The sequence below is a fragment of the Talpa europaea genome (assembly GCF_964194135.1).
Source record: "Talpa europaea genome assembly, chromosome: 9".
Taxonomy (NCBI): Eukaryota; Metazoa; Chordata; class Mammalia; order Eulipotyphla; family Talpidae; genus Talpa; species Talpa europaea.
In genome coordinates, this window is record NC_140076.1 from 1515792 (window position 1) to 1653715 (window position 137924).

The 137924-nt window shown below is 66.1% G+C and overlaps 1 protein-coding gene across 1 annotated transcript; it reads left to right on the top strand.

The window, feature by feature from the left end:
* Positions 1–20791: 20791 nt before the first annotated feature.
* On the top strand, positions 20792–84436 carry AJAP1 (adherens junctions associated protein 1; the record flags this gene model as incomplete). The annotated part of the gene is made up of 5 exons (XM_084242563.1): positions 20792–20820; positions 59842–60629; positions 80650–80737; positions 82492–82734; positions 84251–84436. 5 exons carry the CDS (start codon positions 20792–20794, stop codon positions 84321–84323), a joined length of 1221 nt encoding a protein of 406 aa, XP_084098689.1. The 3' UTR covers positions 84324–84436.
* Between the last annotated feature and the right edge of the window lie 53488 nt (positions 84437–137924).

The window sequence follows — 137924 nt, forward strand, 5'->3', positions numbered from 1 at the left end:
CCGCTCCTCACGGCCTGACCCCGTGTTCCTCCTGGTTGCCAGCCCCAGGGCCTCGGCTCATAAAGCAGCAAGTGTCTTTGCGGCGAAGCCCCACCAAGTGGGGCCCTCTTCTCTGGAGTGTGGGGGGCCCTCCCCGCCCCGCCCCGTTTATACCCCAGTGGTGGGGAGCAGGGCGGGCAGGGGCCGGGCTGCCCCTTCCAGAGCGTCACCACCTCCAGCCTGACCCCGGGCCCGGGGAGGACTCTGCCCGCCCGCCCGCCGCCTCCTGGTCCAAAGCAGCAGGACCTTCGCGCGGACAGTCACGCCCGATTCTTGAGTCTCCCCCCACCGATCTCCCAGCCCTTCACCCCAGGCTCTCCCTGACTCGGAAGCTGAACGCTTTCAGGTAAGTTTTAATTTCTGAAATTTCACAAAAGAAACTTTCTCCAGAAAGCCGTTCCTACAAGAGGGAGCATCCCGCGCCCAACGAGGACGCTGGTGGTCCGTGAGAGGGACGCCCTGTGGGGCCCAAGCTGCCCCTGGACACCACGGCCGACACCCCAGGATGTCCCAGCCCTGCGGGGCTGACGTCGAGGGGACAGGCACGGGTGTCTCGAGCGAGCCGAGCACCTGCACACCGCGGGCGGGTGCTGGCTGGAGGCCACGGGTGGCGGGTGGGCTCGGGCCGGGTCTCGCTGACGTGGGCGTGCGGGTGTCTGGCAGGAGACGCGGCTCTAAACCATCACCTGGCCACCCCGGAAGGGAAGAAGGCGCCGCGAGAACGTGGAGAGTCCCTCGGGCCCCACGGGTGCGGGTGAGGCGCCACCTTGGAAGCCTTCAGAAGGAACCGCCAGTGACCGGAGGGGCCGGGTGCTGCATCGGGGGACGTGGAGCCCGTCCAGGGCCCCCCAGAGATTCGGGCACCGAGTGAGGACCTGGCAGGGGCAGGGGCAGGCTTCCCGGGAGCAGAGAACTTGGAGGAACACGGGCTCGCAAACTCCAGTGCGCACGGGCCTCGGGCTTAGACGTGCCAGGCTGGGGTCAGAGGCGGCGTCCGAGGCCGTCAGAGAAGGAGGAAGCGTGGAGGCCGCCGCGGGCGACGCCGGCGGGGCTGGACAGGAGCAGAGGGAGGCTGGAGAGGATGTCGGCGCTGGTGGGACTCGTGGGTCCCTCCCGACCTTCCAGGCCTTTCCCTTCCGTGGTGTGGACTCGACCCACTGAATGGCGGCTGGTCTTTTATGGTGAGAACTGGGGGGGCTTGACAGCTCCATTTGTGAAGTAGCCCCGCCCCTCCTCAGGTGCGCGGCCAGCGCTGCGACCCCGACGTCCTGGTGGGGACGGACCCGCCACCGCCGGTGTGGCTCCCGCCCCGCAGGTCACCGGCTCCAGCTCCGGCCGCCTGTCTGTCAGCAGGAATCGGCACCGAGGGGCTACAGACGTCGGCATATCGGCCGGGGTTTGTGGCGTCGAGGATGTGAGGACACGCACTCGCCTGCCTGGTGAGTGTCGCCATGCCCCCGGCTCCCCAGCCCCCGCCCCGTGCCCCGAGACCCTGCTGCCCAGATCCCCAGTCCTCACTGCCCGGCACCCCAAGGTCCCACTGCCTAGCACCCCCGCCCCCACCGCCCAGCCCCCTGAGGTCCCCGCTGAAAGCAGGAGCAGCCCCCATCTCCAGCCCTCAGACACCCACTCGCGGCGCGGGCAGGGGGCTCGTGTGGGGCAGAGCGCAGGGCAGAGTCCACTCCAGGTTTCCTCCTCCTCGCCTGGGCCCTCCTGGCTGCCCCGGAGGACGCGCTGGGGCGGGAGGGAGGGGCCGGCGGAAGACCAGCCCGGACAGCTGCGGCGAGAACAGGTGACAGCTTGTCGGAGGTGGCCCAGGGGCAGCCGTGTGGGGGCATCGAGGCTGGCGTGAGAGGCTGATCCCGCGGTCAGGACGCGTCCTCAAAGAGCGGGCGGGCAGCCGCCGAGGCTGAGATGCAAAGGGAATGCCTCTTTCAAGCGAAGGACTGTTTTCGGGACCTGTGAAGCGCTCCTGCTGGCCTTGGTGACATCTCCCCCAGCAGCGCTCTTTTCAGAGCTGCTTTTGGGACTTCTGTCAGCCGGGGTTCTCCCGAGAAGCAGCCGGCAGGATGTGTGTACAGAGAGAAGAAGATTTATTTTAAGGAATTGATTCAAGTGATGATGGAGGCTGACAAGTCCCAAACTCAGATGGGGGAGGCTGGTGACAAGCCCCAAATCTGCCGGGGTGGGGCGGGGGAGGCCTGGCAGGCGCAGGCTTGGGACAGAGTGACGGTTCCGGTCTCGAGACGGTCTGCGGGTGAGCCAGGAGGAGCCGGTGCTGCCGGAGGCCAAAGACGGCTTGTGGCCGAACCCCCCGGGTTCCGAGGGAGCTTTTAGTCTTCTCCAGTCCTTCAGCTGCTTGGGGGAGGCCCACCCCACTCCGGAGCGCAATCTGCTTCCTCAAGTCCACTGACTTAAATGTTAATCTCATCCCAGCCCCACGGAAACATCAGAATAAGGCGAGACCCCACAGGTGGGCATATACAGTCAATGCCACGACAGGCTGCGCCGGAAGCCCTGACGGCGGACACCCCAGGAATGTGCCTGCAGCTTCCCTGGTGCGCTCCGAGGTCCCTCGTGCTGGAGCTTTGCTGTGACTTGTGAGTCGCATCCAGGAACCGTCTCTTTCTCCACCCAAATAATACCCCCAAAGCTGTCACTCCCCACCAGCAGGAACTTAATTCAAACGCATCCATGGACGGCCGGGAGAGATGACATCTGTCCCCAGGGACCTCTGGTGGAAGGACACCTGCCATCTGTCCTGCAGGTGCCCCCTGGGCCCCCCGGCTTGTGCAGGAGACAGGCCAGATGTTCTCTGGGGAGCACTTCTTGATCGAGGATGTGATGACACTGGCCCCTCATTCCTTGTGAATCAACAGCTGCTGATTTCATTCAAATAATCTAATTTGAAATTCTGCTTCTGGAACACAGACAGCTCCTTCCGCCCAGGCAGAACAAAGAGAGGAGAACAGGGGGCCTTCATGGGAGATATTTTGGGTGTTTTCAGACATAGACGCCAACAATCTGTTCGCTCGTGGGGCTCTGACCTCTTGTTTTGAAGAAAAACAGGGAAAACAAGCTGAGGACGAGGAACATAAATATTTTACTTTCACGCATTCTCCAGTCTGGGCCGAGACACATGTCTCCCCTGGACCTTCCCCAGCCCGCCCCCTCCCCCACCTCTGTGACAAGCAACGTGGACACGAGACGACGGAGCGGATTCAAAATGCGGTTTACCAGTTTGGAGGAAAGACGAGCTGGCGCTGCACGACCCGCCTGGGAGAGACGGCGTTTGCGGGGGTTTATAGGGCCCTGGCAGGAGAGACGCCGTGTTCCTGTGAGGGCGCTGGGGTGGCCCAGAGGGAGCAGGGCAGGCCGCTGAGCCCGTCCCGGGGGCCAGGAGCGGAAACGCAGAGAGGGGGAGAGGACCCCGAGACTCCACGACGGCCGTGCTCAGCCTCCGCGCCCCAAGCCTGGTCTCCTGGCCCTGGGGGCCGGTCTCGGAACTGCCTCCGCATCCCCCGCCCCCCGCCTTTCCAGCCGGACCCTCACAGCCAGGCCGCGTGTTGTGTCCGGAGGGCCGCCGGGTCCCTTGGCCGACGACAGGAGGCAGAGCGTGAGAAGGACAGCGGTTTAGTGGGTCGACACACTGAGGAGGCGCAGACTCGTGTCGGGAGGCCCCGTCCTGCTCTCCGGCAGGGCAGGTGTTCATCCGGGGCCCCAGGGCGCAGGAGGGCCAGGGCCGGCCCGTCCTTGCCTGTAACTCACACCTGGAGGGGCCGCTTGACGCCAGCTCACCTGGCCCTCGCCTGGTGGCCGGCGGCCCCATGTTTTCTTCCTAGTGATGGTCTCTGCTCTGGATGTAGGAAGACAGAGTCTGTCAGGCCCAGAGGGTAAGTGAGTGTTCTGGGGTCCAGGGAGGGGCTTCACTTGGTTGCTGCGTTGCTGCCTCTCCTCTCCCTGCGGTCGGGGGCCCCCGGGGCATCTCCCAAAGAGGCCCTGGCCAGCTGAGGGCATCCCACCAGTGTGGGGCCTGGTCCCGGAAGAGACATGGGCCAGGATGGGGACGGCTGTGCGAGGTGCTTATGGCGCTTGTGAGGTTATTAAGATTCTTTTTCTGGGCCTCCCTGGTGGCGCAAGGGGTTCAGTGTCAGCACTATGAAGCCATCAGCAGCCTCTGCAGCACGAGTTCGATCCCCGGCCAGGGAGCTGCCCACAGGGCACAGCAGACCCCTCCTGACTCACCCACTGCTCCCCTCAGCAGTGGATTTCAGTGGATCTGCCTGTTCTGCTCCCCACTCTGTCTCTGGTGAATCCTCTTACCCCCCACACCTCTGGCCTGCACCCCAGCTCTTGCATGCATAATAAATAAATCTTAAAAAAAAAGATTCTTTTTCTGGGGAAAAAACCAACCGAGACGGGTTTCCCCGTGATCACAGAAATGTAAGATGGAATTTTTGAAGGTGGAAACACGCAGGTGATGGAGAAGCGGGGGCTGCTGCAGGCACCCCCTGCCTGTGCCCGTCCCCCCGTCAGGAGAAGGGCTTCCTCCCCCTCCGCTTGCTCTTTGGGGGTCTGATCTCTCCCAGGAAGCAGGCCCTCGAGGTCCCGCCACACGAGCATCAGCCGTGCCCCGCTTCAGGGTGAGAGGCGTTTGCGAAGAGAACAGATCCACGCCGGGTCGTCATCTGTGAAGAAAAAGGGGAAGTGGTAATGGGCTGCAGTGATGTGGGGGCGTCTGGGGAGACTCTCAGCGGTGGGAGCCCCAGGAGGACGAGGAGGCACGTGGGAAGGCTGGGGGAGCAGGGGTGTCCTTCAGGGGGTGCACACGCCAGCAGGAAGGTGGGTGGAGGAGCGATTTGGGGGCAGAAGGTGGAATCCCCTGGGGCACACTAAGGCCTGGACGCAGGGCCCAAGGCTGGAGTCCACGCCATGGCTGGGTGGCTGGTGAGGAAGAGACCAGATCCGGTCGTTGGGGAGACCCGACTTCACCCCCACATCCAGGCCTCGGGGTAGAGGCAAAGGAGACACGGGGTGCTGGTGGAGTAAGGGTCCCGGGGTCCCCAGGAGAAGACTTGCCCACCCTGCAGGCCCCCTGTCCACCCCCAGTGGCCAGCAGGCTTCCCTCCGCAGGGCGGGCACAAGGTGCCAGTCTTCACCGGGAGGGCACGTGTACGGGGTGAGCTGGACGCCCCAAATTCACAGGCAGAGGCTGTGACCCCAGGCACCCTTGCCTTTCCCGCCAGGCGGGCGGCCAGCCCCGGGTGTGGGAGGCCGGCCAGCTCCCCAGCAACTGAGGCGCTGGGGGCCGTAGCGCCGACACACAGGACTGCCGCGCGGCAGCTCATGATGCAGCTTGGGCTGCGTCACGTAATCACAATGTTTACAAATAAAATCATAGTTGAATTGCCCCAGGAGACGTATTACTTAAAGAAAGTTTAAGGAAGTCTTTATCGATTCAGTAATGGCTTGAATGTCTTTGGCTCCGGCTGGGCGATGGCCAGAGACCACAGCCCCTCCAGGCGGCCAGGCTCCCGGGGCAGCCCAGAGGCTCCCTCTGAGGGTTCACCCCCCCCCCCAGCCATTTTCACAAAGAAGTACGGCTTGACCTTGTCAGATTTTCTAGGTAATTGCTAGAAATTTGCGTAGTAAACTCCAAGTAATTAAACGCCTCCCTTGAAACCCGCGGTCAGCCAGCAGTTACCTCCCTGGCGTCTAAACTGCCCGCAGGGAGCCCCTGCCTACCGCCTGGTAAACCACATGTTCCCCAGCGCGCTGCGTCCTGCTGCGTGGAAAGTCATCAGCTTGGGGTGCTGGGCGCTGGCTGGGGGCTCTTCCCACCCCTGCCCCGCCTTGTCCATCCCTAAACCCCGAATCCGAGCAAGCGCCGTGCTGGCCAACGGTGGCAGCCGTGGACCTTCTACCGTCTCTACCCGGGACCTGCCGTGCCCAGCGCGGGGCCGGGGTCACTTGGCTGGGGCGGGGCTGGCGGCGGCTGTGGGGTCAAGGCCAGCAGGGCGGGAACCCGGTGGAGGGGGCGGTGGCCGGCTGCAGGGAGGAGAAAGCGGGGCGAGGCGGGCAGAGCTGCTCTCCGAGACCTGGGCAGCAGGGAGAACGGGCTCCTTCAGAGCCCTGGGCGGCGGCCAGCGGGAAGCTGGGGGTGGCGGGTCTGGGTGGAGAGCGCGGGGACGGCCCGCCAGGGAGGCCGGGACTGGACAGGCCTCCTGGATGTGGGTCACAGCGCGGAGGAGCAAACACGGCCGCCCCGAATGACATCTTTTTGGCAAAAGGTTGATTTCACGGAAGGGTGCTGAGGAGGGGGCGGAGCGAGCAGGGGGTCGCCAGGGAAAGGGAGGCTCCAGGTTTCCTGCCCCACCCAAGGAGGGGTGGCGCCAGGCAGGGCCAGGCAGGGGCAGACGCGTCCCCACAGCTGATCCAGTGAGAGGCCTCCGTCCCCACCCCCCAGCCCCGTCCTGCAGCCCCTCCCAGCTTCTCCCCTCGGGCCCCGTCACTGGATGGCGGCCTGGCCTCGCTGAGCCGGGCAGGACGAGTTAATCAGGCCCTGGCCACTCGGCCGTCCACTGCGGCCCGACCGTGTGAATACGGAAGGCCCTTGGGGGCGCGGGCGCGGCCTGAGGGGGTGGGGGGGTGCGAGCGAGCACACCTGCGCCTGGAGGCGGGAGAAGGGCGCAGCAGCGCGGAGGCGAGGCCACGCGAGAGGCGAGACCGCGAGGGGAGGCCAGAGAGAGCCGGGGAAAGAGCGTCAAGATCCGTGGGGGCTGGGAGGCTCGGCTGCCTCCCGCCCCCTGCGCCCCTGCCAGCGCCTGGTCCCCGAGTGTTACAGCCCGAGAAACCCGCCAGGGCTCCGGGGCGCTCCTCGTCCTCCCGCCGACTCGCCAGTGACCCTGCCCTGGGCCTCCCGGCACAGCCCCAGGCCCCGGCCACTCCCGCAGCCGCCCTCCCGCCGTCCTCCTGGGAAGAGGCCTTCGGCGTGTGCCAGGACACCTCCTTGCCCCCGGCAGACTCACACAGGTCCCGCTGCCGCCCCCCCGGCCGCGCCCGCTGTGCTGGGGCCTGTGCGCTCCCTTCTCCAGGAGTGAGTTGGCTTCCGGCGTCCACGCCCTTGGGGATTCATCAGGCCTACGGGGGCCTCCAGGTGAGCAGAGGCGCCCACTGTGGGGGAAATGTGATGCTCAGGCCATCTGCCCTCTGTGGCCGCCCCTGGGCCCTGATCTGCTAGCACAGAGGGTGGTGAGTGTGGGCAGTGGGCCTGATTGTGGACACCTGGGTGTGCATGTGTGCAAGGGTGCACACCTGCTCCTGGGGGGGGTTAAAGGGCATGTGGCCCTAGGGAGGGGCTCAAGTTGCCGTCCGCCTGCTGGCAGGCTGCCCTGCGCACGGTTAAAACCCTCAAAGAGGGTGCCGAGGGCCCCAAAATCCTCTTTAAGCTGTTGGGACTCTGCCCGCCTGGGCTGGCCACACAGCAGGAGGCGTAGATGGCGGATGGCTCAACGCAGACTGGCATGGGGCCCTCTGAGACCTAGGGAGGGGCTGTGGGGTGGCTGGCCTCTCCTGTCATGGCCAGAGGTGGTAGACCCCGTGGTGCCTGGCAGGGCCTGTGCGGATGGAGGGGTCTTGGCCAGAAAAGCAAAATGCAAATAAGTCCTGAGAATCGCCTGCACACACGAGGGTGGTCTCTGGCCCTAGAAGCCAGAGGCCGAGGGTTCCTCTGCCCAGCTGGGCCCCCCAGGCCGCTGTGCACACAGGCCTCCAAGGCTGGGCGGGAGCTGGAGCCGGGGCTGGAGGAAACAAACCCAAACAGCAGCAGGTCCAGGCCCAGCTGCACCCGCCGCGGCCCGGGGGCGTGAGCCCGGGGAAGCTGTTCACGACCCTCCATCTAGTCCTGAGCAGGAATAAGAGGGTAAAAGCTGCTCGTCAGGATAGAATGAAACAGAATCAGAAAATACACTGAAAAGGCAGGAGAGCCCCTGGGCGCAGCCCCCGGCGCCAAGGCCAGGGCCTCGGAGGCTCAGCTCAGCCCCTGGGGCCCAGTTTCAGGAACTTGCGCTTTAGTCCAAGGGCCGCGTCGCACATTAAAATGCTTCCTAGAAATAATGCGTCTTCCCTGGTCGGCGGAGAAGCCGAGGTGTCTTCTTGCAGACGTCACCCTCCAGGGCAGCTGGGGTGGCCAGTTTGGCGGGGCAGGGGCTCCTGTGGGCCGGGTGGCTTTGGTGGTGAGCGCCCTCACGCGTGCAGAGCTTGGTGCCTGCATGGTCATGTTTGGGGTCATGCGGGCGCCTGGGGGGATGCTCTCCTGGCCCTCACCTGCCCGCCTGCGGGGATGCTCTCCTGGCCCTCACCTGCCCACATACGCGCTCCGTCGTCGGGGAGCAAACATGTGCCACCCCAAAAAATCTTTGGCAGGAGGCCGGCTTGATGGGAGGGGCCCTGAGGGCTGTTTCGAGGGCATTCACCTGCCGCGTGGGCGTCTCCCCACTGCACCGGGAAGGCCTCGCCTCACCCGCCGAGACAGCAGCCCCGAGGCCGCCACCTGTGTCCACCGATCCTGCCCGGGGGCCCCCAGCGACCTGCCCATCCCCCAGTGCCCCTGCGTAGCCCCGGAGCGTCTGGCCTTTTCTCAGTCTCTGATGCTGGTGTGGTTCCTTGCCAAGAGGAGGGGCCTCCTGCGCACCCTGACACCGGCTGGTTCCCCAGTGCCCTCAGCAGGGCCCTGCGAGTGCCCGGTGTTCTCTGTCGCCTGCTGGCCGCTGGCGTCTGACCGCGGTGTGGGGAGGGCAGTGCCCCTCCGGGCACCACAGGGCGTCGCCTCCTTGGTGCCCCTGGGCTTCCACCGGCCACCCCCTCTCTGCCTGGGGTCAGCCCCGCCCCGTGTCTGTGACGACCCCTCGCGAGGACTCCGCCCGCGGCCCACTTGACTAAGCGGCTCTGCCAAGGTTCTGAGGTCCCAGGTGGGCTCGGCGCGGGGGACGCTGCCCGCTGCCCGCTGCCCGCTGCCCGCCCCCCCCTCGCCTGCTTCTTCCCGGCTCAGCTTTCAGGGGCTTCATGCCGAGGCTGATCCTCTGGGGCCTGCAGAGACCCGGCCACCGGCGCCGGCCCCCGCAGCTGCAGGGGGACGCGGGCAGCCTCTGGTCCCACCTTCCCGGGGAGGACGGAGGTCACTCAGGTCGGGGCACGTGGAGACAGCTCGGGTGCGGCTCCAGAAGGAAGTGTGGGTGCCCTTGCCCAGCAGGGGGGGCGCCTGTGGGCAGCAAAGAGAGCAGGCGCGGCGCCCCTAGAAGCCTGACGGCAGGGAGGGCGCCCGCCGGCAGGGCGGACCTGGGGTGAGGTGGGGGGTTCAGTGCAGCCGGCCCCGGGGGCCAGCGTTGTCCATCCCTGGCCTCTCATCACGCCCTGGGCTTGGGCCCCGGCCGTCGCGCGTCCGAGGTGCCGTCTGGTTTCAAATAAACACAGCTCCCGGGACCGCCTTTGCGCCGGCTCTCGGCGGGGGCGGAAATCAGGTGACGGAGGAAGGCGGGGGTCCCGGTGCGGGGGCTGGGGAGCGCATCGTGTGGCCAGAGGGTCCGGGTGAGAAGCCAGAACCCCCACACTGGCCAGCACAGCCCCTTAGCACCCCCGAGGGGCGAGGGCTGGGCTTGGAGTTCTGATGTGCAGGGCGGGACCTCGCCCCCCCACGCCTGCCTCTCCCCCACCCCTCCCCCAAATGTGCCTCTCCCCCCTTCCCCCTCCCCCCAGGCCTGCCTCCCCCTCCCCACACCTGCCCCTTGCTGCTCTCCTCTCCCCTCGCCGTTCATCTCCAGCGCGATCTGCACGGCGACAGTCGCCCGACAACCAAGGTCAGACTCTTTCCCGGGCCGCACACTGTGCCCAGCTGCCTCCCCGGTGCCGGCCACGGCGGGGGCTCTGCAGGGGGCGTGGGGTCAGCCTGTGTCCAGCTGCCTTGCTCATACTGGCAGGCGCCCTGAGGCCCTGCGGAGGCTGAGCTGCGGCCTCCCTTTTCTGTGCTGCAACCCCCCAGATGTGCCATCACCGCCAGCTGCAGTGGGCACAGGCTGGGTCCGGCCAGGGGGCCCGTCCTGCTGACCGCCTGCTGCCCACCCTGGTGCCTCCTCCAGACCCACGCGGCTCCCAGGTGCCCACGTGGTCCCCAGGGAACACACAGGCCCTCAGACGCCGCGGCCTGGTGTGGCTCGGCTCCCGACCGCTCTGCCTGAGCCTCCAGAGGGAGCAGGAGAGGCGGGCGGGCCTGCTGACCCAGGGTCAGGTGCTGGCGAGGGCAGCGGCTCGCTTTCGCCGTCGATCGGGTTCACGTGGGGTTCTCTCCCGGTAATTGTTCGATTGCTCTAAAAATAAGTAACGGATAACATGAATAATGATCCAATTGCCTCCGCTGCGACTGGGTTTGAATCAGGGCTGACATGGACGCCCCCGCTTTCACGCTGGCCATTTGGCAGCTGCAGAGAAAAGGCTTTTATCCCCCGGGGCTGGCCCTGCAGCCCGCGGCCCCCTGCTGGCCAGGCTGGCCAGGTCTCCACTCACGTGCCCCAGGGCGCCCTCCCAGGCCTGCCAGCTGTCCGCCCCCGCCCGCCTGTCCTGGATGGTGGGAGCATGTCCGTGGGCTTGGGGTGGCCCTGGCCCGTCCTTCCAGCTCTGCAGAGCCCTCCGTGTCTCCCGTGGGGGCCGGGGCAAAGGCAAGGCCCGTGGCAGCCATCTCCCCTGCGGGCCGGCCGGGCTGGAGAGCCTCACGGGAGGGCGGGCAGGGCCACGGGCAGGCGGGTGCAGGCGGAGGGGCCCTCGGGGTGGCCCCAGGGCTGCCCTTCCTGAGTGGTGAGTCCAGGGCAGGTGGATGGAGGGCGGGGGCCAAGGAGCGGGGGAGGGTGTCCCAGCAAGGGCCCGTGCCCCCTGCCCACAGTGCTGGGCCCGAAGCTGGGCGTGAGGCAGCTCGGCCGCCATCCGGGCCCGGGGAGCCACAGCAGCGCTAGAGGGAGGGCAGCGGCGCGTCCAGGTTGGGTCCCCAGGAGCTTCCAAGGGGCCGGCAGGAGGCAGGGCGTCTCCGAGCTTCAGGCCCCGCACCCTGGCGGGGTCACGTGGGGCCGAGGACAAGGAGAGGACGGCATGTGCAGGGCTGGGCTGGTCAGGCGAGGGGCCCTGCGCAGCGGGTCACCCACTGAGCACCTGGGGCCCGGTCACTGGCCTCTGCACTCAGGTGCCAGGGGCCAGCGTGCCGTGGACATGGTTGTCCCCCTGCTCCGCCGTTGGCCGTCCTGCCTCGTCCGACCCTCCTAGCCTGGGCCGGGGGACAGGCTGTGAGGACGGGGCACCCCACCCGGCCCCGAGACCCGCAGGGCCGGCCGGGCGGCGCCTCCCCCCAGGGCTCCCGTCCCTCACTGGCGTGCGGAGGCCCCGAGGAGGCTGTTTGGATTGGCTCATTTCAGCGGGTTCATTATTTTTACAGGGAACAATTTCCAACAATTTTCCTTGTCACTCAGGGCTGCTGAGCCGAGCTGCTCCGTGTTATAAATACTCGTGCACCCGCTCAACCGGCGCTTGCAGGAGACACCCGGGGCCTGGCCCCGCCCGTGTGAGGCCTGCCTCTGCCGGGGCGGGGCCGGGGCTGCCAGGGGGGCCCCCTGCAGGGGCTCAGGAACCCCAAGAGCGAGGCCCGGCCCCCATCCCCTTTGTCGTGATCTGGAGACTCAAGCTGGGGTCTGGAATCCAGGTGGTGGAGGCGCCGGGACAGCGGGGGTACAGCTGGGGCTCCTGGGTCTTCCCAGCACGTAGTGCCTCCAGGCAGACCTGCTGAATCGGGCCTCTGGGGTGGGGCTGGGGGCACTGCTGGTCCGTCTCTGCTGCCGGGAGGGACGGGGCTGCAGGCAGAGCCGAGAGCCTGCCTGAGTCGGACGCTGGCGCCTTCCTGCGGGGGCGTGGGGGGCTCCCTGCTCCAAGCCCCGTTTGAGCATCACAGCAGAACAGGCCTGCAGAGAGGCCCTCGGTGCTCAGCTCTGGGGCAGTGTCGCCAGCGCCTCGGTCCTGGAGCCGCGTCATCTGGGGCGACTGCGTGGACGGCAGCAGGTGGCCAGGCGGAGGCGTGGGCATTGGGCAGCATGCAGTGTGGGCGCCGGGCTCCCCTTTACAGGTATCTGGGGCCACCTGTGCTAAGGGCTGTGAGAATGGGGTGTGGAGAGGGCACACATGTGGGGGGACTGGAACCCCTCTGTAGTGTCGGGGGAGAGAGAAGACGGAACTCCAGACACGGTCACGTGGTGACACGTTTGCCCGAGCTCTCCCGGGGTGTGCACGGCATGGCCAATAAGACGCTAAGTTGATCTGCAACGTGGAACTTCGGGACGTGAGGTTGTGCCGGTGGTAACTGTCTTTGTCAGAGAAGAGAATTTACAGGGAACTTGAGCAGAGGCCCGCAGGTAGGACACCTGGCCCGCAGGTAGGCGGGGCAGGCGCTACAACAGAACTAGTTGTGGAATCACATCTTTCCAGACCCTCCGTGGTGACGGAATCCCGCGCTGGCTGGGCCCTGCTCTCTCCACCCCCTCGCCCCACTTCTCCCGTTGAGTACGTGCCCACTGGGGGCCCAGCCCTGTGCTAACACCTGAGCGCTCATCGCGTCCCTGGCCACCCTGCAGTCTCCCTCCTGGGGATGGACGGCTGCCACCCAGAAGTGCTGGGCAACCTGCCCGTCACCGTCCACAGCTGCGCTGGGAGTGAGCTGGCAGGTCCAGGGAGGGGGAGCGTGGCCGCCGGGAGGCAGGCGTTAGCTGCACACCTGGGGCAGTGTCGCCAGCGCCTCGGTCCTGGAGCCGCGTCATCCGGGGAGACTGCGTGGACGGCAGCAGGTGGCCAGGCGGAGGCGTGGGCACTGGCAGCGTGCAGTGTGGGCGTCGGGCTCTGGGGTGGGGCCGGGAATGTATGTTGGACTCATGAGCCGGCTGCCCAAGGCCTTCTCGTCTCACATGTGGTAGATCGTGTCTCCACTGGAAAAACGGCCGGCGAGGGTGTCAGCTGGCCGTGTGAGGACAAGGTGGCCTGCCGGGAGAGCCTCGGTCAGCAGCCCCGCGGACAGGCCTCTGCCTGATGGGTGGGTTTCCATGGAGTGGGAGACTGGTTGGAATTTTTCTGCAGGATAAGCACGTCTTAACATCGACACTTCCCCCCGTGAAATTGCCCGTGTCTTAAAGTCCCTTTTTTTTTTTTTTTTTTTTGCTTAATAAACTTGAAATTGTGGCTGCCTCGGTGCCGACCCCTCTGTGCCGACTGTCACAGCTAACTCCCCTCGGCAGGGCCAGGGCCCGCAGCTCAGAGCCAGCCAGCCGGAGCGGCCTGTCCCGGTGAGGTGAGTGCCGGGGCGCTGCCGGCCTTCGCGCGGGAGGATTCCACCCAAATGCATTACGTCTGGCGTCTTGCCTCCCTTCTGAGGGCTCATGGAAGCCCTCTGACACGCAACGTCATGTCCAGGGAGACCCCACCCCAGGGGGAGGCAGCCCCTCCGCTGTCGCCGGGCTCCCTGAGCAACAAGTGGCGCGTTGCGGCACACCCAGGAGCTCGGCGCCCGCTGTCAGCACCACTGCGGAGCAACGGCTGAGCCGGGCGGGTTGGCCTGGAGCGCGGGGCCGGCAGCCTGGAGGGGTGCGCCGGGCGACCAGCCTCTGAGGCCAGCCCCTCGGAGGCGGGCAAATCCCCGTAAAGTGCCTCTGTGTGTCCAGGGAGGATGTGCCGTTCTGGGCTCCGGGGACTTTTAGGAACAAGCAGAAAGCAGCGCGCGCTAGCTGGGCGCGTGACTCACCCGGCCCTCCTGGGGTTTCCAGGCGCCTGGTCCTCCTGCTGCTGCCTCTGTGGCCCCAGAGCCCGGGTGAGTCGGCCGCGGCCCCCACTTCTCCTGCAGGACAGGGAGGGGCCCGGGAGGCCTGCGCCTGCCTCCTGGGCCAGCTTCCTGGGCCCTGTCCCTCTCTGTGTCCCCTCCCCTTCGCCCCCCCCACACCCCTAAGCGCCCTCAGCCAGGCAGTGAACACCCCTCCACCTTGTCCCTGTGACCCCGAAACACCCATGACAGGAGGCCCTTCCCGGTGAGGTGACAGTGGCCACCGCTGTCCACGGGGTCTGCGTCCGGCTTGTGCACCCCCGGCGGCCGGGGAGGGGGTCCTGCTGCGCTGGCTATGGTGAGTGGCAGCCACCGAGCTGGGCCGCTGGAGCTGGTGGTGCGGGGAGGAGCAGGCGGAGGCTGGGGAGGAGGAGGGTGCTGGGGTCCCGCGGACTCACCTGCAGCCTGGGAGAACTTCCTGGAGGAGAGGACCCTGACGCTGAACAGAGCCCTCGAGGCCGGGGAGCTCGGAGGGCACCTCCCGAGGGGAGCCCCAGCCGCACAGAGGCCTACGGCCCAGCAAGACGGGGACTGGGTGTGGGGCCATGGGGGGCCGGGCCCAGAAAGAGCCGCAGGGAGAGGAGGCTCCAGCCCTACGGAGCGGCCGGGGCAGGCGCGGTGAGCTTCAAGCCGGGAGGGAGGGGGCACGGCCATCACCGAGGCCCCGAGGCAGGGAGCCCGCAGGCCGGTGCCATGCTGGGTCCTCAGATGCGTTTGAGAACCAAGCCCGGTCAGGGGGGCTGGAGGTGCCACCTCCTCCCCGAGGGGTGTGAAGGCGCAGACAGCGAGGAGCTGGCCGGGATGTAGGTGACTTTTCTGAAGCGGGGTGAGCACAAGCAGGGGCACAGCTGTGCTTCTGGGGGGCAGGCCCTGGCAGCGCCTCTGCCCCTGGGGTGGGTGTGAGAGGACCGGGGCATGCAGGGTCCCAGGAGCGTCCACGCCGGGTCCCTCTTCCTGCAGCGTGACCTTTGTGCCGTCAGGGCCTGCACCTGCTGACCTCGCGCCTCCGTGCTCGGGCGTCCGCGTGCTGTTGGTCACGCGGGTAGATGTCAGAGATTTTTTCCATCGAGAGTCTGAAAGCTCCACTTTCAAAGGCTACTTCTCTTTGTGCAAATGAATAATCATCTCCTCGTAAAGCTCTCTGCTTTGAAATCCAGGATGAAAGGACGGGGCGCCATGACTCGGTGGTGGCGGGGTCCCGGGGAGGCACTCCCGCTGGCTCCGTCTGGGGAGGGCGGGGGGGGTGGGGCTGGTGCACGTCTCCACCCACAGCCGAGCCCCACCTCCCCAGAGGCGGGAAGGAGGGTCTGCCCGGGCAGAAATGGGGCTTTGCTGGAGTAATGTACTTCTCTGGGCGCCCCTCCCTGTCCTGGGCCTTTGAAGACCCCACAAGGGTGCTTGAGGGACATGGCAGTAGCCCTGGGCCAGCGAGGTCGTGACCAGGCAGGAGTCCAGGAGGGGAGGTCCTGCGGCGGCTCAGGACCACGTGTTCACTCTGCACTGCTGCCTGGGGCCGGGGTGGGGTGGGGGACAATGTCTGCCCCCCCCATCCAAGGTGTCCCCTCCCCTTGGTTGGTCAGGAAGCCCTCCAGGGTGAGGGTGTGCACGTGGCAGCCTGGCCGGGCAGGACACCTGGTGGGGGAGGGGCCGGCAGGCCGGGAGCAGCCGCCTCTGGAGCCCAGCGTCCTGCCTGGAAGGACGTCACAGATGTGCTGGCTGCACAGCGAGAGCAGGACGGTGACGCCGCTGGCCGAGGCCACCTGCTCCTAGGTGTCTCAGCAGGACCAGCCCGGTGGCCAGCTCGGCTCTTGGGACTGTGCTGACCCCTGAGCTGCCCCTGGGCCAGGAAGCTGGTGTCTGGGAAGCGAATGCCAGCAGGATGCGGCTGGGGGAGCAGCCAAGCAGATCTGCTGACTCTGCCCCCAGAACTGAATCTGCAACCAGAAGGCCCTTCTGGAAGCATCCGAAGGGTTGACAGCCCCCGTAAAGATCAGTGCCACACCCACCCCATGTCGTCGCTCTAAGAAGGTCGGGTTCCGCTCACCAGTCCCCTGGGGGGGCCGCGCCTTCCTGCCCCGTGGAGGCCACGCTCTGGCCAGCCCCCGTTCCGTGGTCCACACTACACGGCGTTAAATGCTGTGAATACTGCGCTTGGCAGGACGATGCCACCGACCCCTCTGGACTGTGCAGAGGTGAAGAGGCAGGGCTCCAAGTGCACCCTCAGGCTGACGCGACAGGCGGGCGAGGCCCAGGCCGCAGTGGGGTGAACCAGCTGGGTGTCTGCCCCGCGTCAGGCCCGCAGTCATGACATGCCCCCCTTCCTTGCTGGCGTGTTCCGGAAGCCTCTTCAAGCCTGAGGACAGCAGCCCGGACAAGGCATTGTTAGAGGAAGTGACTTTTCTGGTCAATTACTCTGCAGATTGGCTGTGAGCAACCCGGACGCCGCCTGAGCCGCTGCTGGGGTCAGGCGCTGATGGCGCCTGGGGAAGGGGCCGCAGGAGGCCCAGCGGCTTTCTGGTGTGCTAAGAATGGATCTCACAGTTTATCCCGGGCTCTGGCAAAACTGTTAAAAAGGATGATGGTGGTGATGGTGGTGATGAAGGTGGTGGTGAGGGTGATGGTGAAGGTGGTGGTGAGGGTGATGGTGATGGTGATTTTCTGCTTCTGCGTTTAGAGGCAGGAGGTGCCTGCCTCTTCCCTGGGCAATGAAGTCTAATCCCAAATCCTCCAGCTCTGAGGTCTGAGGATCTCTCTAGGGCTTGGAGGTAGGAAAAGGCCCTGCAGCAGGGAGCCCCTCCATCCTGCCCCAGACCCGACAGCCACCAGGCCCTGCAGAAGCGGGGAGCCACCAGAGACACCCCAGAGATGCCCCAGCCACTGCTGGGAGAAAGGGGAGGCGCTAACTGGCTTCACCCCACCCAGGACCCGCCCCTGACGCCCTCCCTGCAGCACCTGCCCCCAGGGCCCCTCTTTTCGCCAGCCCCACACCCCAACCTCAGGCCCCACCAGGCCCAGGGGTGGCCTTCAAGCTGTGCCACGCATTCGGCAGGCACCTCCACCCGCCCTGTCCTCATTGTGCCCTTCTGAGAGGACAGGCACAAAGGAGCCAGAGACGCCTGGCGAGGGGCTGCACCAGCCTGGCTGGGTCCATTCCTGGGGGCCTCTCCCCACGGCGCTGCCCGCCTTAGTGGAAGTCGCCCGTCCTCCGCTGACTCGGTCGCCTCCTGCAGCCTCCCCGGAGCAGTGTGGGTGCAGGGAGGACCCCAAGTCTGGCCCTGACTGAGGGTGTCCCAGCCCCTCCCCACAGTGTCCGCGGGCGCCTGAGGAGCAGAGCCTGTGAACGCTTTACAGAAACATAATAATTTTGATCAGCATTTTCCTTTCCATTGAAAATCACAAACTTAGCTACTTAATCAAATGTCACGCCTAAGACACATTTACCTCCTTGGGAGAGAAATGAACAATGGCAGCTCAATTTGGCTTTGGATGGGTTTGAAAAGTAGTCGAGTCCGGGGAGGCCATTAGGTAAATGGCCTTGAGGGCCTCTGAGGGCCTCCCGCGGGGCGGCCGCTGCTGGGCGGGCAGCGGGCGGGGCTCGGGGGTGCTCTGCTCCCTATGGGGCGGCCAGACGCGGCGGGGGGCTTCCACCGCGGGGTCTCAAAGTTCACTTTTGCACTTGGTTAAGCTGGCAGGAGGTGCATGTGTGAGACTGCATGTTACGTGTGTGTGCATGTGTGATGGTGCACATAGCCATGTGCACGTGTGTCAGCATGTGACATGTGATGCATGAGTGTGCATGTGTGTCACTCCGTGACATGCATGTGCAAGTGTGCACACACGTGCTGTTGTGTGCTGCCAGCATGTATGCATGTGTACATGTGAGTGTGCATGTGCATGTTACGGTGAGACAGCGTGTCTGGTAGTGTGCAGGTATGTGCATGCACATGTGTGCCAGTGTGTGCCAGTGGGTGTGTGCACATGTGTGTATGACTGCCTGTGTGTGATGCTGAGGTGAGTGTGTGCACATGTGTGTGACTGTGTGTGAGTGTGTGCTGTGTGTTTGCATGCATGCATGTGCTCTTGTGTATTGAACGTGTGTGTGCACATGTGCATGGCCATATGTGTGCACGAGCAGCTGTGTGCAGTGGTGTCCGTGGCAGCACACGCGCGTGTGTGTGTTGGGTGGCAGCATAGACCTGCTTCCCGGGAGGCGGGTGGGCGGGCTGGGAGTGTGCGTGTGCTCACAGAGCAGGGAGCTGCCGCACTAAGGGCGAGACAAGTTAACAGGCGGCTCCTTTCGAGGGGCTGGGTGGGCCTGCTGGGGACGGGGCACCCTGGGCCCTGCACTTAGGCCAGACTCCCCAGCCTGAGGGGGTGGGCCTCGCGCCCCAAAGATCACAGAGGTTGGCCGGCCGGCGCAGCCACTGCTCCTGGGCTCCAGAAAGCACCCCCTCTCCACTGCCTCCTCAGGGGTCACCCCTGGGGGCTGGGAGCCCCCCGTCAGTGGGGAGAAGCGGAGGTTTGAGACCGAGACGGAAAACGACACGTTTCTGGGGACTCAACTGAAATCCAGCGCCTCCTCCCCTGAAAAGCAGGCGTCAGGTGACAGAGGAGACCCGTAGAAAAGGGGGCTGCGTCCCCCACACATCACCCCAGCTGAGGATCTCAAAACACGATTGTCACAAGTGTTGCCCCCAAATCGTGGCAGTGTTTGGAGCGGCCACTTAGCCGCTGCACGCGTGAAGAGCTCGCGTGCTTCCACGGGGAGCTCAGCCTTGGCGATGTTTGGATAATCCCTGTCAGGACAACGGCCTCCCAACCGCCCGTGCCGCGCAGCGCAGCGCAGCGCAGCGGGCACCCTCACGGGACGGACACAGACCCGCGGGTGGCAGGCGGCGCCGAGGGGTGGAGCAGGGAGCCCAGCGCCCGCCCTGCCCGGGTGGCTCTGACTGAGGAAGGGCCTGGGGTGCAGCAGCCGCCCTCGTCCCACTAGGTGGCAGCAGGCTGTCCGGGCCCACTCTGATGCTCTGGGCCCAAGTCCCGGCTGCACTGTGGCCCTGATCCCCCAGCCTGGGAGGGGGTCCGAAGGCCCAGGGGCCCCGCAGGCCGGCAGAACACTCTGGGCGCAACAGACCGTGGGGGCATCGCTCTGATGCCCCGCAAAGCCCTCTGCCTGCAGAGGAGCGCCAGGCCCCTCTCCTGGGGGGGCAGACGAGGTGCCAGGGGAGCAGCAGGCAGCAGTGCCGGCCCTGCACCCCTCCCTGCCCCTGCCCCCTCGGGTCGTCGTGGGGACCGCGTGGTCCTGCCTCCAGCCTGGAGGGCGCTTCCCCTGCAGGCCCCAGGTCCAGGGACCGTCCCAGCCAGGTTCAACGGCCCTGCCAGCACCCCCTCCTCAGCCTGGCACCCCAGCCTCCGCACCCCTCCTGGAGCGCCCGCCAGGATTAGGCACCTTCTCCCTCCCCTCCCCGGGCCCTGCCCTGGTCTCTGGGCGCCTGGTTGGGCTCCCCGCTCCGCTCCGGCGCCCCAGGAGCCACCCGCCCTGCGCAGGCGCCCCTCTGCCCCCCGTGGCCCATCAGGCGCAGCCGGCCCGCGCAGGTCTGGCCCCCCCCCCCCCAGGCTGCTCTTGGGCCGGGGGCGCCACCGCGGTCGGGGGGGGGCGGGTAGCTGCCCACGCCCGCCGGGACACGTGGGTCCGCGCAGGCTGGGCGGGCCCGAGGGGCTGGAGCTGAGTCCAGGGGCTCCCCGCGCCCCGGTAGGGAAGGGCAGAGCCGAGTCCGGGGGCTCCCCGCGCCCCGGCCCCGCGCGCCCCGCGGCAGCTCCGCCTGGAGGAAACTTTCCTCGCGGCCCCCGATCCCGGGCCCCGGCGCTCCCCGGGAACGGCCCTCCCGGCTCCGCGCTCGGGCCGCCGGGCGCGCGGGGAACCGGGTCGGAACCTCGAACGGCTTCGCTTGCCACCCGGTTGCCGTGGCAACACCATCCGGCGGCGCCCGGCGGCCCAATCGCCGCCCGCGGCCTCGCCTGCGCCTCGCGAGGGGGGACCCGGCCCCGCCGGGCGCGGGGCGCGGGCGCGGGCGCGGGCGGGGGCGGCCGGCGCGGGGCGCGGGGCGCGGGGCGCGGGCGCGGGGGGCGCGGGCGGGCGGGCGGGGGGCGCGGGGCGCGGGCGCGGGGGGCGGGGCCGCGGTGACGTGCGCGGCCGGCGGGCGGAGTTGGGGCGCTGCCGGCGGGGGCGAGCGCGAGCGGCAGACGCGCGGAGGGAGCGGCCGGCGGCGCGGGCGGCTCTGCGGCGGGCGCGGTGGGCGCGGGCGGGGGGCCCCGGGATCCCCGCGCGCCCCCTCGGCGCGGCGCCGCCCCGCGCGTTCCCAGCCCCGCGCGCCCGGCCGCCGCCTCCCGCCCCGCGGCCCGGACGGAGCCCCCGGCCAACTTGGCGCGCGGCCCCGAGGCGGAGCCCCGAGCCCCCGGCCGGCCGGCGCGCAGGAGCCCCGCGTCCGCGCCCCGCGCGCCGCCCGCCGCCCCCCGCGCGGGCCGGACCCAGGCGAGAGCCGCGCGCCGGGACACGCACGGACCGCGGCGCCGCCCGCCCCCGCCCGCGAGGGCGCCCCCCGCCCCCCGCTCGCCCGAGGGCCGCGGCCCGCGCCCGGCCGGGATGTGCGCCCCCGCGGGCCGCCCCGCCTGAGCCATGCGCCCCCGCGGCGGCGGCGCGCCGGCCGGCATGGAGCCCCGCGCGGCCGCGCTCTGACTCGCCCCGCGCCCCGCGGCCGGCGGCGCCCCGGAGAGACCCGCCGCGGGACGAGCAGCCGGCGCGGGCGCCGCGCGCATGGCCGGGGCGCGCGCGGTCTGAGGCTCCGCTCCAGAGACGTGACCATGTGGATTCAACAGCTCTCGGGACTCAGGTGAGCGGGGCGGCCGGCGGGCCGGGCCGGGCTGGCGCGCGGGGCCCCGCGGGGAGCGCTCGGTCGAGGGGTCCGCGCGCCGGCCGGTCCCCGGGCAGGAGGCGCGCCCGCGGCTCCCGAGCCAGCAGCGCAGTGTCCTGGCCGCCCGCCCCGCGCGCCTCCCGCCCGGGCAGCGGCGGAGCCCCGGGGCGGGGGCCGGGCAGCCGGGGCAGCCGGGGCGGCCGGGCTCGGGGCTCCGGTTCCGGCCAGGGCTCTGCACGCAGAGTTGAAGGAAACCCGGACGGGCAGCCGCGCGGCCCGCTGTCCCCTTCTTCGGGACCTGGGCTGAGCAGGGCCTCCCGGCTCCCAGCTGCACATCCAGCTGTTTGCCGGTGACCTCGGCCCCACAGGCGCGCAGCTGGCAGCGGATGGGGCGGAGAGGCGGGGGCTTGGGGAGCGCCCCCCGCCACCCCCAGGCAGCCACCCGGAGCACTCAGGGCTGGTCCGTGTCCGGACCCCAGGGCCGGCGGCAGCGGCCAGATGGAGCCTCAGGCTGCTCTGGGGGGACTCGGGAAGACCCTTGCAGGCAAACTTTGCCCACCTGCCGTGCGCTGGGACTTCATCCCCTGCCCGCGGCCACCCGAGACCCGGCGGGACGCGGCTGTCCCCGGGCTGGCCGGCCGCTCCCGAGCCACCGCCCTCCTGCCAGGGGCTCCTCGGAGCCTGCACGTTTGGGTTCTGGGGTGCAAAAGAGCAGGGAGGACAGCGGCGGAGGCCGCCCCAGCAGCTTGCGCTTCGGAGTTTGTCCACTGGGATGCACTGTGCCCCTGCGAGCCGGAGCCCGAGCCGGAGCCGGCCCCGGGCTGGACAGGCTGCCCGAGCCTCCGCATCCCACCCAGAGCTGGGGGAGCGAGCTGGGGGCCCAGTTAACTGGAGCCCTGGTTTCGGGGAGCCCGGGGAGCTCTCTGCCCGTGGGTGGCGGCTCCCCTTTCCTGGCGTGAACGCTGCGTAACACACTTAGTGCACCGGCGGGCGACGTGACCGGCCTTTTTCTGGAAATAGCCTCTTTCTCCAGGTGGCCGGTCTCGCCTGCCGCGGGGCTTGAAAGGTGAACCGCCCGGCGCGGCCTCTTGGCTGCCGGCCTGGCGGGGCTGAGGTCTTGTGCTCCGCTACACAGGGCTTAGGTTTGGCCTTGCTGGGGGGAGACAGAACGGGGCGAGGGCAGCTTCGCCGGGTGACCGGGTCCAGGCGCCCTGCTCAGCCCCCCTGCTCCCCGCCAGGCTTCGGCAAAGATCACCCCCCCCACACACACACACACACCCGGGGGCACCTTTGGCTTCCAGATGCTTCCTGAGCTGCTGTCTGGCACTTGATTGCTGATGGTGGCAAGTTATTTGAACTGATATCTGCTTTATTACCAAGTTGCCAGATCCAGAGATCAGCACCTTGTGGTCAGGGGAGAGGAGCGGCCGTGCCGGCAGGAGCCCGCTGCTCAGCCCCCCGCGCCGTGCCCGCGCGAGCTCGGCCGGAGCTCGGCCGGAGCGTGCGCCAGGAAATGGTTCTGTGGGGGATTTTGAAGTTTGACCTTTTGGTTTTTTCTCTCCATGTTAGCACAAGGGATTTCCTCTAAGTGTGCCTCTCCGGAGGCGCTGTCACCTCCGGGGTGCTGGCAGGGAGCTCTGTCCTGCCCGCCAGAGCCGGCCCTGCCCGGCCAGCAGCCAGGGCGCCCCCGGCCCTCGGTGACCGGACGCCGGGGCGGCCATGAGGGCTGGAAATGTGCTTTTTGCTGGGTGTCAGCTGGTCCCCTCGGCCAGCCATCCGTGGCTCCCAGGTGCGCCCCGGGTACCTGCGGCCGGGCCGCCTGGCGACGCCGGGTCCGAGCCCCGCTCCGCCTGCTGGTTGTCGGCTCGGTGTGGCCAAGCGGCGCGCGAGCCTCTCCTCCTCGGGAGGGACAGATGGCGTGTGTCAAGCTCCCTTTGTGCCTCTCTGGCGGCCGATGTCGCAGCGTTCCAGAGAGACGCTCGTCAGCACGGCCGAGGTGACTCGAAGGCGGCCGGCCCGGCCAGCTGTGGGGGGCGCACGGCAGCCCCGGCCTGAGGCTGGCTGCTGGCTGGGCGGCCCCGAGGCTGGGTCCCCGGCCGGGCCGGCTGTGCTGGTGTCTGCGGGGAGACCTGTCCACGCTGGCCTCCTTCTCAGACCTGTCCCTGGGCCACGCCGTGCGTTCTCCCCTTGAAGGTCCCACGGCCCTGTGGTGGGGGGGCGAGGGGGGGCGGCGTGTGACAACCTGCTGTGCCCCCTTTTTTCAGTGGGATCCGCAGGGTGCCTCCCTGCTCAGGGTCGTCACCACCCCGTCTGCAAAGTCCCCAGCAGCCGGGGCGAATGCTGGCTTTGGGGGCCCCATCAAAGCTCCCTCCCGTGAGTCCTGGCTGGCGCCCATTTCCAGCTGCTGCTACCAAATTGCTTGCAACTGGTTCCGTGGCGGGCCGGCGCCGGGTGCGCCGGGGACAATACTGCTGGGGCAAATCACCATTTTAGGAGGCAGCGCAAATCCTCCACCCCAGGGCCGGTCCCCTCCCGTCACCCTCGCCCCCACAGAGGGCTCCGCTGTCCAGGCGGAGGGGCGGGGCGGCCCTTCGGTCCTTTCTGCTGGCTGTGTTAACCCCTTGCTCCCTTTGCATGGAGGAGGGCGCCGAGGGGGGAGCAGGGCGAGGCCTTGCGCCGGCCCAGACAGCTCCCTGCCTCCCGGCGTCGACGGCTCTTTCCCCCGGGACAGGGACCGGCCTGCTTCCCGCCACTTCCGCCTCCTGCCGACAGAGCCGGGGCCTCGGGGTCCAGTCCCGGCCTCGCGGTCCCGGCGCACCGGCCCGGGCACACTTGCCGGGGTGGGCGCGCTGGCCGTGCCCTGCATGTCCCTGGGCTTGTGGAGAGGCCCAGGGCGCCCCGGCGGGTCGCCGCGGAGCGGTAAACACCAGCCCCCACCTGACCGGCGGCGCCCGCCCGCGTCCGGGGCTTCTCCCCGGGGTTACGTAAGAGTCATCTGCTTCCTCTACGTCGTTGCCAAGTTTTCTTCAAAGGGTTACAAGTCAGTAGAGACCAAACTGATGTAAAGATTAGCTTGGAAAGCCAAATATATCCTTGATCTAGATTTTTGTGTTTGAAGTCTGGCTCGAGAGGTTTTCTCGGGTCTGATGCCAGTCAGGCGCGAGGGGCTGGCAGGCGCGGCCGTGGGCGCGGGGGCAGGCAGCCAGGGCCGCGCCTCCTCCCCTAAGACCCCTCCCCGGAGCGCAGAGGTCTGGGAGCGTCGGAGGCCCCGGCCTGGGGGGCCTTACGTAAGGCGGGGAGTCTCGGTTCATAGAAAGTCAGAGGCTGGAGCTGCCGGGGCAGAGCCCGGGGGCCTGGGGCCTGGCTCCCTGCGCCGGGCACGAGGGTCAGGTCTGGCACCCCGGGAGACCTGGCCGCGCCAGCCCCCCATCCTGGGCCCCTGCACCCCCAGGAGCATGGGCTGCCTCTTCTGGTCCCTGAGCCCTGCCACAGAGTGTGGGGGCTCCCGTCTCCTCCCGCCGCAGGGGCGGGGGGCTGGGAGCGGGGGCAGCTGCTGCTGCTCTTCCAGCCGCCTCGGGACGGCCGTGTAATTGGGGCGCCCGGGCGAGGGACACGGCTGGGGGCTGGGCCGCTCCCGCCTGCGTCTCTCTTTGGAAGGCGCCTGCGGTGAGAGACCCGGCACCCTCCGGTCACCTGGGGGTGTTAGCGCTGGAGAAGCCCCCCGCACGGCCCCCGCAGAGGGGAGGGCCGCGGCCAGGAGAGCCGTGGGGGCAGACGGAGGCCGACGGGGCCGGGGTCGGCGGGCGGGGGCTCGGCGGATGGCGGCCTTTCCAGCCCGCCCTGGGCTTTGCAAAAGGTGCTGCCTGATTTTTCCTCCTCTTCCCAGAAAGAGGTTGGCGGCAGCCCTGCGGGTCCATCTGTCTTCAGCTTCCCGGCTGCGTGCTCGGTGCCTGCCCTGTCCAGGCGGTGGACTCTGCCAGGTGTGGCGCTTCCCTCGGGCTGGCCGGGGCCCCGGAGGCCATGCGGCCAGTCCTCCGGGACAGCTGGCGCTCGGGCTGGGTGACCCACCTTGTGCTCCCGCGCGGCCTCAGGTGCTGCTGGACGGTGGCTGCACCGCAGTGCCAAGGACACTGGCGGCAGCGCTGGAGACTGGGGGGGTGTCTCCCCGGAAACGGGGGGAGCCTGCTGCTTGCAGGCCTCCTGTCTGGCGCTGGAAAGGATGTGCTCTCCGCTCGGGGCCTGTTGTTCTTCCTCTTCTCTCGAGAGGAGACATCTGTGGCTGCCAATGTGTCCCCGGGGCACGGCACTCTGGCTCCAGCAAGCTGTGCCCTGGGATCCTCGTCCCGAACGCCACGCTCGATGCGGGGAAGGAAGGCCCACCCGGGGCCAGCCTAGGTTGAGACCCTGTCTTGCCCCAAGCAGATGTTCTGCTTCTTCACCTGCTTCCCGGAGCTCGACATTCCACCATGAGAGAGTCATTCCTTTGGCCGGCAGCTTCGTCACCTCTGGAGTGCAGACATACTTGTGGCACTAGGATGGGGATGAAGGACCCACCAAGGGGTCGGGGAGACACGGGTGGGCGTGAGCTTGGGAGAGGCAGACTTACCGTCGTTACGGTCAGGTTGAGGCCCCGGCTCGCTCAGGGACACCCGCTAAGGGCTGGAACAGGTTAACATGGGAAGGGAATTTGCTCGAAAGGGAGGGTGGGCCCTGTGGGCCCTGTGGACGGGGCAGGAGGGGCCAGCGTAACGGGCATGACAGGCACACCCCTGGGAGCCGCTCCGTACCCAGGGAGCACCCACTCTGCCACCTGACCCCCACGGGAGCCACCTCCCGCGCCCACGCACACCTTCCACTTGCTTCTGTCTCGGCGCTGGTGCCTGTACAGAGCGGGGCCCGCTGGGGGCGTGGGTGGCCCCGTGGGGACAAGCAGCCCTGTGCAGCCACATGCAGGCCGCCTCGAGTGCATGCCGTGTCCCCCAGTGCACGGGAGGAGATCCCGGGTGAGCCCAGCCGTGGCGACACCTTGGGCCTGCGCGGAGTGGACGCAGCGCTGGCATTTCCCTCGGGTGGGCATCGGGGGGTGCTGGGGCTCAGTTCCTCTTCCTGCCCCGCCGGCGGGTGGGTGAGTCCTCTCAGCACAGCCCACTCTGGACCCGCACCTGGGGGCAGGTGTGGACTGCACTGCCCTGCCAGATGCGACCCCAGGAGGCTGGGGTGAGAGCGTCTTTTCTGTAGAGCCTGGCACCTCCCATGGAAGCCGGCTCTGCTGGAGCTTGCTGGCCCGGCCCTGACCCTGCTCAGCTGGCTCTGCAGGGGGTGGGGGGGGTGGGGGGGTGGGAGGGGATGGGGTGGGGGGGTGGGGGGGATGGGGGGTGGGGGGGATGGGGGTGGGGGGGAGGGGCCTGGAGGCCCGGCAGGTATGCTGGACTCCTGGAGGCCCAGGGGGCTGCAGTGGGGCTCCGGGAGGCCCCGGCGGGTGCCGTGGGGCTCCCAGAGGCCCGGGGGAGGGGTGTGGGTGACAGGGCTGTTTTCCGGGCCTGCAGGCAGGAGCAGGAGATGCCAGCCCTGCAGGCAGGCTGCTCATGCCCGGGGGACACTGCATGCCAGGAGGCGACAAGGGCTTCGGGGAGGTGAGGAGTGCCAGCTGCTCGCCTGGAGCCGAGGCCTCAAGGTGGGGGCGGTGGTCTGAGTAGAGAGAGGAGACCAGGAGGGAGAGAGCGAGTCGAGGCAGACCAGAGCCTGCGCCCTCCTGGATCTGAGGCTGTTCTCAGCGTTCTCCACCCTCCCCCGAGAGCGCGCCCTGCTGGGGAGGAAGACCCCGAGCTGGGACCTCCCCCCCTCCGCTCCCCCCGAGCCTCACAGATGCTGAGACTCTGCCGGGCGCAGGCCCACACGTTGGGGACTCAGCAGAACTGGTTTGGGTGAAACCTTTGGGACGTTGTTGTAGAAACAGGAGTGGGGAGTGCGTTGAGTGTCGGGTGCGCGCCGGTGCGCGGGAACGGCTGTGTGTGTGGTGTGGGTACGTGTGGGTGTGCGGGTGTGCGGGGGGGTGTGCTGGGGGGCCTGAGGGTTGGAGGGCGTCAGAGCACTGATCCTCAGGGGCTCGGACTCCAGGTGAAGGGACCTGTTTTTTAAAAAAGTAAACGAAAGACTCCTGCAGAAGGAGCTTGCAGCATCGGGGTGTGACTCTGAAGAACCAGGTGTGGAGCACGCCACCCAGAATTTGCTGCCCTCTGTGTCAGGGAGGCACCTGTCCCGCTGGGCTGCCTGTCCTGCCTCAGCAGCACATGGGAGGGGGCTCTGGGGGGGACTTGGGGAATGTCCTTGGGTCTGCACAGCCACCTGCCAAGGTGAAGCGGCACCCATAGGGCCTCCACGCCGGGCGCGGCCCCCGGGCGGGGGCGAGGGCTTGGGAGTCTGTGGGCTTTGGTGAGGTGCCAGGGAGGAGGTCTGGGCTCGGAGGTAGTTCCTGTTTTGATCCCGTCAAAATAAATCTGGACACCCCGGTTTAGTTCAGCAGCCATAGGTTCACCTTAGGACTCCGAAATTCAAACGGAAGGAAGTTTGGACTGACTGCTTAGCAGATCAAGGGCCTTCCTTGGGCCCAACAAAGGCACCTTCTAGAGGTGACCTTCGGGCTCTCTGAGCTCTGGTGGGTTCTGGTGACAGCGGGAGGAGAGTGAGTAAACACGGCTTGGGGGAGGTGTCTCAGGCTTCAGTGTGGATTGATGGCCGCGGTGTCCCCGAGCCCCGTGGGGGGTGTTCGTGTCCTCTCATGGAATCCCTTGTCCTGAAAACAGAATTTTGTTTGATTCCCTGGTGGGGAAGTCTGGCGTCAGGAAAGTGCTGTTAAAAAACTAAACATCCTCAACTCATCTTGTGAAACTGATGTTCCCCCTGATATCAAAGTCAAATAAGGACTGTTAGAAAAAAAGAGGCAAACATTTCTTGTGAAAATAGACAGCAGTAAACAAAAACCTTAGCAAAATATTAGCAAATAAAATTCAGCAGTGTGTAGAGAAAGGGTATACCATGGCCATGCAGGGCTTGTTCCATGGATGCAAGCATGCTTCAGCATTGGAAACTCAAGCAGCGCAATCGATAGGACGAGGCTAAAAAGAAAAATGGTATAATCCTGTCGATTGATGGAGGACGCACTTGATAAAATTCAATACCTGTCCATAATAAGAACTCTCAGAAAATTAGAAATGGGGGACACGTCCTCAAGTAGGCAAAGAATGCGCACAGAAACCAAAATTAGCTTCATATTTAATGTTCAGAATCTGGAGACTCCCCCACCCCAACCACCAGATCAGGAACAACCATGTTTATTTTCACTGCCCTCATTCCGCGCCCTGCTGCAAGTTCAAGCCCATATATTCAGGAAGAAAGTAAATAAGAGACAAACAGAAGGAGAAATAAAACTTTGAGAGGATACAACTGTCTACATGGAAAATCTCGAGCTACCTTGAGATAACAAAGTGAGGTCAGCCTGTCCGACACAAGATGTTATATTACCACAGTAATCAAGACTAAGAGGAAGGGTAGGTCGGTGCCACAGAATAGAGAATCTGGAAATAGACCCCCACAAATATTCCCCCCTGATTTTCGACAAAGGGGCAGATTCAGTGAAGGAAGATAGACTTCAACAGATAGCACTGGAGCAACCAGACAGTCATAGCCAAGACAACACAACAAAAACATCACCTGTTAACCTAAGTCTTCTGTCTTCTATGAAATTAACTCAAAATGGATAGCAGAATTAAATGTAAAACTAGAAACTAGAACTACTTAAGTGATTTCAGCAAGGTTGCAGGAAACAAGATAAATGCATGGAAATGACTTGTCTTTCTGCCAGCGATGAGCACATGACGCTGAAACTTAAAGGCAGTGCTGCTTTGTTTCAGCCTCAGCCTGTGATAGTGATGCAATGCACCAGGATGTGCCTCAGGCACTCCCCTGAATTCCCACTATTTGTGGCCAGCCAGACATTTCCTTGAGCAGAGCCAGTGTTGTGAGTGGCCCTTTTGTTTCTCACTATGTCTGCAGGTTATAACTTACCAGCAACCATGAAAGAACCTTTTTTAAAAAGATTTATTTTTTATGCATGCACAAACTGGGGTACAGGCCAGAGGTGTGGGGGGTGAGAGGATCCACCAGAGACAAAGTGGGGAACAGAACAGGCAGATCCACTGAAATACACTGCTGAGGGGAGCAGTGGGTGAGTCAGGAGGGGTCTGTTGTGCCATGTGGGTAGCTCCCTGGCAGGGATTGAACTCATGCTGCAGAGGCTGCGGATAGCTTCATAGGTTGTGTCTTAACCCCTTGTGCCATCAGCGAGGCCCAACCATGAGGGAACTTTGAATAAACCAGGTTTGTTACTCTCAGGTCCTGGAGGGTATGTGGCATGCCCAGGGCCACAGTGAGGTCTCAGGTAGAAAGAGAACATTCATGGACCGGGGGGTTGCCTTTATTGGGTGCCTTGGGTTTTGAAGATTTACTCTTCATTGCTGGAGTTAAAAACAGGAGCAGGAAGGGAAAAGCAAGTGGTCAGTCAAAAAGTCAGACATCTAGATCCACCAGGGATTTCTAAAAAGGTGGATTTCTTGGGTGGCATGGCCTGGGTCTTTAGCCAGTCACCTAACTGCAGTGTGTTTATTTAGGATGGATGTCTTGAAATGAAGGCCTCAGCAGTCAAGAGCTTGATGCCTGTCACTTGCATTGCAATCAAAAAGGCTAATTGTCTAGCACTTCACTACCAATGCCACTTTTGATTGCTCCAAGGATGACCTCTGTTGATGTAACTCTAACAGAACATGTGCTGACAGTTTGCAGGCTGAGAACTATACAGTGCTCATGAAAGACATCAAAGAAATGAGGGACATACCATGTTCATGGATTGGAAGACAACTTAGTCAGGATTTAGTTCTCCTCAAATTGGTGTAGAAGTCAAGCACTGTTAAAATCCCAGCAAAATATTTGTATGTCTAGATATGATTATCTTAAAATTAATAAAAACAGAGGAACTAGAATACCTAAACAGTATTGAAAAAAATAACAAAATGAGATCAGCCTGTCCGACACAAGATGTTATATTACCATAGTAATCAAGACTAAGAGGAAGGGTAGGTCGGTGCCACAGAATAAAGAATCTGGAAATAGACCCCCACAAATATTCCCGCCTGATTTTTGACAAAGGGGCAGATTCAGTGAAGGAAGGTAGACTTCAACAGATAGCACTGGAGCAACCAGACAGTCATAGCCAAGACAACACAGCAAAAACATCACCTGTTAACCTAAGTCTCATGTCTTCTAGGAAATTAACTCAAAATGGATAGCAGAATTAAATGTAAAACTGGGTAACTTTTAGAGACAAAGTAAAGAGAAATTCTTTTTTAAAAAAGATTTATAGATTTATTTATTTATGCATACAAGAACTGAGGTGGTGGCCAGAGGTGTGGGGGGTGAGAGGATTCACCAGAGACAGAGTGGGGAGCGGAATAGACAGATCTGCTGAAATACACTGCTGAGGGGAGCAGCGGGGAGTCAGGAGAGGGCTGCTGTGCCATGTGGGTATCTCCCTCACCGGCTGGGGATTGAACTCATTGCAGAGGCTGCGGATAGCTTCATAGTGCTGTGTGTTATTAACCCCTTGTGCCACCAGGCAGGCCTAAAGAGAAACTCTTCAAAATGTGGGGCAGGCAGAGAGTTCTTGGACTGGCACCAAAGCACAGTTGATGGAAGGAAAACCGCTAAGTTGGACTTCATCACAATCAAAACATTTCCTTGTGGAAGACTTTGAGACAAGCTGTGGGGTCAGGGATATTTGTGAATCACGTATCTGCTGAAGACAAGTATCCACAATATATAAAGACCCAACTTAGCAGTGACCACCCAATCAGAAACAAGCCACAAAGGGACAGGTCACCAAAGAGGGTATTTCTGTGGTCAGAAAGGTATAGCGGCACGTCCAGCACCATTCGAGTTAGTGAAGTGCGGGTCAGAACCCCCAGGAGCTACGCTGTGCACCTCAGAGGACGAGTTACATTGAAAGCGCAGCCTGGGTGTCATGGTCCTGGGGAGGCCTGGCCAGCCCCTGGGGAAGCAATGTGGTGACTGCTCATGTCCTTAAACATGCAGCTGCCGTCCCACTGAGCTCTTATGCCTGACACTCACGTGGTGTCCACCCCAAACCTGCACATGGAGAGCAGCTGACGGCAACATCTTGAGTTGCAACCCCAGATGCCTGCCAGCGGGTGCACGGCTCCCCAGGCTGTGGTGGCCGGTGGTAAAGGTGGAAGGGCCATGGTGCCGCGTGACTGGGGAATTGATCTGAGGGAGAAGTGGGCTCAGAAGGCTGGCTGCTGATGGCGCCCCACCCCCCCAACCCTGGGCGGTGGCGAGAGGTGTGGGCGAGGCTGGACCCGGCTCTGCTCTCTCTGGGTTGTAACCATTGAGACGCCTGCTCCGCTGTCCCTGGTGATCCCTGGGGAGTGGTGAGGGGAGATGGGGGAGGTGCAGCGTGCAGGGTGGCTGGCCGTGAACATTCACAGCTGCATACATGGGAAGCTGGTGAGAAAACCCACACCCTCTGCTTGTTTGGGGTGTGTGTGGTTTGTTTGTGTGTGTGGTATGTGAGATATGTGTGTGTGGTGTGTGTGTGTGGTGAGTGCTGAGTGTGGAGTGTGGCGAGTGTGGTGTCTGCAGTGTCTGTGGTGTATGTATGTGGTGTGTGTATGTGTGTGTGGTGTGTGTATGTGGTGTGTGGTGTGTGGGGTGCGTGTGGTGTGTGTGGTATGTGGTGGGTGTGGTATATGTATGTGGTGCATGGTATGTGTGTGGTGTGTGTATGTGGTGTGTGATGTGTGTGTTGTGTCTGTGCGTAGTGGTGTGTATGTGGTGTGTGTGGTGTGTATTTGGGGTGTGTGGTGTATGTTGTGTGGTGTGTGTGTGGTGTGTGTATGTGTGGTGTGCATGGTGTGTGTGTGTGTGGTATGGTGTGTGGTATGTGGTGTGTGATATGTGTTGTGTGTGGTAGGTGTGGTGTGTGTGGTATGTGTGGGTGTGGTGTTTGTGTGGTGTATGTGGTATGTGTGGTGTGGTGTGGTGTGTGGTATGTGTAGTGTAGTTGTGTGTGTGGTGTGTGTGGTATGTGTGGTGTAGTGTGTGGTGTGGTGTGTGTGGTGTGTGTGTGGTGTGGTGTGGTGTGTGGTGGGTGTGTGTGGTGTGTGTGGTGTGTGTGTGGTGGGTGTGTGGTGTGGTGGGTGTGGTATGGTGTGTGTGGTGTGGTGTGTGTGGTGTGGTGTGTGTGGTGTGGTGAGTGTGGTGCGGTGTGTGTGGTGCGGTGTGTGTGGTGCGGTGTGTGTGGTGCGGTGTGTGTGGTGTGGTGTGGTGTGTGTGGTGTGGTGTGTGGTGTGTGTGTGGTGTGGTGTGGTGTGTGTGTGGTGTGGTGTGGTGTGTGGTGTGGTGTGTGTGGTGTGTGTGGTGTGGTGTGTGGTGTGTGTGTGGTGTGGTGTGTGTGGTGTGGTGTGTGTGGTGTGTGTGGTGTGTGTGGTGTGTGTGGTGTGTTGTGGTGTGTGTGGTGTGTGTGGTGTGGTGTGTGTGGTGTGGTGAGTGTGGTGCGGTGTGTGTGGTGTGGTGTGTGTGGTGTGGTGTGTGTGGTGTAGTGTGTGTGGTGTGGTGTGGTGTGTGTGGTGTGGTGTGTGGTGTGTGTGTGGTGTGGTGTGTGGTGTGGTGTGTGTGTGGTGTGGTGTGGTGTGTGGTGTGGTGTGTGTGGTGTGGTGTGTGGTGTGTGTGTGGTGTGGTGTGTGGTGTGGTGTGTGTGTGGTGTGGTGTGGTGTGTGGTGTGGTGTGTGTGGTGTGGTGTGTGTGGTGTGTGTGGTGTGGTGTGTGGTGTGTGTGTGGTGTGGTGTGGTGTGTGTGGTGTGGTGTGTGTGGTGTGTGTGGTGTGGTGTGTGTGGTGTGTGTGGTGTGTGTGGTGTGTGTGTGGTGTGGTGTGTGTGTTGTGGTGTGTGTGGTGTGTGTGGTGTGGTGTGGTGTGTGGTGTGTGGTGTGGTGTGGCCTCGTCTGGCCCTGGGCTTCGCGCGTGTGGCGTCCCCTGGGCGGGCGGGCGGGCCGGCCGGCTGCGGCGAGGGCGGGGCCGTGGCGGGTGCGGCAGCAGGTGCCGCTGGCCGAGGGGCGCCGTCCAGCTCCTGCCACAGACCAGGGCAGCTCCGAAAACAGCGCGTCTTCTGGGCCAGCCCCGCGCCTGGCGGGCCCCACGGGAAGAGCCCAGCAGGGAGGGGCTCCGGCAGGTGCGTCCCCCCCACCGCGTCACCAGCGGCCGGGGCTGCTTCCCCGTCCCGCGAGCCGGCGCGCGTGTGGTGTGTGCTGGGCGTGGCGTAGGTCTGCGTGTGGAGGTGTGCGTGTGTGAGTGTGCGCTTGAGAATCACCAATTAATGCATCTTTGCCTTTTTCATCCATCAACTGCCAAGCGGTTGAAAACTCTAATTAACAAAATCTCTCTGCAGCCCCCGAGGTCAGGAAACCTCATTAGCCTTATTTCACAGATGGGTAAACTGAGGCAGAGTGGGGTCAAGCAATTTTCCGAAGGGCTGCAGAGCCAGCAACGTGGCGCCAGCCCCCCAGAGGCCTCGACCCGGCCCCCCGGCCCCGCGGCGAGCTGGGAGAGGCGGGCACGGCTCCCTCGTGCGGTGCCCTGCGCCCTCCAGGGAGGGGGTGTGCCGCCCCTCTTGTTTCAGGGCAAGGCGGAGCCCACGGCGGGTCCGAGAGCTGCGGGGCGGGCTTCACCCCCACACCTGACGCCTCTCTCAACCCGGGGCGTCCCGAGACCCCGTCCGCTGCAGGGACCGCTGGCGTCCCGCTGAGTCGCGGCGGGCGAGCTCGGGGGGCGGACGCAGCGCCCCCTTGGGTGTCGCGGGAGGGGCCCAGGCTCCGCGCGGCCTCGTCAGTGGGTTACAATCGAGGCAGAATTCACAGGACGTGAAACTGGCCCTTCAAGGTAAGCGCTAAGCGGCCTTGAGCCGTGGCCGCCGCTCAGTCCCCAGAAGCAGCCCCGGGCCACAGCCCCCACCCCCCGCCGCCTCCCCGCTGACCCCGGCGGCTGCTCTTCTGCGGCCCCCCGTCCTGGGCGTCCTTCCTCGGCGTCCCCCACCGGCCTGTCGGGCCGGCCCCGGCCTCTTCCGCAGCCGCGTGGCAGCGTGCGTTGAGGCACATCCGGCGCGGCGCGGGCTGACCTGCCTCTGGCTGGGGCTGGTGTGTCCCCGGCCCCCGGGGCCCGTCTTTGGGGCGCCTGCCCCGGGGCCGGCTCTTCTCCACCTTGGGTTTGTCCGCAGCCGCCCGCTCGTGCCGTCCTGAGCAGCTGCGGGGGCCCCGAGCCTGTCTTCTCCTCGGGGGGAGCGGGCGTCGCCCTGCGTGGGGCGGGGAGGCGGATGCCGCTGCCGAGAGGCCTGGGGTGGCTGCCCGAGGGGGCGGTGCCCGCGGCCTGCCCTGCCCGGCGAGCTGGCGCGCTGGCTCAGCCACGGCCTCGCGCTGATCCCCAGGGAGGCGGCTCGGGCGAGAGGCCCCGCGTCTTCTAAGCCCCGAGCTAAAGAGGGATTAGGAGCCATTTGGGGAGAGGATTAGCGCCATGGCCCCTGGGAGGAAGCTCCTTCTCCATGACTTTGGCCTCCCCTCTCCCTGAGCCCCGGGCTGACCGGACCCCGGGGGACCCCTGGGCCGTGCTCCCCACTCTGGCGGGAGGGCGGCCAAGCGCCATCGCCCCCCGTGACCCAGCCGTGCTGGAAGCCGCAGCTTCGGGGACCACCTGGCTGGCTGAGCCCGTCGCTTCTCGTGGGGGCTGCGTCTCGGGCCCTGGGGGCCCCACTGCTGCCCCGGGAGCCCGCGCCCCGCGCTCCGCACAGCACCCAGTGGAGGTGTCCGTCCAGCCTCGCCCACCTCGTCCAGCCGCCCGGGAGCCAGCAGGCCGCGCGGGCGGGAAAGCCCGAGAGCAGCAGACCTAAATGAGCTGTCGGTGCTTTCCGGAATGTTCCCTTTTCGAGGAGGAGGAGGCTAAGTCGATGCCGGGAGTCCCGGTTTGGAAGCCTCTTGGAGGGGACGTGCCGGCGCGCAGGGCGCGAGCAGGGCAGCCCGGCCTGGCGCGGCCTCTCCGTGGGGACGGCGGCGATAGTAACACCCGCTGGTATTTTGGGCCACGTCACACTCGCAGGCCGGTGTCCCCGTTCCCGGCAGCGACGGCTGGCGGCTCTCACGCGCTGCGTAGCCGGCCGAAGCCCTCGGGGGGACGTGGCGTGGGGTGACCGTCTGCACACACATCGGGACAGAGCCGACGGCCGGCCTGGCGTCCTGCGGGGGGTGCTCCCTGCCCCCGGCTCTGGTTTCCCCCTTGGGCTTGGGGTCTGGGCCCTGCACACCCCTGAGGTGCAGGAGGCCCCCTGCCGTGCCTGCCCCCACACGCCCCCAGTTCTGTGCCCGTCGCACCCCGTTCACCAGAGCCCGCCACGTGAGGGCCTGAGGCCCGGTTGCTACGCTTCTAATCAGAAAGGTGCAGCCTGTTATTTCTCCTGCTTGTGTAAATCCAAATTCTGAACAAAATTGCATCCCGAGGTAGCCAGGAAATGTCGCCCACGGAGACACGGCGTTTCCCGGGGAGCTGGCCGAGGCGCCGCCCTCGCTCCCCGCCTGGGCTGCTCCCAGCAGGGCCTTGGGCCTGCTGTCCCCACCGGCTCGGGGACCACCACCCCGGCTCTGGCCGCTCCCGGCTAAGGCCGTAAAGGGGCCGTGGTGGGGTGCATGTGGGTACACGGGTGGGGTCACATGGCCTCCAGGCTGGGCCTGTGACTACTCAGTGTCACTGAAGCTACTGGACCCCGAGTCACGGTGCCAGCAGCAGACCCAGAACACGCCTGCAGGGCCAGGCAGCCGGTCCCTCGTGCAGCCGGGAGCCTCACCCATGTCACTGCGGGCAGAGCGCGCTCGAGGATTCGTGCTTCCAAATCCTGTGAACCTGGGATGGCACGGCTCACGGAACCCCCCCCACCCCCGCCGCCCCAGCAGCCGGCTCCTAGGGCCCCGTGCCAGAGCGGGGCGCTTGCCCTGCAAATGCAGCTCCCTCCCCCTTCAGCGCTGGCCTGGGCCTGGGGTTGCTGGTTGCCGGAGTGGCCGGAGTGCGGGCTGAGCTGTCACGGCTGCCCTGACACATGCTCAGCCGACCCCAGCTACGCCCGTGAGCCCGCAGAGGACGCCAGCAGGACGGAGAGGACATGGGGCGGGGGCTGGGGAGACGGCACGAGAGGCTTGCCCTGTCCCAGGCTCCAGGGCCCCCTTCACGCAGGAGAGGGGAAGCCCAGGGGAGCGTGGTGCCACCCCCAGGCCGTGCCCAGCTGCACCCCACAGAGCTGAGAGCTGATAGGTGGGAGGGTGAGGCTGCTGGGCTGGAGATGGTCAGGCACGGGGGTCGCGCGTGGTGCTGACAGAAGGAGGTGGTTGATGAGGGGCAGTAACCCGGCCCCAGGGGCGGAGCCTCCCGCTGGTCAGCAGCTCAGTGACATCTCCTCACTGTGTTTCGGGGGTGGCTCTCCCTAGGGTTCTCTCAGAGCTCCTGGCGGGGGGTGTCTGGCTCCTGAGCCAGGAACAGAGGGTTCGGGACCCGTGGGATGTGTGAACGGCCTGGCCCCCAGGCTGTCAGAGGAAATGCAGGGCGCCCGGCTGTGCTCAGGCTCGGCAGCGACAGATGCTTTTTTGGTGTAAGTTTGTCCTAAGTTTTGCACGGGATGTGCTTCCAGGAGGGAGCCGGGCCTGCTGCTTCTCCCCGGCAGATCGTGGGGCGCCGCCTCCTTCTCCGCTGACCTGGCGCCTGGTCCCAGCCTGCCAGCGGGCGGCTCGGGGAGCGCGGCCTGACCTGTAAGTAAAGTTTCATTGACCCGGGCCCAGCACTCGTTGGCATCGTGCCCGAGGCTGCTTTGCTACGAGGCTGTCCCTGCCTGGTTGTGCCCGAGACCCCAGCAGCCCCCCGAGTCTGAGGCATTTGCTCTCTGGGTCTTTCCAGAAAGCCAGCCGACCCCTGCTGTGGGTTCCAGGCTGGTGGGCAAGCCTGGTCTGGGGTGCAGGCTGATGGGGTCATGAAGGCAGCGGCAGGCACCACTCGTGGGCCCCATGGCACAGAGGGCGGACTCAGCCCCCGGTCTCTGGACTTCCCACCGGGGCTCTGGTCCAGGAGGAGTCGCAGAGCTCCCATTCTGACCGTGGGGACAGGGCAGAGTCCGCCGCGTCCTCTCTCTGTCTCCCTGACTCCGTATTTTGGGGTCTCTGCTGCAAAGTTCTGTGCCAACAAAGCCTGGTTTCACTTGCACGCGCCCTTCCCGTCTCGAGCCACTTCTCCCCCCGTCTGCGCACAGCGTTTCCAAGGTCAGACTCTGGTGGTCCTGGAGGACGTGGCCCTGCCCACGCTGGCTGGGCTCTGGCTGCAGCATCTTCCGCAGGCCAGAGTGCGCGGCCCTACACCGGGGGGCACTGCAGAGGGGCTGCAGTCCGCAGCACTGCCTGCACCCCCTCCAGGGCTGCTGTCCCTCCTGACACCTTGAGGGCTTCTGGAGAGCTGGGGGCTGCCGGGACTGCTCCCCGCTTCTGACATCAACTCCAGCAGCCTGGGCCCCCAGGGCCTACATTCCTTACTTCCAGATGGGTCTGTGGGAACCGGTCATCGGGGTCATTCCAGGGAAGGGAGGAAGAGGTGCCCAGGCCGGTGTCCAGGACGGACAGACAAACCTGAGGGCGTCTTCCGCCTCCTGGCCAGTGTCTGACAGTGCCCACGAGCATTGCCCCAGGGAGCTCGCCAGTCTCTGACATCCCAAGTTTGGTGGGCTTGGTCACCTAGAGCAGGTGATTGTCCACCCAACCGGCGGGTCTCCAGTCCTTTGAGAGGCCAGGTGGATGCCACGAAGCCCAAAGCTCCCTGCAGATCACATTGCAGCCTGCCTGGTGTGTGGACCCTGGGGAGACAGGACTTTGCAGGGGCCTGGAGACACTGCCCCAGCCCAGGCTGAGCCCTTCACTGCAGTGTTACAGCTCACCGAGGTGCACACCCCCTGCCCGCACACCCTCTGCCCGCACACCCTACCCGCACATCCTCTGCCTGCACATATCTTGCCCACACATTCTCTCCCCACACGTCCTCTCCCCACACACCCCCTGCCCGCACACCCTCTGCCCACACACCCTCTGCCCACACACCCTACCCGCACATCCTCTGCCTGCACATCTCTTGCCCACACATCCTCTCCCCACACATCCTCTCCCCTCACATCCTCTCCCCACACACCCCCTGCCCGCACACCCCCTGCCCGCACATCCTCTGCCTGCATATCTCTTACCCATACATCCTCTCCCCACACATCCTCTCCCCACACACCCCCTGCCCGCACACCCCCTGCCCGCACATCCTCTGCCTGCACATCTCTTACGCATACATCCTCTCCCCACACAGCCTCTCTCCACACACCGCCTGCCCGCACACCCTCTGCCCACACACCCTACCCGCATATCCTCTGCCTGCACACCCTACCCGCACATCCTCTGCCTGCACATCTCTTACCCACACATCCTCTCCCCACACACCCCCTGCCCGCACACCCCCTGCCCGCACATCCTCTGCCCGCATATCCTCTGCCTGCACATCCTCTGTCTGCACCCAGGTCCAGCATCCCCTCACTGCAGACGCTGCCCTCAGGCCGAGTGGACGCCACATCCGTCCTATCTGCAGGGCATCCTGGAGCCGCTTATGGATCTGTGTGGGGAGGAAGCCCCCCTGCGTGCCCACCCCGCACCCTTGTGTGGGCACAGCCAACCCCGTCGGCCACTGGCGGCCACTCCCCTCCATGACGGCCAGACACTCGGCAGATGCAGGAGGGAGGCTCTCGGCTCTGCTGCCTCTGCGCTCAGCGGGCGCCACGTCGCCTTCTTGCTTCATCCCCGGGCCCGTGCATGAGTCACGCGCTCCGGCTTCCTCCTATGCGTTTGCTGTTTTTTTTATTTTTTACCAGTTCCAAAAAAAGATGATTTGTGTGAAGGGAGTGAAAATTGAGTTTATTTACGACAAAGGCAAACTTTGGCAAGGAAATCCAGAAGAGGCCCCTGGCTTCCGAAACGTGTGTGGTTGCATCACGGCCTGCGGGACGCCAGGCAGCAGCCACACTGGGCTCCGCACGCCCGCCCCCGGGGCCCCCCGGGCCCCCTTTGCAGCATCAGGAAGCCAGCGCTAAGGGACTCTGAAGTCACCTTCAGCTAACACCCAAGTGAGACAGAAGGACGCTGGCCCTGGGGCCCGGCCACAGACACCTGGGGCTGATGGGGGGGCAGGCGGGGCCGGAAAGAGCCTCCGGCGCCAGCAGTGCGTGGAGAGGTCATTCTGGAAGCAGGGACGGCTGCCCGGGTGCCCGCGTTTCCTCCTCGCCCCGTAGCTCTGGGCATCCTCCCTCAACTGGCCCCGGACTGGTCAGGCCCCTCCCCGCCTCTGCACAGCATCTGGGACCATCTGCAATGGCTGCTGGCCCTCAGGCTGCTCCCAGGGCCAGACAGGCCAAGGAGGGCAGAGCTCTGCCGGCCTCGGCCCTTCCAGGCCCCAGCAAGTCCCCAGCGAGTGCCCGCAGTCACTGTGGGTGGCTGGGGCGAGGGCCCGACCGAGCGGAGCTGAGTGTTCCCATGGGAGAGACGGGTTGGAGACTTGGGAGGGGATGGGGGCCGTGAGCACTGAGTTCACAGGTCGGGGTCCGCCTGGTGCCAGAATGGGGGGCTGCAGGCGGGAGTCACAGGGTGCTGGGCCTGCCTGGGGTTAACAGCAGGGCAGAAATGGGTCCCCTGGGTGGCCAGTGCTGGGGCGACCGCCACGTGGCTGGAGTGAGCTCCCCGGCAGGGGAGGCATGCAAGCTGGGGTCGAGTGACAGGGCGGGGTGTCCCGGGCGGAAGGCAGGCTGGGATGCCATGCACGCCCCAGCTTGGGGGCTCCTGCGGGGTGAAGCTGGGCCTCACCCATCCACTCCCACCGTGGAGAGCTGTGTGTGCGGCGCCCTGCCCTGCCGAGCCCCCTGCACAACCAGCTGCTTTTATTTGTAGCAAATGAAGCGTTCGGGTGGAGACAGGCTCACCTGGAGCTGGCCAGCGGCCCTGCTCTCCGCGTCCCCCGAGGGAATCCACCCTCCCCGGAGCCCTCCTGCTTTGCCAGGCGGAGGACAGAGAGGGGATTAGGGAGGGAGGAAAGATGAAAAATCTAACATCTGAAACCAGCGCTTGCTGCGCGGTGGGCGTGAAGCTGCGGCTTGCAGGAGAAACTCTCTCAAAGTCAGTCGCGGCTGGTCACGTGGGGAGGAGCTGCGCCTCGCAGAAGGCATAGCTGGTGCTTCCAGAGAAGTGACTCGAAATGCAAAAAAAACGAGCCCGTGCACCTGTCAGCGTGCGTTCAGGTCACCGAGAGCCAAGAGCTAAATATGTCCCAGAAATGAGCGGTGGAGCCGTCTGCTCGTCCCTGGTGGCCCAGCGAACCGGGGCTCACGCCGGATCCCAGGCCGTCCCTCCGGCAGGGCGTGAGCTCCACGTGGCGCGAGTGGCGTGTGTCCTCCCGAGGGTGGCTCAGGGTATGCGACAGCGGAGGTCGGGAGGCCGTGGGCTCAGCCCGGGCAGGAAGGGTGTCGGGTCCCTTTCTCTGTGCCCAGGGCCACCTGCAGCTCCCTGTGGTCCGAACTTCCCGGGGCGGGTGCAGCTGAGGAGGAGCATGCGCTTTCCGCTGGGGATGGTGCCTGGCGCACGAAGTGTGGGGCCGCAGCGGGTGGACCTGGTGCAGAACTATGCTCTGCAGGCCAACCTGTCAGACAGTGTTTTTTTTTTTTTTAATTAATAAATTTTATTTTTATATTCCCCATACAATTGCAATTGCAATCCCCCCATTCTGAACCCAATCCCTCCCCTCCCGCCCCCCACCCCCCAAAAAGTGTCTCTGGTTTATAGTTTTTGTTGATTTTGATTTTCACTTTCTTATAGTTATTCATTTTCCTGGTCCCTTATTTAAGTTTTCTAGATTCCTGCTGTGAGTGAGACCATCCGGGATTTTTCTTTTTCTTTCTGGCTTATTTCGCGGAGCATGATCCCTTCCAGCGCCATCCATGTTGCTGCAAATTGCATGTGTTTATCTTTTTTGAATGCTGAGTAATATACAGCGTTTTTATTCGTTAGAAGCTCAGTGTCTTATCTCACCAGTGCATCACGCTCCCTGCACTGGGGCCTGGGCTGGGCTGAGCCGAGAACGGCTTGCCTGTGGGCCGATGTCGGCTGGGCTGCTGTCTCATCTGAGGCTCGACTGGGGCTGACCCGCTGCCCACGGGTCCTTGAAGGCCGCCCAGCTGAGGGCTTCCTTTTGCACTGGCTGGCGGCTCTCCTGTGGGGCTCACAGCCTGGCGGCTGGCTTCACACTGGCCAAAGAGCGTCCCCCTGTGAGATGGGTGTCACGGTCTCATGTCCCAGAAGGGACATTGGCGCCTTTGCATCCTCAGCCACTTGACAGTGCGTCCCAGGCCCCGTCCACGTGCAGAAGTGGGTGACGTGAGTGTGAGCACGGGGGGCGGGGGCAGAGGGAGTCCACCACCCGAGGCATCTGCTTACCTGGTAAACCAGCGTCTCTGGGGGTCCCAGCTAATCAAATACGTGCTCACGTGTATGGGTGCAGGCCTGGGCCAGGTGCCTCACCTCGAAACGTCATCCTCACACAATCTGTGGGCTCAGCTCTGCTGCTGCCCCATCTGATAGCTGGGGTGACCTTGCACAGAGTTTCTCACCCCCCAGACCCCCCAGATATCTGAACAGTCGGGAGCACCGGGCATCCCAGTGCCTCTCTGCCCTGCAGACAGCACGGGTGCCAGGCAGCCCCTCCCAGCCCTGCGTGGTGCATCCTGACACAGCCACGTCCCCTTATCCGCTGTCCCCCCGTGGCTCCCTACACTGTGGAGTCCGTGAAGGTAGCGAGGGGGGCCTGGGTCTCCAGAGCTAGAGCAGAGACCCTCGAGGCGTCGCGCTGAGCTGCTGCGCGGTGATGGATGGACGGATGGGTGCGCGATCTCGCGTCTGGACTCTTTGGTGGGGCTGCGGAGCATAAGAGAGCCTGCTGAGTAGCGTCTGGGTGTTCAGCAAAGTGCCACAAATGGGGAGGCGCTTAAAACAACAGGTGCCTGTTCTTTCCAGAGGGCAGAGGTCAAGGATGGAGGTGCCCGCAGGGCCGACTTCCTCTGCAGGCACCCGGGGAGGGTCTTCCCAGCGTCAGGTGCCTGCTGGGCTCTGGTGGGTGCCCCTGGCGGTGGCCCATCCCTGTGCTCTGCCTCTGCGTGCCCAGCGGCTGCTCCGTCTGCAGCCCCCAGTGTGCAGCTGAGCCCCAGGGGCACCGTGGCTGCGTCTCGCCCAAAGGCAGGGGCGGCGGATGTCCAGCTCAGAGAAGCGAGGGGCAGGGGCCTCCGGGCCTCAGCTTTCCTGGTGTCTGGTAACCTGCACGACGTAGGTGCAGCCGTCAGCTGTGCGATGGGCACCCTTTGCCCCAGAAACAGCCTCACGACACATCTGGAGTCGTGTCTGAGTCCAGCACCTGCGCGGCCCTCGACCCGGCCAGGTGGACGCAGGAAGTTGCCCCTCACACCAGCCGCTGCCCCGCGGAGCTCACCCAGGCGTCACCCGCCTGCAGCGGCCCGCGGCCCATCAAAGCCTCTAGGAGGCAGAGGCGGGAGGGAGGGAGCGGCGGCGCTGGGCCTTGCCGTCCCCAGCGCACGGCTCCTGGTCTCTGGGGTGCTCCCGGCCACCCCGGGACACCCCGTTATGGGCGCCCTCCGGCTGCTGCTGTCTGCTCTGCGCCCCGCAAAGCCCCTGGCTTGGGTGCAGGCCCCAGCAGAGCCGCACCTCCCGGCGCTCTGAGGCCTCGCGCATGGACGTGACATGCGTTTCCGCCGCGGCCCCGGCGGCGAGGTCAGTGCAGCGGCGCCGCGCGGGAGCTTTGACACCAGCACGCGTCCTTCCAGGGGGCTTCCGACGCCTTTTGGCCGGAGGGGAGTAGAAATGGACCATTCTCTGCAGGATTACAGTCCAGCGCCTGGTAACCTGCACGGCGTAGGCGCGAAGGAACAGGTCCTTGACGTTAGAATTTGGGCGGATTTGGAAATATTGCGAAGATAAACTTCTGAGCAAGTTCTGTTTGAGATGGAGTGTTTTCCAGGGCCCGTTATTGGTTTAAAATCCTGGGGGGAAGAGTTAAATAAATCAAAGAGACAGGTGCAGTTTTTAGATTAAACAGCCAAACCCATACAAAACCCCTTTGTCTAGACTAGACAAACATCGAGTGTTATTTCAGGCAGTTTGATGAAACGCCCCACTGTTACCCCGAGCCCGCTAAATGCCTGCAGTGTTCGGCGGAGCCTCTGGACGCCCGTGTCGTCGGCAGCGCGGACACCACGCAGAACTGCTCCGGACCGCGAGGGCGAGGCGAGGCGGCGGCCGGCTGGGGCGAGGCCAGGCGCCGGCCACACCCTCGCGGGTGCCCGGGGCGGGCCGCTGGGCTGGGGGACGCCGCTGGGCGGGGGCGGGGGCGGGCCGGCACGGGTGGGACCTGCTGACGCTTGGTGCCGCCTCACCCTGCACGTCCAGCTGCAGGAGGGGATGTGTCCTGACCGCGGGCGAGCCCCTGGCCGTGTTTATTTCCTTCCTTCCTTCCCTACCTGGGCGTGTCTATCTGTCTGTCTGCTTCCACCCCGCCCACCCCACCCCTGGACGCATCCCCCGCCCTCAGAAGGGTCCCTCCCTTTATCGGTGCCCGCTGGGCTTCGTAAGCAGCTCGCCGTGCGCCCGCTGCCGTGTAAACGTCCGGCTTGCGTCTCTGACCTCTGGCTCCGGCTCGTCAGGCCCAGGCGCCCTCCGCTCAGCTGTCAGGGGCGGCACCCGCTCTTTCCTTATGCCAGGAAGTGTACCCTGATGTGGACAGGCTGCCCCTGCGGGGTCCAGCCTCCAGGGAGGGCACTAAGGCGGCCAAATGCTGCTCGGTCCGGCAGAGCCTGTCCCCACCGTGGGGGAGTGCTCCCCAGAGTGCGCCTTGGACCTGCCCCCCTCACCTGTCTCTGCGGGGAGGGGCGGCACTTGCAGGGCCTGGCAGGCCCAAGTGGGGTGCTTGGGCCAGCTCCCTGTCACTGGCTGGCCAGTTGGGGTCGAGTGCCCGTGGCTGTTGGTGATGGGCGCTGCTCTGAGTGCTGGGCGGGGGCAGCGGCCCATGCTTGGCACCGCAGTGGTCCCCACCGCACGGGTGAGGGCAGAAGCCCAGAGAGGGTGAGCAAGTCCCTGTGGCCGCACAGCTGGGAGTGCCCGCCAGGGCCAGCCCGGGAGGGCTCAGAGCCCACTGCCGACAGCGCGGCCGGCTGCCTGGTCCGTGGCGCCCCAGCAGCACCCGAGGGACGCCAAATGTGAAGCGGGGGCGGCTTGGAGTCTGCGGGACTCGGGCTGGCGTTGAGGGCAGGGGGCCCGCTGGTGAGCAAGGGTCTCGGACACCATGGCCTCTGCCACCCCTGAGGCTACCGTGGCTAAAATGTGTCTTCGGCTGGTCCTCCCAGCGCAGACTGGCCGCCCATCCAGCCTCTGCCTGTGCGCGTGGGCCCCCCGCAACCCGCCGGCCCCTCCCCGAGCCTTTGCTCAGCTCTGCAGCCTGGAGACACATTGGCCTCTGCAGCCCCACGCCGGCTGCCCCCACTCCCGGAGCCCCGCGCCTGCCCCCAGGGCCCCCGCCTGCAGGCAGGCAGCTGCTGCGCCCTCAAGCCCGGCCGCTTCTCCCATGCCCCATGGCATCGAGCGCTGAGCCCCCCGGGGCTTTCCAGCGGGGGCTTGACACATGATGATGTGGCGAGACAACGGGTCTGCAGGAGCAAGCTGCATGGCTGCGGGGCCCTCACATCAGCCCGGGCGCCCGGCCCCCGGAGCCTAGGGGCGGTGTGCAGGCGGCGTCCTGGGCCTGCTGGTCCAACTCAGAGGTGACGCCAGCCTCAGGCCCCCGTGGCCGCAGCTGGACTCTTCCTGCTGTGTGACTGGGGTGCGTCCCTCACCCTCTCTGGGCCTCATTCTCAGTCTGGCGAGTGGGGCCGACAGCAGCATCGTCCGCTCTCCGGGAGGAGCAGTGCAGGGGGTCCCTGAGAGGGCAGCAGCAGAGGGCGAGCAGAGAGGGCGGCAGTCACTCCCGGGCCAAGCCTGGCTCTGGGGCCCGCAGGGGCCTGAGCATGTGCGTTTCTTGCCGCACCCGGAGAAGCAGGAGGGGCGGGAGGGTCGTGGGGCCCTCTGAGCCGGTCACTGTGCCTCCAGGTCTCCTCTGACCTTGTGCGTGGAAAGCCCATGTGACCCCCCTCCACACAGGGCAAAGAGATGTGGGGGATGCCGATGCAGTGCGTTTTGGGGGGGTCTTCCCGTGCTAGGTGCCGTGCTGGTCCCCCGACCCCTGCAGACCTACTGACCTCAGAGCTTGTGGCCTCCGGGGCTCGCCCAGCAGGGAGGACAGGCACGTGCCCGCCTCCTCCTCCTCTGTTCGCAGCCATCCGAGGTCACTACCCTGTGCCGGCTCTGAGCGGGTTGGGACACGTGGCGGGGCGAGGAGGGACAGCACCAGCTGTGGAGGGTCTGGGGACAGACTGGACAGATGCAGCCTGAGCAGGGCCCAGGGGCCTCGCTGCACAGAGTGCAGGCCCTGGGAGGGCTGCGTGGGGAGGGGCAGTCGCGAGCAGGGGTGGGGTGGGGCAGAGGCTGGGGAGCAGTCCAGGAAGGATCCAGCAGCCAGGCTGACCTGCCGGCCAGTGCACCCCCCACCCAGGGGCTGTTTTCTGCTGCCTCTGAAGCGCCCAGGCTCAGGCAAAGTTGCTGCTGTCTGCAGTCCAGGGCTGCTGGGGGCAGCTGTTAACGAGCTGATAATTTTCCTCCACGGAAACTCTCTGTCCCGTGCTCCTGGATCAGCACATCTTGCAGGTTTAAGAGTTCCAGGCAGGGGGAGGCCGGGGGACTCCTTGATGCCTGGGGCAGGAGCGGCCACCTTGATGGGCCTGCTTCCCCACCATCAGCTAAACGAGCTCGGGAGGGAGCGCTCAAGCTGGGTGTGGGGTGGGGGGCGCCGGGGAGGGAGGGCAGCAGGAGCAGATCGCCCCTGATTTGGGGGGTTCTTTGTCTCCTGCTTTCCAGACATCCCAAACCCAGTGCTTTTCCAGGGCACAGGCCTGGGGTCGAGGGCTTGCTTGCTCATCACTCCCCCCACTCAGCTGTGCGTGAGCCGTGAGGGACAGGTGGGCTTCTCGCATCACACAGGGGGACACGTGGAGACCTGGGGGTCCACTCGCCCCTCCAAGCTGCTCATTGCGGCGTGGATCTGCATCTGAGCTGAGGCTGACCTGCTGTCCAGTGAGCTCACCTCCCCCGGCCCCTGGCCCCGGCCCCTGGCCCCTGGCGAGTCTGCCCGCCTTCCCTCAGACAGCAGGGCCAGCGGCAGACGCAGATGGAGTCAGACCTGGTTCCAAGCCTTTTGTCGTGATAAGTCATCGTGGTGGGAGGAAAAAGGCAAAAGGACAAAGCCAACCTCCGCTGCTGGAGCTTCCCTCTCAGCAAGCTCCTCGGAGGACGGTCGTGGCCGAGGGCCCAGCCGGGAGTCTGGCGACAGCCGCCTTCCCGGGCCCCGGAGCCGTGTCGGCGTGGCCGTGTCCCGAACAGGAGCTGTGAGGTGCTCCCGGCCCATGAATCACGAACAACAAGGACACAGCCTTGGTTCTTCCTGCACCAACAGCACGTTACCTAATTCAATCATAAAACGGAAGAGCAGGTCCATTTGTATAATTCCCCGGGAAGACGCGCAGAGCTTGGCACGCGCGGTGCTGCCTGCGCGGCTCTCCCCGGCAGGGCGAGGCGCCTTTGCTGGAACAAGGGTCGAGCAGAAGGGACAGAAGCCCGCAAGAGGACGCGTATTGAGGGGATCTTTTAATGCCTCGCTGGGATGGTTTGTTTGCAAATGGTCTGCAAGCTGCTGACAATTTGTGTTTCCCAATTGGTGGGACCCGTCGGCAGCCGTGGCGATCGGCCAGGGCAGCGCCTGCCTGTTGCTGCCAGGAGCTCCTTCGCCGGCCCGGGGACCAGGACCCCAGTTAGGTGCAGACCGCTCCTGAGTGCCACCTTAGTGTGTGTCCCATGCAGCCCCCCTCAGCCCCTCGGGAGGCCACCCCACTGTGAGGCAGGCGCTGTCGGCGGCGGCCTGCCACCAGACATCTGGCCAGCCCACGGCTGCGGGCCGGGAGGTGTCTGGGTTGGCTGACGCGGCCTCTGCAGGTTGGGACGGCAGGAGTGTCAAGTGACAGACAGAGGGGCAGGGGTGGGGGGGCTCTGACACACCCTCTGTCCAGCAAGGCGCTTCCTTTAGGCGTCCCCTCTGCTCTCCCTGGATAGACTCAGACCACCCTGACGGCAGAGCCTTCCCTCTGGGGTCTTTCCCCAGAGAAGCAGCCGCGGGTGGGCGCAGGGCCGCAGGGGCCCGGGAGCTGCTGAGCTGGTGAAATGACGGAGCCTCTCCTCCTCCTCCCCTCGCCGTGGCCCCTGACTGCGTCAACACGGTGCCTGAGCGTCGGGTGGCTGTCGCCGAGTCCCCCGAGCTGGAGGGCTTAGGACAGCAGAAACACCACCTGGCTCAGCAGCCTGAGGTCGGGGTTCCGGGTGTGGGCGGGGCGGGGGCTCCCTCCTCTGCCGGCTCCTTGGCCTGTGGTGTCCCCGCCGCCTGGCACGGCTGTCCCTGTGCCCCGGCCCCCTGGCCCTCTGGTGCAAGAATCCGTCGCTGCGTCGGTCCCTGCCACTCGCCTCGGGGATCTTTGCCAAGTCCCTTTCCCCAAATAAGGTCACGGTCAAGCCTCGGGGAGGTAGCAGGAATTGGTATTGGGGGGGCTGCATCCAGCCCAGTGCAGCCTCGTCAGCCGTGCGCCTGTGTGGGCCGGGGCGCCGGTCCCTCCTCCTTGCTCTTTCTGGAAGCCCCGGCGGCCTCTGCCACCCGCAGGGTAGGGACGAGGAGGCTGCGCTCACGGGGCGGGCGGCCGAGCTGGTGTCCCGGGCTGGTGGGCTCCCGCCTGGAGTCCAGCCCTGGGCCGCCCCAGCCTCCTCGCCCCGCCGACGCGCGCGGTGCCCGTCCAGGCTCTTCCTGAGTGTGGGCGCTCCTTCCTGCCTTGGGCCCCGAAGGGCCCGTCCCCAAAGGAGCACCCCACGTGCGGGGACGTGGCCCTGGAAGTAAACAGAGTGGTGACCCTGAACCTCCTGGGTCCCTCACACGCTGACGCGCCGGCCCAGCCTGAGGCTTCTTGTCAGCAGGTGCCAGTTAGAAATTGATGCCCTCCCTGGCGTCCCCCCGCCTCGAGGCCTGCAGATAAGAGGATCTGCAGCCGCTGGTGTGCCCAGACCTCATCCCGGACGTGGCACCTCCCAGCCACGCTCCGAGGCCAGGCGGGCCCAGCCCTTGTCCAGGGCGGGCTGAGCTGTGCGTTTGCCCCCGTGACCTTCTGGAAGTCGCCGACGTCCGTCGCTGGCTCTGTCTTCCTGCTCGTGGGGGCGTCTCCACTTCTGCAGGGGGATCGGGCTCGCCCAATCAGCGCCTTGCTGGCCTGGGGAGTTGCCTGTCTCCAGGCGGCCGGGTCCCCCAAACAGGAGCCCCTGGAAGTTTCAGGACCAGAAGGTAGATGCCGTCGGCAGCCGTCCGGCCCTCCCTTTACACCCGGCGCTTGGCGCCCCCCTCCTGGGAGACGGCCGAGCACGTGTCTGTCTCTGAGAACCCACTCGACAGCCAGAGGAAGGTATTTAATTTTTAAAACCGTGATCATAGCGAGAATGTGGGCTTGAGGCTCGAAAACCTCTGGAAATCCGCCGCGGGCACTTGCCACATAGCAGGGGATTTATTTAGGGAAGCCACGGATCATCTTTGCAATCTCCCGTAATTATCTGTTTTCTCAGCTGGTGCTCAGAGGTGCGTCTCCCTGAGCCCAGAGCGGGGGCGTGTGGAAGCGCTGGGCGCCTTCTGCGGGCCCCGCCAGCCCACCCGGCCGTAGAACACTGCCCGGTGCGGGGGTCAGGTCCTGTGGGGCAAACTGGCTGTGGCCTCTGGGCTGGGGCCAGGCGCCCCGGGGCTGGTGTGCTGGACGTCTCCCCCGAGGCCGTGGTTTCACGGTTGGGGACATGACGTGTGATGTCGCCCCGGGGTCCTCCTGGCGGGGACGGGGGCTGAGTAATGCTCGGCGAGGCCAAGAGTTGACGGAGCTTGAAGGGATTATGGCAGAAGCGTCCGCCCTGCATCGGCAGGGAGGGCAGAGCAGGGGTGTGATAAGCCACACAGGCCCGGCTGTTAGACGCTGGAGGAAATTATATGATGAATGTCCTCGCTCGAGAAGGGACCAAGCCCAGTGTTGTCAGCACCATGGAGAATGCAGGGGCCATCCCTGTGAGGATGGAAGCGCAGACACCACCCGTCCACTAGGCGTTTCCCACTCACCAACTACCCATCCATCCATCCACCATCCATCCATCTATCCATCCATCCTCCATCCACCATCCATCCATCCTCCATCCACCATCCATCCATCCTCCATCCACCATCCATCCTCCATCCATCCATCCACCATCCATCCACCATCCACCATCCATCCATCCATCCATCCTCCATCCACCATCCATCCTCCATCCACCATCCATCCTCCATCCATCCATCCACCATCCATCCACCATCCACCATCCATCCATCCATCCATCCTCCATCCACCATCCATCCTCCATCCATCCATCCTCCATCCATCCTCCATCCACCCACCCACCATCCATTCACCATCCACCATCCACTCATTCACCATTTGTCCACCCACCTGTCCACCATCCATCCTCCATCCATCTGACACACGTGTGGAACCTCTCTGTGCTTGGTGTTGTGGGGCTGGGGATACGGACCATCGTCAAGGGGGGTGTCCATCTAAGGGTTGCAGCTCTACGTGGAAGAGACGTTTATCTCAGGCCTGGGGATGAGACACAGGCAGCGTGGATGGGAAGAGGCAAGTAGGGGCGGATCTGCTGGACAGGCCAGGAGAGTTGGCGAGAGAGGGACTGTCAAGCCCAGCAAGGCTGGCTGTGGGGAAACCCGTGAGGGGTCGGCGGCACGGGGTGGTGGCGGAGGTGTTGGGGCTGTGGTGTGTGTGGCGTCCCCGAGGAGGCCGGCCTGACTGGAGCGCAGCTCCCTGACCCAGTCACCCAGGCGGGTGCCTTCCTCCCAAGTCTGGTGAGGCTGTGGGGGCCTCTCCGTGCCCGGGGTCCTGGGGCACACCCTGTGCTTACTGGGGAAACTAAGCCCTGAGGCTGCGTTCTGGTCCGGGGTGGGGTCAGAGCGGAAGGTGGGGTGCTGGGGCTCCATCTCAGGAGATGCTGGAGGAGAACCTGTGGGTTGACTGACCCTCCTGGAATCTGGGAGGTGGCTGGGGCATCTCAGCAGGCAGAAAGCCCCAGAAAGCTTTCCAGATGCATGATGCAGATGCATATGGGGGCAGGCTTAGGGGCCTCCCTGAGGATTCCATGCAGGGGTGTGGGGGAGGGTTGTGTGCAGGGGTGTGGGGGAGGGTTGTGTGCAGGGGTGTGGGGGATGTCCTGTGCAGGGGTGTCTTGGGGGGCTCTGTTGGGAGCCTTCACAGAGCAGCAAGGCCCGAGTTCTTGCAGTGTCCTCTCAGAGGGGCTGGTGCTTCCTGTATCCCCAAGGCAGGGCCCCCCAGATGCCCACACACCCCCAGTTGTCCCTGAGGACCATTGTCTTTGTCCAGTGCGCAGGCGTTGCCTCTTAGATGGACACAGACAGGACCTGCTGACCCTCCCCTGCGGGAACTGGGTGCCCCCCCCCCCCCCAGGCCCTCCGTGGGCCCTGCCCCTCAGACTTACCCCCACCAGGTATAAGGGACTGAGGATGGTGACGTGCAGGGCGGCAGTTTGGGGTCCCCAAGACCCTGGGGTGCTGAATCGACTTTGTATGGCCGGACCCGCCTCCCTTTTGTCACTAGAAGTCTGTCTGCAGGTTCAGAAGACCTTCGAGGTCACCTGCCCTGCCCCCTGGAGTGCCCCCACCTGCCTGCCCAGCCTAACGGTGGGTGGAACCCAGGGCCCCGGAAGCGCTGAGCCCTGCAGCTCCTCTGGGAACCGCCTGCCCCCCGCGCGCCTGTGCTGGGGGCTGCTGACCTCCCCGAGGCTGCCCTCTCCTGGGCTTGGACCCAGGCTTCAGCCATGCTGGCCCCTCTGCACCCTTGCCAGCCCCACTTCACCCCCCACTGTTCCTGAGGGTGGTGCCCGGTGCCTGGGTCAGAGACCGGCACTTGGGCAGGGCCAGCCTGGAGGGCAGGGCGGCGCCCCAGGGCCACGGCCGCAGGCTCTCCCCCACCCCTGCCGGCCCCATCGCTGGCCGCCCAGCTGCCTGGGCCAGCGTCCACGCTGCTCCTCTCCAGCAGGCGCAGCCCGGCCTCGGTCAGGCCTCCGTCAGCCTCGCTGTCACTGGCCCTTGCACAGGGGACCCCGCAGGGCCGTCCAGGTGGGCGGCCGGCCCTCCCCTGCCCGCACGGCCCTCCTGGGCCGCCTCTGTCCTCGCCGTGGTCACCCGCAGGGCCCGCCCCTTTGCCTTCTCCTCTGCTCCTCCCGCGGCTTAAAAAGGGCCTCCTGGCAGGCACAGAGCTTTGTAGACACGACGTAACAATGGCAACCAAACCAAAATAGACGGTCCCCCGAGGCGCGAGGGGCTGCGGAGCCGCACGACTCTGCTGAGTTCCCACGTCAGGGACGGAGCTTCCGCGATGAGCCTGGGGTCCCTGGGCAGCGCCCCACACCCCGGCTTCTGGGGCCACCATCCTGCTAGTGAGCGGCACAGCTGCCCAGCGAGGACCTGTCCTCCCCGGGACCTGTCCCTGGGGCTGTCCTCCCTGGGACTGTCCATCCTGGGGCCTGTCCTCCCTGGGACTGTCCACCCTGGGACTGTCCTCCCTGGGACTGTCCACCCTGGGGCTGTCCTCCCTGGGACTGTCCTCCCTGGGACTGTCCACCCTGGGGCTGTCCTCCCTGGGACTGTCCTCCCTGGGACTATCCACCCTGGGACTGTCCTCCCTGGGACTGTCCACCCTGGAACTGCCCTCCCTGGGACTGTCCTCCCTGGGACTATCCACCCTGGGACTGTCCTCCCTGGGACTGTCCACCCTGGGGCTGTCCTCCCCGGGGCCTGTCCTCCCTGGGACTGTCCACCCTGGGGCTGTCCTCCCTGGGACTGTCCTCCCTGGGACTGTCCACCCTGGGGCTGTCCTCCCTGGGACTGTCCACCCTGGGGCTGTCCTCCCTGGGACTGTCCACCCTGGGGCTGTCCTCCCTGGGACTGTCCTCCCTGGGACTATCCACCCTGGGACTGTCCTCCCTGGGACTGTCCTCCCTGGGGCTGTCCTCCCTGGGACTGTCCTCCCTGGGACTGTCCACCCTGGGACTGCCCTCCCTGGGACTGTCCTCCCTGGGACTGCCCTCCCTGGGACTGTCCTCCCTGGGACTATCCACCCTGGGACTGTCCTCCCTGGGACTGTCTACCCTGGGGCTGTCCTCCCTGGGACTGCCCTCCCTGGGACTGTCCTCCCTGGGACTATCCACCCTGGGACTGTCCTCCCTGGGACTGTCCACCCTGGGGCTGTCCTCCCTGGGACTGTCCACCCTGGGGCTGTCCTCCCCGGGGCCTGTCCTCCCTGGGGCCTGTCCTCCCTGGGACTGTCCTCCCTGAGGTCCTGTCCTCCCTGGGGGCCTGTCCTCCGCGGGGCCTGTCCTCCTCGGGGCCATGCCCTGGGGCTGATACTTGCCTCCCCCAGCCCCACCCAAGGCTGTTTCCGAGAGGTGAGTGCGGCAGGGCCCGCTCCGCGGGTTGCTGTGAGAGCGAGTGGGCACGCGGGGTGCCCATCCCTGTGGGGTGCTGCTTGAGGGCCTGCTCCCTCCTTCCTCTCTCTGCTCCATTCTGCTCAGTCCTGTTTCCATAAATATGCTCCGTCCCAGCACACGCTCGTGTGAGAACTTTCCGGAGTTTCTCCTGGCCTGCCAGCCTGCTGGAGGGCCGCGGCACCAGGACACCCCGCTGACGCCTGCACCCCCCTCGCAGGCCCTCCCCATGCCCCACACACCCCAAGGGTCCCTCTCAGCCCTGGTGCCCCCGCGAGCCTCTGAAACCGCAGTGGGCTCACCCCAAAGGGCCTTCACTGAGTCTGCTGTGCCCTGGGCCTGCGCACCCTGCCCCCTCCTCGGCCAGGCGGTCCCTGCGTGAGGCCTTGCTGGCAGCCCCCGCTGGGGTGCGCCGGGCCCCGTGCTTTTCCGGGCCCCCAGAGCTTCCACGCGTGGCCTGACCTGGGAGGAGGCGGGAGGCCATCCCCAGGGCTCTAGCCCAGCTCCTGCCGACGCCCAGCTCCTCCGCAGCACGGATGGTGGCTGGTACGGGCCAGCCTGTGCAGCATCCAGGCCCCGTCCTTGGCCCCCCCTGCAGGGGATCATGGGGTGTGGCCCAGGGCCTGGCTCGCAGATGGGCAGGCCCGGGCCGCTCACTGGTCATGCCCTGAGTGCTGCCCAGAGAGGGCACAGAAGGGACGGGGAGGGACGCTAGCTGAGCCCAGGCACCCGTGGGTGGGGGGCGCCGCAGGGACAGCCAGTCCCGGCCTACAGCAGCATCAGACACACCCCCCACTCCGGGCCCGGAACGGTCCCACCCCCAGAGTTGCCCACCCACTGCTTGTCACCACTTCCCTCCTCCGGATTGCTCAAGGGCACGTTGCCCGGGCAACCAGAACGCCAGCGCCTCGCCATCCTTCAGTCTCCTTCAAGCACCTGCGAAGACATGGAGCCGCAGCCCCCAGCCTCAGAGCGGCTGACTCGGCTCCCCAGCCCCCGGCAGCCCCCGGCCGCTGGCCCCCCGGGGGCGTGGGGTCCCCCGGACATGGCGGAGTGACCCCAGGCACAGGGGAGCCTCGCAGGAGCCCAGCTCCACGTCTTCACCCCACAGTCCTTGGCACCCGTGATGTGCCCGTGTCCGCCGTGTTTTACAGGCGGGGAAACTGAGGCACAGAGCAGGTGTGCTGCCCAAGCCCACACAGCTGGCAGGCTGCAGGCCCAGGGTTAGCCAGACAGCTGGCCCGGCTCCCCAGCGTCACCGCCACCCGGGGCCGCCTCTGGATCATGTGCAGAGGGACCGTGGAGAGCTGTGACCCGGGCACTGCGTCATGTCCACCACCTCCTGGCCCTCGGGACAAGCGGCTGCCGCCCCCTTGCCGGGCGTGGGAACAGCAGAAGCAGCAGGCAGAGCTGCCACCTCAGTGGTGGGCGCCGGGCGCCTTCCAGGAGGCTGCTCTGCAGGAGGCCGGGGTGTCCCTGGTCACCTCCTGTCCATCCCCCACCCGTACCCAAAAATAGCTGCAGGCGTTGCCAAGTGTCCTTGGGGGCAGGGTCACCTGGGTGGGAGCCCCGCGCCTCCCAGCGCCTCCCCCCATGCTGGTGCCCGGCTCTGCTGGCTGGTGTGAGACCAGTGGGGGCCCCTGGGGAGCAGCACCCAGCCTCTCTGCAGCGCCGCTGCGCAGGCCCGGGCCGTCGCCACGGTTACCACGACGGAAGGCGGGGTGCACTCTGCCTCTTCTGGCACGTTCCCTCCTCCGTCTAGGAGCCTCAGGACGGCTTCCCGAGCAGAAGCCCCAAGTCCCCGTCTGGGCTCAGGGTCCAGGCGCCAGGCCCTGTCACCCCGGCCGGGCCTGCGTGAGGGTGAGGTTGGCGCGTCATGGGGGTGCGGGCGGAGCTCCCACCTGCAGGGCTCCAGGAGAGGGGCCGGCCTTGCCGCTCGCTCTGCTCCTGGAGGGGCCTGGCCCTCGGCTTGGGCTCCAGACCCGCTGGGAAGGCAGGGGCCGGGCCAACGCGTCCCGTCCTCCAGCCGGGCTGTCCTGCTGCCACGGGGCGCGTCGGGCACCAGGGGTGCTCAGGTCGCTGCCACTCACACTCCTGGGATGCCACGGTGCTCCCCCCCCTCCAAACAGGGGCTGGGCCTCTCAGGCCGCGCGCCTCCCGGTGCACCCCGAGTCAGACCTGCTTTGCTAGAGGAGGGAATCCCAGAACCTTGTGAGTGACCCTCCTGCTCCGAGGAAGGCGGGTGGCCAGAGGTGCTGGCGGTTTCTGTCCCGCGCACACGAATGGCGCCTTCCTGCGAGCCGCGGTCCCTCCTGAGCAGGGCCGGGCCCGCCGGGGACATGGGACCCTGCACTCCTGCTGTTTTTCTGTGAAATTCTTCTAAAACGACAAGTTTGTTCAAGCAAACAAGCCAGTACAAGTGGGGTGGGCTCTGGAAGCATCTGGGCGGGGAGACCCCCGCGCCCCCCAGGGCCCAGGTGCAGGGACGGCCACCTTCCTGGGGGCCCGGGGCGGTGCCAGAGCAGGTCGGACTCGGAAGGCCCAGGCGGGACCAGAGCACATCTGTGTCCGAGCCTCCCGCGTCCCGGGTCTCCTGAAGCCCGACATGCCCGCGCCTGGCGAGGTGCCCACGTGTGTCCTTGCCTTTACTCACGCCAGACGGCTCAGAGCACAGCCTCGGGGCTGACGCCAGGCTCTTGTGAGTTTGTTCCCTCAGTCTCCGAACTGTGTTTCATGGCGTCCTTGGCGGCACGAGACATGTCAGTCCGGCGGAGCCCGGCTTCTCCAGTGCTGGCCGGCAGGCTTCGTGCGTGAGGCAGCAGCGGTCACCCCGCGAGGCTGTGGCTGGGCGCCTGCCCTCGTCTGGCCGTCACGTCACCTCATCACTGTGAGCTCAGCCTCCGCCCGGCGTGAGGAAGGGATCGGCTCGCTGCTCTGGCGCGTGGCGTTCGGTCTCCCCGCGGCCTTTCTCCCTTTCTTGAAAAGAATATCTTTCCTGTTGAGTGATCCTGGTGCCCTGCTCAGAAATCAGTTGACCCTGAGTCTGAAGGCTTCTCTCTGGACACGTGGCTGTTAACTGCTTGTCACTTATACAGCCGGGAACGGTGCTCCCTTCCCGTAGGCTTTATCACAACCCACGGTGTGAAGAATATGTATTAACCCGAGGGAAACCTCGTCCTCGGCCCCAGCACCGGCTGCTTCTTGGAAGGTGGGGGGGGGGCCTTGGAGGCCACGTGAATGATGGACAAACGGGTTTGCAGAGCGAAAGCAGCCCAGCCTTGCTCAGAGCGGCTCCATCAGGGGCCCCTGGACCTGTGCCCTGAGCTGTGCAGAGCTCAGTGCCTGGGGTGGGGGCTCGGCCACGTCACCGCCTGCGAGCGGGCCATGGGGCTGTGGGCGGGGCGGGGCTGCAGCCGCCGTCGGGCCCCGTGGGCATCCCATGGACCAGGTTCCTCTGGGCTCCCGCGCCAGCCCGGCCCGGCCCAGGGCTCAGGTGCTGACACCTGCCGCCCGCCAGCCCCCTCGGGAGGTGTCGCCCTAAGTGGAAGGGCTGCCTTTGTCTCCCTTAATTGACAGTGATTTTCTTCTGCAGGAAAATATACAGAAGGTAGCGAATTGAATCTCAATTTGCTGAATCTTATTAAACTGTTCTTGGGGAAAAAAGGATTTCAATAAAAATTTAAGAGGGGAGAGACGGCAGAACCCTGCAGACTAGGAAGTAAAGCGAGGCTCCCGGTCAGGCAGCAGTGGGGGCGTCGGGCGCCTGTCCTCGTGGGGCCGGGTGGCCTGCCCTGCGCGGGGCGTGGACGTGGTCGGTGCTGAGCCGGTGGCCGCTCCCAGCGGGGTCACGGGCGTTCGGCCAGGCTGCAGGGGGTGCAGCTACCGGGGGCCGGCCCTCGCTCTGCTCCTCCTGCCTCGGGCCTGTTTGGGGGTAACGCCACACACCCCTCCTGGGGCGTTGCCCGCAGGCCTGGAAGCTGCCTGTCCGGGCGCGCCCTTCAGTGTCTGCCGTATCCGCCGCCTCTATTCCGGGACTTTGTCACCGCGAGACACCCCGCCGGCCCCCGCGGCCGCCCCACAACCCTCTCCTCTCGGCCTGCGGGTTCTGGGCTCTTTAGCCGTGGACTCGGACGGGGCTCCCCAGGGCTCGTGCTTGGTGCGACCTTTCCACGCTCAGCCCGCGGTGGGCATCAGCTCGGCCTTCTGATGACCGACGGTCCAGGGCCCAGCTGGGCGTGCCCGGGTCGCCCTTCAGCCCACGCCGCCCCTGTGTGCTGCTCCGATCGCTGTTCACATCCGGCGTGGCGCCTGCCCTCCCTCGGGGCCTCCAGAGCCATGTTCCGCATCCAGGGGCCTGAGGGTCCCTGGAGTTTGGGGGCAGCTGGCCTCGGGGTGAGCGGTCTGCCCGGCTCTCCGACCTCCCCCGTGGGCATGTGGCGGCCCCGGTCAGCATGGGGCAGGACTGAGAGCCGCCTGCCTTCCTGGGTGATGGGCCTGGGAGTGGACCAGGGGCCTCTGGCTCGTGAGGGTGGAGCTGGGGCCCCAGCCTGTGCTGAGCAGGGTCAGAGGGCAGGGCGTGGGGGGCCGTGGGGGTCTATGTGGCCCCTTGGATGGTGCGGGAGGCCTAGGCCTGCAGGGACCGGGCCTCCCGGCCTCCCCCCGCCCCCGCGCGCCGGGCTGCTGGGGTGGGTGCAGCCTCCGTCCTGACTCGAGCCCCCGCCTCGCGCTCTCGCGGGCCCCGCTCGAGCGGACCCGTCAGTCTGAGAGGAAGGAGCCGGACCTGAAGAGGGAAACAAATCAAGCTCTCCCGGCATTTGCCATCGGTTGGTTTTTCTGCATAACAGCTGGGTGGTGTGGAGATGAGAGGGTTTCTATGGTAACCAATTACAGCTCATGATTGGTGAAAAATGACAGAAATATCCTGTGTGTGAAGTTATGCTGGGGCAGGCGGGCAGGCCCAGGCTTAGGTGCTGCGGTTTTAATTTCCTGGGGAAATGTTTCTCCAAGTGCTGCTGCCAGGCGCTACTTGTGGCTGCTCTTTGTTCAGCCGGCCTGCGGGGCCTGCGGGGCCGCGGGGCCTGCGGGGCCTGCAGGGCCTGCGGGGCCTGCGGGGCTGCGGGGCCTGGTGGGCCTTCGGCCCTCAGATGCACCTGCTCGGGAGCACTGGCTCCCTGGGGGCAGACTCCTGTCCAGCACGCGGCTGGCCCAGGCGATGCGCTCAGCCGTCCGACTGTCTGAGCCGTCTGCGGCCCAGAGGAGCCCTCGGGCGGGGGAGGGGAGCCGGTGCTGACCCACATTCTGCACGGGGCGCGGGCCTGGCCCCCGCGCCCGGCTGGCTACGCAGATCTGCACGCGGGCAGAAAGTGCGCGGGCATCAGCAGAACCAGCAGCTCCTGATTCTGCAGCAAAGCACTTTCGTTCTGATTAAAAAGCTGGGGCCTCATTGTTTGGGGAGGAGTCCTTGTTGGTAATTAGCGCTCGTTAGCCCGGGCTGCTTTGCTGCCAGCTCCTGGGTCCATCTCTGCATCCGCGGGAAGGCGGCCCGCATGTGGGGCTCCGGGTGGAGCAGGAGGCAGGGGGAGGACGCACTCGCTCTCACCACACCTGTGCGGGCAGACGCACAGAGACGCTCACCTTGCCGCACACACGGGCACACACACGCAGACACAGGGTACACACAACACATGGGCACACACACAGCACTCGGGCACACAAGCACATGTACATAACCACACACATGTAGACATGTGCACACGTGCAGGGCACACACAAGTACATGTACACACAAGAACACATGGGCACACACGCACAAGTGCACGCACAGTCGCATGCATACAGGCACACAAGGCATGGCACACAGTCACGCACGTACACACAAGTACGCGTGCATGTGTGCAGACATGGGCTCACGTGCACAGGTGCAGGGCACACACAAGCACAGACAGGCACACGCCCACACCAGTAGTCACACACACCGCTCACACGCACTGACACGACCCACTGCGCCCGCACTGGCACTGCCTCAACTCTCACCCTCCCTGCACACTCCCTGGCACACACGCACGGACACGCAGGCACACGCCGCGGAGACGCCCGACTGCGCAGTCACCCACGCTCACTATTTATTCCTCAGAGGCGCCCGGTGTCGGTGCGGGAGCTGCAGACGTTTCTCTGGGCCCAGTTTTGAGCAGCCTCGCAGGCTGGCAGCTCTGTGCCCGCACTCCCTTGCCAGCCAGGCAGGGTGTCCCCCCGCACCTGCTGCGGGTGAGGAGGAGGAGACAGCACTTCAGAGCCCCTCACAAAGGTCCACGGGGAGGCGGGAATGGCCCCCAAGGAGGCCCTGGGCGAGGGGCAGCATCCCCAGCGCGTCCTGGGCAGCACTCCCCGAGTGGGAGCCAGAGGCGGCCGGCACACGCGCTTTCTGGGGTCCACGCCTCCGTGAAGGGCATGTGCCCAGCACAGAGAAGGGAGGAAGGTGGCCTGTGGGTGCTGGGCACCAGGACCCAGCAGGCCCCTCTGTGCCCCACATTGCCTGGGCAGCTAAGCCCCACGGTGAGTGGGAGCCCCAGGAGGCGCGGTCAGCTCGCCTGGTCACCCGCTTCTGGTCAGGTCATGTGTGTGGCGGGCACTGGCCCTGGCCTGGGCCTGGGGCCCCTCCGTGTCCTGGCTCTGCCATTCCCCACCCCGCGTCCTCCTGGCGCCCCCTGCGGGAATGGCCGGCCTTGGGGGCCCTTTGTAAATGACGGTGGGGGCTTCTGGGACTTGGTTTCCCTCCCCAGCAGTGGCCAGTGTCCCGCGACCCCTTGGAGGACACTGGGGGCAGGGGCAGCCTGTGGGTGGGCGAGGGGCTGGCCCTTTGGGGCGCTGGTTGGTGGCCGGCACCTGGCGGCCCGTGGCAACTTGGCTCACTCGAGCCACGCGGGCCCCTCCCCTTCGGAGGCGGGCTCGGCGCCCGTGACGGGGTGCGTGTGTGCTTTCTCGGTGGGGGGCCAGCCGCTGACCACTGCCTCTCTGTTCCCACAGTTCCATGTCCATCCGCTGGCCGGGCTGCGCCCTCGGAAGCCACGCTTGGATACTGATAGCCATGTTTCAGCTCGCCCTGGACCTGCCATCCTGTGAGTCCCTGGGGCCCGGCCCTGAGCTCCGCCTCCTGCCGCGGCCCAGCCGGCCACCCCGCTTGTGGAGTCTGAAAAGTGGACAGCCGGCGCGGGTCCCCACCCCGGTGTGGAGCCCCCGGCCGCCCCGCGCCGAGCGCAGCCATGGACAGATGCCAGCCCCCCGGGCCCGGCGGGCACACAGACCCCGGGACCAGGTGGCCGCCCTGGTCCCCAAAGGGGGGCTCAGCAAGCCCCCAGCTGCTGCCAAATCCAGCCCGGCCCTGGGCTCCTCGTCCTCCTCGACCGCCGCACCCGGCGCCGGGGCCCCCACGGACCCGCAGGCCCTCCTGAGGAGGAGCCGGAGGCACGTGCAGGGGGCTGCCTTCAACTTTGACCTCCAGGGCGGCAGGTCCACCACCGAGACCGAGTTCATCGCCTGGGGGCCCACGGGGGAGGAGGGAGCCCCCGAGTCCAACACGTTTCCAGGCGTGTTCGGCCCCACCACGGTCTCCATCTTCCAAACGCGCAAGTCCACGGTGGCCACCACCACCGCCGCCACCACGGCCACCTCCCTGACGTTGCAGACTAAGGGGGGCACCGAGCCCCTGGGCCCCGGGAGCAGGTTCCCGTTTGGGGTCAGCACAACGGAGCCTTCCATCAGCCCCAGCAAAGACAGTGGCGTCAAGCCCCCGCGGATTCTGGGGGAGACCTCAGGTAAGCTGCCCCTTTTCTGGCTGGGTTGGCTTGGGGGTGTGGAGCTGTGTCCGGGGATGCGCCGTGGGTCTGCGTCCCAACGCAGAGGTGGAGACAGAAGGGGTTGGATGAGGGGCCTCTGGGAGAGACGAGGTGTGTGTCCCCCGAAGACAGGCTGTGCTTGAGAAGGGGGTGCCGGGCCCTGGCGCTGGTGGGAGGAGATAGCGGCCTTAGAAGGGGGTGCTGTGCCCACCGGGAGGGGTGGCCAGGCCCCAGCGGAAGGGGTAGCCCCCTCCTCCAGCACCAAGTTGTCTCCTGGGCCTTGCCGGGGCCTCCCCTGCTGGCGTCGGGCCACGTGGGGTCTTCAGGCACTTCACGGCGGGGCCCTGTGCGGGCGGGCGGCTGGCCTCGGCTCAGGACTGGCAACTGCAAGATAAACTGAAGCCAGGGGTGGGGACGTCCGCTGGGTCTTTGCAGACACCCCGACTGCCCAGGCCGTCTTTCCCCGAGACGGGGTGCAGGTGTTTGGAGATGGAGCGGGGAGCATTGCCCCCCGCTCCTGCCCGCCAGTCCCTGGATTTTCTCTGGCACCGTCCTCAGCTCTGAAATCTCCTCTGCGTAGTTTGTTTTGCTCTTTGGTTTTGACCTCATCTTCCAATTGCTCCAAAAACAGTGTCTTTTGATCGCCCAGCTGCCCTCGCCCCGGTAGCTCCGGTGTGTGCCCGGCTGGGCCGAGGGGCGTAGAGTTGGGGACCCCACGTTCCCAGCCACCTCCTGCTCCCTCCGCCTCTGCAGCCCGCTGGTGCCACGGGCCCGGCGCCGGCCACGAGGCCTCTCAAGCAGCCGCGTCCACTGACTTCACGGAGCGGGATCCGGGTCCAGGGGCGGGCCGGGGCCCCGCGCGGCCTCTCAGAACCCGCCCGGGGCCTGCGCGCCTCCCGCTGCCCGCAGCCAGCCCGTGCCTGGGTCTCCTTCCCCGCGGCGGGCGGCTTTTGTTCCGTGACCCACTTCTTCCCTCACGCGGGCGGGAGGACGCGGCTGTCACCACGAGCCGCCCTTCCCCGAGCACAGCGTGTCGGTGCAGGCCCAGCTCCGCCGCGGCTGCAGGGCCGGGCCGGGGGGCCAGGGCCGGGCTGCTGGGGGCCCTGTGGGGCGTCCCCGCCGCCTCCCCCGAGCTGCAGGCAGCCGCACGCGTCTCCTGTGGCCGCCCCGGCAGCCGGGACCAGCTGTTTTCCCTCCATGAAGCCGGCAGCCACCGTCAGCAGAGAATCCCGGGCTGCGTTCATTTACTGTCAGCTCCGCACACGTCACTCAGTCTGGAGACACGGATGAGGACACAGACTCCCCATTTATTGCAAATTACATTTGTTATTACTAAAGTTAAGCACCCCGGCCAGCGTTATAAGGCTCAGCAAATTAATTCACAGTACATTGCGTGTCGCTAATCCAACTCGACAGATGCTTATCTTGGAAAAGATTTATGGTTCTTCATAATATAATCTGGTGCTAGATTAATTTGTTTAGCAAAACAAATTTAAAAGGGGGAAAATATGTGTGTTTGCTTCGAATGCGGAGAGGTGGCACTTCTGGGAGGCCGCACGGCGGGCGCGATGGCGCAGCCGGGCCGCGGCTCCAGCCGGGACGGGCAGGCGGGGACGCTCAGCTCGTCTGGCCCAGCCCGTCCTGCTTGACCGAGCCCGCGGCGCCGAGAGTCCACGCGGGAGCAGTGCGGGCAGGCGGCGCTGAGACCAAGCTACCCACGGGGGTGGGGTGTAGGAAGTGGTGGGCAGAACCTGCTAAGTCAGTTCTCCTGCCCCAGGGGGTCCTTGGAATGAGGTTTGGGGAGCTGTGAGTTTTCCTTTGGCTCCCTAGACACACGTTTACAAGGAGAATGTTCGTTTGCCCAGACTCAGGCACTGCTGGGCGTGGAAAGGGCAGGTGGCCGGGGCTCGGGGCCCCTGACGTCACAGGGAAGAGCTGTGGAGTCATCAGAGATCCTTCTGCAGGGGCCGCCCAACAGGGGAAGCCTCCCCGAGCCGCGGTGCGTGCTTCGGGGCCGCCGCCCTCCGTGCTGGCTGGCCTCGCGTGGCTGTGTGAGCCCGGCCACGGCTGCGCTCTGCCCCTCCGCGGGCGACAGGTCACCATCTTGCAACCTTGTAGCAGTTGAGCTGGTGCCCGCCAGGTGCTCGGGTCCTGGCACAGCAGCTGTGCGCATGTTCACTGCCACTAACACGATGATGATGGAGATGGTGATGATGGTAACGGTGATGGTGATAGTGATGACATAATAACGATGATGGTGGTGATGATGTAATGATGGTGATGGTGGTGATGATGTAATGATGGTGATGGTGGTGATGATGTAATGGTGATGGTGTAATGATGATGGTGGTGATGATGTAATAATGATGATGGTGGTGATGATGTAATGGTGGTGGTGGTGGTGATGATGTAATGATGATGATGGTGGCGGTAATGAGGTGATGGTGGTGATGTAATGGTGATGATGTAATGGTGATGGTGGTGATGATGTAATGGTGGTGGTGGTGATGATGTAATAATGATGGTGGTGATGATGTAATGGTGGTGGTGGTGGTGGTGGTGATGTAATGATGATGACGGTGGTGGTGATGAGGTAATGGTGGTGGTGGTGGTGATGTAATGAAGGTGGTGAGGTAATAGTGATAACGAGGTGATGGTGATAATGGTGATGTAAAGATAACGGATGTGATGGTGATGTCATGGTGATAGCCATGAAGGTGATGACGACAGTGGTGGTGAGAGCGGGTGATGACAGCAGTCACCCCCTGCTGACTTGCAGCCTCTGGGTGTCCTGTTATCGGTGGGGTCACTTGTCCCCGCCTTGGCCCGCGCGGAGTGTGGGTGGTGCTGGCCCGGAACCGGGGGGTTGGCCCGGAACCGCTCGGGTTCAGCAGGTGTTGCACTGCGGCGGCCGGGGCTGGTGGAGGCTGGCCGGCAGGTGGCCGGCGGTTCACCTGAGGTCAGGTGGGGGGCTCCCGGGAAGCGCCGGCCCCGACAGTCCCCTCGCGGGGGTGTTCTCAGTCTGGCATCACACAGTCTCCCAGGAGAAAAGCAGAAAGTCGCTTCCTGGGCTTTTTCTCAACACTCGTGAGAGCTGTGGGGGTGGGGGCAGGTGACCTCGTGGCCGCCTTGTCCACTGCGGGCCTTCGGGGCTGGAGGTGGCACTGCGATGCCCTCTGGAGCCTCGCATGGACGTGTCGCACGCAGCGCCCACAGCAGGGTCCAAGAAGCCCCTGCAACATCACCGCTGTCAGTCAGGGCCTCCCACGAGGGCCATGCGTGTGTCCGTGCCGCCCGGGATGCAGGGGTGGACGGTCATCCCAGCCCTGCCCGGTGGGGCCTGCTCGCTGTCCAGGGACGGCGTCCATGCTGCTTCGGCCTTGCCGCCGGGGCCTCGGTGTCCTTCAGGAGTGTGGTGTGTGGGCACCCGGCGCCAGGCCCGTGCTCTGTGGAGCTGGCCTGCAGCCCTAGGCTGATGGGACGCCCGCTGGGTGCCGGGAGGGCGGGCGGGGGCGGCCGAGCCGGGGGCACTCGCGGCTGAGCCCCTTCGAATGAACTTGCCGGGTGTTTGCTCCCGGGGCGTGAGTCACCCTTAACTTAAGGATATTTGCAGCAAACGACTCATGGACTTCAAAACTTTGGAGAAGCTTAACGGGTAAGAGCATCAACGCGCAAATGAGCGTATGGCACGGGGGCGCTCGGGGCTCTCTGCAGGGACTGCGGGTGGGGGAGCCCCCCAGGCCCCTCTGCCTGTGCCGGCAGCGGGCTGAGCTCCCCGGGGCGCGAGTGCCCGCCCGCTCTTCCCGGGCTCCATCCTCGGCTTCTTCTGGGCCAATTTCCAGGCTCCCGGCTCCCACTTAATTCACTTTGTGCTTCTAAGCATCTGGGTGCCCCCTGGGCCTCATTCTGGTTCTGTTGCTGTCGGGGCCGGAGGTGCTTGATTCCTGCAGCACCGCAGCGGGGCCTGCGCTGACAGGCTGGCCGGCACCGGCGGCTCCCTGGGCCCTGCCCCGCAGCCCCGGGGCGGTGCGCCGGCTTGGCCTGCCTGGGGCCTGTGGGGTGTTGCTGGGGCTGGGGTGCCAGGGGGCCCGCCTGCAGAGTGTCCCACCGCGGGCGCACGTCGCTCAAGGGCGGATTAAGTGCTGATCCGGATGTGCCGGGGCTTGAATTCATCTAGTCTCGGGGGTGCCGCTAAGCGCGGGATTAAATATTAGAACATCGTGTTTATGCATCTCATGTGCCAATGTCAGAGCCGATGCTGGGGCGTTGCCAGCCGTGGGAACACCAGCTCGTGGTGTGAGGTGACGCGCGGGGGCCGGGGCACAAGCTCGCCTGGCGGTGTACATCGTCCTCTGGACACGGGGGCCAGCGGAGGAGGGGACCGTCCGGCAGGGCTGGCCAGGCCTCTTGGAGGGGGCCTGAGGCTGGGTGCTGATGATGGGGGTACAGGCAGGGAGGCCAGCGAGATCGAGGGTGGGGTGCGGGTGGCTGCGGGAGTGGACAAGCTCCAAAGCCCAGAGGCCTGTGTGGTAGAGGGAGCCGGGCCGGGGCCGCCCCTCACCTCCTGGCTTCCAGCCCCAGCGCTGTGCGAGGGGTAGGACCCGTGGGGCCTGCGTTCCTTCTGCCCAGAGCTGGAACCGGCTGGGCTTGCGTCCCCTCCTGTGGGGCATCGGTGGAAGGAGAGCGCAGATGGCCATCGCCACTCCACGTCCCCTTCCCGGGATCGGGGGCGGGGCGCCCTGCAGGTTCCCATGGCCGTGGTCGCTGTCCTAGGCAGGGGTGGGGCTGGTTGAGCCAGGTGGGGAGTCACAGTCCACACCCCTTCCCAGGGCCCAGCTGCGGCCCTGGACCCTAGGGTCTGGCTTTGCTGCCAGCGCGGCTGCTGCCCTTCCACACGCCGTTGACGGTTCACCGGCCCCGCTTGGTGAGGGGCGGCTCCGCGGAGGGGGGTGTGCCTCGGGTCTGGTCACTTGGCAGGGTCTGGAGCCGCAGGCCAGAGGCCGGAGCCCAGGGTCCAGTGCGCAAGGCTGGCCCTCCCGAGCCCCTGAGGTGTGCCCGTGCTTGCAGCGCCCTGGGCTCACGGGGCACGTGCTTCCCTCCGTCTCTGTCCACATCCCCCTCTTTATGAGGACAGGGCCAGCCCGCTCTCGTGTTAACTTGATGACCTCTGCCGAGGCCTGGTCTCCGAATGGAGGCCTGTTCACACGCCCTGGGGGCGAGGGCGCCGCATATCTGGGGAGGACAACGCTCAGCGCTAGGAGGGCCCCTCCTTTCTGGCACCCCGTCTCCAACCAAACAGAGCCCTTCTTGGTGATCCCTGGGAGGCCCTGGTGGCTCCCCAAGAGAGAGCCCTGGAGGCGGCGGGGCGCCGGGGGGCAGGGAGGGGGCCCCGGGGCAGCCGACGTTTCTGGAAGTCGCCGCGGGCGTGCGAGGACGGTTGAGCACCTGCTGGCGTGCCGGGACAAGGCGCGTGTCTGCCGCCGTGCGTGGGGCAGAGGTTTCCCGTGAAGTTCCGTGTTGTCGTTCACTTTAGCTTTTGGGAAAAAATAACTCACCAGACACGGAGAAATCTGGGCAGAGCCACTCGGCACAGGAGTCGGATCCGCCCCCAGCTCCCAGCCTGGCGCGGGGACGGGCATGGAAGCTCTCACCTGCCGCGCCGTCGCTGCTCGTTTTTACAAATTTGAAAGAAAAGCGAAAACACACGCGCTGCTCTTCCCGCCGGGCGTCCTCGCCGCGGATCCGTTCCTGGAAGGCTGAGCTGTCGCGGGAGCCGAGCGGAGCCTCCCCGCGCCACAGCCAGCCCTGGCGCCCGGACCCCAGGCGCGCCTCCCCGACGAGCTGGGGCAGACAGCTCCCCGGGGGAACACAGCCTTTCTGTGCTCGGGCGCTGGGCCCACGCCTGCTGGACCGAGGCCGCCGGCTGCCCAGCAAGAACGGGTGTCCCGAGCGGTGTCAGCGGCAGCGCGGAGCTGGGCCGCGAAGGTTGGCAAAGGAGAACAGACGCTCCAGTGACGCCAGCCCCGCCCCCGCGCACGGGTGCCAGCTGGATCAAGCTGGGCCTGCACTCCTGGCCGCCTGCGCAGGGGGAGCGTGTTGCTGTCCCCTTGGCTGTCTCCTCAGTCCCACTCAGAGCTCGAACTCTTGCAATTAAAAGGACGTTGCAGATGCTTTTATTGGCGGACATTTTTTTTAACGGGAACTGGAGAGCTGACACTGGCTCAGATTCCTTTAGGGCCTGTCCGCCCGGCAGGGCTGCATCCTGCTTCGCCGTCCCGAACGCCCCGGCGAGGCTGGGAGGGTGTCGATCAGCAGCCGTCCCACGGTTCACTTTCAAGCACCGGTTCACTTGTCGGTCACTCCTCAGTGCAGGGGGGCAACGAGGAAACCGGGAGGTGACCAGCCGTGGCCTTGGGGTGCTCCGCCCGCGTCGCCACAGCCAGGCCAGAGAGACGCTTGAGGAGGAGACACGGTGGCTTAAGGCACGTGGCCCAGAAGCCGAGCTGGTGCGTGGCGGCCCCCGCGCCCGGGTGAGGGTGGGGCCGAGCTGTGTCCTGGCCGCGCTGGGCTCCCGGGAGAACCGTCTGCCCCTGCCTGCATCCCCGCCCTCCCGGGGAGGTCGGGTTCTCCCAGCATCTGTTTGGAGAGTGTGAGGGGGTGTCACCTGCACCCCCGAGCCCCCTCCCTGGGTCCTAGCTTGCTGTGACGGGGGCTGAGGGGCGGGGTGCCTGTCGTTGCCCTGGCCCCCCACGACAGCGGATGCACGGAGGAGCCGCTGCGTGCGCCTTCCCCACCTGGCTGGAGCCCCACGCCCACAGCCTCTGCGCGTCCAGGGACGCGCCTAAACGGGAGCCTGAAGGGGGCTGGTGGCGCGGGGCCCTCGGGCTGGTGACAGAGGAGCCCGGGCGGCCAGGGCCCCTGCCAGCTCCCCATGGCCTGTCACTGCTGGGCGTCACCCGCGCCGAGGCGGCCCGACCTGCCGCTGGTGCTGGAGGGAAGCGCCCTCAGTCCTGGCCCCTCCGTTCCGGCCCCCGGGGAGGCCACCAGCCTTCACCCCAGCCGGGGGCCCCCAGAGTCTCGCTCTGTGACAGGCAGCCCCACCCCTGGAACCCCAGCAGGAGGGACCCATCAGTGCGGCGCCAGGGCGGCCCCCGCAGCCCCCAGGCCTGGAGAACAGGCGCGTGACTCTCGGCTAGTGACACCTGCTCGTGTCCTGACGCTCCAGGACCCCGGGGGCCGTCCCGCCGTGGACCCCGCCCCGGGCTGCTCCCTGTGTCTCCTGGGACCTGAGCCCCGCAGATGAGCTGATAGGGTTCCAGACGCTTCCGCCCGGCGGGGTGGCTCCGAGCGCCTTAGCACGGCGAACAATTAAAAGCTGTCAAAACGCTTATTTTCCCCTTGGAGGTCTCCTCGGGATTTCCCGCCCCTCGGTGTGGTGTCCCTGCCCGGCCCGCTCCCTCAGGATCTTGCGGACGGAGCCCCGGGGGGTGGCCCAGCCGGGACTGGCTCGGGGGTTCCTCAGCTGCCCGGCAGCCTGGACGGTCCTCTCCAAATCCTGGCTTCCGAAGCAGCCTAGAGGATGGGGTGGTGCTCCCCGCTTCCTCCTCCCCCCTCACTTATTCCGGCAGACTGCTGCCCCCACGGTCAGCGGACCCCGTCCTGCCGCCTGCAGCCCAGGGGCAGCTGCCCGCCGGCCCGGAGGCCCGTTATCTGGTTCTGGAAGCCCCAGGCCGGCTCCAGAACCCCAGCAGGCACGAGTGCTGGGAAGGGCCTGGCCCTGCAGCCCCGGTGACCGGCGAGCCCCGCCCCGGCCGGGGGGCCAGGAGAAGGCCACCGAGAGCCCCGAGCCCAGGGCGGCTCCTGGCGTTCGGATGAGCCCACACCCGCCGTCGCCGTGGCGGAGCCAGAAATAGAACGCGGGAGATCTTGCTCTGATTTCTCGCTCGTAATTCTAGGGCAAGATGCCCTTAGACTGTGGAGCCGCCGAGACGGGGGAGGGGCGCGCGGGTCACGCAAGGCCTGCGGGCGGCCGGCCGGGCCCAGTTAGCCGCGCTTGTCAGCGAGCGCGTCCAGGGATGACCCGCGCAGCCGGGGAGCGAGGAGGCCCCTCCCGGCCGGCCGGGCGCCCTGTCCTGCGCGCTGTGATGGTGACCGAGCGGGGCCTGGCGGCTGCATCCCCAGCCCGCAGGCCCCCGAGCCCTGGCTTGTCCCCGGAGGACAGAAGCCGCAGGGGCTGCCCTGTGCGGTAGAAGGTGACCCATCAGCCCAGCCCCCAGCAAGGGCTGACCCGGCCCCGCCCGCCCGCTCGGCTGGCCCCAGGCCTCACTCCCTGGAGCCCGGGCCTGAGGACGCGGCGGCTCTGGGGGACAGACGCCCAGGCCTTGCTAGGCCGTGGGGCAGGGGTGCGGGGGTCCGACTGGCCCAGGGTCCCACAGGCTGGGCTTGGGGCTTGGACTCGGTTTTAGGGCACCTGGGCCTCGCCTCCTTCAACCCTCTGGGAGCTCCTTGAGCTACAGGCGCTTTTAAAACTTTGCAGATTGGGAAGTGGCTGAAGCGACTCCGGCGTCTGTGCCAGGACCAGGCTGGCGGCCGAGCGCGAGGTTCCCAGGGCCGGCCCCAGCCCCCCCCCCCCCCCCCCAGGAGCTCCCAGCTCAGCTGCTCCTGCCCAGCTCCTGCTGCTTCTCCAGGGAAGGGCAGCTCAGAGGGTTGGGGCTTTTGAGGAAAGGTGGGGGCAGAGCTGCCTGCGCGGATGGGCAGCCCCTGCTCCGCGGCCCCACAGCACCCCCAGAGTCCGCCTTGTGAAATGCTGGGGCCCGGCGCGTCCTCACACCGGAACCACAGCCTCGTCCCTGCCCAGGCTCAGGCCACCTTGGACTTGGGCAGAGGGCCCGTGGACGCTGCCAGCGCCACGCTGCGTGCTGACCTTGGGGTGTGCTCAGGCGGACGGGGGGAGGTGGCCCTGCAGGGCTGGTGCTGTGGGGCCTCATCTCACCTCCCGGTGTCTGTGGCCCAGGGCGTCCTCTGCTCCGGGACCCTGGGGTGGGCCCCCACCCAGGGTCTCAGATGCCCCTCGTCCACCCTCGCCGTCCGGCTCTCTCCGGGGCTCGGCCCTCTGCTGTCTGGATGAAGGAAAGACGGGGCTCGGCTCCCCAGCTGCGCCTCTGAGGAGCGGGCAGGACCCACAGCCTCACCCCTGGTGCAGCAACAAACCCCAAATCACCCCGTTCCTGGGAGGTGGGAAGGGTGGCTCCGGGGTAGAAGCCGGGGTGTGGGGGTGAAGGAGGCTCAGGGTCCCAGACACCCCCAAGGTGAGGCGACCAGCGGGCTGGGGTCTGCTTAGTTACCCTCTGGGGGGCCTCACTGCTTCTTGCCCCTCAGCCCACACCTCCGCCTCCTCTGGGATCCCAGTGGGTGCCCCGGCTTCCTGGAGGGCCTGCCCCCCACCCCAGTGCCTGAGCTCACTCTCCCCTCTGTTCCTGCAGCCCGGGGCCACCCCCGAGCTTCCCCAGTGACCTTCCTGTCTGTCCACAGCCTCGGGCACCCTGCCACATCCTGGGCTCAAGGGGAGAGCTGGGCCTCGGCTCAGCTCCCTCCTGCTCGCTGCCCCGTCCTCTGTCTTCCTGTCGCCCCTGTGACTCGGGGGCGGGGGCCGGGAGTAAGGGGCATGCCAGCCAGCAGGGGTGGGGGCCAGAGGAGTGAGCCCCTGAGCAGAGCCAGACCGGGGCTGTGCCTGCTCAGCACATTCCAGCTGCGCTTGACCTTCCTAGAAGCTGCTCGGCCCAGTCACTCCCCTGCCCAAGAACTGTCAATGGCTCCCCACTGCCCCCCAAAGCCCAGGCTCCCCAGCAGGGATTCAGAGCGGCCACCACCTTCACTCAGGCCTCCAGGGACCTGCCTCACCACCGCTCTGCTGTCAGGGCCCCCCTCCATGGCCTTGACTCTGCCCCCAGCACCCCAAAGCCTCTGACCGCCACTCCCCCCACAGCCTCGTGGCCAGAAGGTCCCTCTTCCTCCACGCATAGGAGGCCGTTCTGTGGACCTCACTCCCTGCACCGCTGGGCTGGGGGGTCAAGCTGGGGCATGAGCTGAGATTTTGGGGGGGAGGGCAGAGCAGAACATTTGGCTAGCACTTTGGGGGGATCTGATGACTAGAAGAAGCTACGGGGCCTGCACAGGGGCGACCACCCCATCTCTGTCTGGGGGGGTCTCCTGGCTGCTCTGTCTGGGCGACCCTTCAGGGCTGCAGGGGTGGTGGAGGCGGGCAGGACCGCAGGGAGGAGCCGCAGACCAGGGTCAGTGCTGACCGCGGCGGGAGGAGGCCGGCTGGAGGCTGACCTGGGGAGCAGCCCGAGCTTCAGGGAGGCCGTGTGACGGGCCTCGGGGTGCAGGCGTCGGGGACCTGGTTCCCCCAGTGCAGACCCTGCTGCCCACCCCGCCAGCCAGGCGCCCCCCGGAAGCCAGGGTGGGACGAGTCTGGGGTGACACCGGCTCGTGTCTGCAGGCCGCAGAGCCCATCCGGGCCGCCCTCCCGGCCTTCAGGGGGACAAGTCAAGAAGCTGATTTGATTTGGAGCAGAATCTTCAGTCAGTCCCGGGGGACGCGGCACGGCCGCCGCCTTCCTCCTCCGCGCGTCTCGGCTGCCTCGGACGCAGAGCGACCCGGGCCGCCGTCTCCTTAAAGAGAGCGTGGAAGGGGGCAGCAGGCTGGCCGCTGGGGGCTCCCCCCGTGGACCCTTGACCCTGCGGCTTCGGCCCCCGGCTGGAGCTCGGCGGCGGGTTTGTGGGTTTGCTCTTGAGCACGACTTTTTTAGTCACAATAAAGGACCCGGAGCCGCTCCCGCGTGAGGACCGGGGTCTGCTCTCCGCGCCGCCCGCCTTCCTGGCAGCGGCCGCAGCAGGCACGCCCGGTCCAGCACAGGGAGCGGCCAGGCCCGGGGCTGCAAAGAGGGCGCGTCCCGGCACGCACGGGGCCCGGTGTCCGGCCAGGGCGGCGCAGGGATGGCGGGGCCGGGGTCGGCCTGGCACGGGCCGCGCATCCGCCAACAGGGGACGAGAGCAGGAGCGAAAGGTGACGACCCCGCGGGTCGGGGCGCGGGAGGGGCGGCGGGCAATCCCGCGGCGGCACAGGGGAGTGGTGTCCACGTCCAGGGGCTGTTGTGACAAAGTGCCGCAAACTGGGGCTTAGAACAACAGAGCTGGGCCTGTCAGAGTTCTGGAGGCCAAGCTGGACGCGTGGGCAGGGCCAGGCTCCCCCGGACGCTCGGGAAGGACCTGCCGCTGTGCCGGCCTCTGGAGGCTGCCGGCTCTCCTGCCCCTCACCCGCCGTCACCTCCGCTCTGCCCGCCCGCCCTCTGCTCACAGGCACAGCTCTCGGCTCTGGGCACTGCGTCTCGCGTGCACCTCAGACCCATTCCAAAGAGAGGCACATTCTGAGGGTCCAGGTATATGGGAACTTGGGGGGGCACCATTCACCCCACAGGCCCGGCGCCGGGCCTTGGTCCCAGCCTTCGCCGTGAGCGGCCAGGCCCGGAAGCAGGGCTGGGCCAGGCCCAGATCAGGAGGCCGGTGCCGGCCGTCCCGGGTGCAGCCCCCTGTGCTCCGTGGGCACCTGCAGAACGTGACGTGGGGACTCCGCACTCAGCTGTGGGCAGACGGCAGTCGTGCACTGCCCTGCGCCCGCCAGCGGCCACGCGGGGCTTCTGTTAACAAGGACATGCGTGGTTTGCGGGGCCCCGCGGGTCACTGGGCTGTAATTGTCAGGATATCAGGCTTGAGCAGTCCAAGGAGCGCAGAGAGGCCTGAGCTCAGAGCACTCGGCGAGCCTGGGGGCAGGGGCAGCTCGTGGATCGGCGCAGGGCTCGGGGAGGGCCCCAGGGTCCAGCCTCTGCAGACACCGCCGAGGCGCTGGCCTCGCCTCTGCCCCTCCCCGCACACGGCCCTCCCGGGGGCGCAGAGGTCAGGTGCCCTCATTCCTTCGCGCCTCATTCGCCCGTTCAATGGCTGCCCCCCAGTAAGCGCCGAGACCCGGAGCCTGCGGCCGGAGGCTGAAGGGTCTCCAGTTGCCCGGCTCCTGTGAATTTGCCTTTTCCATGTTGACCTGAGCCCTCGGGCTCCGTGCAGCTGGGGTGCACGTGCAAAGCGAAGGTCAGGCTGGCACGAGCCCTCCTCGCAGGGCCGCCAAGAACATCCCTGACATGCCCACTCCAGCCGATTGGGGAACAGTCGGCCTCCCGACTTCAACGAGGCCGCGCTGGCGCGGTCCTGCTGATATAATTACGGCTCGGAGGGCGGGAGGGCGCGCTCACTTGCAGGGGGACTGGGATCGGACTGGGCAAGCTGGGGGACTAAATGAAGGGGTCACAGGAGGACAGGGGGCGAGGACACCCAGGGACACCGGGCCCCGGTCAGGTCCCGTGGCTCCGGGGACAGCAGCGCGTGGACACCAAGCACCCGAGTCATTCTGTCAAGGGCAGCAACGCCCAGCCAGGGCTGAGCTTCAGGGCGCGCCATGTGGCCTCACGGGCCGGTCCCGGGGGCCGGACGCGCCATCCCCCATGAGCCGGCGTAGACGCAGTTCCACGTTCCTGCAACGCTTCGTGATTTTTAAAGGGCTCTCAGGTGTTTTTCCCTCTCGCAGATGCACGGGCTGAGAATGTCAGTGATCTGCCCAAGGTCAGTGAGTCAGTCAGCAGCGGAATTATCGAACTTGATCGGCAATCACGGGCTGAGCGACATGGGAGAGGCCCTGGGCCTGGCCTGGCCGGGCCAGGGAGAGTGAGTGCACTTGAGTGCAGGTGCAGGCAGGTGCGTGAACACCTGTCATGATGCCTGCACGCACAGCTGGTGCACACACACACCGGTGCACAGGTGCACGCACACGCATGCACACAGACATGTGCACACGCAGCCCACACATGAGGGAGGATTCTGGGACCAGGCCACATGGCATGTGTCCGGAGCTGGTGGTGGCACCAGGATGTATGATGGGAAAGTGGCTCCAGTGGGGCTTTTAGGGGCTGAGGGAGGGGGGGGTCATACTAAGTGGGGTGCGAATGCTGGACTTGGCAGGTCTTGAGGGGCCTCCAGCGGCGGAGGGGCCAGACCCTGCCTCTTGTCAAGCAGGGAGCCCTGAGACAAAGTCTCCTTGGAAGGAGCAGCAGCCGCCCAGCAGGACTCCCAGCTGCAATTTCCCTCCAGGCTGGAATTGAAATAATCAAAATAATCAGATGCAATCACGCTTGGTAACAATGTGTAACAATAACAATGGTCGAGGGAGACACCCTCCAAGGCCTGGATTTGTTGGAGAGTCTCGGGTGACAATTTCTAAATTAATTGTTCCAGCACCCACTCCCTCCCCCTTCAGCCTGCACCCAGAAGCAGCATGGGACCCCAAGAGCAGAGGGGTACAGGGAGGAGTCCAGACCCCCTCTGGGAGGGGGCAGGCGTCCAGGCTTCTCTGTGTTCCTCTCCAGCACTGCCTCCCGTTCCAGCCTTGCCAGTGGGTGTAAGTCTGGGGTGCTTGGATTAGGGAAAATAAAGCCCTGTCCGGGTTGAGATGGGGTCAGGGGGTTGCCCTCCTCCGTGGGCGCGCCACACCGCCCTCCCGCCGCCAGGCTCTGCGCTGCGTGTTTCCCTGTCTGGGTCCCTGAGTCCCTGCCCCACTCTCCCGCCTTCCCGCCCAGCGGATCCCAGGTGCAGCCCGTGCCCAGAGCGTGGCTGGAAGGCCTCCTGCCACTGCTGCCCTGGGGTGGGGCGAGAGGCCTGGGGGACGCCCGTGTGCTGTCGAAATAGTCAGATGCCAGCGGAGCTCCGGGCCAGCAGAGGCCGTGACCACACTGGCGGCTGAGCTGGGCGGGTCTGGCCGCCTCTGGCCTTCAGAGGGTGAGCAGCCCCTCCATGCGTGCATGTGTGGGCGCCCGTGTGTGTGTGCACCCGCGCATCCGTGTGTGTCCAGGCACCCGTGCGTGCCCATGCATCATGTGTCGGCGCATGTGTGTGTGTCATGCAGGAGTGTATACCTGTGCACCCGCGTCTGGGGGGGGGGCTTGGCCAGCTACTTGGAGCAGGGCCGGGGGCAGAATGGGGCTCAGTGCCCGTGTTTTGACAGCTAACGAGGCTAAGCCTTTCTCCTCCCTCAGGACGGGCCATTCTGCAGGAAGAGGGCGCTGCTGGGGACCCGGCTGGAGATGGCTGGGCACTGACTGGGGACCCGGATGGGGCTGGCTGGGGCCTGGGGGCTGGCTGGGCACTGGCTGGGGTCTGGCTGAGAGGCACAGTCCTGGCCTGTCCACGGTGGGCGAGTGCGCACACCGGGTGGCGGGACCTCATTTCCGCACGATCCCTTTCAGTCCAGCCCGGAAGGGCTCACCGAGGCCCCTCTGCGCTCCATGCCTTTGCTGGGGGAGAAGCCCCTGAGGGTGGGGCAGGTCCAGAGGGTCACGCCCAGTCATTTGCACAAGGTGCGTCCACTCTGGATTTGCTGCGTCCTCCAGGATGGGGTCCCAAACCTCTCACCTCTCCAGGTGGTAAATATCGTGGACTTTGGGGCCACCTGCTCAGCTCTGCAGCCAGATGGGGTAAAGGGCCTGGCGGGCCATGTGCAGGAGAGTCGGGCAGGGCACTAGGGAGGCCGGGGCCAGAGATCAGCTTTCTGATCTCTGCTTCAAGACCTTGAGGTTCGATGGCGCCCACGGCAGGTGTAACTCGGCATGGGCCCCTCCCCACCTGCCCGCTGAGCCGGAGTCGGCCCTGAGCGGCCGCCGGGAGGTCTGTGTGCGGGAGGAGAGCGGGGTGCTGGGCTGCCGGGGGCCGGCCTGCTCTCACCCGGGCTCTGGCCCCGGGACCTGCATCCTCTGAGCCAGTCCTCCCAGGATCCTCTGCCCGTGAGGGAGCTGAGGTGGGAAGAGCTTCCAGAAGCTGCTGTGAGAAGTGGCCACAAGCTGGACTGAAGCAGCAGGAATTTCTCCTTGCTGTCTGGAGGTAGACGCCCGACATCGGGTACCCGTGGGGATGACTCCTTTGGTGGCCCTGGGGAGCGGGCCCCAGCCTCGCCCCCGGCTTCTGGGAGCTCCGTGGCCCTGTCGGCCTCTCAGCAGGCAGCTTGCGCGTTGCCCGTGTTCCTGGGGTCTGGCTTCGGGGGCTCGTGGGGCCACACTGCAGCCTGCGGGGGGCAGCTGGCAACTCGGCGTCCGTGGCCACCTCTCCCATTGGAGGCCACAGGTCCAGGTCTTTGCTCCTGCCATCAGGAGGCCCTGGCTGAGGAAGCAGCTGCATCAGCACCGCCCCGCGCCCACCCCTGGCCCTCGAGTCCGCGGCCATCGCCGAGGCCAAGACCACCCTGCGCGGCCCGAAGGGGCCTCCCTGGGCCGGGGCCTGCAGGGCAGCGGCCTGTGTTGGATGCAGCTGCCTTTAGTAGGACGCTCGTCCGGACCCCGAGATGGATTACCCACGTCCACATCAATCTCCGGGCCCTGATCTTATTACCACCACCACAAACACAAGCATAAAAGCCCCGCTGATGGATGCGGGGCGCGGCGATCCATCTGTCCCATCCATTATTCCGGGGTGATTTTTCATTATCTGATGGCAGCTGATTCCTGGCACATCAGTATACACTGGCAATTACCAGGAGCAGAAAGAGCCCCTAAATTAGCAGAACAATAACACCTGTCGGGAAGAGGCAGGCGCCCCTCACCCCACCCCCCCAGCACGCGCGCCCGCGGGGCCTGCATCAGAATCACAGGGGAGACGGATCCGGTGTTGCCCTTGGGAGCAGAGGGGAGACGGGCTTTGGCTTTTTCTTGCTTTTCTTGGGGGGAGAAGAGGGTTGTTCTGTGGGGTGGCGTCCCTGACCCCCGGAGCTGGGACAGACACCTGAGCCACGGCCACGGCCCCTCGGGCTTGTGGACAGATGTCCCCGCCTGCGTCATCTGGTGCCCGCCAGGCCTGTGCGGAGGGGCGCCGCCTGATGGGTGCTGGTCGAACGGGGTGAGGACGGAGGCCCGCTGGGTGCCCCCCGAGGAGGGCGGGTGGCGAGTCCTCTCAACTCCCTGGTGCCATGACCCGATCTGGGTGTCTTCCCAAGGGGCTGTAATGGAGAAACTTGAGGTGGACGCGTGGCTGGGATGTTTCTGGGAACCACGGGGGCCGGGATTGCTAGAACTCCCCCAGTTCCCATTCCAGAAACCAAGAGCTGTCTGGTTGGGCCCTCTGGGAGACCTTCGGGGCGCCAGCTCTTCTCAGGCCCAGTCCACTGGGCACCGGGCTGCTCGCGGTGGCTGACCTCATGGGCTGGAGGCTGTGGCTGGCTCTGAGGCCCCCTCCATGGCCAGTGGACACGGCAGAGGACAGCGAGCCGTGATGGTGGGCGGAATGGTCAGCCCGAGCCCCAGCTTTCACCAGCTGCTGAAACAGGCCCTTCCTGCTTCACTCACAGGCCAAGCCCCCGCCGGTCACTCCCCTGACTCAGGGGTCTGACACCACAGCCCTGGGGCCGGCTCTGGCTGCTGGTTCCGCAGATGCAGCTTGACCAGCATGCGGTAGGTCTGCTGCCCGCGCCGTGGCCCTGGATGCCCACGCCACATGGTGGGGAGTCAGCCGGAGTCCAGCCGCCCAGAGCCCAGAGCGTCGGCTCCTCGGCGAGGTTGGCCCACCCGGGTCCTTGAGGGGCTTCAGGGAGGAGACGACCCTGGCACCGGGGAGCATGGGGTGGGCTGGACGCCATCTCCCTGCTCTTGGGAGCCCACCCCTCAGAGAGGGCCGTGCCAGGCCCCCCGCGACTCCTCTTCCAGCCGCGTCCCGCCACAGTCGTGCCTGCGCCATCATGGCTTTGCGTCCCAGGCCTCTCCGCAGCCCTGGTGGCTTCTGCTTGGGCCCAGGCGCCCGCCAGGCCCAGGCTCTTAGGCTCAGACCGATGGCTTTGCCAGCGACGTGTGCACAGGGCAGGAGGAGGGCACGTCCACCAGTTCACTCCCGGAACGTGGCCCCTCCTGAGCTGGGCCTGCGGTCGGCCCCTGCCCTGCCCAGCAGCACAGCCTCCCGCCCTGGCTCGGCCGCCACCACCGGCCCCAGACCGGACAGGCGCGGAGAGCAGGCCGAGCGTGACTGGGCACGTGTGAGGCTGCGTCCCCAAGGCCCAGCTGCCGCCGTCATGCGCCCGGCGATCTCAGCTGGTGGTTAACCCACATATCATCGCCTCCAAATCTCCATTTGGCAAGTTGTGGGGAGAAATGTCACGCAGAAGGCAGGGGAAGGGCCTCCAAGCAGGCAGACTTGGGGATTATGTCATTACCTTCCTTCCTGCTCCCGTTTTAATTTTCTCCTTTGCAGGTTTAGATTGAATAACGTGTCCCCCGGCTGCCGGTGCAGGCTCTCTGCTGGGTGTGTGTGGGGGGGACCCGGGGGGGCCCCCAGGGCTCAGATGCACTTAGTGCCCACGGGCAGGAGGATGCAGCGTCTTGGCTCCCGGCCCTGCCGCTTTTCCCCCCAGACTTGAGCCCGGCGGAGCCTCCGTCCCACAGCATCCCCGCCGGGCGAGCTGGCAGCGGGCAGCTCTGCTGGGGCAGAACCTGGCAGTGCCCAGGACCGCCTCCGGCCCCCCGACTCGGAGTTCTCGCTCAGTGTCCGGCGGGCCTGGCCTCCGCTGAACCGGGCCGCGGCTCCTGCTGTCGCCCCCACTCACCCAGCTTTCTCGTCACCCCCTTCCACAGGCGCTGAGTTCTCTCACTTTGACCCAGAAAGTGACAGGTGAACCCCAAGAAACAAAGATTCAGCTTTTGCCACAGGGATCGAATGTCTGAGAGGCGACTGGCCTGGGGCCCAGAACCCCCGAGAGGGACGCCTGCCTCTAAGAGGGGAGAAGCTTGCTGTCCCCCAGCATGCAGAGGGGAGGGGCGCCGGGTGAAATGAGGGTGACGGAGTCTGGCTCCTGTGATGGTCTTGCCAGGGGCTCCAGAGCCAGGGCACGTCCTTGCGCTGGAGAATGTGCACGCATTTGCCTGTAGCCTTGAAGGGCGCCGTGAGCTCCAGCCCTGAGAACAGGTCCCGGGAGAAACAGGATAATACGGATCTGGGTGTTGCTGCCGCTGCTTGAAAACGCTGCTACCGTCATCACTGTCCTCATCGCTCCGCCGTCCCCACACCCCCCTCCCCGCCCCAGCCTCACCCTCATCACACCGTCGCCAGCGCCACCACCGCTGCATCGCCGCCCTCATCGCCACCGTCCTCAGCATCGCCCGCCGCCGTCACCAGCCTCCCCGCACCACACGGAGTCCAGACCCAGGAGGAGCCCAGGCGCGTCACGTGCGCCCGGCGGGCCCCTGCCTGGGCGAGGGCAGTGTGTGGCGGGAGGACAGGCCTGAGCAGCCGCCCCCCGGGGGTCTGTGCACCTGTCGCCCCCTCCCACTCTGCTCACGGGGGCCGAGCTGGGCGGGGAGCAGCCGCTGGACAGACGGGCCGAGGGACTTCGCGGACGCGCCCTGGCGGGCGAGGCTGAGGGCGGGCCTGGGGGCACGACGGGCTCGCACCACGGGCAGCCGGGCGGTCTCAGAGAGACGGCATTTCCCAGAGGTCTCTAGCGGCGATGCCAGTGGGCCCTGGTGCCCTGGAAGGTGGGAGCAGAGTCAGCCGAAGCTGCTGCCGTAGGTAGCGGGCACTGAGCGGCTGTGCCCCGAGGATGGGCCGTGGCCGGGGTGGTCAAAGCGGGCAGGTCTCGCCTGCAGCGGGTGCTCTGTGAGCACTTCCCGGGCAGCGGGTCAAGGGGCAAGCGAGGGCCGTGACGGGCATGCGTGTGCGCAGTGGTCCCGGGAGGGCCCAGCCCGGGGCTCAGGGCAGGGACCCCTCAAACACCGGGTCAGGCTGAACCGGCCGACAGCTGGCCTCCCGCTCATGCCAACTTGGAATCATTAGCGCCGCCCCCACGAGGCTCATACTCAGTGGAGAGGTAGCAGCTGCTGGAGACTGTGTCCTTGGGAGGCCGCCAGGAAGCGCACACTCTGACGCCCTCCGGGCTGGCACCACACGCGCTGTCCTCGCCCCAGCCCTCGCGCGTGGCGGCGGGTCCCTGCGGGGCACGGGTGCAGGGTCAGTGCCGGAGCAGGAGCTGCGGTGCGGGCCCCCGGCAGGGCTCCCTGCAGACCCTCCCGGCCTGGTCGCCGGCCCTTTGGGTGTGGTTCTGGCAGGAGACCGGGCCAGAGCCAGGCCTTACACTGCGGCAGGCAGGGGGCAGTGCCCGGGTCCTTGTCCCAGAGGTGTCCGTGTCATCGGAGGAACACACCCGGGGTGGGGACCAGGGTCCCGGTCTGCCTCTTCCGAGTCTGTGGCGAGTGGAAGGTGGCACAGCGGAGGGCAGAGGCGGGCATGGGGAGGGCCCCCCTCTCCCCCATCCTGGGAGGCGCTGGCAGGAGCTCTCGTGGGCTCGCCCTGCCTCTGGAGTAGCCAGTCCCCTCCCCGTCCTGCCGATGCCTCTCTTCACCCCCGCCCCCCACGCAGAGCTCCTTGGGGCTCAGGACTGCCCAGCGCTGGACCTGGGCCCTGACTCCCTGAAACCACATCAGGCAGTGAGCTTCGGGGAGGACTCTGGAAGCAGGGTCTCCTCCCTGAGTGGGGTCACCCCAGCCTGTGGAGTCGCTCCCCCAACTTTCCAATCAGGCCTGGACTGTCCTGGCTCCTCCTGGCCAGGAGAGCCCCTGGACTCGCGGCCCAGCCCCTGAGCGCGGGACCAGCTCCCGCCGTGGTCGGGGGGGGGGGGGGGGGTGGTGGGTTCCCCGGGCTCCTCGGCCAGAGTTCACCTGCGCAGGGGCGGGCTCGGCAGGTGTGAGCAGGACACAGCCACCCCGGCGGGTCACGGCTGGGGACCTGGAGCGGGGTGACGGGAGGCGGGCGCTGGGCCCTCCAGAACGGCAGGTGAGCCCGCCCCGGCCCTTGCAGCTCCCGGGCAGCCGTGCGGCGGGCCCTGCCGGGGCGGGCACCGGGCTCACCTGCTCTCTCCGCTCTGTCCCCAGGTCTGGCCGTCCATCAGATCATCACCATCACTGTCTCCCTCATCATGGTCATCGCTGCTCTGATCACAACCCTTGTCTTAAAAAACTGGTAAGGCTCCTCGGCCCTTCTGGCCTGGAAGTGGGGGGCTGGGGGCTCCCGGGAGAGTGCGCCCCGGGAGCTGTCTCAAGCCTGGCCCCTCGTCAGGGCGGGGGAGTTCCCGCTGCCCCGCAGCAGCTCACGTGGCCCGGGCAGCTGGGCGCCCCGACCAGGCTGGCCCCTGCCCCTGGCCGAGGCTGTTCCCCGAGCCCGGCGTGGCTGCGGCTGCTCCTGCTCTCCCCTCCACCTCCCCGTGGACGCCTCCCTTTGGGGTCAGGGTGCAGTGCACTTCCTGGCTTTGCAGCCGCGGCCGCCGGGCGGCCCCTCGCTGACCAGGCGTCCCTCTGCGGCGTGCGGCGGCCTCCTCCCCCTCGGCAGCTGCCGCGTTTGCTGAACTGGGTCACCGGCTGCCCCGGGCGCCTGCCTTGTCTGTGTCCTCCTGGAGACTGGCCCACATTGGGGCGGCCTTGCTGGGTGTGCCCGCCTGACACCCTGGGAAACGGGGACGGCCGGTGACCCTGCACTGCCGCCGCGGTGCTCTCGGCCCCTCCTCTGGGAACGTGCCTCCTCCTTGAGTTCCAGCTTGAGCCCCGCGGGCGCCCGCCCCCCTCCCCCCCTCCCCAGCGGCTCAGACAGGGTGTCGGGGGCGCCGCCTGTGCCGCCGGAGAGTCGGGGGGTGGGGGGAGGCCGGTCTCTGGTGTAGAGAGGGCAGAGGTGACGCCACCTGCAGAACAGAGCAGGCCTCACCCTCCCCAGCATGTGCTGAGCCTGCGACCCGGGGCCCAGGACTCTCTCTGGGGTAGAGCAGCTCCCTGCAGCGGGCGTCGGGCTGGCGCCGGGGCAGGCGGCCGCAGCATGGACCCCACCGGGCGAAGGAAAGCCCTTCCCGGGGGTCGGCAGCCTGAGACCTGCTGCGTGGGGGCGCAGGCCTCCTCCCTGCTCACCACCCGTGGCCGCCATCCCTGGATTCGCATCTGTCTTCTCACCATGTCTGCGCAGTGGCCTTCCGGCCATCAGGGGCAGGCTGGGGGCGGCCTGGACCCAGGGGAGAGGCTCCTGACCCCTGCGGCCCCTCAGTCCATGCTGAGCAGAAGGGGGAGAGGAGCGGAGGGACGTCCCCAGATCGGGGGCTCTCCTCTGAGCTACTGTCCTTGGAGAAGGTGGGGACTTCAGGAGTGGGGGGTCACCGGTGGTCTCCATCAAATCCCTTGGCCAACAAGCTCGGGTCTCCCGGGAGCCTCTGTGGTGCAGACGAAGGGCACTTTGGGGTGGGGTGCGGCGCGCAGGCAGTTGTCTCCAAAGACCCCACACCCACGTGGGCCGAGGGACACAGTCCAGTCTCGCTGCCTGCCTGTGGGCTGGGCGGGGGTGCTGAGGGCCAGAGCTCCCCAACTTCCAGACTCTCCCCCAAACAAGTACCTAGTCCATCCCAAAATGTCTGGTCAGCCACCCCAGCCCGTCCGTGATGACTTCCCACGAGGGTCCTTCCAGGCGTGGGTGGAGACCGGTCATCACCCGTCCAGTGGGCATCTTGGTGCAGACGGGGCCTCTGTGGGGAGGGCGCAGCTCAGCCCCTGCCTCGCCTCAAGCCCGGATTCCATGTCTGCACCGAAGCCGACCGTGGCCAGGGCGGTCTCTGCGGAGGGGCGGCCACGTGGCGTGGGGTGTCGCGTGACTGGCGCCTGGAGACGGAGGGGCTCCCGCCAGGCCCGGCTCGTGCTGGGGTCGCGGCCTCTGCCCGGCCCACCCGCCTCCTTCTCTTGCAGTTGCGCCCAAAGCGGGAACACGCGCCGGAACAGCCACCAGCGGAAGATCAACCAGCAGGAGGAGAGCTGCCAGAACCTGACGGACTTCACCCCCGCCCGCGTGCCCAGCAGCCTGGACATATTCACGGCCTACAACGAGACCCTGCAGTGCTCCCACGAGTGCGTCTGGGCGTCCGTGCCCGTGTACGCCGACGAGACGCTGCACCCCGCCGGGGAGTTCAAGTCCACGTTTAACGGGAACCGGTGAGCCGGGCCCGCCCGCGCGCTGGGCCCTGGGGGGCCCCGGGCAGTGGGTCCTGGGAGGCGCCTTGACCTCTTCCCCGGTCCAGGGGCACGCAGGCCGCCGGCGGGGAGACGAGGGGCCGGGCAGACGGGAGCTCACATTTCCACACCCATCGAGGGTCCCACGCGGCCGCAGTCGTGGGGGCAGCGCCGGGCGGCCCTGGGTCCCCGGGCAGAGCCTGCACCCGGAGGGCAGAGCCAGCCTGGGGTCGGGCGGCCCCTGCGCGTCCCCAGTCACCAGGGTCCCTCCCCGGTTCTGCCTCTGACCCCCGGCAAGACGTCAGCCAGGAATCTAGCAAAAACGTCAACCCCGACCAGACTCCCGGTTATTAAATGCTCTTTTTATTAATCACGTGTAATCCCTCAAAGAGGACGTGCCCCGAGCCCGTTCCTGGGAACAGCTGAGAAGCCTCGAGTCAGCTGCTCGAGGTTTATCCGGAATTAGATTAAAACATCAATAAGCCATTTTTTTAAGTGAGCTGGCACGCGCGCATCGTTTTGTAAATTAAAAAAAAAAAAAAATCTCCGACGACTTAGAACTCCTCGGATGGAATGAGCAGGGCGCCAGCTGTCAGCCGCGGGGACGCTGCGCCCGGGGTGAGCTCGAGGGAGGGGCCGCGCCTGTCCCGGGCGGGCGGGTATCCGGCTGCAGCGGCCGCGGCAGGGCCTGGTGCTGGCCACAGGCGCTCGGTGCCCTCGGCCTCGCCTGCCCCTCCTGGGCTCCCTCCCGGGCTCTGCCGACTTCCCCGCCTGAGGCGTCCTTCTCGGCTGAGGCACGGACAAGCCTCACGCTGCCCTAACCCGGCGTGGCTTGCTGCAGCGACGCTGGGGGAATCCTCGGTTCCATCCCAGAAGGCCGAGTCCTCGCGGGATGGGCAACAGGGCAGCCGAGCCCTTTCCTGTCCATGTGGGCCAGACCCTGGCCCCCCCAGTGCTTCGCCGTGGGGGCGAGGAGGGAGTGGGCGCCAGCCGTCCATCCTGGGCTGTGGGACGCCCGCCCACCACTGGGTGGACAGCTGGCCGGGGCGCTTCAGAGGCAGGGCCCTCCAGCCACGCTCTGGGGACGCCCACTGGTCTTGGGGAAGGAAATATGGGGGACGTTTCAGAAGTGGGTTCTGCCCTCCCCTGGGTGTGTAGTAAAGTGGGGTGTCCACACTTGCCGGCAGAGACCCTGAGCTTCATGCCTGTCCCTAAAATTCAAAATACGCGTTCTGAGCTGTGGCGGCTGAGATGCCCACCCCGGCCCCTGCTCCCTCCCCGCCCCTGCTCCCCCACGCAGCCCTGGGGGCCCTGTCCCGAGGGCCTCTGGGCAAGGGAGGAGACTGAGCTCCAGCCTGGGGGTTCGGGAGGCCTTCCTGCCCCAGGCCAGTGGTCCAAGCCCAGCGGCCTCTGATGGGCTCTTTGGGCTGGAGGGGCGGCTCTGGGCCGGGCCTGGCGGCCCCTGGACATGCCCCAGCTGTGTCTCCTCTCGCCGCAGACCCTCGTCTTCAGATCGGCATCTTATTCCTGTGGCCTTCGTGTCTGAGAAATGGTTTGAGATCTCCTGCTGACTGGCCGAAGTGTTTTTTACGTCCCGGGGCTGGGCGGACGCCGCGTGTCTACTCTATGGTAGGTGCCTCTCCCGCGGGCCTCGGCGCCGCCCCGCCTCACGGCCCCGGCCGCTCGGGGGACAGGAGCTTGTGTCCACAGGCGGGGACCCGAGGGGCGTCCCTCTCCTGGGCAGAGCAGCTGGCCGGGCGCGGGGACCTCGGTCACACTCGCTGGACCTGCCTCAGGACGACCCCAGCAAGGCCGCGGGCCGCTGGGTGGGCCAGTGCCCGGGCAGCTGCGCGAGACCCCCGGCCCCACGCGGGCAGGGCCAGCGGCCGCCACTACTCCCGTCGCCTGCCTTTACATCGAGGCACAAAGCAGAATTAAAACACAGTTTTGAAATACAAAAGTCAGAGCTAAGAAGACAGCTGCCGGGGAGAAGGTGAAGGGTTGAGACGGCGCCTAATTCGACGCCGGAGCCGGCACCCGGCAGGACGGCTCCCCAGCACCGCTGGGCAGGGGCACGCACGCGGTGGCAGCCCTGCCGACGCCCAGACGCCTGCTCTGCTGCACCCGGCTGGCTGCAGGCAGTGCCCTCGCCTGAACTGCCCCCCAGCACGCAGCTGCGGCCAGGGCTGGCTTTGGCTGATCTGTGTTCCTTCCGGCTGCCGGGCGTCCTGCTCACCCCCAGGCCGTCCCTCCCCAACAGGTCCTGCTCAGCTCTGGTTGAGGTCTGGGGTGAGCGAAATAGGCTGTTACGCCCCCGGCCTCCGTGGCGTCCCCTGCAGCCTTGAACACAGGAGGCGCTTGGGGTGGGAGGGGTGCGGGCCTGAGGGTAGGCACCTGGAGTGTGGCGCGGGCTGGTGAGTGGGCACTTGGGCCTGGAGGCTGAGGCTATAAAGGCAGCGTCACGCAGAGCCAGAGTGTGGGGAGAGCACGGCGGGGCGCCGGCAGGGCCCGGAGACGCGCCAGGGAGCCCAGAGAGTAAAGATATGCGGGGGCTGCGAGGCTCCCAGCCCCCCGCCCTGCACTGGCTGCCTCACCGCAGATGGTGTGGAAAGGTCATGGAAAGCCTGTAAGAGCCCCAAGAGCTCCAGGACGCCCCTTTGCCCATCTGCCCGGAACCATGGAGAACCTGCCCAGGGCCTGCGGGCACCGCACGACTCAGCCCGTCCCGCACAAGGGGACACTCGCCACGGGGCGGTTAAGTGACTTGCTGGCCAGTCGGGCTGGAAAAGGTGTGGTCAGATCACCACCGGGCATCTGGCCCAGGGCATCAAGGTGTCCACACCCCACAGCCCAGTCAGCCCACCTGCAGGGGCGCCCAGAACTCCACCCCGAGGGACCTCGGGTGGCTGCTGGGAGAGGGGCGAGGAGCACTGGCCGGACTTCCAGGGCCCACGCTCGGCCCCCCGTCCTGGACCCTCCACCCGTGGGTCTCCTGTGCCCATGGACGCCTCGTTAGGCCTGAGACTTGCTTCCGGGCCCTGTGGCTGGGCGGGGGACTCCGTCCATCACTCAGGAGAGCCCCCGACACTAGGAATCCGCCCGCAATTAACGCCTGGACGTGAGCATCGAGCAGGGAAGCCAGGAAGATCTCAGATTTACCGGGTACTTATTGTCCCTTAAATAAATAGCAATTAATACTAAAACATTTAATTAAGGTTTAAGAGCCAGTGGAGATATTTATCTCCGGCGTAGCCGTTAAGCTGCTCCAAATGCATTTTTAACGATGATATAGCAGTTGTGGCCACGCGGCCTGTCTACCCACAAGCACATTCGGGGCCCAAACCCGGCCAAGTCCTGTCCCGCCGCGACCCGGGGACACGCCTGGGACGGGGGGCTCGGCGCTCCAGCTGTGAAGGCCTCGCCGTGGCCCTGGACCCGCTGGCTGTGGCCTCCCCCATCCGGGAGGGGACCCGGGACCAGCCGCCGTGGCGCGGGAGCTAATTTCCTGTCGTTTTTCATATAACAAGCGAACTTCAGAAAACCTCATTAGTGTTCAGGCCCTTCCCTGCCAGGCCACTTCATTCCACACGGAGCCTGGAAAGTAATAAAAACTCTTGAATCCGAAGCAAGTGAGAAATAAATCATGTGTTATTATTTTCAAAAACACACTGAAGACATAAGTAATAAAAAAATAAGAACCACACCTGAGCCTTCCTGCTTTGTTCTAAAAAATACATTAACAGAATATCCGGCTTGTGCGATTCAAAGGAACGCTTTCTTCTCAGCGGGGCCGGCCCGGGGCGCCGGGAAGGGCTCTCTGAGCCGGAGCGAGGACCCAGCTGACTGGGAGGGACGCGAGAAACCCGACAGCAGCTGCGGACAAGGCAGCCCGGCCATGGAGCCCCAACCCCACTGTGCGCCAGCCCAGGTTGGGAGCCAGCAGCCCCACTGTGCACCAGCCCAGGTTGGGAGCCAGCAGCCCCACTGTGCGCCAGCCCAGGTTGGGAGCCAGCAGCCCCACTGTGCGCCAGGCCAGGTTGGGAGCCAGCAGCCCCACTGTGCGCCAGGCCAGGTTGGGAGCCAGCAGCCCCACTGTGCGCCAGCCCAGGTTGGGAGCCAGCAGCCCCACTGTGTGCCAGGCAGGGCCAGGAGCCCACGGCCCCTGTGGGCAGCAGAGGGCACTCGTTACTCCGCAGTGAGAATTCAGCCTGAGCCTTAGGCCTCCCATGTCTTTGCAGCCCACGCTTCCTTTCCAGCAGACCTGGGGGGGCCCCTCACGGGGGCCCGTCTCCAGCTGGGGTGTCTTTCCAGACGGCCTGGGGCAGCATGTCCTCCGGGTCCCTTGGAGTCAGTGCCCCGCGGAGCGGCCCGTGCCCCGGTGCGGGCAGCGAACACCAGGCAGGCCTGGGAGAGGTCTCGGTCAGCCTCGGCCTCTGCCTGATGGTCCCTGCCGGGGCCCCCACCTCACGGAGGTGACTCGGGGTGAGGGCAGAGGCCCCGTCCCTCTTTGTCTTGCCCTCGTCCCGACACCAGGTAGAGACGGGTGCCACGGGTCTGAAGAAGCTCCGTCCGAGCGGCCCCACACCCCTCCCTGGGTCGGCCGCAGTCCCCCGGGCGCCTGCCCGCGAGCTCAGGGCCGGGTCCTTCTGGCCGCGTCGCGGGCCTGGGCCAAGCCGCGTCCCCGCAGAGGCCTCTCCCGCGCTCACGCTGCAGGACGGGAGAGCCGGGGCAGGGGCTGCGGAGCCGGAGCGGACGAGGAGGAGGAAGGACAAAGGAGGAAGCGGCCCACCACCGGCAGGACCCCAGGACCCAGCCAGGCACCGGCGTGGACTCGGGCATGGCAGGAGGACGTGTGCGCCCACCGTGGAGAAGGACTGACCAGGGGAGGAGCCGCCGCCTTGACCGTCCTGTGCAGCCCGGATCTCCTGGGAGCCCCGCCCACCATGGGCGCGGCCAGGCCTGAGAGCCAGAGGGCGGCTGACCTCCGTGCTGGGCACAGCTGGGCGGACAGAGGGCGACCAGCAGCTTCACCCAGAGGCAGCCCCAGGCCCCTGGATTAGGCAGGCGGCCACCAGGCCCAGCTCTCAGGGTCCCTGGATGTGAGAATAGACCGTGATGCGGTCACACACACGACACGCTGGCCCCTGGGTCTGCACGGTGGCTCTCGGCGGCCGCCCCGCGCCCTCCCCAGCCCAGCAGCCCCTGATGGACTTGTCAGCCCCCAGCCCCTCCACGTGCAGTCCGTGCGTCTGGCCATCCTCTGTGTCCATGGTGGCGCCGCAGGGTTTGAACCCACGTCCTCAGCTTTCCGGACGTCAGGTGAAAGCTGCCAGCGGGAGGGGCGCGCTCCGTGCAGAGAGCCTCATTCCGCAGGGCGGGGGCTGGCGCGGCGGCTTCGGGGCCCCCCAGGGGCCACCCTGGCTCTGCAGGCGGCTCCTGTGCACAGCAGCGTGGATTCGCGGGACAGGAGCCGCTGGAAGAGGGAGCGGGGCGAGGTGCCACAGGGCCAGTGCCGTCCGCCTGCACCCCAGGGGCAGTGGACTCAGGGCTCAGAGGCTGGGGCTGAGGAGTGGTCACCCCCGCAGCGGAAGCCGACGCAGGGCGGGGTCCAGCCGCCTTCTGGGAGCCCGGGGCTCCTCCCAACTCCGGTGGCTTCACCGGGACCCTCTTCTGCACAGCATCTCCTGTAGATGGGGGTGTGGGAACATCCTGCTCGATAGTTTTTGAGGGGTGCGGTGTTCGTGGGGTGCTGGGGGTGCTCTGGCAGTGCCCCTCCCCGCTGACCAACTCACTGACCATGCCCAGGCTGCAGGGGCTGACCTCTGGGGTCTGTGAGGCAGGAAGGCCTGGGGCTCTCGTTTCCCGAGGGGCACACCCAGGCCTGGAAGAGCCGTCCACGGGGCCCCCCACAGGCCCTCAGGTCTTCCTGCCATCGGGATCGCCTCTGGGGACACCCGGGGGTGCTTCTTCTCAGGCACCCCATTAATTTCAGCTGAGCAATGCCCTGACACGCACCCCCCTGTGGTCTGCAGTGGGGCGGCCGCCTCTCCCCTTTGTGGCAAGGGAGGAGCAGGACAATCGGTCGCCTTCAGTCTTGGGGTGCAGCGCCCCCTGAGTTAGCGCAGGGTGGTCCAGCCACCCCCAATGCAGGCAGAGTTCGGGCTGCTCCGGGGGCGAGCTTCATCAGCCCGGGGTCCCAGCCCCTCACACCCTGGCCATCCAGGGGCGCAGCGTCCAGCGCTAGGCCCGGGGGCACCCCCGTCCCTGCGTCCATCCCCGGGGCAGAGGGCCGGGCTGGGGTGCGGAGGCTGCCGGCCGCCTGCGTCCTGTAACTGCTGCTTCTCTTCTCTCCTCACAGGATTCTCTTGGTGACCCTGTACAAAAATTAAATTAAAAACACACACACACAAAACCTAAAACTGAACTTGGAGGGGCGGCCCCACACCTGCCGCTGCTGCTCGGTGGGGACCCCAAGAGCAGGACGCTATAGGCCAAATATATTTTTATAAAAATGCTGACGCCTATGGGGACCTGCCTTCTCCCCGGGTTTCTCTGGAGAGCAGAAGAGGAGGCCGGAGGAAGGAGCCGGAGCCGCGGCCGGAGGCGGGCGAGGGACGGCGGCGGCCGCGTGCGGATTCGTTCTCGAGCCTGAACCTGTGCCAATACCATTATGTGCCACGTACCGACCGAGGGGCTTGGTGACCGCGCCGCGGCCGGGAGCCACGGGCCCGCCGCCTCGGGCCTCCGCCGCGGGAAGCTGTCTCCGGTTACTACACACAGACACACGCGCCGACACACACCCTTTTTTTGTACCGTAGCGATTTTTGAAGCTCTTCCGTGTTCTTTTTAAAAAAATGTGTTCTCAGTTACAAAACCTGATTTATTTAACACGCTTAGTTCGACTGGTATTTTCTACTTCCGCCACGGGGGCCCGCCACTCGCCCCGGGCAGAAAGGACAGACCCCGGGCCGCAGCGCCAGGGCCGGGCCGCGCCCGCGCCGCCACCTGGTGACGACCTGCCCTCGCGAGACCTGGGTGAGGCGCCGGCGTGCGGCCTCCCTCCTGGGGCCAGAAGGAAGCATACCATGGTTTTCTATACATACATAATTCTATATATATATATATATATATATACACACACACATATACACAAATACTATCTTTTTTCATGTAATTGTCTGAGAAGCTACCTGGCAGCCTCCTGCACATCACGTCGCGGCTGTGCACACCTGGGCTGAGGTCAGAGGGGCGGGTGGACTCCTGGCCATCTTTGTGTTATACAGACATAGACCGAATTAAAGAGATTTTCCAGTTCCAAAAGCGAGAGGCCTGTGTCCTTGGACTGTGTCAGCGGGAGGTGGCGGGGCCCCGGCGGGGACTCGGGTGAAGGGCGGCTGCTCACGGGGCAGCCCGGCATGGCCATGTCCTTCCCCTGGTGGGTGGACAGAGGCGCCCGCTCCTTCCCGAGCCTGGGGAGACTCCAATGGCGCCATCTCTGGGGGTCCCCACGGCTGGCATCTGCTCTTGGCCGTCAAGCATCCTGCGGTGCTCCCCGGTGGATGTGGGGGTCCCAGAACCCCAACCACACTCTATGAAAAGTAGTGCCACGCCCCCGGGGGCAGTTCCCCCACAGTCCCTGGCTTCTGAAGAGGCACTGGAAGGGCACCCGCTCTTCCCCCCACAAGGCAACGCCCCACTGGGGACCCCAGATCAGAAGAGGGTGGCCTGGCGCCAAGAAAGCTGCCAGGAACGGCTCGCGTCTGACTGGGGGGTCAGCAGTGGGCACGTGACCAGGGCAGTGCAGTGGCCAGCAGCGGGGTGCCAAGGGCAGGGAGAGCCAGGGCCCAGCGGTGCCCACCTGCCGGAGGGCTGCAGACCCCAGGCCTCCGCCGCGCTCAGTCACCTCTGAGTCACCTTCACGCGCCTGAGAAGGTCGCTGGTGTGACACCGGTGGCGGGCGCGCCTGCCTCTGCCAACCGGAGCGTCAGGTCTGCCCGCGAGCTGGGCAAGCGGGAGAGTGGGCACCACTCGGGTTTGGCTTTTTCATTCTCCCCCCAAACTTGGGCGCACATGGACACGGTGCAAACACCCATCTCCCCTGGCAGGGGGCCTCTCTCACCCAGGTGCACCCCTGGTGCCCGATGGCTCCACAGCTCACCCACCTCCCTGTCCCACGGTGCTGTCCCCACGGCTGGCTCGGGGCTGTCCTGACAGGAGTGCGGCTGCGTGAGCGCCCCACGGTGTCTCACAGGGGTGTGGGGGCTGCTCCCTGCACCCTCGGGAGCCCAACCCAGGGCCCAGGCCTCCTAGGGCGCTGCCCCTGCCGGCCTGGCTCCTCCCGGTGCTGGGTGCTCCCTCACCCAGAGCAGCTGCAGGTTCCCAGCACCGCAGAACGCAGCCTGCAGAGGGGCTCCAGACAGCAAAGCACCCCCACAGTCACATATGTGCACCCCACCCACTTGGGGCACCCCAGCACCTGTGGCAGGGGTGTGAGGTGCCTGAGCCCCAGGACCCCGCAGCTGCCCTGCTTGGAGTCAGGTTCTGCGCCGACATTGTTGAGACCAGTGCGTGGGGCGGCGGCCAGCCCATTGAGGGGGGTGCGTGTGGGGGCTGCTTTTCTGCTCTAATGCCCGGGAGCGTGCACAGGCCCCGGGGAGCAGTGAGCCGGCACGGAGCCGCCGCCAGCCCGCGGCCCTGGACTGACTCCTTGGGCCCTGCGCGTGTGGCCCAGCCGCCCTCTCCATGGCCAGTGGACCAAAGTGGACACTCCTCATCTGACTCCCTGACCCGGGGAGACAGTCCACATCCTTGGCTGCGTCTAATCAGCTGGGCTGAGCCCCACCTTTTGGGAGGCAGGTGAGTGCCCAGGTGAGGGCCCAGGTGAGTGCCCAGGTGAGGGCCCAGGTGAGTGCCCAGGTGAGGGCCCAGGTGAATGCTCAGGTGAGGGCCCAGGTGAGTGCTCAGGTGAGGGCCCAGGTGAGTACTCAGGTGAGGGCCCAGGTGAATGCCCAGGTGAGGGCCCAGGGGAGGGCCCAGATGGGGGCTGCTGGTGTCCTGGGTCAGACGCAGCCCATCATCTGGCTATGCACAGCAGGCCCTGGAACAAAAGGCTCTTGGGCCCAAGCGCCCATGGTGCCAGGTGGAGGAGCCCCGCTCTCGCCCGTGGGGGCACTGGGCTCTGCGTCTGGAGGGGTGGCAGGGGCTCTTGACACAGGGTGGAGGCGATGCCCTCTGCTCAGCGCGGGCCCCAGTGGGCGGGTTCCAGGGGCAGGGTGGCCCCAGCGGGCCAGGTGGCTGTTTGCGAGACGTCACGCTGCCCGGCACCAGCGGGGCCTTGCCGGCTGAGCCCTTTCAGGTGCCCAAGGCCCAGGGCCACATGCCTGCCAGGAGTCCCAGTTATGGCCGGGACAGGCCGGGGCCCAAGTGGAGCGCGGTGGACGAAGGGCCCTGTGCCCCGGACAGCAGGGCTGAGCTTGTCCAGCCCCTCACGCACCAAGCACCCAGCGCAGCCCACCTGCCTCCAGACACGTCTTCACGGCGTGATGAAGCTGCTGCCCAGTGACGCCATGGCCAGGGCTGAGGCCCAGCCCCAGAGAAGCAGGAGGGAAGAACCCAGAGCCACTGTCCTATCTGCCAGCACCCTGAGGGCCTGCGGCGTTGGCACAGGGAGAGCAGCCACCGTCGCTTACCAGGGGCACTTGAGAAGGCACGTCAGCGCCGGGCGGGGCAGGCGTTTAGCTCCAACAAGCTCGGCTCTCCCCGGTCAGTCAGGAGGAAGTGTCCGCAGGCCCCGCAGACGCCAAGGCAGCCTGCACGCTACCCGCCCGCGGAGGGCCTGTGGACGCTGGCCTCGTCCCTGCAGCTTGTGGCGCCGGTGCTGGCCCCTGTCACCCGCGGGAGCCTCCGTCTGCTCCGAGGCTGCGAGCCGTGGCTGCTGAAGTGACCAGCACCTCCCGGGACAGCCTCTCCGGCCGGCAAGGGGCACCTGCCCTGCGCCCGCTGATGAGAGGGGCGCACGGCTGCCTTCATCAAGCAGGAAGAACAGAAGCGCTGTGGTTGTTTAACCCATTCAAACAAATCAACAGCCGGGAGACGCTGAGATCAACGCAGCTCGCCGCCCGTGCGGGAGGAAGCCGGGTCCTGCCGTCCACTGCCAGTGCCCAGCGCTCGCGCCTCTGCGCTGAGGCCAAGCAGTAAATACAGGGTCCCCTGTGGCCCCGCGCACTTGGCAGAGCCAGGGGATGGTCCCCCACCCTGCGGGTTCTGCTGAGGCCTTGGCCGAGAGCTGTCGGGGCCGGGCAGGGGCTGGGCGTGGGCCGGCGGTGACTCCTCGGCACGATCCCCACCACGTGAGGGGGACAAGGCTGGGAGTGCGCTCTCGGGGCTGGGGCCCTGGACGTCAGGTCACGGGGAGCCAAGCCCAAGCCCGCCCTCGCAGCCCAGCCACGTTGAGCTGCTCTGGAAAACTCGGCAGCACCTGGGCCGGGCGGCCGCGGGAGTCTGGCCCCGTCCGCTGTCCCGGCTTGCGGGGAGCCTCTGTCTTTGCCCCTCAGCGAGCAGCCTTTGCCTTGATGGAGCCCTCGGGCTGTGCGCCCGTCAGAGTGAGAGGGGGTCTGAGGAGGCAGGACGGTCCTTGAGGACAGCGGCCCCGCGCCCCCGGCACCTGGCACTGTCTGCAGACATTTTCCGCGGTTGTGGTCGGAGAGGGGGCTACGGGGGGGAGAAGCTGGGGGGCACAGGACGCCCCCCGCAGTGAGCTGAGGGCGTCCCCCCGCGGAGAAGCCCTCGGGGGGGCTGTGCCCTTCCTTCTGCGGAGCGCGAGTGAGAACCAGCTGCAGCTGAGGGCGGCCCGGCCCGGGACCCACGTCTGCCTGCCCGGAGGTGGGAGCCGCAGAGGCCGCCCCGGGGCGGTCGGGGCCTGTCCGCTCCGGTGCTGGTCCTGCCGGGAGAGTGGGTTTGCTGTGGCGGCTGAAGCACCGCGCCGCAAAGTGGGTGACCTGGAACGACGGAAATTTATAGTTTCCGTCCTGGAGGCCCCGATGTCCCAGATCCGCGGGCGGCCCCCCTGGCGCCGGGGGCGTGTCCCAGCCGCTCTCCTCCCGGAAGCTCCTGGGCCGGGGCAGCCCCACAGCAGCCCCCGCACGACGCTCTGCCTGTTGTGCACACGTGTGTGTGCGCGTGTGCGCACGTGTGTGCGTGTGTCCAAATGTCCCCTTTTCACCAGGACACCAGCCGCGTCAGACGTGCCCCACCTGCTCCTGCCCCCGCAGGAGCATCCTCACTAATTATAGATGCGTGACCCCGTTTCCAGCTACGCTGTCCTTCCGAGGTGCTGGGGGTGGGGGCTCCAACTCGTGGGTTCTGGGGACACAGCTCGGGGTCAGCGTGGGGCGCCTCACTTCACCACGTTCACTCTCTGCCTTATTGCAGGTGGGGCCTGGGGGATCCAGCAAGGAGATTCTGTCCCTTCCCCCACTCCGGGCTGGGGGCCCAGGCGGGAAGTGGCGGGGCCCATTCCCAGGGGTGCCCCTCGTGGTGCCGCGGCCGCTGGGCGCTGGCTGCAGGGCCGGCGGGGGCTGGGAGGGAGAGCAGCTGCCTGCAGAGTGGCTGTCCCCGGAGCAGCGGTTTTGTTCGGCTCCAGGTTGCCAGAATGAGGGGGGGCAGCCGCGGCGGCGCAGGAGCAACGCGGAGCCCCTGGGGCTCTGAGTGCGTGGCCCCCCGCACGGCGGCAGCTGCAGACGCGCCTTTTCCCTCCGTGCATCTGTGGCCCCGTATTTCTGTTCGCTGCACCCTGAAGTTGGAGGCGCCCATCTCCCCAGCGCACGCGGCTCTGCGGCCTGGCGGAGGCCCCGGCCGGCCGCATCCTTCCCTGCGCAGGACGGCGAGGGGCGCTGGACCCGCTGCCCGCAGGCGAGGGGGGATGTTCAGTCCCTTTCCCCGGGGCCCCCCACCAGGGAACCCCGTCGCGTAGGCTGCTCTGGGGGTGCAGAAGAGATGCCAGGCGCACCCTGGGCCCGGGCAGAGGCGTCGGCACCCCGGCGGCTCCGAGCTCGAGGCTGGCCCAGGTTCCCGAGGCCCGACGCAGCCCTCAGCGTGTAACGGCGGGGGGGGGGGCCTCAGACCCAGCCCTTGTACGTGATAATGGGGTGCGGGAAGCCGATGAGACCCCTCAAAGGGCCGTATCTTTGGCTCTGAACCGCCGCTTAACCCAAACTGGCTGTGGACAGGGGCCGCGGGCCAAAGCCAGGCAGGGGCGGGTGTGAGTTGAGGCCCCGGTGCTTTCCAGGGTGGCCCTGCCGGCCCCTCTGCCAGCCCTTCGCGCCCCAGACCCCGGGCTCGGCCCCTCCTGCCCCTTCCTGCTCAGGATCCTCCTTCATCTCCCCACTTGCCGCCACCCCACCCGCCAGAGGGCGCCTCCTCTGACTTGCAAGGGGCAGCCCTCCGGGATTTAAGGCGGGGGAGGCGAACCCCCGCGGGTCCAGCCTTCCCAGGTCCCTGCCCAGTTTACCAGAAAGCACTGTGTACCCCTCGGGGCAACTTGTGGGGGGCCTGGGAAGGAGAAAAGCTCCTTGAAGCCTGGCGCGGCAGTGCTGGGGGAGCCCGGCCTCCCCCCCAGGGCCAACCCCGGAGCACACGGCCTGCTGCCCACAGGCCCGGGGGGCCGTCCCGTTGCCTCTCCATCAAGGCCACCAGATCGGGCTTTCTGGGTGCAGGAGACTCCCCCGGGAAGCTCCCTCCTCGCCGGGGAATAGGTGGCTCGTGGGGAGACTCCACGGGCTGCGCCCAGGAGCCGCCCCTGCACCTGCCCCCTCGCCCCTTCCCACCAAACACGAGGCCAGCTGGGTCGTTTCGCGCGCGGCGCCCCCAGCCAGCCGGCAGTCCCAGGCCCGGGCCTCGCCCCGCGTGCGCTCCCTCTAGCACAGGGGGCCACGCAGGCCGGGCACGCGCAGGACGTGTGCGCGCTTAGGCCGTGGGGACGGTAGGAGACGGAGCTGGTGGCTGCCTCCCTTCCCGCCCCTCGGCCACTCCAGACGGTGCTCCGTGGCTGCCCGCCCGAGCCAGGCCTGACCCGGCGGCCCCTCTGTGCTGGGGCTGCGGCCAACACGGCCAGCGCCAGGCCCCCTCGCGTCGCTTCTCGCTGCCCGCCCTTGCTCGCAGCGCCCTGTCTGGCACCTCTCGCCTCTGCCCAGCGCCAGCCTGACCTTTAGCGCTTCCTGCACACGCGTCTCCCGGGCGCCGCGTCGGCCCAGAAGGCCCGCAGAGCCCCAGGCCCGTCCACTTCGGCCCCGCGGTCATGGGGAAGGGCCGGGCCTGCATTTCATTGACCCTCCCCCCGCCCCCCGGGGGACGGGCGCCCGTGGATTCACAGATTCACTTTTTGCCTAGAAAAGAGCGTCCTTTGGACCCTGACAGCCAGGAGCGTTTGTTTTATCCAACGAAAGGCAGAACCTCACTCTCCGCGGCTCTTCCCACCTTCCCCTGACGGCGAGGCTCACGCCTCAGCCGCTTCCGGATTTTCTGGGTCAACGTTAATTTGCTTTCCTCCCAAAGCTGTCTCTGTCATGCGGGCTGTGCGAGCCGACTGGAGCGGCCGCACCCCCAAGAGGGGTCCTGCCGTCCCCTCCGATCGAGGACTAGACTGACCCTGGGAGGGGGAGCGGCCGACCCCGGCCGAAGCCGGCAGGCCAGGCCCCAGCTGGAAGCCCTTGCCGGGCGGAAGGGGCAGGCCGAGGCGGAGCTGGGCCTTCCCGCCTGGGGCTCGGCTCGCAGCAGCCGCCTGCACGGGGTGCCGGGCGGGTCGGAGGGGGCGCCGCGGGGTTTGTGGAAACGAGGCGGCGGTGACCGGAGCAGCGCCATCTCCCTTCTGCTGCAGCGGCCTGCCCGTGAGTGCCAGTCCCGCGGCTGCTGAGGGCAGGGGTGGGGCCGCCCCTTCTGCTCCCACCCTTGGGCGAGATGCGCCCAGGAAGTCTGAGGGCTGGGCTCGCCACGGCCCCCGCTCCCGCCAAGGAAGCCGGCCCCGGCGCTCAGGTCTCCCTCCCAGCCTCTGCGTCCCTCGCGCCCTCCCCGTGCTCCAGCCCGGGGGGCTCAAACATTGGTCCCCTCATACGACATGTTCTTTGGGGTCTGCACCTTTTCCTGGGTAAAGCACCCCAAATCCCTAGGGATCCAGACAGCTCCCGCCCCCTCCTCGGCCTGTTCTCTCCTCCCCCGTCCTCCCTGGCCCCTGGGGCTCCTGCACCGGCCCGGCTCCCCAGTGCTGCGTGGCGCCTGCATCGAGCCAGCCGCTGTGGCATCTAGGGGCTTTGCCCTTGTGCTGGTCTAGACCGGACCCCGACTCTGACCTGAGCGCCAGTGTGGGGCGCGGTCAGGGGTTTCAAGCGTGTGGCTGTGGAACATGCCCCGGGCGCAGCGGGTCACAGGGCTCAGCGTGTGGCTTTACCTCATCTGGGAGGTGACGGGGCTCAGCTGGGCGGTCGTCCTGGAGGAGGCGCTCCTGGTGGTGCCAGACGGCGGCTGGAGCTGGAGCCGGGGCTGGGGTGCTCTCCCGGGAGCCTGAGCTGGGGGACTGCAGAGTGGAGCTCCTTGGGCGCCTCCTCCTGCCCCCTCCCTCCTGCCCCCTCCCTTCTACCCCCTCCCCCTCCTGCCCTCTCCCTCCTGCCCCTCCCTCCCACACCCTCCCCCTTCCTCCCCTCCTCTCCCCTCTCCTTCCCCCTCCCCCCCAAGGAGACCCAGAGCTGCAGGGTCTTGGGGTGCTGACGCTGTCATGGGCATGGGGGGCAGCGTGCCTGCACAGATCCAGAGGAAGGAGCAAGACGAACCGGGGACGTCCGTGTGGTGCCCACAATGGACACGCACAGCATCCGCGTCTCTCCTGCTCCTTCACGCGGCGTCACCCGTCAGCACACGCTGCCCCGGGGGCCCAGCCAGCACCGAAGCGGGCGCTGCCGGGGTGCACACATGTGGGGCGCAGGCCTGCTGGAATCCGGGGGGAGCCAGACAGCCCAGGCCCTGCGTGTGGAGGGAGGCCGCTGGGGAAGAAACCAGCGCCCGCTGGCCTCAGCCGGGAGAGGCGGGAGGGGCGTCTCTGCACGAAGGGACTTTCAGTGTGAGGGACCCCCAGGGGCAGATGTTGGCTGAGGGGAGCGAGGTGGAAAGAGGAGGAGGCCGGAGTGCGGGAGATGGGAGAGGAGCGCCCCCCGGTGGGGGGGTTGGCGCGGCTCAGCGGGCACCAGCGCCTTGGCGAGCCCGGCTCAGGCCGCGGCCATGTCCCGCGTCTGTCCCCCCCGTCCCTCCTCCCCCACGGCGCGCCCTCTGGAAAGCTGTGATGGCTGACGAGGGCCTGCCAGTCCCGTCACGCTCCGCTCGAAAGAGACAGGGGAGCAGATTTCAAAGCCCTGTGAGGACCGGCATGCCTGGAAACCGGAATTGATTTTTAAAAGGAGATGGACAATTAAGTGAATGTTTGCAGAGGACCGGGATCTTGAGTTTAACAGACGCAGGGAAACTCGAAGACGAAGTGATGAGCAGGGACAGATAAGCGGTTCACTTCGGAACATAGTGACTCAGAGATAATGGCCAGCCCGGATGTCCTCCAGGCAATTAGAGAGAGGCGGCCCGGGCGCAGGGCGGGCGCGAGCGCTGCCTCCGAGTCAGCAGAAAGACGGGCCTCTGCCAGCCCCGGCGCGGGGCCCGCCCCCTCCTCCAGCCTGAGCAGCGGACAACGGGCGCGATGCAGAAAACGCTAACCCTGGGCCCTCCCTGCTGGCGCAGCGGTGAAGTCTCATCACTGTGACGCTGTCCGCAGCCGCTGCGGCCTGAGTTCCATCCCCGGCCAGGGAGCTACCCACACGGCGCAGCAGACCTCTCCCATCTCCCCGCTGCTCCCCTCAGCAGTGGGTTTCAGTGGATCCTCCCGTTCTGCTCCCCACTCTGTCTCTGGGGAGTCCTCACACCCCCGCACCTCTGGGCTGTACCCCAGCTCTGTGTGCATAAATAAATACATCTTTAAAAAAAAAAAGAAAGAAAACTGTAAAGCTACGAGCACTGCTCGGAGACACGGAGGCTGCTCCACGGAGAGAACTATCCTGTTCAGGGGTGAAAGGCGCAGCACCAGGACGTGAATTCTTCGGGCTCATCCATCTCAAGAGTGGGGGACATTCTGATTTCAAAATGGGCAGCGGATCTGAACACACGTTTTTCCAAAGAAGACAGGCCGAGGCCAGCGCGGCCCGAGCAGGCGGCCTCTCCGCCCACCTCAGGGAAGTGCAGGTGGAAAGCGGTGAGCTGCCGCCTCACGCGCGAGCCCGTTACTATCAGGCAGACGGGGGAAGGCAGGTGCTGACCGGGATGTGAGGAGAGGAAGCGCTTGCGCCCGGCTGAGAGAATGCAGACCAGCGCAGCCGCTGGGGACACAGCCCGGGGGTCCCCCGGGAGGGGCCGGTGCGGCCTGGGGATCTGAGGAGGAGGGCCGGCCACGGGACAGCGGGCGCGAGGCAGGCGGCGGACCTGACCAGGTAACGAGCACAAGCTGAGGCAAGAACCGGGAGCGTTTGCCTGAGGCCTGGCGGGGCGGGGCTGGCTGGGGCCGGGGTGAGTCTGAACAGCTGGGGGATCCCCCCGAAGCGTGAGGACGCAGCACTGTCTGTGTGTTGGGCTGAGGGTCACGCACGCGTATCTATGCATTTGTCAAGACTCGTCAAAATGTGGCCTTAAAATGACTTCTGCTTGTTTTCAAATTATGCCTGAACAGAGTTGTTCCAACCAGCGTTGCTGCCCGCGCCGAGGCAGGAGCGGCCGCCCTGCTCCGCACCCCCTGCCGGCGGCTGCACCTGTCCACAGGTGAGCCCTAGGCTCCTCCCTCCTGGGGACCTGCAGCCCTTCCTCCTGCTGCTTCTCCCTCTTGGGGCGTCTTTCTTCTCCATCGGGACTCAAGAGGTGCAGGGCCTGCTGGGCAGGGCAGGTGGTGCAGCGATGCCAGGGCTGGGTTCCCGCGCCTGGCAGGAGCTGGGTTGGGGTGTGATCGCTGGGGGAGTACAAGAGGCTGGGCAGGTATGTGTGAGGGTGGGGTGCTGGGGTGCACAAGGTGTGGGTGGACTCAGGGACCATGGGGGTGTGGCTGGGATGTGGGGCACTTCCAGGTGTGACATGGGAGGCGGTCCTGCATCAGCCTGGGCGTCCAGAGTGTCCCACGCAGCCTGGGGGGTGCGGTTGGGAAGACCCCGCAGCCCCTCTCCTGGGCGGCCGACACCTGCTCCAAGCACCTGGACATCGGTGCTCGTGGCCAGTGCCCTGGTGCTGCCCGCGCTCCCCGTGCCCATCGCAGTTCTGGTTCTGGGCAGAACAAGCAAAGACCCGTAATCAGGGTCCGCCCTGGACTGGGGGAGTTGGTCGTAACCTGAGCACCTTAATGAGCAAGAGCACCTCTGGGCGTCTTGGTTTTGTCCTAGATTCTCCCCGAGGCTGGCGGGTCTGTGCTCACCCTCACCGTCCTCAGGGGCCAGCCCCGGGCTCTCCCGGAGGTGCCGGCTGTCTGCCCACCGGTCCTGGCAGAGACTAGACTGCAAAGCTGCCGTCACCAGAACCGAAAGCAAGCCCCAGCCCCGGGTCAGGCCTGCAGGAGGGCAGGCGGCAACGCTGCCTTCTGGCCCACATGTGGGGTGCGAAGGGCAAAGCCAAGTCCGCAGGCAGCAGACAGTGAGCTTCCCCAGAGAGCAGCACCAGGGCCGGCCAGCAGACACGCTCCGGGGACCTCAGGCGTCGCCCCCGGCGTGAGCCCAGGCTTGCAGGGCAGACACACACTCAATTTTCGGGCCCTGTTGTATGTAAAATACAAATGCATACACGCTAAATTAGATTGTGGAGTGAATATTTGTTAAAAATGAGAGAAAACCCAATGCCCTTGAAAGACTGACAAGGTCCAGGTGACCTGGTCTACACTCTTGGTTCCAGGAGGATATTTCTTTGCCTTATATTTGGAGTTTGGGTGTGATCCGTAATTCTGGAAGAATTTAAAAATCCGCCAGAAATCAGCGTCTCTCACGCTGCTGCTGTGTGGCATTGAGCTCCGTCTCGTGTGATGGCGTCACCCCCCGGGCCAGTGCGTCTCGGAGCTCAGTCAGGGAAACTGCCCTGTCCTTGGCCACGGGCTCGGTGTCGACGTGGGTGCTTTCAGCTGATTAAGACACGGAGCCCACACACCCCCAGGGCACCCAGGTCACACCGCAACAGGCCAGGCCAACGTCCCTGACAGGAGGGGCCCACAGCGGGGCTGTTGGCATGGGGAGGGCCAGAGCTTGGCCTTGGCAGCCCCGAGCCTGCCGTGCGTGCCCTGCTGTGCGTGAAAGCAGGGCCGCGAGGGAGCCCCAGGAGCCCACTGGGGTCGGGGCGGCCGACTTGGGGAGCGGAGGAGCTCTTGAGACGGCTGGGGTCCTCTCCCGCTGACGGGGCCTCTCGCAGGTGATGTGAGCGGCGGGGCAGCAGGATGTGGGGCTGCCCGGGTCCCTGGCTCATTGGGCTGTGCTCTTTCTGTGTCTCCATTTCCTGGAGAGTGAATGAAACTAGGTGGAGAACGCCAGCCGCGCCTGCTGTGCACACCCAGCCTGTGGGGCGCGGCAGAGGCATGTCCGCCGTGTCCTCGGAAGCTCAGTCAGTACCGGCGCTGGCCCGCTGCGGAAATGCAGGGCAGCAAGGTGTGGTCTGCCCAAGTCCACAGGCCGAGCAGCAGGACGGCGTGGGCCAGGAGGCCTCCTGTCTGGGCGTTTCCACTTGTAAATGTCCTCTGTGTTTCACCTGTGGAGCAACAGGTACGGACACGTGTCTGCACACCTGGCTGTGCCCGGTGCCCGCGTTGCAGGGTGCGGGCCGGCGGGTCCCTGGCACGTGGTGTTTGTATTTTAGTCCTGGATGCAAACCTGGAGACGCATAGACCAGCCTGCACCGGTCCCCTCGGGCTAACAGTCTCAGGCTGAGTCTCTCCTGCCCGAACCACCTCCAGAGACGGCACTGTCACAGCTGCTCCGGGCTGTGGGTCCATCCTGGCCTTCCCCGGGCGTGATGCTGTGGTGGTTGTTGATGTGGCAGTGGTGGTGGTGGAAACAGCCCGTGAGGTTATTGTTGCCACGGTGATGGTAGTGGTGATTGTGGCCGTGGCGCTCTTTGTGATGGGCGTTGTTGGCTAGAGCGTGTGGTGGTAAAGTTACAGTGGCTATAGCTGTCGGATCTGTTGTTGTTGCAGGTGTTGTTATGGCGATAGCAAGGGCTGTTACCACGGTGACTGCTACGGTGGCGATGTGGTGGGTTTCGCTGTGGTGTTAATGGTGATGGCAGTTGATGTTGCAGTTGTAGTGGTGCTGGTGATGGGTGTCCTTGTTCTGATGGTCTTGGTGATTGCCGGTGATGCTATTACAATGGTTTTGGTGCTGTGGTGTGATGATGGTGAGGTGGTGTTGTTCTGGTGGTTTGTGATGATGCTGGGTCCTTGGCGGGATTGGCAGTGGGAGGTGTTGGGGTGGTGGAGTGGTGGTGTGGGTTGGCATGGCGGTGCTGGAGGCGCCTGATAGCACCTGATATGGTGTGGGTGGCATTTGGATGTTTGGACGGGGAGGTGGTGGTAGGTGAGTTGTTGGTATTGATGTCATGGGGGTGGTGCAGGTGGTGGAGGTAGACACCGTGGTCTTGGGGGGGCTGGTGTTTCCGTGGTGACGGGACCGCGGTGGTGGCCGACGGTGCTGGTGCTGTGGTGTGGCAGTGCGTGTGCGAGGCTGGAGGCGGCGGTGGGTGCTGGTTTTACATTTTCTTCCGGCTGCACTCACTACGCCCCCTTCCCCAGTAGCTGCACTGACTCATCTTAATTGCTCGAGAGTTAATTAAACCTGGAACTTCAGCCGCCCTGAGCCCCCCGCCTTGCAGCGCGTTCTCCTCATTTGTCATGACCCTCTATCCACAGGAGGTGCTCCAGCCTTCAATCTTGGTGACAATGTTCCAATCCCAGCCAATTTAAATAATTCTGCCAGTAAAATTTCCACAAGATGCTATCAAACCTTTTATGAGTCTAAATATATAGCCCCGACGGCGTCTAGTCATTTTTTGAAATCCTATTGGGAGGAAACAAGCAATAAAGACTGTCTGGCAAAATTTACTCTTGGAGGCCCCTCTCGTTATTGTTCAGGATTCCAAACCTTCCGCCTCTTCTCCTAATATTTCCAGTATTTTGCATACTTGAAAACACCCTGTAATGTGGCGTCCTGGAGCGGCTCTGCTCAGCTCCCTTTGGAAGTGGGGCTTCATTCGCCAGCTCGCTGTGGGTTCGGGGTGACTGACCTCCTGACCCTGGGGTGCAGGGGCTGGCGGATGGGTGGGCACGTGTAGCCGCTTGTCCCCGGCCTGCAGAGTCATTGCCACGTCTCGGTTTCTTCCTCCATAACCTGGGGTTCATGGCACCAGCCTGCAGGGTGTCCTAAGGCAGCTGCCATCAGAGCGCTGGGCCCCTACAGCACACCCCAGCATGACTCGGCCCCCCAGGACCTCTCTGGGTAGATTCAATCCCCAGATATGGTCAGCTCCCCTCCTTGCCCCTTTCCGGTCTTCCCTGGAGTGCCCACTGCTCTGAGGAAGCTTGGGCACTCTGCAGAAGTGGGCCAGGCCGCCCCCGGGTACCCGCTGCGCTGGGGACACCTGCGGGCTGGTGAGACACCATCTCTGGGTGTTTTGGGAAGATATTGGCCTCTGTTGGCCTGTGTGACGAGGTCTGCCCTGGCCGACGTGACCCACGCCACCCGTGTTGGGGGATGGTGGGGCCAAAGGCTCAGGAGCAGCAGGCTCGCCTCTCCTCCCCAGGACTGAGACGCTCACCCTTCCTGCCCTCAGACAGCAGAGCTCCGCTCTCAGGCCTGGGGACTTGGACTTGATGATTTTTATTTGGTCATTTCCTGGGCCTCTGATGTACAGAAAGCAGATCGTGAGACTCGTCAGCCTCCATAGCTCACAAGACAATTTCTGCAATGAGTCTCTTACAGCTATGTCATCTCTACCTGCACCTCACCTGTGCCCTCATCTGTGTCTGTGTCATCTATATCTATACCTACATCCACCCATCTGCCCATCTAGACATCCATCCATCCATCATCCATCCACCATCCATCCTCCATCCATCCACCATCCACCATCCATCCACCATCCACCATCCATCATCCATCCACCATCCATCCACCATCCATCCATCCATCCACCATCCATCCTCCATCCACCATCCATCCACCATCCATCCACCATCATCCATCCATCCACCATCCATCCTCCATCCACCATCCATCCACCATCCATCCATCATCCATCCATCCATCCACCATCCATCCTCCATCCACCATCCATCCACCATCCATCCATCCATCCACCATCCATCCTCCATCCACCATCCATCCACCATCCATCCATCATCCATCCATCCATCCATCCACCATCCATCATCCATCCACCATCCATCCACCATCCATCCACCATCCATCCATCCATCATCCATACACCATCCATCCACCATCCATCCATCATCTATCCATCCATCCACCATCCATTCTCCATCCACCATCCATCCACCATCCATCCACCATCCATCCATCATCCATACACCATCCATCCATCATCCATCCACCATCCATCCACCATCCATCCATCATCTATCCATCCATCCACCATCCATCCTCCATCCACCATCCATCCACCATCCATCCACCATCCATCCATCATCCATACACCATCCATCCACAATCCACCATCCATCCACAATCCACCATCCATCCATCCATCCACCATCCATCCATCCATCTACCATCCATCCATCATCCATCCACCATCCATCCACCATCCATCCATCCATCCACCATCCATCCATCCTCCATCCATCCACCATCCATCCATCCATCATCTATCTATCTATCTATCTATCTATCTATCTACCTGTCTATCCTCTGTCATCACCAGATCCATCTAAAATAATCTCTGATTAGCTCATAGCAACTGATTAGGGACATTAATCACATCTGTAGCTCCCCATCACCTTTAACATCTAATATAACCTGACTATGGGAGTGATCTCCCAGCACACACACACACACACACACACACGCATGCACACACACGCACACACACGCACACACACACACGCACACTAAATTCTTTCCCACACCAGACCCTTCCAAATGCACCAGCTCCCTGTGTCCCCAGCTAGCCTGCGGGCTAGACACTGCTGTCTTGTTTCATGAACAAGGTGGTTGACGTGCGGGTCAAGGGACTCCCCCCGGTGGAGGCAGAGGCGGGTTCTGTGCCTGTGGCTGACCCTACACTCCGACCCTTGGCCCACCGGGAAAGAAAGCAGTGGCTCGGGTGTGAGGAAGCAAGTGCAAGTGGGCGTCCCGGCCTTGTCCCTTGCTCACATGGGGCTGGGCTCAGTGACCGCTTCCCCCTGAGCTTCTGTTTCCTCCACAGTCAGGGGCACAGATGTGCAGCGGGGATTAGATGTGATAGGAAGTGTGAAGTGTGAGGCACTCCTGGGGCACAGAGCACGCGCGGAGAGCAGGCTCTGGGGACTAGCACCCTCGGCTGCCCCCCTGTGAACGGGCGCAGCACCTCCACGGGCAGAGGCAGAAGCAGAGAAAGTGACTCGGGCACAAACTGATGAACCTGCATGAGCATGAAGGGCAGCGAGCGCCCGGATGCCCCAGCTCTGTCCGCAGCTCCTTCCCCCCAACCCCTCCCAACGCATAAACCCCACCGCGGGAGTCAGCGACCAGGGCCCGGGAAGTCCAAACCACTCGAGTTCTGTCTAGTTAGTCCGTCTTAATTGATGTTAAGATAAATAACTTTTCAAATTATTTTTCCCTGTGAAATCGGGATGTATTGCAGGGCAACCATTTCTAATTTAAATCAATGAATTAAAACCAATGTGATGTAGTGGCTGCTGCAGGAGAGGGAAAATTTTAATGCGCTCATCAACTCAGCCGTGTTGAGAGTTGGGGGGATTTTCTCCAACACGTTCATCAGCCGGGGAGGCAGCAGTTCGGAGCCTGTCTCGTGTTGTCAGGAGCATAATAAGCGATCACGATTTCATAACCAGCAGCCACGGGCGAGGGGGCCCCGCGGGTGGGGGCACGTGCCTGCCTCGCTTTCTCTCGCCATAGAAAAGGCTGGTCTTGCTCCCCTACGTGCATGGACTGAAGGAGCACCCTTCCCCTCATCCAGCCTCTTTTCTTCTCCAAGTTCCCGCCGATATCCACGTTGGAACATTTAAAATGGATCCATGTCCGTTTTCTCTGCGAGCAGATGGGTTGTGCCTTGATAAGGGAAGTCGGAGATTTGAGCAAGGAGGGGGGACTGTGAGCGCACCCACCTCTGGGCCGTGCAGGACGCCGGGGCAGCCAAAGCCACCGCCAGCGGCAGAGGTGTATAGCGCGAGGCTCGCGGCGGCCGGCAGGAGCCCGCGGGGGGACTGTGGTGCCCCAGGTCGTCCCAGCCTGCTGGGCAGCTACGTCAGCATCTATCTTGATTTTAAAAGGGCAACTTTATCTTTCGATCTCACATTCTGTCTAAGTTGTGAAAAACGAGGGAACATTGGGTCAGTTGATTCTTCCTGTGGAAAGTGACACACTTGAGAGCGCCTCTCAGCACAAACGGGCGGGTTCTAGCTGTGCGCTGGGATCCAGGGACGTGCTCAGCTCCAGGAAGAACCGGACACAAGCGAAACTCGGGGCTTTTCTCTCTTAGCCCGGCTGCTCCTCCACCGGCTCCCGCTGGGACCTTCCGCAGCTCCGACCTGGAGGCTGGATGGGTGAACCGGCCTCACGTCACGGCTCCTCACGCTGCGTCAAACAGGAAGAATGGGGGTCTCTTTGCAGGTGGGCCCTGGACTCTTGCTCCCCACTAATTCAGTGGGCCTGGGGCGTGGGCCCTGGTCCTCCTGGAATCCACGCGTGGCCCCGGGCCGCAGCGTCCTTGGGCCATCATGGAAGGGGAAAATGAGGCTCAACTCGGTGAGTTGACGTGAAATGAACCAGGTCAGGCAGCCCAGGGGCCTGGTGTGTCCTCAGGGCCCCGGGGCATCTCGCAGCCCAAGTTAGGACGGGCCTTGACCCGCGGTCACGCGTTGTCACGAGTGAGCCACGCTGCGCCCGGGCCTCCACGCCCCACCTTCGGGACGCGCCTCCCGCTGCCTTCCTCCAGCCGCGGTCGGCGGGGCGGGCCCTGCGCTCGGAGCTGCGTTCCAGCGAATCTCAAAATCCACCCCACAGAGGACTTAAGGGCGGGGAGGGGGGAGTGAACGGGGCTACCCCAGATCGCAGGCGTGACCCCAGCAAGCTCTGGTTCTGCCAGAAGTAGCCCCAGGCTGCTCCCAGGGCACCTGCCCCCCAGCGCAGGGGCACTGCCGCAGGGCCCAGGGCAAACCTGTCCTCGCCAGCCCCCGCACCCCGCCTCCGTTCTCAGTCCTGTTCAGTCCTCGACCCTGGGGCACGAGCCCACCCTCTCATCCCGTGCCCAGCGTGGAGGCCCCCTTAGCTGCCTCTCAGTGGAGCCCGGATGCCTGTGGGCCCTGGACAGGCTGGCACAGTCTGTGTCCTGCCGGGCAGTGAGGACAGCGGGCCCAGCAAGGTGTCAGGTCAGGGGCCCCTGCCCCTGCGCCGTGGGGGCCGAGTCCTCCTCCCGCTGCTGCCGGAAGCCAGCGGGCGGATTCGGGAGCAAGTCAGATCACACAGGAACCCCGGGAGCTCCAGGACGACCGTCCCCAGGCGAGTCAAGTCCGCTGAGACCAGGGACAGCAGGGCCCAGCCGGCCGGCCGGGCCGCGCCGCCCCCGTGAGCGCTCCCTGGGCCTTTCTGGTCCTCTCCCCACAAACACCCCCACTCCACGCCCCCCTCCCCGGAGCCCGGGTCTCCTCCAGGAATGGGGCCCAGCGTGCGAGGCTCGGGCCCGGGGGGCTGCCAGGCGGCGGGGTCCTGTGTTGGAGCAGATCCCGTAATTGTTCATCAGGCAGCATTATCACGCCTGATGATGTTCATTCAGCGCCGAGGCACCCGCACTCACCTGCGTTCCCACTTGAACGTATTTTGCAACACAAAGCGCATGAGATGGTAATTCGGGGTACCTGCCCCCCTTGCTGCTGTGCACACCACCAGGAACACAGCGGCTAACAAGCCTTTTCAGATGTAAAGTAGGTGACGAGAACCTTCACTGCGGGTTTCAGAGACGGGCGGCAGCGAGGGGGGCCGCGCCCCAGTCATGGCGTGTTTACACACTCGCGCCCCTGTGCCCTGGAGTGCGCGGCGTGGAGGCTCGGCCCCGTCTGAGCTGCCCCCCCCTCCCCGCGCTGGCCAGCGGGGGGGATGCAGAGATGAGACAGCCACGGGGGTCCTGGCCCCGCCGCACGCGTCCCCGCTGGCCCGTCTCAGTCTCGTCCGCACACGGCGGCTCCCCCATCCCAGCGGCCCACGGCTGACTGACGAGCGCCGGCCGGCGCGTCCCGAACCTGGGCAGCCTGGGACAGGTTTGCTGCTTCCTGAGACGTCTGTCAGGGTCCTGCAACTGGGCGGGGAGGAGTTTCTACCCACACCCGCACCCCCACCCTCACCTGCACCCTCACCTGCACCCTCACAGGTGCCCACACTTGTATCCTCACCTGCACCCACACCTGCACCTCCACCCCCACCTGCACCTGTACCGTCACCCACACCCCCAGCAGCACCTGCTCCTCTAGCTATATCCACACAGGCTTCTCTGGCCACGCCCGCCGGTGTAGGCAGACGCCGCTGGACGGCTGTACCGCGGTGTGGACACGACAGACGTGGCAGAGACGCCTGCTCGTTCTCCGCCCAAGCCGGTCTGCGCGGCTGTGACCAGGGGCCACGGCTGCGGTTCTTTCTCACAGTCTGGGGCTGGGCCGCTGGCTGGGCCCAGGGCAGTGGGTTCTGGTGCCTACCCGCTCCCAGTCCAGAACCCTGGGCTCTCGCCGGCTCGCACACGGAGGGGAACCGTGTGCAGAACCCCCACAGGGCAGCACCCCCACCCCCGCCTTCACGGGCTCCTCCCTGACCTGACCCCTCGGAAGCCCTCCCCGGGCTGGGGTTTTGACACATGAACATTGGGGACAGACCTCAGCGCCCCGCAGTGTCTGTGTCACGTGGCTCCGACACGTTCGTGTCAACACATCACATGACAAGTGCGGAGGATGCGAAATGGCCACATACGTAGACATGTTAGTGCAGCTCGATGTCTGTGCGTCAGAAATGACCCTTGGCTGGCTTCATCTCATGCTGTGCACACGGAGACCGGCCTGACGCACCTGGGTGCGGAGACCTGGGCCCGTGCCCTTCCCGGGTCTACCCGTCTGCCCACTCTCCCGCGCGCCCCTGTCTCTCTCCCGACGGAGCTTCCTCCAGCTGTCGGTGGGCAGAGATCGGGACACGGGCTGTCCAGACACAGACGTATGGACATACGGACAGCAAATCTTTGTTTCATGGAACTGGCTCCGAGACGATGGCAGCCAGTGGGACAGACCATCAGCGAGGGCGGGCTGAGGTTGCACCGGCAGAGCTCCCTCAGGGAGGCTCGTTCCTGATCCGAAGGCCAGGCCCGTGGACGGCGGGTCCCTCCTGCCCCAACCTGCTTCTCATCACGCCGAGCCGAGGCCGGGCTGGTCACAAGCCTGAGCCGGGCTGGCCGCCCCGCTGGCCTCAGGACCAGCCTGGAGTCGCCGGTGAGCCGAGTGGGCAGTAGGTGTTTGAGACGTTAAATGGAGAAGGTAACCGTGAGGGGTGTTTCCACCAGCTCTCCGGGGCAGTGGGTGTCCCCCGGGGCGTCACTGAGTCCCAGGCACAGGTACCCCTCGGCTTCGGCCGAGCACCAGCGGCCATAACTGCCCCCCAACCACCCGCAGCTCCAGGAGGGGCTCCGCTCTCACCCCCACTTTCCTGGTGCGTCTGAGGGCGGGCACCCACCTCCCACCCTGCCTCCCGGGGGGGGGGTCTCAGCACCTTCCAGGATGGACACCCCGCCCAAACAGCTCCCCCCGCTCCACCCTCCGACCCCGCTGGCTCCCCAAGGCAGGGCCCGAGTCTTCAGAGAGGCGCCTGCGGTCACCCGGCCAGAAGTGCCAAGGAGATGCCAGGGAGATGCCTCCTCCACCCTCCCTCCCTCCCCCACCCCACCCCGCCCACCCCCCTCCCTCCCCTCCCCTCCTCGCCTGCCCCTCCCACCTCCCCCTTTCTCTTCTCTCTCAGTCCAGCCCTGGGACCCCAGCCCCCCCTTTCTTGGCTCCAAGGGCCTTGGCCCAGCAGGTGGGGCGGGGGTGGGGGGCGGTCCGGGTGCTGGAGGCCCCGCCCCTCCTGCGCTCACCTAAAGTGGGGTGAGGACCTGCCCCGCCGGAGCCTGCTGCCATGGAAACCACAGCTCGACAGACACGCACATCCCCGTCTCCCCGGGATCTGCCTGGCAGCGCGGCTGAGCAGGAAATATGAACGTGGTAAAATGGGTTTTTAACTTTTATGCCGGGACCGCGAGAGCCGAGCCTGCTAATTAATTATGCACCAGCTCCGGGAGCGGCAGCAGGGTCTGCAGGCAGCGGCCTCCCGCAAACTCCCTTTGACGCTTCATTTTTTATGGGAAATGTTTTCAGTAACTAGAGTGAAAAAGGAGGGTCGTGTCTTGGGGCGCTGCCTGGACGCCCACCGCTCCGGCTGTCCCCTCGCGCCCCTTCATCAGTGAGACGGGGCCCACGTCCAGGTCCCAGCTGCCTCGAGCTGGTGGCTGGGGGGATGAGCAGGGCAGGACCCCCGAACCCCCTGACTCCCAGGGCTGCCAGCTGGGGAGCCTGCCAGCCCCCCAGACGGACACCCTTGGTGACAAACCTTCCAGAAGCAGCCCTGGAACCCTCAAGACATCCTCGGGGGCTGGGTCCTTTTGGGGGTGAACAGAACAGGATGGTGCAGCTGCAGGGCCCAGAGGCTGAGGTGGTGCATGGGTGAGTCTGGGAGGCGGCGGCCCCGGCCAGCGCAGGACATGCAGTCCACGGCACAGGGCACCTACTTGGAGACGGGGAGGCAGAGCCCCATCGCGGGGTCCTGTTCATCCCCCCACACGGACCCCCGGGGTGGACCCTGTCCCCGTTACGGGTGAGGAGGCCGCTGGGCACTGGCTCTCAGCCTGTCCCCCTGGGGCTCCCTGGATGGTTGGGGGGGCCACGTCTGAGGGGGCTGTAGCCCTCGGTGCATGGACCCGGGTGTGGCCCACACCGCCAGGCTCCCGCGCCTTGGGGCCTCCCTTCCAAATGCCAGTCGGTGGTGTGGGGGCTGATGCATCCGCCCCTCCCTGCAGCCTCAGGCCGTGACCTTCCCATGTTGGTGAAAAGGTGGTTGTCTCAGCATCGGCTGGCCTGCCCGGCGGCGGCGTCCATACACAAGGGCAGCAGCCAGGGCCCGGGGCAGGCCGTCCCGCACAGCCTCAGACAGAGCCGGCCTTGGCCCGGCCTTCAACCCAGAGGCCGGAGAGCAGGGGCACTGACATTTATGCCCCGTGGGGGAGCTGTGTGGGCCCCCGAGGCTGCCAACGCGGGCTGGACTGCCCGGGTCCGTCCCTGGCGACCTGTGCGTCTGCGGCAGCTGTTTGTGGTCCGCGCTGGCCACCGCAGCGTCCACAGGCGCAGCGCAGTAGAGATGGTCCAGGCCTGGGGAGAGGAAGGAAACGCGCAGCCACACACATGTCCAGCTGCGGGCTCCTGGACTCCACAGAAGCCCTCCTCGCGGGGCCGTTTTCTCAGGTCTCACGCTCGCCCTGGGAGGTCCCCTGTGATTCTTGGGGCAAAGGGAGCAAAACCGGCGTCCCGAGGAAGGACGAGCAGGGGAGCGTCCGCTGGCCAGCGGGGGTGCGTGGCCCGGCCCACCCGGCAGCCCACCTTCGCCGGCACCACGAAGGCCCGGGGCGCCTGTTTGGAGGGGACAGCCCTGGAATCGGTAATATTTCCCAGGGGAATCCCAACTGATGATTGTTAGTAGGTAAAATTCACTTCCTTAATTGGAAATGCAAACAGAAGTGATTATAGGCTGATTTGTAGCAATTTGGCAGATTTGAGGCGCGCCCGTTTCTCGGGAACGCAGGCTGGCACTGCCCGCTCAGAACCGAGGCGGGGGCCGCACGGAGGCCGGGCTGGGTGCTCTGACGCGGGCCTGGCCCGCGCTTTGGGGTGTCACCACCCTGGGGTGCTTCCCAGACCCAAGACTGGGGGGCTGCGGACTCACAGGGGCGTCTGCCCCAGAGGACAGGAGAGCTGAGTTATTCTTGCACTTTGCTCCACCCCCCATTCATGGCCCAGCGAGCACACGCCACGCACGTCACACCCCACATGTGTGCACAGACACCCACACCCATGGTCTCGCACGCCCACACCCCTCCCTGTGGCCTCCCCCTCGCTGAAGCCCACCCCTGCACCCACCTAGTCCTTTGGGGTCAGCCCCCTCTTTGGCTGCAGTGCCCCCGCCCAGCCAGCCTCTGCCCTCTGCCGTTTCAGCCCCTCCCCCCCGGGCAGCGACCCCCCGACCTGTCCACATCCTGGAGGTCCAGTGTGGCCGTAGCCACGATCTGTCGCGGGCGCCCACGTGACCTCCTCGGCCGAGCCAGCCCAAGCCCACCTCCCCCCTCGTTTCCAGGGGCCGCCTGGCGGGCGGAGCTGTGTGGGGGTCCTGCCGGGGGGGGGCCCCCGCATGTGTGCGGGAAAAAGGTGCTCCAGCCTTTGCCGCTTCTGCCTGTAGGCCGTGGACGGGAGCCCTGCCCTAGCCCTGCTGGCGTGAGGCCACGCTCGGTGGGGACGCCGCCTTCAGCGTGGGGGGTCGTCCTGAGAGCCCGGCCAGGGGGCTGGATGGCAAAGCTGACGTGATGCCTTCTCGTCGAGCTCCCAGTGCCGGCCCCCTGTTGGCCAGCCGCTGACACCCCCTCTTGTGCTGGAAGCCTCCCACCCCGCCTCTGGACCACCCGTGTTCAGGACTGCACCCCCTCAGGGATGCGGGGTGCATTGACTGCTCTCTGGGACCCTTCCTGGGGTTCTGGGGCGGGTATCCTCCCCCAACGGGCCTCCTCCCAGGGCTGGAATGAGAGTCAGGCCTCCAAACAGCAGCCCCGGCCCCGCGCGTCCACTGCCAAGGGCACCCAGGCCTGGCCCTGCAGCCTAAAGATTCTGCGGGGATGTTCGCTTCTCCACCGGGGACATCACCAGGGAGCCCCGAGGCCAGGCCCTGCGGCCACGCGCCCTGCCCACGCCGGGCAGCCGAAGGTGGGGGCGATAGAGGGTAAATCAAAGTGAAAAGCTCGGGCTCCCCAACCCCCTCCCCATCTAGCTCCCTGACGAGAGAGCCCGGCTGGGTTTCGCGGGGTTTTAAAGCAGACATTTAAATACAGTATCTGAAGCTTTTAGCCTTACTTATGGCCACACAACAAAATCCGATGACCAGTGAGAACCGCCGTGCTGGACAGACTGCTCTGTCGCTAGAGCCACGTTCCGGAACCGCTTCTCAGACACTTGCGCGGGTCGTGGCCCTGCTGAGTCCGTCCACAGAGGACCTGGGTCCCAGCACCCGCCGCGCGGGAGGCCCCGGGCCGCGCCACCCCTCGCTGCAGGGCGGCACGGCTGCCGGTGCACCCCGAGCGTCCAGTCTGCGGACATGGGAGGTGGAAGCGGGACGTCCGGCCGGCGCGCCTGACCCGGGACAACAGGATCCCGCCGCGGGCCCAGCAGCGGCGCCCCCATCCCAGCCCCGCGGCCCCCGTGGCCATCAGGAGCCGACGGAGGCCCCCACGGGCCCCGGCTTATGTGTCTTCTCTTGGGTGCTGGTCCTCCCCCGGGGCCCAGCCCGCTGCACGGCGGCACCCTCCAGGCGGAAGCTGGGGAGACAGTTCACGCCGCAAAGCGCAGGCACAGACCCCAGGCGCCGGGCAGCGAGGGGAGCCGGCGTCAGTTCCCATCCCTGCCCAACGGGTCCCTGGCAACGCCCGAGCTAGACGCCGTTCCTGGCTTTCCGGGGAGAAGCCAACACTCAGGAAGGTTCAGGAGCTGCTGCAGATATGGGAGCAGAGAGGCGCCCACCAAACCCCGTGGCGAGTTTCAGCTCCAGCAAGCCCAGCCCAGCCCTGGCTTCTAATGAGCAAATTCACGGGTGGGAAGAGCTGCGCACGGGAGCTTGTCCTCCGCGTATCCGGACGTCCAGACGTGTCCCAACCCCCCGCAGCTCCCGTGGCGCCCCCAGGAGTCTGGTGGAGGTCCCAGAAGCGGCCACGCCACGCCAGGCCCGTGAATGGCGCCCAGGTGTGCAGGAGGACGGCTGTCTGCTCTGTGCGGGGCCCGGCCGGCGGCCCCTCGCGCGCGGGAAACGCAGCTCCTCCGGGCAAGCACACGCCGACCCGCCGGGGAGAACCCGGGTGGAAGCTGACGTCCTCACGTGGCAAAGGCCCCAGAGGCTCCTGGCCCGAGCGAGGGGCAGGGCAGTGCCCTCGGGAGCTGAGCTGGACACTGCCGGTGAGGACAGAGGCCGACCCTTCCCCGGGGCAGAGGCTGGGGCCAGAGGCGCACTGGGGTCTTGTGAGGCCTCGAGGATGGGTCAGCGCCAAACACGGGGAAATGGTGGTTGATCACCAGGGGCAGGGGCGGGTCCAGAGGGCAGCACGTTGCTAAGAGGCGACGCTGACCCTACGCTCGGTCGGCCCCACGGCCCCTGCTGAAGCGGCCGGGTCAGCTGTCAGGTGGGGCGGGAACTCGAGCGGTCATCGAGGTCGGGGTTGTGGCTAGAACTGGGTGGTGCCCGGGCAGGCCTGGAGCCCAGGCGTCAAGGCTGAGTGGGCAGAGCAGGCGAGGGCCAGTGTGGCCAGGGAGGGGCCTCTGCCTGAGGTTTGCTCCGGCACATCTGGGGCAGCATCTGGAGGCCTTTGGTTTATTTCAAAACTAAGGACTCTTGAGCACCTACTGTGTGCCAGGCGCAGCCGGAGAGTGTGCTCTTTGCACACGCCAGCTCTTGGGAGGTAGCTGGGGCCTGGGAGGGCTGGTCAGCAGTAGAAAATCCCAGGCTCAGGTCCAGCTACAGTTAGGTCCCTGCTGCCCTGCCTCCTGGACGCGGCTCTGAGCCTGTGGGCACCTGCTTTTGGGCCTTCTGAGCCCCTGGAGGGGAGCAGGGTCCCATCTGTTGGCAAGTGTCAGGCTCCACTAGGCCCTCTGAGCACTAGCGTCTATATGGGGCCTTCACGGGCAGGGGGAGCACGGGGGCCTGTGTGCTGGGCGTCAAGGAGGCCGGTCCCTGCAGACTGGACCACACGTGCCAGCTTCGGGGGGGAGGGGTTTCCCTGCTAGTGTCCACAGGAAAACCACTGGAGACCGGCAGAGGCTCTGGAAGGCCCTGCGGTTACAAAATTTTTCAACCTGCTAATGACTCAAGACCAAGGCGCCGCTGCGCTGGGGGAACACTCAGGAGAAGATGGAAACACCAACCTCCTCCCCAGGGATGCAGGGCAGGAGGTCAGCTGCTCCCTCCCTGCCCCTCCTGGGCCGCCCCGGGCAGACAGGCCCGCACTTGTCGGCAGACGAGACCCCCGGGGCGCCGCCTTCTGCTGCGTCCACGCCAGGCCCGGAGCGCCGGCCGCTCGGTCGTCAGGGCTGCTGTCCGCGTCTGCAAGCGGGAGACAAGGCTGCTGCCTCCGCTCCCGCAACAGTTGTCAGAAAGGAAGACGGCTCCCCGCAGAGCGTGTGTCCGTCCATCCGCGCCTCGGCCCGGGTGCCGTCTCCAGGAGCAGCGTGAGGCTGCTTGGCACCTGAGCCCGGGCTGCCAGGAGGACAGCGTCCATCATGCTGGCGGGAGCCTGACTGTGGGCGTCAGGAGGCGTCCCCCGTCCCTGCCCACCCCAGCCTCCCCGGCACCCCAGGGCCCCGCAGAGGCCCCCTCCCCTGGCCTGGGGCCTGCGCACAGCAGCGACAAGGGCACCGCTGCTCTGCCAGCCAGGGCGCAGGCTCAGGCGGCTCCCAGGACCCCCCTGGGGGGGAGCCCGCCCAGCCCAGCGCCCCCACCCCAGCCCGCCGCGAGTCTGGGGCTCAGCGGCCACCAGTGGGCCGGGGGTGGCCTCCAGCGTGAGCCCATGCAGTGGGCGCCACGCGAGACTCCGGCTCTCGGCCGCCCTCCGCGCTTCGGAGGAGGCAGCTCCGTATTTCCTGACGGGTTTGAAGCGAGTGAGCCTGGAAGGAAGCCGCAGACCCCAGCATCCATCTCTGCACCCCGTCGCCCGGCTTAAAAATCAAAATTGTGGTAAATGAGTCCTGGGCGGATCTGCCAGCGTGGTGGAATCAAGATTGATGCTCTGTGAAGGCTCCCTCGGCGCCAGCGCGGCCTCTCTGGGGCACGCACGCCCCGGCGGGGGGAGCAGCGGCGCTGCCGGCCTCCCGGCCGCCCCAGGCCTGGGAGCGGAACACGAGGGCTTCCACAGGGGGCGCTGAGGCCCCGGCAGGGCCAGCCCAGGGGCTGCTTGAACCCCAGAACTGATGGAGGGGCTGGGTCTCCCCATCCCAATGATAAGGTCGCCTGGAGTCGCGCCTTCAGATGCGCTGCCAGTGCCCGCCTGTGCCCGGGCCTTGTGCTGGCTGCCGCAGGCGGCTGTCCCCGCGCACCTCGGGGTGCCCCACGAGACGGGCCCGTCAGATGGCGCCTCTGCGGCCCGGAGCGTGTCTGGCTGACCCCCTGCTCCCCATGGCGCCCCCCGCCCCACTGGCCTGCGGACTCCGCCTCCCCGTGCACAGGGGCCATCCTGCCCCGGGGCCTCTGCTCGCGCCACCCTGCCCTGGGAAGACTGCCTTTCTGTTCAGCCCAGGGGAGCGCCTGCCCTCGCCAGGCCACCCCCTGCCCCCCCAACCCCCGCAGACCCCACACTCCCACCCGCGCCACGTTCCCTCCAGACCCGCCTGCAGGGGGAGTTGAGGAGACCAGTGAGGACACGTCCCCACTCTGGGCTCCTGGGCTGGCTGAGCACTCGAATTAACACCAGACAGATTAGCAGGGAAGAGAACAAATTTAATTACACACTTATGGAGCCTCTACATGGTATAGACTCCACAGCCGAGGGAGCAAATGAAGATTTATCCTCCGAACGGAGGAACGGGCTGGGGCGCGCAGGCCGGCCAGGGGCCCGTGGGGGAGGCCAGCCTCTCTGGCAGGCGGCGTCTGTCCTGCCCTGCAGGGGGTCTCCCCGATGAAAATCCTAATTCTGTCAAAGGCCCCCAATCTCATCCTTCTGGGCCGTTAAGGGGGTGCTAAGAGTTTCCTCTGAGCCTGGGGTCTCAATGAACTGCAGCTCAAAAATATTCCCAAACCAAGTGACGTGTCCGGGGCCTGATGGTCACTGCAGGCCACAGGAGCCACAGGAGCGTGAACGGGGCCCACCAAGGGGATCATGACGTGTCACCCCAAACAGGCCACTTTGCCCAAGAATTGCTTTGAACGGAAGGTATTGGGGGCCCTGAAATGCCTTATTTCCCTGGAAGCACAAAGACCACCTGCCGTGACCCCCAGCCCCGCGCTCTCATCCCTGGGACAGGAGTCGGCTTCCAAGACCTCCCCATTTCATCCCCGAGGACCCCTTTAGCTTCCCAAAGAAGTCACCCCGTTTCCACAGGTGCCCCCTCTCAGACGATGCTTGTCCCCGCCCAGAAGCGTCCTCTGCCCGTCCCGTCGCCCCAGCCCTGGGCACTCCGGCCCCCCAGGAGGCCCAGGAGAAGGGGAAATGGGAGGAGCTGGGCTTCCTACGCCACTGGCCTCTGTGGCCGCCACCTGCAGCCTTGACGGTGTCACTGCAGGAGGCGCTGGGGGGCGTGGGCGGGTGCGCGGCCTGGTGGCGCACACCTGAGTGGGGTGTACACGCGTGTGTGAGTGCACACCTGAGCCTGGAGGCAGGGCTGTCGGGGAGCTTTGGAGGATGAGGGCGTGACTTCAGAAGGGGCGAGGCCGGTGAGGCGGACGCCAGAGAGCCCAGAGCCAGCCCGTAAAGATTCCCTGGGGGCCGCCTGCCCCCCACCCTGCCTTGCGGCCTGCGGGCTTGCGGCTGTGCTGGGGCAGCCCCCTCTTTCTCTGCTGCCCCCATGCACGTGGGGTTAAATGTGAGCTGACACTTTTTTCTCCTGCTGGTCTGTGGTGACCGGTTCTCACTCACGGCCTGAGGCTGCCGAGGAGGGAGCTGGACGGCCTCTCCTGCCCTGAGCCCGCGGGAGCCCGAGCAAGCTCAGACACAGATGCAGAGGCAGGGCAGGGCGCCAGCGTGGCCATGTCTCACCTCCCGGCATGACCCCAGGGCTCACCGCTGCTTGGGGCTCACAGGCGCCCCCGGGCCTCTCTGGGGGAGCAAGAGGCTGGCCTGGAGCCGTGGGGAGCTGCCCGCACGCAGAGCGGGGGCCGGGGCGCTGGGGGGCACAGCTGGGGCACCGGGGCGTTGAACGCGTCGTGGGTGCCACTGACTGGAAGAGTCTCATTACCCGGGGACGACCCTGCCTGTTAACAGCAGGAAAATGATGAAACCCGAAACCGCATCAAGTGAGCTTGTTTGCTTGTCCTTCCAGAAACAGGATTAATTGGTTAAATGGTGCCTGCAGGTTAAAGGGATGAGTGGCGGCTCCTACCCCACAATCGCCTCCCTGGCTCTCCCCGACTCCTGCTCCGGGCTGCGCAGGGGACGCTCGTCCAGGGCCCCATGCCGGTGCCCGCGTGCCCCTGCGCCTCTGCGGCCCTGCGCGCCATGTGCCCGGGTGCGAGGCCTCGGCTGCAGAGACACGCGTGCACACACGCTCGCCCCCGAGGCCCGGGCGCCCGCACTGGGAAGGAGTCACTGTCAGGGGCGTGGTCCGAGCCGCCGTCCCTGTCCCGGGGCGTGGAGGCCGAGGGGAGCCGTCCCCCGGCGGCCTTGTTCCTCTCCCGACCTGGAGCCCAGCTGCCCGAGCTCCTGAGGAGCGGCGAGGAGGCCACGCCTGCCCCTGCTCTTGCCTCCGTGTACAGATCTGCGGCGCCGCCATGGGAGGGGCCGGCCTTTGTGCCCGGTCTCATGGTGAGTGGCCCGCCCGTGGCCAGGAGCCTGCAGATGCCCCTCGTGAGGGCCTGGAGGAGACACAGACAGAAGAAGCTGGAGCCTGGGGGCACCCCCCGCACCTGCACGTGAGCCCCCAGCACCAGGGCCTGGGAGGGGGCTGGGTCCGCGCCACTGGCCAATGAGGACGCCGGTGGTGGTCATTGCTGGCCCGCGGGACCCCGGTGACCAGCAGGTCACCCACCAGAATTCACAGGTCGGGTCCTGCCTCCCGGCCCAGGTGGGGCTGTGCTCGGAGCAAGGGCCTGGAGAGAGGGGACGGCCGAGCACAGCCGCCCAGGAGGGCACCGCTCAGCCCGACGTGGGTCCTCCTAAAAGAGGGGACCAGGACCCAGACAGGCACAGAGGGGCACGCGGGGCGGGGCCTGGGGCCCTGCCGACCCCTGACGTCGAGGTTCGTGTTGATGACCCCAGCCTGTGTCTCTCGGGTGCTGCGGCCGCTCCCCGCAGGGCCTCTGGGGTCTGCAGGCCACGGGAGCAGCTCCTGGGGCGGGGTGGGGGTGAGGGTGGGACCCCGCCCTGCCTGGGTCCTGCCTCTGCCGGGTGTTCCCTTCCTGGATTTGGAAGGCACAGAAACGCCCTGCGCACAGCCTCGCGTGGCAAAGGAGCTGCACAAAGCGCCTCTGCGGGGCGTGGAGACGCCGAGCCAGCAGCCCCGACCCGTGGGGAAGGCTCTCTGGACCCCGGAGCCGGGGGAGCCGGATCAAAGCCTCGGCAGCCAGCGGGCCACGCTCAGGGCTTGTCAGATCCAGCTCGCGCGGCGCTGACTCTGTGTCCTCGGCTAAATTTAGCTAATCATGCCTTTGCGTTCGCTCCCGCCCGGACCCCGGGCGCCCGGAGGGGGATTAGCGGTGGCGACAGTGACAGCGACGGCTCGGCTGCCAGCTGCCGGCTGCAGGTGGCTTTCAGAGGGCTTCACCGCCGCCGGGGACGCCCACCGAGACCGCCCCGGGGGCCGGGGCAGCTTCGCCGGCACAGAGGGCAGAGGCAGGAAGACAGGGCCTGCCCACCCAGGGCGCCGGGCGGGTCGGCCTCGAGGGGCTGCTCTGTCCGGGACCCGCACCCCCCAACCCTGCACCTCCCCCCTCCCCCGCTGCTGAAGCTGAGGCCTGTGTGGGCCCTGGGCAGGGACGGAGCCAGCCCTGGACGTGCTGCTCTGCAGGGCGCCCCACCCCAGCTCACTCCTCCCCCAGCCTCTCTGGGGCACGTGTGGTTCTGGGGTGTCGGTGGCCTTCAGCACATGGGGAGGACGGACTCTCAGGCGCAGTGTAATGGAGACTCCGTGCCCAGAGCTTTCCTAAGCCGTCTCCCGGGACCCTCCGGCCTGGTGCCTGCCGGGGTCTGCCCCCCCCTGCTGTCCCCCCACCAGCCCCCCACCTCTGCGGCCACACCGGCCTCCTGCCGCCGCCCAGGAGTGCTCTGGCTGTCGTGCGGAGGACAGGCGGGCGGGTGGACAGGCCTGGCCTCTGCTCCCCGGGGAAGGCCTGGGGTGCCATCCCCAGCCCCTGTAGGCCCAGGTATCACCATCGGTCAGGCCCAGAGCCCCCATCTCTCATTTCAGCTGCTGTTAGTGGACCCAGAACAAGCTGGTCATGACCCAGCCTCCTCATGGGGGTTCACTCCCACAGACATGGGGTGTCCTGAGCAGCACCCCGAGTCAGGGCCTGCACAGGGTGGCCTCAGGGCGCCATCAGGGACCTGCCGTGTGTGTCTGGAGAGGGCGGCAGGCTTCACCCGCCCGTGCCCACCCCAGGGGCTCTGCTCTGATATAGTGGGTTCCCCCCACATGCCGCTCATGTCTCCAGGAATTTTCCAGGTCACCTTCATCTCTGAGTGGCGTCGGCGAGGACGCTCAGAAGCACCCCTGTGGAGCTGGGCCCCCCTCAATGCCTGCAGGTGCCTCTGCAGAGAGCGAGCTCGCTGTGGGAATCAGCCGGGGGCAGTGTGGGAGCTGAGCCGGGCTGGGGGGTCTCTCCACCCCACCCACCCACTGCCTGGCCGGGGAGCGGCCTCCCCAGTGCAAACTCAGGTCGGGACTCGGGTGGGTGCAAGGTCTGGACTCCAGCGGGGCCGACGGCCGACAGACCAGGCGTCTGTGCTTGCAGCGCGTTGGAGTAGGTCTGAGGGGTCCTCCGGCCACAGAGAGGGTTAAGCGACGGGACGGGGGAGCCTCCTGGGGCAGGCCTCTCGCCACAGCTGTGGTCAACCCGCGGCGGCGACATCGACTGCTGCGTGTCAACCGCACTCGAGTCACGATTCGTGGCTACCGCGAGGCTGGGGGGGCGGGGTGGGTGACACATGTCCCCGGAGGCGCACGCCGCCTCCCTGAGAGTGGGCAGCAGAGACGTCACCAAGGCAGGGCCCTTGCGGACCGTGGCAGCAGGGGCGGGTGCAGACGCCACGCGCGGGCACGTCTGGGAAGGGAGTGACCACAGTGGCTGAGGTTTTGTTACAAGCATGTTTGCCTGAGACGCTGAGGGAGCCGTGGACGCGGCTGAACCCCCAGAGGCGGGCAGAGCCCTCCCAGGTGGACAGGACCGAGCCCGCCCGCCACGCAGGGCAGCTTCCGGCAAGGCCCCGTGCCCAGCTGACCCACCCAGCGGACCGCGCCGAGCCGAGGGCACGTGGCTAGATGTGCTGGTGTCCACGGGGAAGCCGGAGTTTCCTCCCGGGAGTCACCCTCCCACTCTGCTCCCTGAACCCCGAGTCTCGGCAGGTGAGCAGACCTGCCGTCACAGAAGCTGCTTCCGGAAGGCGGGGCTGTCCTCTGGGGGGGATCTCCCCAGGCCAAGCTCCCACCCAGCCAGCAGCGGACTCCCCTGGGGTCCCAGGGGCCAGTGGGCTCAGACAGCTCCAGTTCCCAGGACGGAGCATCATCCCCCGGGGAGAGCGGCGCCTGGAGGGGGAAAGCCTTGGCGTGGGCTCCGAGCGGGCATCATCCAGGAGGAGAGCAGGGGCGCAAGGGCAGCGGGCGGCTGAGCACCAGCCACTTGAGCCTCCAAGCGCGCCCTGGCCCCAGACGGCCTGGCCGGCCATCGCTGGTGCATCTGGGCCCAGGCCGCTGGCCCAGGGCCCCACGCAGCCCGGCGGGACGAGGGGGGCCCGGCGGGGGCCTCGGAGGGCTCGTGGGCACCGGTTAATGAGGGCGTCTCTGATTTCCTGGCACTGCTTTTCTTGATAGATGACAGATTTATGATTCGTGGGGGATTTTAATATTAATGTTGGCCTGACGGAAGATAAATCGGACAAGAATTTATGGGTGCAGTAAAGAATTAGATGTCCCCGCCCCGGTGACTATGGGAACGGCGGCCGCTGTCGGTTCGGGGCCCCTGAGGGCGTCTCGGCCCCCTCCGGGCCTGACTCTGCACAGAAGGAGAAAGCGGGAGAGGAGGTTCTGCTGGGGCGCCGAGGTCAGGGGCTGGGACCCCGGAACCCGCCCGACGCACGGCCGCTGCACCCCCTCTGTCGGTGCTCACGGGGCCGAGGAATAAGGCCTGGCAGCGAAGGGCCGGTGTGGGGAGAGCCGCAAGGGCCAGAGGGGTCAGGCTGACGGCGGCCCCTGGGCCCTGCCCATAGAGCGGGGCTGGGGAGCCCCTCTGGCCGCTCGGTCCTCCCCACCAGATCCACGTTCCCGCCACAGCCTCGGAGGCTGAAGGCCGAGGCTCAGGCTGTTTCCCTCCTGGCCCATGAAAACAGGGGTGGAGCCGGTCCTGCTGGACCCTGAGCCTGCCGCGTGCCAGGCCACGTTCCGGGCGCCACTGGTGCCTTCCCCACGGGCAGCACCATCCCAGCCCCGCGGGGCTGAGCCCAGGAGGCCGAGCCCTGACTGAGCAGAGGGCAGGGCTGGGGTCCCACGTCTGACTCCACGTCAGAGTCTCAGCCGCGCGCTGCGGCGCCCTGGCCGACGGTCAGGAGCCGGCCCCGCGCTGCCCGCTGCCCCCGGCCTTGCACTCTGCGAGCAGGCAGGTTGCCCCCGCCCGTGCCTATGAACAGAGCCCCCAGCTTGGGGCCTGGCCAGTGCCGTGATGGCCTTGACCGTGGACACAGATGGCCTTGCCCTGCCCGCAGCCCAGCTTCCCCGCCGTGACAGTGGTTTGGGGACATTCTGGCTTCTCTGCAGCCCGGAAGCCACACGGGAGCCTTGGTGACCGACCCCGACTTTCTAAACAGCCGCAGACCCGGGGGCGGCAGCTCCAGCCCACAGAGCCTCTCCCTCTGCAATCCCACTCGCCCCTCGGGCAGGCCCCCAGCTTGGACGCAGGCCCCCAGCATCGCATCGTCACAAAGGACACGCAGCACAGCACACGGGGGAGGCCAGGGGGGGCCGGCCAGGCCTGGGAGGGCGCTTGGAGCCACATCCTGCTGGTGCCCCAGTGGTCACCACCCTGGGGCGTGACGGGAGGCTCGCGGTGCTCTGGCGTCCAGGGTGGAGGGGCTGCACCATCGGCAGGCTCGGCGGGCTCACGCCCCTCGGGGTCTCTGGGCCCTCTCTGGGGAGCAGCCCCCTCCTAAAGCCATCTGGGGGCCCACCCGGGCCGTCTCATGGGCTTCGCTGAGAACGTCCTCTCATGTCCGATGTCTTAAGGGCTCCTTCAGGGGCCAGGACAGAAGCAAAATGCATTATTTACGACGGCAGAGCTCGGCCTGATGGCTCAGACTATCAGCTCTGCCCAGCCCGGCCCTGGCTTCGGTGTGAAGATGGCGGTTCTGAGGGCAAAGGCGGCAATTTTAGCAAAATGGAGGACATTGGGGAAGAAATTACCCGCAGTAAAGGGAGCCAGAAGGATGGAAACAAGCACCGGCGTCGGCATAGCAGACGCCTCGATAAAGGCAAACACGCCCAATCAACTAGCGGACGTCGCTTACCCCACGAGGGGTCTGCAGAGGGGGCGGCTGCAGAGGACGGCGGTGGGAGCAGAGAGCGGGGGCGAGGGTGGTGCTGGCGCCAGCCACGTCTGCCCGCAGGCGGGGCACAGATCGGGCTCCTCCCCGGCCAGCCCCAGGCGGGAGCCACGGCCTGCGGCCCCAGCATCCTCGGCGGCTCGTCCAGGCAGCCTGTGCTGGGGACACGGGCCTGGCAGCAGCTCCTGTTCCTCTACTCTGTTCTCGTTTCTCTCTGGCCAGCAGGTGAGGGGGCCGCGCGGTGGACACACGATGCAGCTCTAGCTGTGGGGAAGGGGCCAGCGGGCTCTGGCGTGTGGCCAGGAGGGCAACCTCCCTGTTGGGGCCGTCTCCTTCCTTGCTGACTGCTCATGGGCTTAAACAACTCTTCGCAGGGGGACGGAAGGACAGTGAGTGGACGCAGGCCCCCCTCGTGTTTAGCCAGGTCGGGGCGTGTGTGGGCGGAGCAAGAGGAGGGGGCACTGGGGGACGCTCAGGGGTGCTGGGAACGCCCCCGCTGCGAGAGCTCCGCTGGCCGTGCACGGTCCGTGTTCTGGCTCCGGCCCTGTGGGGCTGTTCGGAACCAGGGGTCCCCACTCTGCGGCCCCCCACGGCCTGCACCCCCGAAGAGGACGCCCCCCCCCCCGCCTCGTCCCCACTGGCTCCAGCAGCTGCCGTGGCTTATTTACACGGCCCTTCCGGTTTCCAACAGGGAAGTGGGCAGCGTGCTTTGGCTGAAAAATACCGGCGACTCCCGCTAGGGCCTTCAGCGCCCGGGACATCAAAGGGAAATTGACCGGGCAGCGGCGGCCGCGGTGGAGCCCCCGCAACGCACGTGACGCCGCACCCCGCGGCCGCGCCGGCTCGCCAGCAGGCAGGGCTTTAAATAAGACACCGTGTTATTAAATAAAACCTCCTCCCCGCAGGGACCGCGAGGGCCTGGCCGGTCAGTCATTCGGTTTGAAATCTCCTTTAATATGAATTTCCAGAGGATATTCCAGAAGGCCCTCCACGGGCAATAAAACACACGGCGAGAAGCAGCTAAATCTGCTTTCTGGAGGGGCCTCTTTAAAGGTCCGTGATACATATGCATGAGGCCGGGCCGGGGCCTGTCACCGGGCAGGGCTTCTCCTCTGCACAGGCCGCGGCCTGCGGGCGGCGCGGGTCTCCCAAGGGGAACAGGCCCTTGTTGCGCGGGGCTGAGACGGACCCAGGCATTCTGCAGGGGAGCCCCGGAGCCCCCGGGACAGGGCAGCCCCCAGTGGCCCCGTGATGTGCGGGGCCCGCTTCCCCTGCGCCGTCCCCCAGCCAGAGCTCCCTGCCCTCGCTGGGTGCTCACCCGGGGGTGCGGGGCCTCCAGCTCAGCAGCAGCTGCAGGGGGAGCCGGGAGGCAGCCAGCCCTGTCCAGGAGCCGCCCGGCTCCGGCGGCTCCAGGGCTTGGCTCCAGGCCCTGGGCGCTGCGGCAGCCCTGCGAGCCCCGCCTCGGCCTGTGAGACCCCCCAGGCGCACCCTGTGCGCAGTTTCCCTCTGCTCAGGGCTCAGCCAGGGAGCCGGCCAGGTGCCGCCTGCCCTGGGCCCGCGGAGGGGCCGAGCTGCCAGAGCCGGCACTCATGGTCATTGCGATCACTGCTCCCAGAACTGGAAACCCACGTTCATCCCCATGCCCAGGGCCCCCGACAGCAGGAACTCGCCCTACCCGGCGTCCTCTGAGCTTGGGGCTTAGGGGTGTCGGGGAGGGGGCAGACGGGAGAGGGCACAGTTAGGACTGAGCTGGCGCTGGTTTGCTCAGCACCTGGAAGCCAGGGAGACTCGCCTCTTCTCAGAGCCCGGTCTGAGGGCATCAGTGTCCCGGGGGTCCAATGCCCGGGGGGTGGCGGGGGAGGTGCCCTGAATACGGGGTGGGGGCGGCTCCCAGGAGGTCCCGCAGGAGTCCAGAGACCCCGAGGCACGGTGGAGAGGCCCTGCCCCCGCCAGGAGGAGGGGGCTGCTGGAGCTCAGCACCCCAGAGCCCCCCTGTGCTCACCCGCCGCTGGAGAGGGGGTCGGGCCTCCAGCCACTTGTCAAATTGGCAAAACCGAACCACGAAAGGGAAATAACCCCGGCCCTGCAGGTGGGGACAGCCGCTGGGGTCCTGGGGGCACCCTCCCGGGGGCCGGTGGCCCGTGTGTGAGGTTCTCCAGATGCCTCCTGGGGACACAGAGGGGCGCCCACAAACAGCACTAGGGGAGCAGCTTAGAAAGTTCGGGTGAGGGTTCAAGGAACCGGCCGGCAGGGAATGGCCGCAGCAGAGAGGACAGTGAGAGCGCCGGGCGCACTCGCTCCAGCTGCCTCCAGCTCGCGGGAGCACAGACTTAACCCCAAGTGGGAAGAGCCGGGGACAGACGGGCTGTTGCCGGAGCCGCCGTCGGCGCTTGTGCTGAGCACACCCACCGGCCCGTGTCTGGAAAACTCAGCCCCACAAAACACACCTGTCGCCCCCAGCGGTGGCGTCTGCCCGGGGAGTCTGGGGCCGGATTTAAAACGCGCTTCTTGGCCTGCGTGTGCTTGCGAGGCGGGTTCCCGCGGCCGGCGGGCTCAGCCACGGGGGCTGTTTCGGCTGCTCACCCCTTCCCGGGACCACTGCGCGGAGCCCGCCGGGCAGTTTCCCCGGGAGACAGCTGCCCACTCCCTCGGAGCCAGGCCCGGGGGGCGGACGGGGTGCAGGCGGCCTGGGAACCCTCTGCGCCCCGCAGCCACCGCTTTGGGTTTGTGGGATCATCTTGTTTGTTTTTTTTTTGCTGGTACCTGCCCGGGTGAGCAGACATGAGAATAAACAAGGAGACAGAGAGACAGAGAGAGACAGAGAGAGACAGGGACAGAGAGACAGCGCGAGGCGGGGGCAGCCGGGCTCATCTGGACACAAGGGGGGCAGCTTCTGTCCCCGGGACCAATGATCTGGCCACTGTCCCCGGCGCGCCAGCCCCCTAGAGCGAGGAGACCTGTGAGCATTCTTTTAAATACGTTTTTTTAAAGGTCTGGCTTTAAAACGGGGCGGCTCCGGAGATGCGTGCTCGGGCTGGAATTCTCTCTGCAGGCAGGTCTGGGCTTTGCAAATGACATGAATTATACCCGCCATTACCTCAAGACACACTGCTCGGGGCTGGCATAAAATTGCCCATTTCCTGGGGTGATATAGGGGGCCTGACTCGCGCCGCTTGGTCGATATCAGGAGCTACTATTTCGTGCTGACACATTGGTCATTTTAATCGCCCGGCCTCCGTGTCCGGGCCGTGCCCTGCTCAGCTTCGCCGTATTTCTGACTGTCTGCAGTTCGCTCCGCCCGGGGCCCGTGGACGGGCTGCTGCCCAGCGAAGCTCAGGCCTCGTCCCTCAGGCATGTGAGGCGGCGGAGAGACCGCCATGGATAGCGGCACAGCAGGACAGGGCCCTGGCGTGGGCTCCGAGCTCCTCCCACGCGTGCGCCATGTGTGTGCCGTGTGACCGTGGTGCCCGCACAGGCAAGCATGCTCACCTGCGTGGGTGCGCAGCAACAGGTGTGACCATGTCTGTGCACGGGTGTACAAGTCCACGAACGCAGTCCTGCTGCAGCCACATGCATCCTGTGTGCACACGCACATGTGTACTGCATATGTGCTCACTCCATACACGTGTGCCTCGTGCCCCTGTGCCAGCGTGTGCACATGCATGTAATGTGGACTGCTCTGTGCGTGCACGCCCACCTCCCTGGCACACACAGGGCCCCTCCCCTGCCAGTTTCCAGGGATTCTGTTTCCCCCTTGTCCCCTGGCCACTTGCGGCCGCCCCTCAGCCAGTCCTGAGGCCACCGGTTTGCAAACCTGAGCAAAAGCCCAAGCAGTCGGCGCACCAGGGAGCAAGCAGTCCACGCACCTGCCGCTCAGATCCCAAGTTTGCTTCTGCGGGAGGCAGCGGCGTGCAGCCAGGACTGGTGCCCACAGGTGCCCACAGAGCACTGCCGTTGACAGGGCTGTTGGGGTCCTCGCATGCCCTGCACACATGCTCGGGCACACCCTGCTCAGCCGCCAGTGCCCCGTGGCCATTCAGCCCGGTGCTGGCACTTCCGCTCACTGCAGACTGCCCGCCCCGCCCCTCCAGGTAACTCAGCCCCGCAGGCCCCCAGCAAACTGCGGGCTTCTCCCAGGGAGGGTGTGTCTGGGTCTGTTTGTGCAGTTCCTTGCCCTTTAACACGGGCTCCGCCGGCCTTCAGCTCCCCGTGGCGTCTGATGCAGGTTTCCGAGGGCCCCCGCCCAGGCCCCCACACGCTTCGGGCTCGAGCCCCCTTCCAGCAGAGCTGCTGTGATGTCCTCGCCCTCGGCCCAGGAGAGGTTACAGCAAACCGCCCAGCCTGGCGGTGCTCCCACCCGGATGTGGGGTGGGCCGGAGAGACGGGCTTCTGCAGGGGTGAGGTAAAGGGCCCGCCCCAGGGGGGTTTGGGGCTGCTCCTTGGTGGTGGGCTGAGGGACGCCCTGAAGGTGCCCCGAGTCCTGGCTGTTGCCTTGCAGGTGGCATCTCCAGGTGGGTCGATTTGGGGGTGAGAGAAGGGAGATGGTGTGGGGACGCTGGCCCCAGGGCAGAGCCTCCTTGGTGTGGGAGGGGTGACTGCCGAGGGAGGAGGAGCTGAGGACAAGGCCCTGGACGCCCAGAGCTGCGACGGCAGGGAGAGGACTCTCCCCAAGGCCTCTGGGCGCATGGCCCTGCGGACGCCCTGATTTGGACGGTGACCCTCACTTTGGTGTGTGACCCCCAGCAAAATGCTCCTCAAACCTAGTGGACATTGATAAAGGAAGGGGGGCTGGAGAGAGGGTCAGAGGGCGCCAGGGAGGGCGGGGCAGTCCCGGCCCTGGGCTGGGCGGTGCTGCGTGAACTCGGGCCAGCTGAGCCTTTGCGGAGCGAGGAGGGCGGGCGGGCCTCACCCCTGCGCCCTGCACACCCGCACGTGGGCTCCCCGTGCTGCGAGGCAGCGCCGTCCGCGGGGGTGGAATCCGTGGCCCGCGGGGTCAGGTGCCGCGGCCCCCCCGGGCCCTTCTTGACCGCGTGCGATTCTGCCCGAGCCGGACGGCAGCGGGGCTGGGCAGGAGGAGCTCCGGGCTCCCCAGAGCAGCCGCAGCCGGGGTCCCGCAGGCAAGGGCCTGCCCCCCGCGCGGCGTCCAGGGGGAGCTGCTGGCCGCCTTCCGGCCGCCTGGGCGAGATTTTTATTTTGTTTCCCAGAAAAGAGAAACTGCCACGAGATGTGATTTAACTTGTAATTTTATTTGCTGTGGAGGAGCTTAAGCAGTGATTGTATTTGATGTGGAGCTGAAATGCATAAAGAGATAAATGGCTTAATTTGAATCAATATTAATTTAGTGCAATTTACTTTTAACTTTACTTCACAGCAAATGAGGTTGCTCTGCTCAGGAGTCCCCTGAAAACCTCCCTGCCTGCAACACGGAGCCCGGCGGGCGGGGCTGCTCCCGCGGGCCTGAGGGACAAGCTGGGCTCCTGCGAGCCTTCCCTGCCCCACCTCCAGCCCCGCAGGCCAGGGAAGGCGCCTGGAGCTGGGCGGAGCGAAGACAGCACGGCCACGCCCCCTGCCCGGTGTGGGGGGCGCAGACCCGATGTCCAAGCAGCAGACACCTCCTGCCGCTCAGCCCTGGGGCTGGAGGCCCCTCGCTGGCCGGGATGGATGCTGCCCGGTGATGCCGGTGGTGATGCCGGGGCTGCCGACAGACGTGGTGCGGGGGGCTGGGGGGCAGGCGCACAGCAGCTCTGCCAGGTGTGCCCTGTTACACCCGCAAGACGGCAGAGAAAGTGGCTGCAGGAGCTGGGCCCCCCTCACGCCCCGTCCGCTGCCGTGAGGAGGGCGCTGCCCTGCACCCTGTCACTCCCGTGCCCTCCTGCCAGCTCCCCGGTCCTTTCCTGGGAAGGGTGGAGACGCGGAAAGGCCGCCCCGTGCCCTGCTGTGAGCGACAGACCCCGCCACAGCCTCTGCGCCGGCTCCCCCTTCACCATCACAGGATCAAATGGGGGGTCTCCCTCCTGGCCGAGGCGCCTTGTCTGTTTATCGGGCTTTATCTGTTAACTCGACACAAAACCCAGGATGTTCAGATTCCCAAACTCAAGGACTAGGAAAGGAGAGATGTGAGCTCAGAGCCAGTGAGAATGTGCAGTATCGGGGTGCACCTGTGAGCCCACTTTCAGGGAGCCTAGTGAGCATGTACGTGGCATTGGGGTATACCATGAGCCCAGTTTTGGGGGAGCTCAGTGACAGTGCATGTGGTGTTGGGGTGCACCCCTGAGTCCAGTTTTGGGGAGCCCAGGGAGAGTGCAAGTGGTATCAGGGTGCACCACCCACAAGCCCAGCTTCAGGGAGCCCAGTGAGAGTGCATGCGGTATCGGGGTGCATTGCGAGCAGAGGGCTTCTCTGGGCTCGCCGCCTATGCCCACAGAACAGGAGAGGCTCTGAGAAGCCAGGGGCTGACGCAGGGCGTGAGGGACGGAGGCCCCGCAGGCCCATGGCCCGGGCGCTGTCCACTCCCCCGTTGCCAGCCCAGTGGGGAAATGGGGGTGACCTTCATGACCTTTTAAAGTCTGCGTGCAACCTCAGGGCTGCGGTCGAGACCAGCGCCCGGCCGTGGCTTGGGAGGAGCCAGCAGCAACTCCTTGCGGAGCGAGGAGGGCGGGCGGGCCTCACCCCTGCGCCCTGCACACCCCACACGTGGGCTCCCCCATGCTGGCCAGGCAGTGCCGTCCGTGGGGGTGGAATCCGTGGCCTGCGGCTTTCACCTCATTCCCCGCTGCGCTCTCTGCCGTGGCTGACTCAGCCAGCTCTCGGGCCCCTGAGCTCCGTCCTGGACACCGCCCTGGCGGGGCGTCCAGCTCTGGGCACTGCAGGCCCCCTGCCAGCTTGCTGCCTTGGCTTTCTCCTCGGCGCCCATCACTACTTAACCTCCTCTAATTCACTGTCCGCGCCTTGTCTACTCTGTCCATCTTCCCCATTGGACGGACGCTCCGGAGGGCAGGGGGTCTGCGTGGACTTCCCACGCTGCATCCCTGGGGCCTGGCAGGAACCCCGGCCCAGAAGGGGTGCTCAGCACCGCGGGGGGCTGGGGGGTGGAGGGGCCAGGCAGGACGGAAACTACAGACACACCCGGGGCGGGGAACTGGCACGGGCCGGGGCGGCGAGGCGGCGCCTGTCCGCCAGGCCTGCCGGCAACGCTCCTATCCCCCAGGGAATGTCGTCTGGTTTTCTCCAGAGGTGAGTGTGAAAGCAGGAACCTTAAATACAGACGCTCAGTCAGAGCCGCCTTGGCTGGAATGTGACAGCTCCGTAAATTAATTTGCATCGCGCAGCATCTGGGTGGCTGAGCGGGTTCTGGGAGCCCCGGGATTCTGCTGCTCGGGTAGACACACGTCGCATTTCCCTCGCGACGGGGAGGACAGGGCTCAGCGAGCCTTGGCCGGGCCCGGCTGGAAACATTGGTCGCTCGCCCGTCCTCGGCCTTGGGGGGAGGTTCGGGATGAGACGGCGCGTCGGGGTACGGGGTCAGGTGCTGTCTTCCGGGGTTGATTTGTCCGCTTGTAATTGGCACCGGGAGAGTTACGGCCCTCGAGGAGTCTGAGGAGCCGAGATAAACCATCGCCCGCTGATATTTCATGCCGAAAGTTGATGGCACAAAATTTAAGCTCCCCGGAGCCTGACAACTTGTTTGTAATAAATTCTAGGAGGGGAAAATAATGGCTGCGGATGTCACCCCGATCCTTCCTGGAGGATTTGTCGCGCCTCCCAAACGGTGGTTGTGGGCGCGCGGCGGGGACGGGGGCTCCGAGTCCCGGCGCTCCCTCGGCGGCGAGCCGTGTGCCGCAGCCCAGCCGGGGGCCACTCCTGGGCCGCCTCTCTCTCGCCACCGGGACTGGAGGGGCCCGTGTCAGCAGGAGCCCCAGATCGTGGTCTTCCTAAATATGCCACGCCATTGGCATCTTCTCCCTTTTCGTCAAATGGAATTTTCAAGATTAAACGAGGCCGGACGTGCACAGGAGGCTCCAGCCGTGTGGGCTCCAGCCGCGCCCCCTCGGTCCACGCTGAGGGGAGAAGCTAGTGAACCTCAGAGCGGCAGGCCCGCCTGTGCGTGCCGCCCGCGCCCGCCTTGCCCTCGCCCTGCCTCCTCAAGGGTGCCCTCGGTCTGCAGTGGCTCCATCCCTCTGCCCGTTGCTTGCTGGCCGGGGCTGGGGCAGTGGACGGTGACGCGCGCCCCTCGTCCTCCACCGCCTCGCAGCCCTGGCCGCATGGACTCGCGGACCGGCCTGCCCCAGCGGCCTCTTGCGCTGCCCCGGCGAGAGCAGGAGAAAGTCCTCTGTGCCCCGAACGCCCAGGGGCCGTCTCTGCGGGGACCCTCGTCCGCCCTCCGGGTCGGTATTCAGGGCGCAGTGGAAACCAGCTGCACTGTGGCCACCCCACGAGCCACCTCTGAGCTCCCCGCTGCGACGGGCTCACGGGGCGCCGTGGGGATGCTGCACCCGCGTCGTGGACGGGCTGTGTCCAGTGCCCTGAAGCCGAGTCGCGTCCTGCGCGGCCTCCTCCCCAGCGAGCCATGAGCCCCTGGGCCCGCCTGGGGCTGCCCCAGCACCTCCGGCCGCTCGCCCAGGAGAGATGGGGCGTCAGGGGCTGGCGGCGCGCGCAGGCCAGCTCGGCCCCTGAGCCGGGGGAGCCTGGGGTGGGGGCGGCGTGGGGCCCTCGGAGCAAGGCCCTTTCCATCCTCCAACCACACGCCCCGCCGAGGGGGACAGAGGGCTCTGCTCCGAATGAAAACAGGGAGCGCTTTATGGGGGACGCTTGTTTGCCTGCCCGCTAGATTAACATTCACGCAGACGCTGCTCTCGAGCCAGGCGCCGCCGCCGTCAGACATGGAGAGAAAAACAACGAGAGGCAGCGAGTGGGGCTGCTAGAAAGATGCTGGGGTGTCTTGTTCCTGCAGGAGAAGGGGGGCTGGTGAGACCAGAGGCCACGGGACCCCCTGGAAGCCTCTTCCCAGCTGCACGAGTGCGGTGGGGACCCCAACAAGGCACAGCAGCCGTGGCCGGAGTGACAGACCCGGGAGCCCCAGCACAGGCAGAAGTGGCCGCGCCCTCCCGCCCGCCCCTCCCCCTTTACATGACAGCCCGGGGCAGGTCTCAGGGGGGCATGGGGAGTCCTCGCCCTCACCAGGTCCGGCTAGAAGATGGGGTGATTCTCCCAAGAGCAGGTGTGGGGCCCACGGCCCCGCCCGGTGCACTGGAGGAACCAGAGCTTCAAAGGCGCCTCGGGGCTTCACCCCGGTGCTGCGGCTGCGACACAGCTCGAGCTGAACCACCGGGGCTGGGGATGGGCCTCGCTCCGAGATGACTCGGGGGGCCAGTGTGAACTGGGGTCGAGGGCGAAGAGGAGGAAGCTGCGTGGGCCGTGGGGTGGGGGCGGGGCTGACCCCCAGGGAGATCCACCTGCTGGGGGGTCTGGGACCCAGGGTCCCGCCTTCTCCAAGCAATTTTGCATAAAACTAAAGGCCAAGGGAAGGAGCGGGTGGAGAGAGACAGAACACCAAGGGGGTTTCGGGGAGAAACCGCAATTTGCTGTGTGCAAGGCCGGGGGTGCTGTGGGAGTCATCAGCTCATTGACGGTTCTGCCCCCCCTTGCTTGCCCCCCGGTAACCCCTCGCTGTCCCTCCACCTGGACCTCATGACGCGTGACGCGGCGCTTCAGCGTGAGCTGATCACGGAGCTGCTGGCGGAGAGGCGGGGGCGCTGGGCTCCGGTCCAGCATGGCCAGTCCCAGGGCCCGCGAGGACATGCCTGGGGTGAGGGGGGCCTCTGCCTGGACGCCTGTCCCCCAGGAGCCCCTGCATTGGCCCCAGGGCTCACCCGCCGCCCTTGTCTCTGGATGATGAGGAGAATCGGCCACCTGCTGAGCAGCCCTCAGCCTGGGCCTGGGCGGGGCCGCGGGTGGTGGGGCAGCCCGTGGAGAACGTCCCTCTACTCCGATGCCCAGAATCCCATCCCTGTGCCCTGAGCTCCCAGAGGCACCTCCCTCCCCAACAGGCACGCCTGGGAGAGGGGTGCTCAGGGCCCGGCCCCTCAGAGAAAAATGGGTCCACTGGAAGGTCACTGATCTTTCTTCCAAGGGTGAGCCCAGCCATGGTTACAGAGGATCAGATTCCAGAAGATTCCAGCGCGATGCGTGCAACCTGACCCCCATGCGCAGGCTTAGTGCAGACCATCTGGCTCCGGTACCCCTTTTATAAAGAGGGTGTGGGCTGAGTGAGTGCTCAGGCCTCGACGCCGCTGGCCTCTGTGGCCGTCCTGGGCCCTGGCCGTGTGAGCGCAGAGGGCGGTGGGCGCGGGCAGCGCCTGAGTGTGGACACCTGAGCGTGGTGTGTGCGTGTGCAAGGGCGCACACCTGCGCCTGAGGGCGGGGCGATGAGGGCGGCACTCAGAGACGGCTGCGGGGGAGCGGCCACGCGAGGGCGGGACCGGAGAGGGCGCCGGAGCAGCCGGAGGAGGGCGCAGGGGACTCTCGGGCCCAGGCACCGTCCCCCTCTGGCCCGTCCCCTGCCAACCACTCACCCTGCGGGGGACGCCCAGGGCTCCAAAACTCTCCTGCCCGGCTGGGTGGGTGCAAACAGATGGCAGCTGGAGGGTGCAGGCCAGGCCCAGGCCGGGGCACTTGGCCCCCAGGCTCCTGTCCCCTCCACACATCCCCCCTGGGACTCTGGCTGCGTCCAGCAGTCCCAGGCACATGTTTCCCCCGCTGGGACGCAGGCCCCGTGTGGCTTCAGGACACAATCTGCCCTGGGCCTCGGCCCCCTCTCCTCCCCCCGCAGACCCCACAGACTGAGGCTCGACGTGGCAGCTGCGGCCGCTCAGCTACGGAGGGCGCCGGCATGGAGGAGGACGTGCCGTGGCAGAGTTTGGGCATCTGTGAGCGGGACTGATCTAGGCTCGCATCACCCTTCGCAGGAGGTGGAACCTCAAGGGGGCCAGAGGGAGAGACACGGAAGCCCCTCAGAGCCCCCGAGGGCACCCGAATGGGCCACCCCAAAATAAGCCTCTTTGGCACATGGACTATTTGAGCAGAGACCCCGGGAGCGGCAGACATGACCCACGTCCATGGGGACGGCCATGCGCCAGGACTCGGGCGGGGAAGCGCACCCCTTCCCCCCAGGAGGCCAGCCGTGCCTGACACGCCCACCCTTCCCTGGTCACGCTCCCGCCTGACTCCTGGCCGGCGCCCCCCGCCCCTCGGCGCCCAAGCCCCGCCCCGCGCTCAGGTGCATCTGGCCTGCGCCTGTCGGCTCCACTGGGGGCTCCTGGGCACCCTCCTTACGGGCTGGCTGTACTGGCTGCGCTGAGGCACAGTGACCCCCTGCAGCCTCCCTCTCCTGTCGGGGCGTCCTCGCTGTAAGGTGGAGCCGCGGCTGTCGGGCGTGTCCACAGTCCGCCCCCCTCCCCGAGTCAGGTGAGTTCCTGCCACCCCGCAGAACAGCTGCCAGGCCCCCCGACCTCTCCCGACTCCCCGGGACTGGGAATTATTTGCGTGAAGAGGCCACAGAGGGTTCGGCGATCAGTGATTCCCAACACCCGAGCACCCCTCAGCCTACCTCCAGCACCTCCAAGCCCGGGGCCAGTTCACCAGCTTGAAGGGGCCCGTGGGACGCCTCCCGCTGTCCGAACGGGGTGGGGTCTGCAGTCCCGCCGCCCACCGGGACCCAGGCGGCCCCCCACGCCCCTCTCTGCCCAAGCCCGGGTCTGTCTCGGCCCTGCAACCCCCCGCCCCGGGGCGGCCCCCGCCCGCCTGCCGCGTCCTCCCTTGCTGGAGATGGGGGGGCTCCGGGAGCGCCCATCTGTGTCTGGACACGTTTCAGCGACATATTCCCGATCAGATGTTTCACTTACCCGTTTATCCTCCGTCCTGTGCCGCGTCCGGAGCTGGGCGGGCTGCCCGCGGCCAGTCCACGCGTCCAAGTGAGCGTGTGGACGGCGCCTCCTTCAGCTCCCGGGCGGCCAGAGCTCCGGCGCACGGCGGGCCTGTGCGGTGACTCTGGGGTCCACCCCGCACCCGGGACGGCCGGGCTGTGCCGGGCGAGCGCCCTGTCCTGTTCCCGGCGGCTGGGGCAGAGCAAGAGCAGCTGGCCCTGAGGGTTCCGGTTTGAGTGACCGTTAAACAAAATAGAAACACGCACATTAAAGGGCAGCATTTCTTTTACGTAGATTTTTTAAATGATGATTAACCACGGTGGGCTGGGCCGGGCCGTGTCCCGTGCCCCCTGAGGCGAGAGTGGGCGTGAGTGGCTCCTCGCACCCGGGCTGGGCACCAGGGGTCAGCCCCGCCCGCCGCGCCTGGCCTGAGTCCAGCAGGTCTCCTGCTTCTTCCCGACCACAGCTGCCACCCGAAACGCCGGGCGTGGTGCTGCCGGCCGGCTGACCAGCACTCGCGTCCACCTGCCCTCCCGCCTTGCCTGCCACGGGCACGGACGCCCACTGAGTCTGACCGGACGGCAGGGACGGATCGAAGCCTCCGCGGGGCCGGGCAGGGACGTGAGTGGCCTCCCGGGCTGAGGCCCCGCCCAGCCTGCTGCGAGGCAGAAAGCAGGGGAGAGAAGACACGCGTTTCCCCGTGGACCCCAGCGAGGCATGAACGGGGCCCGCGGCAGGACGGGGTGCGGGGGAACTTAATGCCTCCCGGCGCCGCGTCCCGTCCTCGGGAACAGCTGCGCAGGCGGGCGCCCTGCAGAGGGACCCGGCGGCCCCGCTCGCGGCGTCTGCATTCTGCCCACACTCGACGGAAGCTGGCCGCTGGCCACTGGCCGCCGCGGCCTTTCATTATGCCCAAGGTGGTTAAATGGATTAAGTTCTAAAAGCTTTTAAAAAGGAAAGGAGACACGGAGTTTGTTTTCTGGCCAAGAGCAACAGGAAGTGATTTGGGCCCCAAAGGCATTTTCAGAACGAGTTAGTATCGATCAAAAGGAAACTTAGAATAGACACCGTTTGCCGACGGGGAGGCGACGGCACTTGGGCTTGGAGATGGGATTTTATTCTAGAAAACACCCCTAATTCTCTCGCGTGCAATCTGGCTGCCGTGGGACGGCTTCCATGCCACCACCGGAGACGGACCACGGATGGGGCCGGGGTGACGGGACCGCGGCCTGCAGTCGGCAGCTGTCCACTCCCGCCGGGAACCCTGGTGAGCTGCCACCCTGGGGGCCGTGATTCAAGGCGACTAGAGCGAGGCAGCCGGCGTCTGTCTGCAGCTTAACCACTTGTTTCCAGAAGCGTCTCCTTAAGTTAAGACATAGGGGCCTCCCTGGTGGCGCAAGGGGTCAAGACGCAGCTTGTGAAGCTTCGGCAGCCTCTGCAGCACGAGTTCAATCCCCGGCCAGGGAGCTACCCACATGGTGCAGCAGACCTCTCCTGCCTCCCCGCTGCTCCCCTCAGCAGTGGATTTCAGTAGATCCGCCTGTTCTGCTCCCCACTCTGTCTCTGGTGACTCCTCTCACCCCCCGCATCTCTGGCCTGCACCCCAGCTCTTGTATAAATAAATAAAATCTTAAAAAAAATTTAAGACATAAACCTGCCCTGCCTGCTGCCTAAGCACTGAGGTGCTCCCGGCCCTGGGTGCTCCCTCCCCCAGGCGGAGCTTGGAGAGGACGGAAATAATGCCTGGGGGCTCACTGGCCTGCTGGGAGCCAGACCTACAGCAGCCGCCCCTTTTCCGCCATGTATTTCTCTTTCTCTCATTCTAGAGTTTTTTAAATTGAATTACCCCAACTCCGCCGTGAAGGGGACCCCATCCCTGAGTCACCTTGGGGGGTCTCCCGGCTGCCCCGGGCCCAGGGACCAGGGTTATGCTAGGGCCATGGGCAGGCACATCCCCTTGAGACGGAAGTGACAGGTGGGCCTGGGGACCCCGGGGCAGGGCTGAGGACGGGAAACCTGGAAGTGGTGGGTGCCAGGGACCGGGGGCTGGAGAGAGGGAGCACCTGTCCCTCCCTGGGACAGAGGCCACTGTGCTGTGCTGGGTGGGGCGTGCACGCCAAGTCCGGAGTCGAGGAAAGGTCTCCAGCCCCTCTCCAGAGCGCTCCCCGCCTGCCTCTGTCCCACAAAAGACCAAGGCCAAGTGGCAGTGTCCGGTGAGGG